This window comes from Schistocerca serialis, chromosome 11 (genome assembly GCF_023864345.2).
Source record: "Schistocerca serialis cubense isolate TAMUIC-IGC-003099 chromosome 11, iqSchSeri2.2, whole genome shotgun sequence".
In the NCBI taxonomy this organism is placed as follows: Eukaryota; Metazoa; Arthropoda; class Insecta; order Orthoptera; family Acrididae; genus Schistocerca; species Schistocerca serialis.
In genome coordinates this window covers 144,725,330-144,847,225 of record NC_064648.1, presented here as the reverse complement: position 1 = coordinate 144,847,225, position 121,896 = coordinate 144,725,330, and the positions used below count along the sequence as shown (strand labels likewise).

General features: G+C 40.2%; 1 protein-coding gene across 3 annotated transcripts; it reads left to right on the top strand.

The window, feature by feature from the left end:
- Window positions 1-1,244: 1,244 nt before the first annotated feature.
- LOC126427054 (uncharacterized) lies at window positions 1,245-69,217 on the top strand. 3 transcript variants are annotated; one of them, XM_050089233.1, is made up of 8 exons: window positions 1,245-1,378; window positions 11,659-11,821; window positions 26,090-26,201; window positions 43,165-43,329; window positions 46,450-46,686; window positions 57,210-57,341; window positions 62,004-62,176; window positions 68,969-69,217. In XM_050089233.1, exons 2-8 carry the CDS (start codon window positions 11,688-11,690, stop codon window positions 69,054-69,056), a joined length of 1,041 nt encoding a protein of 346 aa, XP_049945190.1. In that variant the 5' UTR covers window positions 1,245-1,378; window positions 11,659-11,687; the 3' UTR covers window positions 69,057-69,217. The 3 variants fall into 3 exon arrangements, with proteins under 3 accessions (XP_049945190.1, XP_049945191.1, XP_049945189.1); XM_050089232.1 differs by lacking the exon at window positions 1,245-1,378 and adding an exon at window positions 1,660-2,203; XM_050089234.1 differs by lacking the exons at window positions 1,245-1,378; window positions 11,659-11,821 and adding an exon at window positions 1,556-2,203.
- Window positions 69,218-121,896: the final 52,679 nt, after the last annotated feature.

Below are 121,896 nucleotides of genomic sequence, written 5' to 3'. Positions count from 1 at the left end.
AACAAATTTGTGAATTTCATAGGTGCCAGAATCCACTAGAACGTAGGTTTCGTTTTCCAGCCACGTATTTGTTGCACCACACTGCTCTTCATTTCTATTTAGAGGAGCTACACATATTCCATCATTTCTTTTCTTCATATGTCAGGTTCGTCAGATGCTGTGCTAAGTCTCCATAGGATGAATATTCGCCTACATTTTTCATATACACTTTTCATAAATTTGTGCCTTATTTCTCTCTATTTCCTACTTCGAAACTTGAGGTATCCTACCCTTTACAGTTCACTGCATAAACTTGTTGGTGGTGTCTAACACAGGTAAACACACACACAAATAAGAATTTAAAACTTCTTTATTATAACATTTTATACGACGTGAATCGGCGTTTTGCTTAGAGAATGATACATTTTACAACTCTCAAAAATAATACAATCTGTCTCTTGTGATATCACAGAACATATAGCTCTGAAGCCAACATTATTAATGTCAAAACGCTCACTAACACACCAAAACACTATATGGAAGAGCAACCTGCTCCCACAAGCTCAACACGCTACACAATCAAACCCAAACATGTCTCAGCTACCTGTCGTCTGCCCAATGATTGCGCATTATGCACGGACTCCGTTTCCAGGAAATTAAACATGCACAAATTCGTACGCATCGTTCCGCTGTTGAAAATCTATGCGCATGTGCAAAGTTAACACAAAAAAGGCATCTTGTGGACCATCATTTACAATAATTCTAAGACGAACATACGATCGGCTGACTTCGAAGCCATTTACACACTTCGGTTTACACAACACGATAAATCGCGCAAAATTAACAGTTTGGAATTGGCCAATACAATGAGCTCACAAAGATTTTTTAGCCTGACTGTACAGTCCAGTCAGATTTGCACGATAAAAAATCTAATTTTATAAGACAGGTAAACATTTTGTGCAAGCTTGAATCGTATCCATCGACGGCCAGTAATATTACTGACAGTCTAGGAGCCGATAATTAGCAGCACATGAAAGGCCAATGTGTTGCGCAGTATTACCAGGTGTGGAGTAATACTGAACGTGAGGATGTTAAATGCCAGGTTGCACAATAATATTGCACAATAATATTGAGCACATCAAAAAGATTTGAAATACTTGTATATTGCGCTTCCTGGTTATATTGTGACGTCAATGGGCAGTATTGATTATTGACAATGTGCTTGCCAGGCATTCGCGTGCTTTTGTCTCTGGGAATTTTTACTTATATTTATGATCGCTGTTGTTGGCGTTGTTTGTTATTATTATGAATGAGTTAAAGAGTTAGTTGTGAGAGTACATCGAAACGCATACACCATTATCAGCATTTGGGATGTTAGAGCAGATGAGTACGAAAACGTGTAAGTTGATGCTCACAAAATATAGGGAACGATATTCTATAGCCACGATGGAAGATGTATGTTTAGATATTCATATTAACCAAATATAACCCTTTAGAACAAGTGTAATTGAATGACACATTTCAGTAACTATGTCTCACATAGGCCTAATTTGAAGTGCAACTGCACTAGTAAATTTCAACTTTTCGAAACAAATGCCAATAGCAAGGAGTCGTAGCGCAATAGTTAAGCACTGACTTGGTGAAAATGCGTCTCTCATTGTCGATTTTTGTTTTGTGATCATGGGGACAAGCATTTTCAGTAATGTAGTAGGTGTTGGACCTTCAACGCGAAGAAAGAGATGATGATCTTTTTTTCCGGGCAATGTCAATTCACTTGAGAAACTTTCGTGAGTAAGTCATTGACGCTCGTTCCAAGTTTTCATTCACATTCCTTTCTTTTCTGCTAGCGGCAAAGTAGAACAAATGTCACAGCAGCGGCGTCTTGACCTCCCAACATTACGAACCAGAGGCAATGTTGCACCATATTATCGCATCTTTTGATTGAGTGGGCTAGGGAGTATGTAAATAGTATTGCAGGATATTACTGAAGTGGTGTGTAAGATAAGTGATAGTTACTGTTAGCATTGGCGTGGCGTTTCTGTTAATTGGTACGTCCGGTGCCCTCTTACATCATTCTTCACAGATAACGCACAGTATGAACTGCTATCTGCAGTTTGACTGTCCAGGCACTGGATTTAAGAGCTGTGGTACCGAACCGCACAGCTCAGTAGCTAACGCAGTTCAGTCGCAGAGAGTGGCCCGAATATTGAATGAAAATTCTAAGGTGAGTTTTTATTATCCATTCATTCGTGATGTACACAGATCCCATCAAGGAAAAAATGAGTCAAGGTTTACATTAGCGTGCGACTATCTTATTGTAGAGCTTGTTCTATATATTAGTTTATTGTTAATACATCATTGTATTGCTCAATGCTGTTCACAACTTTGCATGTAAATTTAATTGAGTAAATTAGTAAAGAAGCTGTCTTCTCAGTTTTACTGTTCATATAGTATTAGTTGCTCAATATTTTCTTGATTACAATGGTATTTCTCAAGGAAAATAGTTTATGTCTATAAATACTATTTGTGGTACACTATTGCTGGTCAGACAGGTTTATACAGTAATAAACATTACTACCTGCCATGTAGCTAACAGGACTTTTCAGTCCCTGATTCTGTATATCCAGACACTTTGTCAAAAGTATGGCTATTGACTTAAGTGTTTAAATTTTCTTTTGGCTTGGTAGGGATTCCCAAGTTCTTGCTGTATGTTAGAAAGGAGCTTGTTGAAGCATTCTGATCAGAGTACACAACTCTGTTCCGAACCCTGGATAAGGAGACAAAGTCCACATTAAAATTATTTTGTCCATCTACATTGACATTATCACGTCACATAATGATGTGAATGTTGTCGAACAAATCCATGATGGAAAAAGCAGCTAACTGGTGCCATGAAAATAGGTTGTCATTAAATAAAACTGAACACATCCTCTTTTCCCTTAGAGATATTAGTGATGGACTTAATGAACTCAGACATTCAGTAAAATTGCTAGGCATTTATCTTGATACCAAATTGAGCTGGAATACCCACACAGAAAATCTGTGCAGTAAGTTGGCAAGAGTTCTATATCTCCTTAGGAAACTGAAGGATTGTGTCAGTAAGGAGTGCATACTTATGGCATACCATGCCTTTTTTCATACTCATCTGCATTATGGAATACTTCTTTGGGGAACTGTGCTGGGGCAAAAGATGTTTTTCTCTGGCAGAAGAAAGCCATTAGATGTACTTTTGATGTGAGCAATTTAACTTCTTGCAGACAGTACTTCATTGAGCACAAAATTCTTACAGTTCTCAGACTATACTTGAAGCACTTATGCGTGTCAAAGAGAATGCCCACATGTATGAAAGCAGGTCAGATGTGCACTTATATGAAACCTAAAATAGGAACTTATTAGACATTCCTTGGACACATTTGGATAAAATCTAAAATAATTTTTTACATGCTGGCAAAACATTTTACAACAATACATCACATGGAACGAGGGAGTTGCATGAGAATAGATTTAAAATGGTGGTAGAGACATGGTTGAAGGAGAGAGCATTCTATAGCGTAAGTGAATTCGTACATAATGAAAAAGTATGATTCTCTATTATTATAAATGTGATTGTGATCAAAGAAACTGTAATTTATGTCATACAACCATACTGACCTTTTTTATAATCATACAACATATGTTAACTTTTGTGTAATCATTTGTACCACAATCTGTATAACTATGTAACACTGACCTTATGTATAATCATTTGTATAACCATCTGACGATGCATATACAACACAACAGTTGTCTATAGGCAAATAAATAAATAAATAAATATGAAATATGAAAAATAGAATATGACATCTATATCTGTACTCGACAAACCAACCTGAAGTGCATGGCAGAGGGTACATTTTGTTGTACCAGAACTTTATTAGGTTTTCTTCCCATAACGGTCAGGGTGTCAAAATACACAAAATAAGTGAACACTCTTGCCTTTAGCTCAACACAGGTCAAATGAAGGGCCCGATTTTACCCATCTGTTTTCATCCATGATGTAACTGTGTTGTGTGGCGTTATTGAGGTGCGCCATGTGAGACTGAAGCACCTTTTTGTCACAGAGCCAGCACCCAGCATCACACTGTGAAATAGCTATCTAACTCCTTGTACACCATCTGAAGATGAACCTGAAAAGGTTCGAAAACTATTTCAAAAAAGTGACTGGTTGCACTTTCATGTATTTACATTGAACTGGATTGTGCTTGCAAAGTTGTGCACCTCGAAGCATGTTAAGGAAAACACTTTTCAGTACTCTTTGAGGAATGTTCTAAATTTCTTCACATATGTTGTTTTTTAATGTGTCAAGTGTTCTAGGATTGTTGCGATAGACTCTAGCCTTTGTAAATCCCCAGAGGTAAAAGTCACATGGTGACAAGTCGGGAGGGCGGGGTGGCCACAAGCCATTATTAATGGTCCTCTCTTCTGTAAAATCAGTATGTATATGAGCTAAGGACGAATCCGACATATGAGAAGTTGCCACATCTTGCTGGAAATATGCACGACATTTTTCGTTTGGAGTTAACACAGCCGAAAATTCATTGTAGAGTTGCAAGTAAACGTGTGTTGACAGTTTCATTGAAGAACAATGGCCTGATAATTCTGTTACCAGATACAGCACACCGTACACCAATTTTTAAATCGTATAACAGCTTTTGCAGTATGCCATGGCGATTCTCAGTAACCCAATGTCTTGTGTTTTGTGAATTAATGTAACCCGACAGATGAAACCGAGCTTCATCCGTCGAAAAAAAGGAAGAACAGATCAAACTGTCCCGCAGCAACCAATTACAGTAATGTGTACGCTTACCCTTGTCCACTTTCATTTTTAAGCCACGAAGGATGCGTTGACATAACCTGCGAGATATTCCACATTGCTGTGATAATTGTCGTGTTAACTTTCAGGGATTCTTTCAATGTGTGCCGTCACGTTTGCCACAACTTCAGGTGAACGTACAGTCGGTGCCTTATTTCTCTTTGAATTGACAACACTGCCTGTCGAATGTCACTTTCTCGCTAGATCCTGAATTGTTGATTTTGCAGGTATATTACTTTCAGGAAACTTTTCGCGAAAGCTGTCATGAACAACTTTAATGGATTCAGACTGCACATATTCTTCAACATCGAACACACGTTCTTCAATGGAGTAAGGCATGACAATGAAGTACACGGTTTATAACGACTACTTTCCGTATGAACTAATCACACACTACTGGTGCTGGAAGGTGGCAAAGAAACTGACAAGCTAGTAATGCTACCCACACACGTTCGCACTACGGTTTGGGCCTGTTTTATGTGCGCCACTCTGTATTACTCTTTTTGATGTCCATCTGATAACCTCTTTCCGAGACACTGTCTATTCTTTCCAACATCTTTTCCAAGTCATTACCGGTAGCTGTCTATGACAGAATCACAATATCGTAGCATGTAAGCTTTCATGGCCAGCGTCTTCATCAATTAAAACTTCCGGGCTGAATTGCCGTGGTCCATATATAAAACTACTTCTCCTTCATGACATTTCGTTGCTGGCCACGGGCAACATCTTCTGAGGTGAGTCAGCGACTCACCTCAGAAGATGTTGCCCGCAGCCGGCAACGAAACGTCAGGAAGGAGAAGAAGTTTTATATATGGACCATGGCAATTCAGCTCGGAAGTTTTAATTGATGAGAATTACAATATCATCGAAAACTTCAATGTTTTTAATTATTCTCCTTGAACTTTAATTCCCTTTCCAAAATTGTCCTTGTTTTCCTTTGCCCCTTCCATGCCCTTCGACTCTTATAACTGCAGTCTGGTTTCTGTACAACTTGGATATAACCTTTTGCTCCATGTATTTTGTCCCTACCACTTTCAGTATTTCAAAGGCTGCTGTCAATATTGTCAAAAGCTTTCTGTAAATCTCCAAATACTATAAACATGGCTTTTCTTTTCTGTTACATTATTTTAAGGTAAGTTGTGGTTCAATATTAAGTTAACTAAAGCAAAAATTATAATGTTCATTATTTGCATGTTACGTTTGTTTGTAAAACGATATGAGCCGCATGGCAGCTGACATCTAGGTGGTGTTGCATTTGGAATAAGACATAGCTGTTAGGGCGGCATTTCCGTGTAGCATGTTGGTCTACAAACGTGTGGTTCCTGAAGAGGGGTAGCAGCCTTTTCAGTAGTTGCAGGGGCAACAGTCTGGATGAATGACTGATCTGGCCTTGTAACACTAACCAAAACAGCCTTGCTGTGCTGGTACTGCGAACGGTTGAAAGCAAGGGGAAACTACAGCCGTAATTTTTTGTAACATTTTGCATAATGTAATATCTTGTATAGACACCTTTTATTAACCTGACATGTTCCACATCCTTATGAAGTGTCGTATTCATGATCTATGGAACAAGTACTAATCTAATCTAATCGAAATCTAGAAGAATTTCAATTGGATCACATAATAAACACTCAAAAGGAACATCAAGGAAATTATGAATGCTAAAGTGATAAAAAAACTGAGGAATGTGATCCAGTTCGTTGTCTCTCTAATGTTAAAAGAAGATTTATCCTATATAAAACATAAAAGAAAACCCAAAAAGTGATCAGATACAACTCCAGTAGAGCCAATAGGGTCTTTCCGCAGAGGTGACTGATCAGCGTAAATGTAACAAACTGAATTGAAATATTGTCAAGTTAGGCCTTTAAGAAAATCATAAAAAGGAAAGTGCACAATGAAAAGCTTCAGGTGACACTGTTTCTTCACAATGTGGCTGTAAACAAATTACTCTGTTGCTTTCTGACCAACCATATGTTTTACAGTGACAAATCACAATTTTACAACAGTAATGTCACATCTCAAATCTGAAATCTTTTGGTGGTTTGTAAAAAGTACAAAGCAATGGTTGTAATGTTATTAATATACAATTTTTTATCAAAATATACTAGCACAATGTCTGTATGATTAAAAATTCACTCATTTCCTGATATTTTTGTTTTGTCACATTTGTTCACGATTTATTAGTGCAACATACTGAATACATGCCCAAGGTTGCTTAAAATTAATATGGGGAAACTAGCTGAGTCATTAGTGTAGTTAACTTTCCAGAGTCTTCAGATTTGTCAGAGTAAAGTTCTTTGAATAATCTTAACTTTTCTTCTTTTCTTTTCTGATGGACATTACTTCACGTTAATCATTAAGGCAAAAAGGAATACAAACGTCTCAAAAATGATATCGACAGGAAGAGAAAAATGGCTAAGCAGGTATGGCTAGAGGACAAATGTAAGGATGTAGAGGCTTAGCTCACTAGGGGTAAGATAGATACTGCCTACAGGAATATTAAAAAGACTTTTGGAGAAAAGAGAACCACTTGTATGAATATCAAGAGCTCAGACGGAAACCCAGTTCTAAGCAAAGAAGGGAAAGCAGAAAGGTGGAAGGAGTATATAGAGGGTCTATACAAGGGCGATGTCTTGAGGACAATACTATGGAAATGGAAGAGGATGTAGATGAAGATGAAATGGGAGATATGATACTGCGTGAAGAGTTTGCCAGAGCACTGAAAGACCGGAGTCGAAACAAGGCCCCGGGAGTAGACAACATTCCGTTAGAACTACTGACAGCCTTGGGAGAGCCAGTCCTGACAAAACTCTACCATCTGGTGAGCAAGATGTATGAGACAGGTGAAATACCCTCAGACCTCAAGAAGAATATAATAATTCCAATCCCAAAGAAGGTGTTGACAGATGTGAAAATTACCGAACTATCAGTTAAATAAGTCACAGCTGCAAAATACTAACGTGAATTCTTTACAGACGAATGGAAAAACTAGTAGAAGCCGACCTTGGGGAAGATCAGTTTGGAGTCCGTAGAAATATTGGAACACGTGAGGCCATACTGACCCTACGGCTTATCTTAGAAGCTAGATTAAGGAAAGGCAACTCTGCGTTTCTAGCATTTGTAGACTTAGAGAAAGCTTTTGACAATGTTGACTGGAATACTCTCTTTCAAATTCTGATGGTGGCAGGGGTAAAATACTGGGAGCGAAAGGCTATTTACAATTTGTACAGAAAGCAGATGGCAGTTACAAGAGTCAAGGGGTATGAAAGGGAAGCAGTGGTTGGGAAGGGAGTGAGACAGGGTTGTAGCCTCTCCCCGATGCTATTCAATCTGTATATTGAGCATGCAGTGAAGGGAACAAAAGAAAAATTCGAAGTAGGTATTAAAATCCATGGAGAAGAAATAAAAACTTTGAGGTTCGCCAATGACATTGTAATTCTGTCAGAGCAGCAAAGGACTTGGAAGAGCAGTTGAACGGAATGGACAGTGTCATGAAGGAGGGTGTAAGATGAACATCAACAAAAGCGAAACGAGGATAATGGAATGTAGTGGATTTAACTCGGGTGATGCTGAGGGAATTAGATTAGGAAATGAGACACTTAAAGTAGTAAAGGAGTTTTGCTATTTGGGGAGCAAAATAACTGATGATGGTCGAAGTAGAGAGGATATAAAATGTAGACTGGCAATGGCAAGGAAAGCGTTTCTGAAGAAGAGAAATTTGTTAACATCGAGTATAGATTTAAGTGTCAGGAAGTTGTTTCTGAAAGTATTTGTATGGAGTGTAGACATGTATGGAAGTGAAACATGGACGATAAATAGTTTGGATAAGAAGAGAATAGAAGCTTTCGAAATGTGGTGCTACAGGAGAATGCTGAAGATTAGATGGGTAGATCACATAACTAATGAGGAGGTGCTGAATAGGATTGGGGAGAAGTGAAGTTTGTGGCCCAACTTGACTAGAAGAAGGGATCGGTTGGTAGGACACGTTCTGAGACATCAAGGGATCACCAATTTAGTATTGGAGGGCAGCGTGGAGGGTAAAAATCGTAGAGGGAGACCAAGAGATGAATACACCAAGCAGATTCAAAAGGATGTAGGTTGCAGTAGTTACTGGGAGATGAAGAATCTTGCACAGGATAGAGTAGCATGGAGAGCTGCATCAAACCAGTCTCAGGACTGTAGACCACAACAACAACAACATGCTGGTCTAGAGAGAACACCACTCAGGCATCAGGCACTGTATATATTGGGGTAGCAGGAAGACACATGGTGCTGTCTACAGTGAACATCAGATGAGTAGTTCTTAATGTGCAGATGTTGAAATACTAGGAATTGGTGCAGAACTTATTCTGTTTGTTCAGCTGTACTTGTGTTGGGTTCTGCTTGACCATTGCGCCAAAGTTACTTGGCCATTGAACAATTCAGTTCATAGTTTTATGTAATGCTGGAAAGAACATGTATAAACAAATGAATTGAAGAATTAATAAAACACAAAGAAACAGAGTATACAAATACATAACATGTTGAGGAGAAGAGTTCTCAGGTACTGTAGGGAAGACACCGCATATTATCTCGGATTCAGAGTCATCATCAGATGTACAAGTAACTTGGAGTGCGACCCAGGGAATACAAGTAAATTGGAGTGCGCCCCAGGGACGTGTATTGGGGCTATTGTTGTTCATGTTGTATATTACTGACCTTGCAGATGATATTAATAGTAACCATAGACTTTCTGCAGATAATGCGAATAATAATAATAATGTTCATGTTGTATATTAATGACCTTGCAGACGATATTAATAGTAACCATAGACTTTCTGCAGATAATGCGAATACTAATTGTTGTTGTTGTTGTGGTCTTCAGTCCTGAGACTGGTTTGATGCAGCTCTCCATGCTACTCTATCCTGTGCAAGCTTTTTCATCTCCCAGTACCTACTGCAACCTACATCCTTCTGAATCTGCTTAGTGTATTCATCTCTTGGTCTCCCTCTACGATTTTTACCCTCCACGCTGCCCTCCAATACTAAATTGGTGATCCCTTGATGCCTCAGAACATGTCCTACCAACCGATCCCTTCTTCTGGTCAAGTTGTGCCACAAACTTCTCTTCTCCCCAATCCTATTCAATTCTTCCTCATTAGTTATGTGATCTACCCATCTAATCTTCAGCATAATAATAATAATCTGTAATGAAGCACTGCCTGAAAGAAGCTGCATAAATATTCAGTCAGATCTTGATAAGATTTCAACGTGGTGCAGAGACTGGCAACTTTCTTTAAATGTTCAGAAATGTAAAATTTTGCACTTTACAAAACAAAAAAAATTAGTATCCTACAACTATAATATCAGTGAGTCACTGCTGGAATTGGCCAACTCATACAAATTCCTGGTTGTAACAGTTGCAGGGATGTGAGATGGAATGATCACATAGGCTCAGTTATGAGTAACACAGGTGATAGACTTTGGTTTATTGGTAGAGTACTGGGAAAATGTTCAGTATACAAAGGAGATTGCTTAGAAATCACTTGTGTGACTGGTTCTAGAACATGACTCAACTGTGTGAGACCCATGCCAAATAGGACTGACAGGGGATATTGAACATATACAAAGAAGGGCAGCACGAATAGTCACAGGTTTGTTTGATTCATGGGAGAGTGTCAGAGATACGGAAGCAATTGAACTGGAAGACTTTTTAAAATTGATGTAAACTTATTCTAGAAAGTCTACTAACAAGGTTTCAAGAACCAGATTTAAATGATGACTCTGAATGTATTACAACTCTCTACATATCACTCCCATAGGGATGGTGTCTGCTCCTGGTAGCTGAGTGGTCAGCATGACAGAATGTCATACCTAACGCCCCGGGGTCGATTCCCTCCATGGGTCGGAGATTTTCTCCGCTTAGGTACTGGGTGTTGTGTTGTCCTCATCATCATCATTTCATCCCCATCGACAAGCAAGTCACCACAGTGGCGTCAACTCGAAAGACTTGAACCAGGCGAACGGTCTACCCGACGGGGGGGCCTTAGCTACACGGCATTTCCATAGGGGTAGTGGGGATGAGATTAATAATTACTGTACCCACAGAGGCATTCAAATAATCATTGTTATGGCACCACGTACTTGAATAGAATGGGGGAAAAAAACTAAGAACTGGTACAGTGGGACTACCATCTGCCATACACTTCATGGTGATTTGCAGAGTAAAGATGTAGATGTAGTTAATCATAATTTTGTTAATAAACTTAAGGAGTGGTACCGACATAATTGCTCTTTGGAAGTCAGGAAATACTGCATCCACCTGATTGCCATGATGCATGGCTTGTGCAAGATGGCTTGTGAGAAAAGACATTGCGGTGACCGGCCCTGAAAAAACTCTTGTCGATTGAGAAAGGTTATACCACGTTGCCGGTCTCCCATTAACCCATTTCTTCCCAGTGTTTCATACGCACATTACAAAGTTCAACTTCATAAAATGCAGTTAAAATGAACTTACACAATGCTCATCATGCATGTGTTAAAAGGCATTTAAGAGTTTTCTGTCTGTGTTTTTTATATTTCGCACATAGTCTAACACTTTCTGAAAAAAATTACTGAAAACTTCATGTTGCATGAATGCAATACTGGAGAGAGATGGATTAATTTCACACAAAACAGAAGGAAACACATTTATGCAAATGTATTGAAATATTGCTGAAGCAAATAAATTAAAATATAAATTGTTGATGTTTATCTTATGCTATTGAGCATATAAGGGAGCAGTGCTACCACCGATACTTTGTAACCACAGGCTGGATACACCAACAAGTCTCTCCTGTCTTTTGCAGAGAAACAGGAATACGAGACACCGCGAGAAATGCTGCCGCCGACGTACGTTCCTGGTTTCCACGACGAGGCCGCCGTGAAGGCGATGCGCTATAATGACCTCGGCACGACGGGTCTCAAAGTGTCCCACCTGGGTCTGGGTGCTGGCCCGCTGGGTTGTTATGGGTGAGGAGTGCTTGTGAAATGCGATTTGTTGTATAGGAAATGTGGCATAATTTAGTATGAAACCTTTTTGTGTTTCTAATGCAAAAGTTTTACATTATTTTACATATATTACCTTGATACAATAACGCTTTAGTTTGTAGTCTATAAAAATTATACAATTCTGTTCTTCAGGTAGCGAAATTGTCATTCAGTCATTCAAATTTTGTATTCTATAAGTGCCATCATAAAGCCTAACCTTCAGTGATGTGGAATGAGTCAAGATATACATTGACAGGGGGAAGCAGCTACTGCTGGCTACTTTCATCAAGTAAACTAACAACAACATATGGCTAGTAGTTATCTTCTCAAACTGATAACTACGGTAATTGCTTCTGCATGACTGTACACATGTATGTTATGAGAAATACAGCAGCTTTTAAGTCTATACAGGATTTATAGACTTGAAGTCAATGTTACAGAAATGGAAGTGGATGTAGATGAAGATGAGATGGAATATATGATACTGTGAGAAGAATTTGACAGATCTCTGAAAGATCTTAAGTCGAAACAAAATCCCTGGGGGTAGACAATATTCCATCAGAACTACCAACAGTCTTGGGAGAGCCAGTCGTGACAAAAATTTTCAGTCTGGTGTGCATAATGTACAAGACAAGCAAGATACCCTTAGACTTACAGAAAAATGTAATAATTCCAATTCCAAGTAATGCAGTTGCCAACAACTGGGAAAATTACTGAACTATCAGTTTAATAAGTCATGGTTGCAAAATACTAACACAAATTCTTTACAGAAGAACTGAAAAGCTGGATGTCAACCTTCAGGAAGATCAGTTTGGATAACAGAGAAATGTAGGAATATGCAAGGCAATACTGACCCTACGACTTATCTTAGAACATTTCTTAAGGAAAGACAAACCTACATTTTTAGCATTTGTAGACCTGAAGAAAGCTTTTGACAATGTTGACTGGAATATTCTCTTTGAAATTCTGAAGGTAGCAGGGATAAAATACAGAGAGCAAAAGGCTATGTACAAATTGTACAGAAAACAGTTGGCAGTTATAAGAGTCAAGGGGCATGAAAGAGAGGTATTCTGTATGTACATTGAACAACCAGTAAAGGAAACAAAAGAAAAATTTGAAGTAGAAATTAAAATCCATGAAGAAGAAATACAACTTTCGAGGTTTGCCGATGACATTGCAATTCTGTCAGAGACAGCAAAGGACCTGGAAGGGCAGTTGAACAGAATGGACAGTGTCTTGAAAGGAGGATATAAAATGAACATCAACAAAATCAAAATGAGGATAATGGAATGTAGTCGAATTCAATCAAGTGATGCTGAGGGAATTAGATTAGGAAACGAGACACTTAAAGTAGTAAAGGAGTTTTGCTATTTGATGAGCAAAATAACTGATAATGACAAAAGTAGAGACGATGTAAAATGTAGACTGGCTATGGCAAGGAAAACATTTCTAAAGAAGAGAAATTTGTTAACATGTAGTATAGATTTAAGTGTCAGTAAGCGGTTTCTGAAAGTATTTGTATGGAGTGTAGCCATGTATGGAAGTGAAACATGGACAATAAATAGTTTGGACAAGAGAATAGAAGCTTTTGAAATGTGGTGCTACAGAAGAATGCTGAAGATTATATGGGTAGATCACGTAACTAATGGGGAGGTATTGAATAGAATTGGAGAGAAGAGGAATTTGTAGCACAATTTGACTAGAAGATGAGATCGGTTAGTAGGGCACATTCTGAAATGTCAAGGGATCACCAGTTTAGTATTGGAAAGAAGCGTGGAGGGTAAATATTGTGGAGGGAGACCAAGAGATGAATACGCTAAGCAGATTCAGAAGGATGTAAGTTGCAGTAGTCATTCGGAGATGAAGGGGCTTGCGCAGGATAGAGTAGCATGGAGAGCTGCATCAAACCAGTCTCTGGACTGAAGACGACCATGACCACAACCACCACAACAACAATGACAACAGGATGTAACTAAATTCCCTAGCAGACGTTCAGAATTTGTACTAGGGACCAGGGAGAATGAGTTTCGCATAGGATCTCACATGTGGAAACGTACTGTTTTCTTGCTACATGCAAAATACTGTAATACAAGTTCAAATCTGCTGCATTTGCAGCACTCTAATCTTGGTGTTGTGTACATCATTCATCAGTTACTTGATGTTTTGTGTCCACTACAGGTTTGTTTACGTGCCTCTCAGTTTAGTTTGTGATCTGCCTCGAGAAGTTTGTACCTGCTTTTGTGGTTGTGGTCTTTGTTCGTGCTGGTAGTAGTCATTTACTACAGTACAGAATGCGATCTGTAGGCACGATTCGTTTTTAGTGTGTTGCTGTCAACCATATTGAACTACAGGTTTGTGGAATATGCCGACACGGTGTTCCCGTATGGCGAAGCTCACTGCAATCGGAAGACTGCTCGTTAGTTGTATGCACAATGTTTTCCTCACCACCAGACACCTTCACACTCCCTCTTTGCTACGGAGAACCAGCGGACCTCAGAGACGTACATTCACCAGAAGCAGGGTCAACACTGGTACTGCATGGTGGCACCACACACCCAAGTTGGGAGAGGCTGTCCTACATGCAGTAGAAGAGGATGCAATTACGAGTACCAGAAACGAAGCAAGTACACTGAATGTGGGTCACCAAACATCAAACCACTAGAGTTTTATTTGTGGGTCATTTGAAAGCTCTTGTAAACAAAATCCCAATACAAGATTCACAGTATTCATGCCTGTATTGTAGAAAGGTGTGAAACACTTCCCAATTCTCCTCAGTTACAGCGTCAGTTGAATGTGATGGCAGGTGATGCGTGCATCATTGCTGACGGTGGGAATTTTGATCATTTCGTTTAAGAAAGTGTTACGTACTGTACCGATAATTCTTTTCCTGCCAGTTTCCCGTGATTAATCTGGTTGTGAAGAGAAGTAGAAAATGAGATCTTACAAGGGAGTAAAGCATTTCCCGACCCATGTCCATGTAATGAATTCTCTTCCTTTACACGAGACAAATGTTTCCTGAAAGCTTGACCATACCTTTTAGTTACACCCTGTATAGGGCAACACTCCTAAAATAAGATTTTATGTACTGATTGCTGGAGTTTAAACTAATATTTTTGATGTTATTAGCTTCTTGGCGTTGAATGCTGTTTTGTGATGTGAATTTCTGCACTGTTGCTCTCCATCCAGTTGTAGGTTTGCTGCTATTGCAACTTTGCTAAATACAAAAATTTAAGTTTTCTTTGTATTTATTTTCATATTATATCTTTCTGAAAATACCTTGTCCAGTTCTTCTATGGCACTTTGGAGACTGTCACAGCTACATCATCTACAGATCTATGGATTTTTGTATTTTCTCAACATATAGTTATTCTTTCGAGACATATATCTGTACACCCATTTATTGGATCCTCAATATGCAGGGCATTTCAAGAGGAATTGTCAATATTTAAGTACATGACAGGAATGATAATTCTATACAAAAAAGTCAAGTAAACTTGATCTCTCAAACGTATACCTTAAGAGCTATGAGCAATTCTTGACCTTCGATACTGTGAAACAAATCTCTTCTACTGCAAACTCTTTGCTTTCCATATTTTGAGAAGTGGTAGTGTGGACTAAAGTAACAAAAAAAGTCCATTAAACATGTACTCTAAAATGCATACCTTAAAAGTTATGAGAACTTGTTCATTAGAATAGTTGTGTTTCAAAGTAGTGGAGATTAGAAAGTTTTCATAGCTCTTAAGAGCCCTTTTCTACTAGATAATTTTCTCTTGTTTTGGTCCTAACTACCACTTCTCAAAATATGGAAAGCAAAGAGCTTGCCACAGAAGAGATTTGTTTCACAGAATCGAAGTTCAAGAATTAGTCATAGTTCTTAAGGTATGCATTTTAGAGCCTATGTTTGACTTTTTTGTTTTGAATGATCATTCCTGTCATGTCCCTGAATATTAACTATTCCTCTTTGAACACCCTGTATATGTTGAATATTTATGGTGAGAGGCTGCATCGCTGCCAAACAACCTTATGTACTTTTGCAACTTTCCCCTCACTGTCTTTCATTTTGACACTCTGGTTCCTGCATAGCTGCCAGACTAGTTTCTCGCCTTTGTGATCCAACTTAATTCACATTAAAATTTGCATCATTTAGACCAGTTTTATATTATAAATGACTTCATTTCATTTGTGCTTTAGAAATCTTGTTAATAATGTTTTAAGACCTGTATTTGTAACTTACTTCCATTCGTTATGAAATACATTGGAGGAAAGGGGAAAAAATTAAGTTGCATCTACTTATGAAATTTGTTGGGCTGTATCAGGAGAAAGTATGTCCTGCCACTGGGAACATTATGTCCTCCAAATCATAAAAAAGTTGCCCTCAGCTGCTTTATCATTAGAACAATCTTGCTTGTTGGATACATCAGTATCACAGAGTCCACTTGCTTTGGGTACTTCCACAAAGAAGCAATGGAGTTGACATTCAGGGAAAAGAGAAACAACAATTGACTAATGGAAGTAGAGGCAGCAGACAGTAAAGTGGTGAATGAATCCCAAGAAATAATGAGAAGATGGGAAGAATAAATAGAATGGCTATATGCTGCAGACAGCCAGCCGGCCAAGCGAAGAAGACCTTGGGATAGAAGAAGAAGAAGAAGATAAAGTTGCAGATGATGACAAAGCAAAATGCAATCCTAACTAGTGAGATTGAAGAATCTATGAAGGAGATGAAAAATGGAAAGGCAGTGGGAATTGATGAGATTCCTGTGGAACTGTTAAAGTCATTGGAGAAAGGAGGGAAAAGCAAGTTTATTGAATTGTGTAATCAAATATGCATGACAGGAAAATTGCCAAAGGACTTTGCAGAAAGTATCTTAATACCTGTAGAAAAGAAAAAGAACAGCAAAAAGTGTGAGGAACGTAGAATTTTTTTTTCGTTAACATTAATACTGTATAACATGTTATATGTCCTTAATGTTCTGTAGAAACTGAAATTTGTTGAATCTGAGTATGTCTGGTTAGGTGTAAGAGAGGGCCTGAAGGCCCTAATCTTGCCAGGTAAAATAAATGCATAAATAAATAAAATAAATAAATAAACAGTGAGCCTGATATCGCTTGCAGCCAAAGTCTTGCTGAGGACGCTCAACAGAAGCCTATACGGAAAGTTGAATTGCGTAATAGGAGATGAACAATTTGGTTTCAGGAGAGGAGTGGGAACTAGAGATACCATTGGGCTACTGAGAGTGATAGGGGAGAGGTACATAGAGAAGAAATGGAAGGTGTATGTTGTGTTCATTGATCTTGAGAAGGCTTTTGACTGTGTCAGATGGAACAAACTGATGGAAATCCCAAGGAAACATGGAGTTGACTGGAGGGTTAGAAGGCTAATTAGAAATTTATATATGAACCAAAGAGCAAGAGTAAGAAATAGGAGGTGCGATGAGTGAAGAAATTGAACTGGCAAGAGATGTAAGACAAGGTTGTTGTTTATCACCAACACTGCTGAGGAAATTATTAGTGAAAGTTTTGATGGAAGGAGAGGAGTCTGTATAGGGGGTCGGAGAGTGGAGTGTATAAGATTTGCAGACGACATGGTTGTGATGGCAGAGAGTGCAACAGACATGGAACAAATGTTAGATGATCTAAACACAAAATTAGAAGGCTATGGAATGAAGATTAACAAGAAGAAAACGAAAAGCGTGGTAATTGGAGGAAAGGGGAGAAAATTCCGTATGAAAATAGGTGGAGAGGAAATAGAGCAAGTGAATAAATTCAATTACTTGGGAAGTCTAATAATGGATGAAATGTATTGCTCAAGAGGAATTAGGAAATGAATTGCAATGGCAAAAGAAGGATTCAAGAGGATACAGAAATTACTTAGCAGACCACTAAACAAAGATCTGAGGAAAAAACTGGCCAAATGTTACATCTGGAGTGTTGCACTGTGTGGTGCAAAGACCTGGACATTGAGGAAGGAAGATGAAATAAGGTTGGAGGCACTAGAGATGTGGATATGGAGAAGAATGGAAAAAGTGGAATGGGAAGACCGAGTAAGGAATGAAGAAGTATTAAAGAAGAGTTGGAGAAGAAAGAAACGTGCTGAAAGTCATCAGAAAGAGAAAACAGAACTGGATTGGACATTGTTTGAGGAGGGCTGTTTATTGCAGGAAGGAGTAGAAGGAATGGTGGAGGGGGAAAAGGGGAAGAGGAAAAAGAAGATAACAAATGCTGGACAATATCAATGGAGGGAAATATTCAGAAATGAAAAGACTGGCTATGGTCAGACAAAAGTGGAAGAGGCTTAACCCATGACAAGACCTGCCGTAAAGCAGAATACCATACTACTGCTACTCTGTTATGTGTTGAATCTGTTTGGTGTGATCCATAGGTATCATAGAATGTTTACTTTTCCCAGAAAAAAATTGTCCAAAGTACAGATAGACTTTTGCTGGGAACCTCCTGTCATAAGCATTTTGAGAAACTAGATTTACCCATTGCACTTACCAATGTATTGATTCCATTGTGAGCTTTGTGGTTCCAATCCTGTGCATCATAAAAGCAATGGAGAGAACCACTATCACGGTACAAGAGGGAAGACTGACTTTGATAGCAATTTCAAAAATCAGACTTTGGCACAGAAGCGTGTTTAGTGTCTAGCATTAAAATTTTTTAATTCACTGCCAAACAACATCAGAGGATTGCATGGTAGCAGTGCATTATTGATATGTATGTAATTTAAAATCTACATGTGAATCTTAATCTCGGGAACTACTATAGGGATTTTGACAAGGTTTTCACTAATAGACAGGCTGATTCTCAAGGACGGTTTGTGTATATAATGTATTACCGATAAATAATGACGGGTGTGTAATACTCCCTTTGTCAGAAAAGTTCCAGGATAGGTTCTTTGTAAAAAATGGAAAATCATCCTTACCAAGTAATGATCCTAGCACCTATCAAAGTAGTCCCCTTGGCTATATGTAAACAGTTGTCAATGTTTCTGGAAGTTTTGGAGGCTAGCAGGGCAATTTTCAACTGTGATGCTTGTAAGCTCATTTGCATAGTCCGATGTCTGTGAAGTCTTGATGGAGCTTTTCTTTCAGTTGCCTTTTCACTCATGGCAATGAGAAAAAATTGCAAGGGGAGAGTTAACTTCACTTTTTGATGTGGAGGAACAGTCTCATGGTGAATTAATCCTTTACTATCAAAAAATGCAATCAACATTGTCTTTGTTCTCGAAGGTTGTGGTTTGACTTTTTTTGACGGTGGTGATCTGGGACGCTGCCATTCAGCGCTTTGACGCTTTGTATGAGGGTCATATTGGTAGCACCAACTTTGATTCCCAGCAATGATGCTTGACAGAAACGTTGGATCACATCTGGTTCTATACAGTAGTTCAGTGGAAATTATTTCCTCCTTCCTCTTTCCTCCTTCTGTCCATCTGTTAGTGTGTGAGAGATGAGTTTTGCATTAAGTTTCCATTACCCTAAATCTTTGTGTAAAATATTGTGAAACACATCACGATTCAAATTAAGTTCTTTTGATATTGTACGCACAGTTACGTAACAGTCTTCTTGCAATAACTGCCTTATACACTCCACATTTACATTGGTATCTGCCGTAGATGGACAACCAGCTCTGGGATCGTCTTGCGCTGTATCTCTACCTTCACAAAGCCTTTTGTGTCACTTGAAAACATGACTTTTTTTAAGTGCATTGCCTGCATATGCTTGCTAATCTTTGTCCACGTTTTACTAGGGGTTTTCCCGAGCTTAACACAGAAGTTAATGTTCATTCTTTGCTCACAGTCAGCATCCATCCTGACACCATAACTAATATGCCAAGAACCCAAACAGTGTGTTGCTTAGCACAGCCCTGCCATCTAGTGAGTTTGTGCAGAAACTTGACAGAGATCATAGATAATGACCCAATTAGATAATTTTGTCAATAATTGATTGTTTTCATTGTTACATATCTATATATAGGTATTCAAAAGGCTAATTCCTCATAAGTGCAACAACTCTTCTGTCATTTGCTGTTTGTTTCAGTTCCAAGTAGTTATCGCATCCTGTCCCCCCACCTCTTGATGTATTCCAAATACTTCATCCTTCCTTCTCTTAATTCCCTGCTCATTCCATTCAAGAATATCAGTGACGAAGGTGGCCTGTCTGATAAGATGGCCAATAAATGTTATTTCCCGCTTTTTCCATTTCCTTTAAAAATCTCTTCAATTCGTTTACTTCTTTTAGATTTCCAACTTGGTTTTTCTTTCTGTCCAGCTTATCATTGTCATTTTAGCAGCTTCAAGTTGATTACTTTCCAACTTATCCAGAGTCCAACTATAACATCCATAAAGAAATACACCCAATAAAAGTGAACTACCTAAATGTACATAATTTAAAGTCCCCTACTTTATTTTTCTGTTTGTATATGAAGGTTAATCTCAGGAACTGCCATAAATAAGGCAGTTGTGTCAGATCCCCGCCAACTGCGTATTTGATCGCAAATTAGCTTGTAGACACTGGCCTCATTGTGAGATTTTGCTGCTATCTTGGAATTGGGGTTATTTTATTGTATGGGTCATGAATTTTTTCTCACATTGCTTGATGTTTACCTTTATATTACTGTTGCTTACCTGGACGTATGACACCAGAACTTATCACTGTGTTAGGTGAAGCAGTAATTAAGGAGTAGGAGCAGGTGTGCAAACATAAAACAACAATGGAATGGTGCAAGACAATGTTATTTGTGGCTGGTGCACTTTATATGTAGGTGCGCCCACTTGAGGGTCAAGAGAGAGACATATAGGCTGTTTTTGTACATGTATTTTGATTGAGTGTTGTTTATTGTCGTACCATATGCACTGATTCTTTTGCTATGCTTCTGCAGTTTGCTTTTGTTTTTGTTACAGTTCCATGTTTTTATTTTATTTGCGATGGTTTATGGAGATTCAGTTTATTTTCCCATCGTACAGCCATTGTTAATATTCTATGCAATTTATGTTTGTATACATTTTTGACCCATTTCACATCTGAACAACAGATGCACATAAAAGGATTGTCCGAATATGTGTATAAAATAAATTGAATAAGTGTGAGGCATATTAAGCTCTAGCCAAACAGTGTTTTTCTGGAGGAATAGTAGATACTTCAGGAGGTGATAGTATAGACTAATTAGAATAAATATTTCGTGTAACATTGACATTTCGTGAGAAGATCCTGTCGCAACGAGAAATGCCTATGTTTTAATGATGTCCACATTAAATCCTGAATCACGCCCATGTCGCTCTCCCACCTCCCCCATTTCTCTATAATACAAAATGTGTCTCCTTTAATCCTATCTGGTAAGGGTCCCACACTGTGTGATATACTCCAAAAAGAGGACAGGCAAGTGTAGTGTAGGCAGCCTCTTTAGTAGCTCTTTTGCATCTTCTAAATGTTCTGCCAGTAAAACACAGTCTTCCATTTTGCTTTCCCCACAACGGTATCTGTGTCTTCTTCCCACTTTAAGTTGTTTGTAAGTGTAATTCCTATGTATTTAGTTGAATTTACGGTCTTTAGATTTGATTAATTTATCATTTAACCAAAGTGTAACCGATTCCTTTTAGCACTTGTGGATGACCTCACACTATTCATTATTTACAGCCAATTGCCGATTTTTACACCATACAGATATCTCCTCTAAATCATTTTGTAGTTGGTTTTGATCTTCTGATGACTTTAATTAGGCAATAAACGACAGCATCATCTGCAAACAAACTAAGGCAGCTGCTCAGATTGTCTCCTAAATCGTTTATATAGATACGAAACACTAGAGAGCCTATAACAATTGCCTCGTGTAGAGAATATGGTACATAATTTCCTAAACACAGAACAGCAGATTCAACAGTGCTAACTTGTGTTTTCAATAAACTTGGTGAGGTTGTTGCCATGCCTAGCAGTCATACCTCATATAAATGTACAAATGAACACAATGTGAATGAAGTACAAGGCATTATTCAGTTGGCAAAACATAAACCTTTAACAAGCACATGCAAAATTTCTATGGATACTAGTGTTCAACATATATGTATATGACAGGTATAAGGTATGCATGGCCTCTTTTTATTTACAATGAATTCTTTATTTTTTTTTAAGAGTTGAAAGTAGATGATTGAATTTTCATCGCTAACTGACTGCAAAGTACCATGTAATACTGTCCAGCGATGAAGCCGCTTTCGCGGTATCAGTAACGCTCTTAACTCACATCAGTGGTCTGACGAAACCCATCTGCCTTTATGGAGACACATTGTCAATCGAATTTCTCTGTAAATGCATTGTGTTTTGTGTTGGACAGTCAGTTGATTGGGCCCGTTATATTACCACATCATCTTATAAGGTCACATTATCTAGACTTTCTTGAAAATTAGCTTCCAGCTTTATTGGAAGAGGGTACTTCGGCTACAAGGATGGTTATGTTCTTCCAGCGTGACAGGGCCCCTGCACATCCTAGTTGCCAGGTGACACTTCATCTAAACTTAACATTCTGCAGAAGCACTTCACAAAATGAAAAAAAAAAAACACTGTATCCTATGACTATAATATCAATGAGTCATTGCTGGAATTGGCCAACTCGTGCTAATACATAGGTGTAACGCTACGTAGGGATATGAAATGGAATTACCACGTAAGCTCAGTCGTGGGTAAAGCAGGTGGAGAATTTGGATTATTGGTAGAATACTGGGGAAGAGGAATCAGAGCAAAAAGGAGATTGCTTACAAATGACCTGCGCAACTGATTCTAGAACAGCACTCAAGTGTGTAGGACTAACAAGGGATATTGAACATATACAGAGAGTGGTAGCACAAATGATCACAGGTTTGTTTTATCCGTGGGGAAGTCACGAGAGGTACTGAAGATACTGGACTGGCAGACCCTTGAAGATAGACAAACTATCCTGAGAAATTCTACTGACGAAGTTTCAAGAAATATTTTTAAATAATGACTCCAGAAATATACTAAAAACCCCTTCATATTACTCACTTGGGATCATAAGGATAAGATTACAATCATTACAGCACACAAAGAGTCATTCAAACAATCATTCTTCTCACACTCCATATGTGAATGGAATGGGAAGAAACCCTCATAAACTGGTATGATGGGACGTACCCTCTGCTGTGCACTTGACAGTGATTTGCAGTTTAGATGCATATATAGATGTAGAAGACGGATCAGCAGATAGGGTCAAGTTTCTTGGCCTTCAAGGTTTCAGGACCTTTATCCCTTTATATTTTTGCCTGTGGGGACAGCTGATGAAGTAACACAAAAACTAACTGGCCATTCAGATGATAGTGTTCATAAAAGAACTTCAAGACAATCTCAGAAGAGCTGCAGGTTGCCTTCACAAGAGAATTCAAAAGTGTGCGTAAGTTGGACGTGGAATTTATGCAAATAAACTGTGCTCTTAATTAGCCTTTACTTAAAGCTTTCTGTGAGTATCTGTTTAGGTTGCACTCTAACAGCTGTACTTCTGTAACCAATATCAACTGGTGTAACCAATATCAACTGGACATTCGGTATGGCATTTAGGAATTACACGAGATAAAATTGTCATAACTTCTGAATAGTTTGCGTTAGGAAGTTCAAACTGCATAGTTGGCCGCAGGGCATGACGGGAATTAGTATGCGCAAGCATGGTTTGGTTTAGTGACGAAGCTCACTTTCATTTTGATGGGATTGTCACTAAACAAAATTGGTGCATTTGAGGGACTGAAAATACTCATTGCATGATCGAGATGTTTCTGCACCCTCAACGGGTGACTGTGTGGTGTGCAATGTCCAGTCACAGAATAATCAGTGCGATATTCTTTGACAGCATGATGGCTATCGAATGCTACGTCGAGTTTTTGGAGGATAATTTCATCCCCATTATGCAAAGTGACCCAGATTTCGACAAGATGTCATTCGTGCAAGTGGGAGCTCGACCCCATCAAAGCAGGAGAGTGTCTGACGTCCTGGTGGAGCACTTTGGGGACCACATTCTGGCTCTGGGGTACACAGAGGCCACTGGCATGGGCCTCAATTGGCTGCCATATTCACCGGATCTGAAAACATGGGGCTCCTTTTTGTGGGGGTATATAGCAATAACCCCAAAACCATTGCTGTGCTGAAAGCAGCCATTCAGAAGATCATTGACAGAATCAATGTTTCTACACTTAAGCAGCTCGTGCAGAATTTTGTAACTCATCTGCGTCAGTCACATCACTGCCAGTGATGGCAGGCATATCGAACATGTCGTAACCTAAATCCGAGTATCTGTAGTGACATTTACATGTTGAATAGGTGTGTGCTTGCTGTAGTTTGTACCTAATTTGCGTGTTTCCCCCCCCCCCCCCCCCCCCCCCCCCCCCCTCCTATAGTTCAATAAATGTCAACTGAAGCACAATTTCATAGCTTCGAATTTCAAACAAAAGTGAAAGTAAATAAATGAAACCATAGCAACTGGATTACCAACACGTAAAATGACACAGTTTTTCTGTAAATGGGAACATGGCACCCCATCTACAGCTAAATGAACTGCTGCAACAGTACTATTAAGTAAATGTGAATTTAGTGGTGCATAATGTGATGACTGGAGGAATATACAGAAACTTCATAAATACTTAGCTGGTCAAGTTGACACACTGCCTAACTATCAATTACCCCATGAAAGTTCCACAAAAACAAACTGGTTGAAAAGTAGTACACATACCTTCAAAATCTGGCGCATAAACTGACTTTCTGACAAGCAAATCTACAGCTGAATGATCTAGGATTGCACTGGTGCTAATATAAACAAGTAACAATTACAAATAAAAGTTTTCATCATTATAATTTTAAATTGTCTTGACTTATTAATTCATAAAGCCTTGCATATGACACTATTTTCTGCTGGGAAAAAAAAAAAAAAAAAAAAAAAAACATTTGAAATGATTACTTTTTGATAAGCAAAAATAAATAAATAAAAAATTTAAAATAAATTCAATACAGAGTTTTGTAAAATTTTTGGTTTCAGTAATCATCATTGAAATATATAAGTTTCAGCTCTAGCATTTAACTATATTGGTTGCCTACATGTACTGATGTTTCAATGCTAAAGTTTTATCGAGTCATTCCAAGAAATATCTTTGAAACCGTGTTACAGATGGTTAATGCTCGAAATGTTTACGTTTTTAATGATTGACTATGACATTTTACACTATCATTTCGAGGCTTGTGCTCGAAAACTGTGCATATTTTCTACAGAAGCTGCATTACATAAATGAATCGCTGTCTTCCTGGATTTGAAAATGTCGAATTGATTGATCAGATATATGGGTACACAAAGTTTGTTTGCACAGAATTGTAGGTCTGCATAAGAAATGAGATGATGAACTTTATTTTCAGCAGTTCATTAAATTATTTCAAGTGATGTTACATAATTATTAGTGTGTGTAACACAAAGAAATGAAGCACTGACTGTATATCAGCATAATAAAAATTAGTATATCGTGTACTTAACTAGATGTGTGTTTTGTCTACTCTTATATGAATCTGTGTTGTGTGTTTCAATAAACAGTTGTCCCAATAAACCAGTTACATCTGAAGCAGCTGTATCTCTGCAACTACAGAAAACTGACAATATAGGGAAAGATAGATTGCTACTCACCATTAATATGACACATTGAGTTGCAGACAGCACAATGAAGAGAGAGTTACACATCATTAGCTTTTGGACAAAGCCTTCTGTAGAAAAGGAAAAACACACACACACACACACACACACACACACACACACACACACACACACACACACACACACACACTCTCACTCACTCATTTGACGTTCTGGTGTGAGCTCCTGGAGATCGTGGTAGTGTGTGCGAGATGTGCTTGCTTGTGTGAGGGAATGTGTGTGTTTCCTTTTCTAAAGAAGGCAGTGTCCAAAATCTAATGTGTAATTGTCTTTTCATTGTGCCTGTCTGCAGCTCAAAATGCCATCTTTACCATGAGTAGCAATCTATCTTTCCTTATATTGTTGATATTCCAACCTGGAGTTTTCATTGTTTGATTTTACCAATGAAAATGAGACGTACATTATGGGGAATGTTCTACTGGAATTAGTCCATACTGCCATCTAGTAAAATATTTACTATCATTTCTAAAACACCCTGTGTAATATCAGAATATGTCACAATATATTAATGAACTGAGACAAAACAACTACCCTGTAATGACAACACGCATGCTGTTGCAGAGACTACCCCGAAGAAGAGGGAATCGCAGCAGTGCGGGAGGCGGTCCGGCAGGGCATCAACTACATTGACACGGCACCCCTGTACGGCAAGTCCGAAGAGGTTCTCGGCAAGGTGAGATTGAGTTTCAGTAGTCGTAAACCACTGTTTTCACTTTTACATGTTTGTGAATTGTGTTTACTGTTTGGAAATGGTACCTTCTGGAAAACATGTTTAATCTTCTTTTCTTATTCTTTACCTAAACTTGTCATCAGTAGTGCCACCACTACGAGTTGCTTAAGCATCGTTCATGCCAAAGCAAATGGAAGTGTATGAACATTTGAAGAGTATTTATTAGTGTTCACTATCATATGTTTGTATGTCTGAACAAGCATTTATCCCAGAGAGAAGATGACAGAATGAGCTTAGCATTATTCCAAAACCTTGCACATATGTCAGTTGGTGTCTTTCGCTGGCGTCTCATTACAGTTAAAGGAAATTTATACCGAGAACCCTAACTACCACTGATTGACATAACCTGAAAGGAGGTTATCATTTCCTCCTTGGTTATTAGCAACTGGAGATGTCCATGTTAGTAATTGTTACAAATTTAAGTATCTGTCTCTTCGCAGATAGTTCTGAAGTTTGCAGTGATACACCCGAAGCACTTCATGCATTTTACTAAAGTGCGTATATAAGGAAGATAATGTCAATCAGAAATGATTGAAATGTGAAATTTATGTACTGTCTGTTGCATAGACTGTGAAATATACGTACTTTGTTGCATAGACTACCTGTAAAATCTGCCGTGTACTTTGTTATAGGGCAAATATCCTGATTGCTGGAAAAGATATATATTCAATGGTTAATGCATCAAAAACACCAGAAGTAACACGAGACATGTAATTACATCTATTATCAATGTAAACAAAGAAAATGATCAGGTCCTCTGCATATATTTGGGGTTTCGTACCTCAGTTGGTAACAACAGAACCCATATAGGGTCACTTTATTGTTAGTCTGTGTGTCTGTCTGTCCAACTGTTTGAAACACTTTTTCTCAGAAGCAGGTAGATGTATCAAGCTGAAATTTGTCACATATTAAGGTCTACAGTCCCTTTGGGCTGTAAAAAAGTGAAGCTTAAGTCAATGCAGTCAAAAGACTAGGCCATTTATGTAACATATTTTGATACTCACAAACTCACTTTTCAAATTCTATAGGGTACTTTGCATTGTTCTAGACTCATCAAATTTGGCAAGAAGAAAGGTTTCACAGTACAAGTAAAGGATAAACACCAGGAAATTGTTAATTTGTAATTATATCATACAAGAAATACATTTCTTTTGTCATTTGTACCTGACTTCAGACATTAAATTAAAACATTCTCAAAAGTCTTGGAATCACTGGGATTGATATGTTGCCAGTATCAATGTTGATCTCCCCAGGGGGCTTGCCACTCTTTGGTGGGTTCTTAAGTAATAAAACCCAGTACGTTGTCTTCGATGGTGAGTGTTCATCAGAGGCGAGGGTATCATCTGGAGTGCCCCAGGGAAGTGTGGTAGGTCCGCAGTTGTTTTCTATCTGCATAAATGATCTTTTGGATAGGGTGGATAGCAATGTGCGGCTGTTTGCTGACGATGCTGTGGTGTACAGGAAGGTGTCGTCATTGAGTGACTGTAGGAGGACACAAGATGACTAGGACAGGATTTGTGATTGGTGTAAAGAATGGCAGCTAACTCTAAATATAGATAAATGTAAATTAATTCAGATGAATAGGAAAAAGAATCCCGTAATGTTTGAATACTCCATTAGTAGTGTAGCGCTTGACACAGTCACATCGATTAAATATTTGGGCGTAACATTACAGAACGATATGAAGTGGGACAAGCACGTAATGGCAGTTGTGGGCAAGGTGGATAGTCATCTTCGGTTCATTGGTAGAATTTTGGGAAGATGTGGTTCATCTGTAAAGGAGACCACTTATAAAATACTAATACGACCTATTCTTGAGTACTCATCAAGTGTTTGGGATCCCTATCAGGTCGGATTGAGGGAGGACATAGAAGCAAATCATAGGTGGGCTGCTAGATTTGTTACTGGTTGGTTTGATCATCATGCAAGTGTTACGGAAATGCTTCAGGAACTTGGGTGGGAGTCTCTGGAGGAAAGGAGGCGTTTTTTTTTTTTTTGTGAATCGCTACTGAGGAAGTTTGGAGAATCAGCATTTGAGGCTGACTGCAGTACAATTTTACTGTCACCAACTTATATTTCGCAGAAAGACCACAAAGATAAGATAAGAGAGATTAATGCAGAGGCATATAGACAGTCATTTTTCCCTCGTTCTGTTTGGGAGTGGAACAGGGAGAGAAGATGCTAGTTGTGGTACGAGGTACCCTCAGTCATGCACCGTATGGTGGATTGCGGAGTATGTATGTAGATGTAGATGTAGATGTAGATGTAGATGTAGATTGGCTAACATGGGGCCCCAGCCTTTGCAGCATTTTTTCCCTTCCGTGCTGCATGTCTATCCTCTTACTGTTCTTTTTCCCCTCCCTTGGGGAACACGTCTGCGATGTTATTGGGAATGTTCTGCATTGTCTGTTGCTGACATAAGAACAGTCTCACCTTTGTTTTTCCCTCCCGTTCCTTTCTTTGTTTCCCTTCTCCCCTTGTTCCTCCACTTTGGTGTTTGAGGTTCTTCTTTTTGTTCTTCGTCCTTGTGCACTCCTGAAGGCTGGCCCAAGTGTCTGATGCGTAAAAGGTGACTGGGTAATGTGTAATTCCCAGCCCCGGGTCAACAGGTAGTGTTCGCACGTACCCCCTGGTACAGGCCAGGCCCAGGGAGGGGTGATTGCCTGAGCTGCAACCTGCCCAAATTGCTGATTGGTCCCTCTGTCAGGTGTTTGGGAGGTGTGACCTATCACCTAAGGTGGATGCGCCCCCTTGTGAAGGTCCCCACATTTGGAAGGAGTGCGCCATCGGAGATGCTGGCAATCGTGGCGGATTTTCTCGCAATGAGTCAATTGTCTTCCCAATCAGTCTACGAAACATAGATGTAACGAGGCTAATGATTTGGAGACCTTTCATGCTGCACCACAGTTCCTCGTGGTCTCACGTACTGAAGACAGTCAGTCCTTTGCCACAGTAAATCCATTTATTATTCAGAAACATGTTGATGCAATTGCTGGCCCTGTGAAATCCTTCTTTCGTTTACGGAATGGCACTTTGCTTTTGGAGACTACTTCTGATTCTCAAGCACAACAACTGCTTGCTGCCTAATTTTTCCACGGCTACCCTTTTCGTATTGAGGCCCATAGAACTTTGAATTCGTCCTGTGGTGTAATTTACACCAGCCGCTCGATGGCCTAACCGAGGCCAAAATCCAATCTTACCTCTTTGGTCAGTGTGTCATTGCCATCCATCGTGTAATGAAAAAGGTAGATTCCTCCTTAGTACCCACCCGCGCTATTTTTCTCACCTTTGATAGAGTGGTGCTTCCATCCAAGATCAAAGCGGGCTATGAAATTATCACAGTCTGGCCATACAGTACAAACTCAATGCACTGCTACCATGTCACCGTTTCAACCACACTAGAATGGCTTGTCGACACCCAGCGAAAATGTGTAACCTGTGGTAGGGGTGCACACGAGGGCGATTGTGCGCACCTACTCTCTGCTGTATCAACTGCAATGGTGGCCCTGCCACCTGCTCTCGGGGTTGTCCAGTGTATCTTGATGAGCAAGCTGTTCAAGAGATCTGGGTAAAGCAAAGCGTGCCTCCCCCAATTGTTCGCAAAGTTGCTTGCTAGTCTCAAACCCTGTGTTCTCCTACCTGGCACCTATAGTTCTGCTCTTGTCACCCCTTGCTTCACGAAGGACATGGCCACACAGACATGTGACCTCCAATTCAGCTCTGATGTCGTGAAATCGCCCAGTGTCGAGGTAGCATCACCATCCCCCCATCCATCTGTGCAACAAGCCGTCAAACTCTCACCTCGAGGGGCGAAGCTACCAGCTACACAACTGGTAGGCGAGAAAGGACAGAAGGAGTACTCCCGTGAAGATTTCCTCCGTTCCTCCAACCAAACAACACCCGAGTATTCCTCAAACTGGAAAGACTCGAAGAATTCCACCAAAGGCAAACAGTTTTCTCCTTTGCCAACTCAAACATCCTCTTTGACGGTGTCTCCCGGCCGGCCTTCCTGTCCCCGGTGCGCACCGCCAACCGTTTTTCAGCATTGGACTCCACAGAACGAGTGTACAAGCAAGCCTATGTTTCTGTGCACCCATGACTCAGGATCCTCCTGCTTCTGTGCCCTGTAGTAGCAACGCTTTACTGGCTGTCACTCGGCAGTTGCCTTACATCTCTTCCTCATCATGACTCTCCACCAATGGAATATTCATGGCTTTTGGTCCCACAAAGAGGATTTACGGCTGCTTTTAGTATTGTACCATCTCCCTCATACACTGCCTTCAGGAAATGATTGCTTTGAGCTTTCACATTTCTTACTGATTCATTTTGACCTTCCCCCTGAGTCGGCATTTCATCTCGTGGGGGCGTCAAGCTGCTCATACATGATGACATTCATAATCGACCTATCTTCTGTCAACCCATCTCCTGACTACTCATCTTCAAGCTGTTGCAGTACGTCTCTTCCTTCCCCACCTGACTTTTTCTCTCTGTGCCATTTATGTCCCTCCGTCATTTGATGTTACCATGGTGGACTTCCTTCAGGTTATGAGGCAGCTACCTCCCCCATTTTTGCTACTCGGTGACTTTAATGCACATCATCCCCTTTGGGGTTCTCCCAGGACCTGTCAGAGAGGTGTCCTCTTGGCTGCCTTCTTAACCAAGTTAACCTCTTCTGCCTTAACAATGGAGTACACACTTTCCTTTCCAACTCCTCGCACACCTATTCCCATTTGGACCTATCCTTCTGCACTATCCAGCTTGCCCATCGTCTTGAGTGGTCCTTTCTTTCTGACACTTACTCGAGCGACCATTTCTCATGTGCTATCCATTTTCCAACTCCTACCCCATCCGTGTGCTCGCCCAAATGGCAGCTTACTAAGTCTGACAGGTAGCTTTACTCCTCTCTGGCGACCTTTGAAGAAAAATGTTTCCCCCTTTATGATGACCAGGTGGAATATCTCACAAACGTTATCCTTACTGCTGCAGAATGTTCCATTCCTCACATTTCCTCTTTATCGTGTCCTGTCCCAGCCCTTTGGTGGGCTGATGCATGTCTCGATGCTATTCGCGCGTGGAGACATGCTCTCCACATTTTTAACCACCCATCCTATGATGGCAAACTGCATTCATTATATACAGATGCGTGCAAAGTGTTGTCGTGTTCTTCGGGATAGCAAAAGAATTAGCTGGCTTTCATTCACTATTTCTTTTAACAGTTCCATCCCTTCCTCTGTCATATGGGCCAACCTCCGACAGCTCTCTGGGACCAAGATCCATTCCCCAATTTCTGGCGTGACAGTAACAGACAATGCCATTGTGGACCCGATTGCTACCTCCTACACCTTGGGCCACTATTTTACAAAAGTTTCGAGCTCTTCCCACTATCACCCTGCCTTCCTCCATTGGAAACAAGTGGAGGAGGCTCGGGCAATACCCTTCTTTTTTCTGAAGCGTGAGTGCTACAATGTCGCCTTTACTATGAAGTATGCTCTCAGTTCATCTGCATCCCCTGTCCCAGGGCCAGATGCCATCCACATTCAGATGTTGCAGCACCTCTCTCTTCCAGGCAAGCACTTTCTGCTTAACACATACAACGGCATCTGGGCAAAGGGCACATTTCCCGGCCACTGGCGTGAAGCCACCGTCGTCCCCGTACCTAAGCCCGGTAAACTTCCTTCTTGCTACTGCCCCATCTCTCTTACCAACTGCATTTGCAAGGTGATGGAACATGTGATTCATGCCCAGCTGGTATGGTGACTAGAGTCTCGCAATTTACTGACGAATGCACCGTGTGGATTTCAAGTGTGGTGTTTTGCAGTTGGCCATCTTGTTACGTTGTCCACCCATGCCATGAATGGTGTTTTTCAATTTGGAGAAGGCCTAAGACACCTGCTGGTGTCTGCCATACTCTTTACATGTGGGGCTTCCATGGCTGTCTGCTCTGTTTCCTTCATGCATTTTTAAAAGACCGAGTTTTCAAGGTGCGTGTGGGTTCTGCCTTGTCGGACACCTTTATCCAGGAAAACAGTGTGCCTCAGGGTTCTGTCCTGAGCATTGTCGTCCTCTTTGCTATTGCCACTAACCCTATAACGATCTGTCTCCCACCGGGCATCTCCAGCTCCTTTTTGTTGAATATTTTGCCATCTATTGCTGTCCTCCACAGACCTGTCTCACTAAGCGGTGTATTCAGCAATGTCGTGATCATCTTTACTCCTGGAGCATCGACAATGGCTTTCGCTTTTCCAATGACAAAACCAACTGTATGAATTTCTGGCAGCGCAGATGGTTTCTCCCACCATCTCTACATTTTGGGCCTTCATTGAAACTGTGAAATTCCTGGGGCTTGTGCTTGATAGGAAGCTCTCTTGGTCCTCCCACGTGTCTTACTTGGCAACCCGTGTACTCTATTCCTCAATGTCCTACACCTTGGGTGTACACCAACGGTACACCAGGGTGCCCTCCTCCGTTTGTACCAGTCCCTCGTCCGTTCGAAACTCGACTGTGGTTGCTTTGTCTAAGAGTCTGCACGTCCATCCTTCTTACACCATCTCAACACTATCCACCATCTTGTCATCTGTTTGGCCACGGGCGCCTTTTACACTAGCCTGGTTGCGAGTCTGTATGCTGAAGCTGCTGAACTACCACTGTCCTACCAGCGTGACTTCCTCCTCAGCAGGTATGCGTGCCGTTTCTCTGCCATACAGGGCGACCCATCCTATGCCTCCTTCCTTGATGATCCCTTTGATCACCAGTATGGGGTGTGTCCCTCTTCTCTGTTACTTCCTACAGTCCGCAGTCCGCTTTTGGCACTTGCTACGGCGGCTTAACTTCGCACTACCCGGGGTGTGAACCCTTCACCACCTTGGCTTTCTGAAGCGGCCCGCATTCACGTCCACTACTCCAGCCTCGCTCTATTGCCTTCAGTTTCACGACCTTCACATGGAACTTCACGATAGTACCTTTGTATACACTGAAGGCTCTGACTGACTGTGGGGTCAGGTGTGCCTTCCTCATTGGCACCCGTATCTTTAGATATTGTCTTCCAGCACGCTGCTACAGCATTTACACCTGAGCTCTTTGCCGTGTATCAGGTTTCGAGGTACATCTGGCAACACAGCCTTTTCAGTTGTGTTCTCTGCTCAGACTCACTCAGCTGCCTTCAAAGTCTATGTGCACTGCCCATCCCTTAGTGCAGCTGGTCTAGGAAAACTGTCACTTGCTCACTCTTGGTGAAGCCAAATTACTCGTCATGTCGGTTTGCTAGGAAATGAGGCCGCCGACACTGCTGCCGAGGCTGCAGTCCTCGTACCTTAGCCTGCGAGTACCTGTATTCCCTCCAATGATCTCTGTGTTGACGTTTGTCAGGAGGGGGTGTCCCTTTGGCATCGCCAATGGTCCTCCCTTCACAGGAATAAGGTCTGGCTTATTAAGCCTCTCCCAGTGGCTCGGACAACCTCCTCTCAGCCCTGCCGCTGGGAGGAGGTAATTTCAGCTAGGCTGCATATTGGGCACTGCCTTGTTAGCCATAGTCATTTCTTAAGTGGCGCTGCCCCACCACTTTGCACACATTGTGCCCAAGTTTTAACTGTCCGCCACTTCCTGATGGAATGCCCATTTTTTTAACTGTTTACGTTCCCGCTTGGGTTTGCCGTCTGAGTTATCGGCCGTTTTAGCAAATGACGCACAGGCTGTCGACCGCATTTTACTTTTTATACGCCAAAGCAATATGGCGAAGGCCATTTAATTTTTAGTTTTGGACCTCTGTTTCTGTATGGTGTCTTTTTTAGCCCTTTTTCCACATGCCTGTTTTTAACTGTCTTCTGTTATGTCAAATGGGACTGACATATGGTCGTTTTTTAACTCCTCTCTGTCTTTGTGTTCTATAGTTTTGAATTGGATGTTGTTTTTTGCACCACAAAACAAAACAAAACAAACAAACAAAATCAATGTTGATAACAGGCAAAAATAGTTAAGATTATTGATTCCTGGAATAGGTGAAGTGTCTGTCTGTGTATGTAATTAATTAAGTTTGAACAAAACCCTCAGTACACGATTTCTATTCGCAACTGGCCAATTTTTAATTTTAGTTAGTGTAGTAGGTACATATTCATACTCGTTTGAGTTCAGGGAAATTTTTTGTGCTTTTCCTTCTTAATAAAATGAAATACAAAGTGCTTACACACTCTGTTTCCACTTGGTGGAAGCATCTAATGATCTTATTGTCTCTCTCACGTCCCCAGGAAGACTTTTGAGTGCTTCGGCAATTTTCTACCAATCATATTTTTGCACCGATCTTTGTGCAGTGGAGCTCTTGCACCCCACGTCCTGCAAGCATATTCTTCTCTCACTAGCATTACATTCTTCTCAGACCACTCCATCGTTTCAACAACAAAAGCATTTCACACGCAAAGCAGCAGACAAACGATTCCTCTGCTGCTTGGCCAATATGGAGTTGATGTTTCGCTAAAAGACTGACAACCAGCAGGATAACGATGAGCCCCAGTGAAACTAAACTGAATGTGACCTGTTTTGGTCACCTTTTTAAGTCTCATAGATTTTCTTCTGTCACTAATCTCATTAATCATATTAAATAATTGTACACCATGCTGTAAAGTTTACATTTAATTTTCTTCACATTTATTGATACTAAACATGTCACAGTGATCAGCTTTCAAGAAGTAACTTTGCCAGTACGGATCAGCAGCTCATATAGTATGTGGTGATCTAACAAAAATTTACAAGTAGTAACACTGATAACATAGTAACCCAATTCTTTCAGTGCTAAATGATGGCTGAATAATACATAGGTGGAACTGACATTGGAGTTCACATACAAATTACCAAGTGCAGTCTGATACGTAGTAACTATACGTGTTAACTGCTCAACCAACACTGACTATGCATGTATGACGATGAGGATCATACAGGAATTACAAAATCGTAAAATGCCCAGTAACTACACTTTCAGTAATGATATAGGGTATCTAAAACCTTTTGAGTCAAATTGAAATGGGTGATAGTGGGTCCTCACACGATTGTATTGAGATAAGGAACCAGTGGCCGGAAATGCATATTTATTGTCTTATGCTCATACACAGTGTACACCACACAAGAACAATATAACTCATAGTAACTGTGCAAAGAAATGACTGCCTGCCTCAATGCATGCATGGCAACGACACACGAAGTTCTGCCGCACTCTCTCAAGGATACCTGGTGTCTGTTGTACCAAGAGACTCGCAGCGTGGATCCTAGCAAGTAGGTCTTCATCTCTTTTTATTCAGTTTCCTATAAAAACATCCAGTGGTGCAAGATCCGGAAATTGCACTGGCCGTGGGACAAGATCTCCCCTTCGAAACTAATGATGAGGCTCGCTGACATCAACTTCGAAGTCAGATGGTACACTGTTGTGTTTGAAATCGTGTCCTTCCGTTGACAACAAGGGATACAGTTTCCGAGAATTGTGGCAGCACATATCGCGAGAACACCGGGTTATGTGAACCAGTCAAACAGGGAGGCAGCAAATAAGGTCCTGTTAAGTGACCTTTGACAATCCCTGCTCATATATTGACAGAGAATCCTTGCTGATGGCCACTGATGGGGGTGGTGTGGTCATTGTCCTCACTCCAGACATGTCATTGCAATATTTGCCGTGAGACTGGCAGTCTTCACTTTGAAGAATTACTATGAGCTATGTTGTTATGTGGTGTACGCTGTGTATGTCCCTAACATAATAAATATACATTTCCAATTATTGGTTCCCTAGCTGAATATAATCGGTTGTGGACCTGCTAGCAGCTGTTTCAATTTGGCCCAAGAGGTTTAATAGATTAAATTTTCTAATCAAAATATTTTGTTAACACTTACTGCCCATGGAATTTATGGGCACATTGTGACTTCCCTAACAGTCAGTGCTCAAAGAATTATTGAAATAATAACACATTCTCTCTTACACATCAAATTTAATTTCATTTTCTCCTCTCCTTTTCATTGCTTCACTTTTTTTGTTAGGCAGAGTATCTTTGGAAGTATGTAATGTGGGGCTACACCTCTGGAATTTTGAAAGGATTAAGTTTCAGTATTTGAACATTCTGCAATACAGTAATAATACTAACCTTTTTTGCAATTTTGGCAAATAAAGATATTTTTTGGAGACTGTGACTGTTTTTTTCTGAAGAAATAAAATGTTTGTTTGAAAGAGGATAATGGGAGCTGTCAAAGAAGGTATGTCCAATTTAAAAAAAATAATATTTAGGGGGAGGGACAAATTTTGAAGAGCATATGGTTTTAGGGATTTGTAAATTTCCAATATTTTATCAAAGAAAATATCTTCTCAAAATCTAGTTATACTGTTATTACCAATAGCCTGAAAAATATACATCGTATAGCAAAGTTGAGCAAAATTCAGCATTGATAAGAAGTTACAGGATGGTCATTCTTTTGGAAAACCTGGAATTCTTAAGGAACTTCATAAAAATTCAGGAACTTCTGTGCTTTTAACATAGCGTTGAAACTGAATTTTATTGAGTTTAATAAGTCACAAATTTTAAAGTACTTAATAATGTGAATATAAATTATCAGTGTTTAAAAACTGTGGTTAAACTGCTGATTGTGGCTGAAAAAAGAGAAAGTTATTTGGTTCAATAACTTGAGATGTGAAGCGCTGGGTGCGAAGTATGGGCTAGACTTCGTGGAAACTAAGATAAGATAAAAAGCCTCCACTCGTATCCCCTAAGGAATAAAATTAGTCTCAAAGTAGGACAAAGAGAAGCAGCAGCCTAAAAATTAATGGAAAGTGCTTGTTAAAACCACAGATGAATTTCCATGCTTTTGGTAAACTAATAGCACAAAATTCTAGGGGGCATGACATCTGAACAACTGAAAAAGATGGCACAGGTGCGGCTCCACAATAAACTATCAGAAATTAAAATAAAGGGCACTGGGAAAAAAAAAAAAAAAAAAAAAAAAACCTCGAAAAAACACGAACTTTGACGTTGTGGATCCTGGAGGCTGGCAGTACTGGCATTGCCGAATGTGAGAGTGGTACCGTAATCTTTTATGAGTGATGTGTAAACAGATTCTTTTATAAAACAACATACAAATGACATAATTTATAGCAGCTAACTTTCACGTAACTGCTAAGAATATGCCGCAAGTATTTCCCGGTGGGTCGTAGTCATCGTAATGCTCTGTTTCGACATGTCGAACTAGTATATGAGTCGCCTGTTGCCAGGTAATGAAATGTTATTGCCAGCCCTGTTGCTGCAGAAATCGGAGAGATACAAGTTCTCAGTTTCCCACACAGAAAATCAAAATCCTGCAATGACATTCTTGTGAAATTATCCAGTGGATTATGTTGGTATTGGTGTACACTTCTTTGCTTCCTATCTTTCCCTTTTGTATCCTTCTGAGTCTTCTTCTTCTTCCAGGTTTGCTGATATTGACATATTTTAACGATCCTGGTTTCCTGGTTTGTATGACGAAGTTTTCACCGATGACGAAGGACTTGCACACGTATGGTTAAAGTCGTACCTCTGAAATGCACACCAGTTTGCCAACCATGCGATGTTTATTTCTATATGCGAGTTAAAAATTTCATTACGAGAACAAGAAATTGCTTCTCATGAAAACGCCATTAAAATACACTTGATACTGCATGACCAATTATCATTGCCGATATTTAAGGAAATGCTGCATTACGCATGGTTTGCTTCCAAATTATTGGCTGAAAGAGAGGTTTGTTTTTCCATGGAAAACCTCAAAAGACCTTGCATATGCAGAAACATAGCGTTTATTCAATGCAGCTGGTGCCATTTAACTTTATGTTTTCCATGTTTTTATGAAAAATACCATCCTGCAACTTGTACTCATAATGTTGAAAGTGACAATTAATTGTACATCTTTTGAAAGCAGTCTGTGCCAGTCAAAACTTGCAGGTAACAAGTAGTTTTGAGTTCCTTCCAGGTATAAGGGATTTCTTAAATCACAGGCAAGCATACATATTCACTATCACTTCATGTGTGGTCATTTACTAGTCGATAGTTATGAATATTATATTATTTGTGATAATAAAAATTTTTAGACTGCCAAATAACATTGTAAATTTAATAAAAGTTCTTCTGATTACATGCATTTTTCCCATTATATCAATTGTAATGTAAATAGTAAAGAATATGACTGTGTTGGGGGGACTAACGAATGGGACTTGATCCGGCGATCCAATGATTGCGGGGCTTGAACACTAACCACTCGGCTGCTGCTGCTTCATGGTAAAAATGGCCATGCATATATTTGACGACCGAAATTATCTAGCAATTTTCTCAATAACGCTTGGGAAGTACGCGCTACTGCTTACACATTTTGTTGTCCTCATGGAATACCACAAGTGTACGAAGTTTGCAGTAAATCCACATTCCAAATGTCCTGGCCTCCCCTTGTGAGTGTTGAGTATTTGTCGTCTGTGTGGGAGCTGTAAGAAATAGGATTGACAATAGAGGTAGAGAAGATCCAGTGAAGAAGCATAGTTCTCTCCACTGGGTGTTTAGTCAGCAAGAGAGCATTACAGAGATACTCATTGAACTCCAGTTGCAAGACAGGCACTGTGCATTGCAGACAAATTTACTGTTAATATTTTGAGAGTATATGTTCGAAGAAGAGTCGGGTGACATATTACTTCCTACCACATTGGTCTCATAAAGTGAACACCATGAGCAAATGTGAGCTCATACGGAGGTTTACTAAAAGTCATTCCTCCAGGTATCTTTCACAAATGGATGTGGAAATTCAGGAAGAAGATAATGGAACTGGAACTGCCCTCCACTACCACACCATGTGGTGGGTTGTGAAGTATAGATACTGATGTAGGCGTAGAAACATTTCATTCTTTTGGAAAGAAGTCTTTATTAGCTCCTCATGAGTGCACATTGCATGTTGTTTTTACTACAAGCTTTTACACAATAGTAACTTTATCTGTAAAGCATAACTGGTAACACAGTATTATACAAAGTAATGTCGGTAAATAATAATGTGTGACTGGCACCTTGGTGAAGTTTGGAATTACTGTTAGTGGCGGTGTATGTGAGAAGGAAAGACTGTGTGCTGGACTGGGATTTGGATACAGCCACAATGTGTAGCAAAAAGATGTGAGCAAACTGTCAGGGACATTTCTCAAACATAGAGGAACATGGGTTTGGGAGAACTTTATTTTCATGTTAGAGTTCAGTTTTCACAACTCTTCAACTCATTAATTTTGGCAAACACCCATGAAAAGAGTGTATTGTCACAGTCCAAAATACTTTCCCAAATGTTCAAATTTCCCTGTTACCAAGGATACGTGCAACAACCTGCTGTCACATTGATTCTTTGATGCATTAAGTGGTTCTAGTCCAGAGAGTGTGGAGGGCGAGGAATTGGCCCACTTCTGCCTATCGATCTGTCACAAAATATGTTACTTACAAGCCTACGAACGTTAACACTGAAATGAGGAAGAGCACCATTGTGCATGAAGTACATGTTTTGTTGTACTTGTAAAGGCACATCTTCTAGCAGGACAGGTATCCTCTACATTTACATGTAGAATCTGCAAACCACTATGAAGGGCCTACCAGAGGGTATACATCCCATTATACCAGTTACTGGGGTGTCTTCCCATTCCATTCACATATGGAGTTCTAAATAATCTAATCTTTTCTTCATGATCCGTAAGTGAGCAGTATGTAGCAGTATGTAGGAGGCTGTAGTATGTCCCTACAATCATCATTTAAAGCCGGTTCTTGAAACTTTGTAATTAGACTTTCCTGGGATAGTTTATGTTTATAATAAAGAGTCCACCAGTTCAGTTTCTTCAGCATCTCTATGACACTCTCCCATGGATCAGACAAACCTGTGACCATTCATGCTACCCTTCTCTGTATGTTTTGAATATCCCCTGTTAGTCCTATTTTGTATGGGTCCCACACACATGAGCAGTATTCTAGAATGGCTCGCATGTGTGTGTGCGCCATTTCCTTTGTAGACATACTGAATTTACCCAGTATTCTACAAATAAACTGAAGTCTACCATCTGCTTTACCCATGGCTGAACATACGAGGTGCATTCAAGTTCTAAGGCCTCCGATTTTTTTACTCCGGACTGGAAAGAGATAGAAACATACGCATTGTTTTAAAATGAGGCCGCGTTCATAGTTAATACGTCCCAGAGGTGGCAGCACCTTACGGCAGATGGAATTTTACCGCCAGCGGCGAGAATGAGAACTGTTTTAAATACTTAAAATGGCGACGTTTTCCTTACTTGAACAGCGTGCAATCATTCGTTTTCTGAATTTGCGTGGTGTGAAACCAATTGAAATTCATCGACAGTTGAAGGAGACGTGTGGTGATGGAGTTATGGATGTGTCGTAGGTGCGACAGTTTAATGAAGGCAGAACATCGTGTGACAACAAACCGAAACAACCTCGGGCTCGCACAAGCCGGTCTGACGACACCATTGAGAAAGTGGAGAGAATTGTTTTGGAGGATCGCTGAATGACTGTTGAACAGATCGCCTCCAGAGTTGGCATTTCTGTGGGTTCTGTGCACACAATCCGGCATGACGACCTGAAAATGCAAAAAGAGTCATCCAGGTGGGTGCCACGAATGCTGACGGATGACCACATGGCTGCCCGTGTGGCATGTTGCTGAGCAATGTTGACGCGCAACGACAACACGAATGGGACTTTCTTTTCGTCGGTTGTGACAATGGATGAGACGTGGATGCCATTTTTCAATTCAAAAACAAAGCGCCAGTCAGCTCAATGGAAGCACACAGATTCAACGCCACCAAAAAAATTTCGGGTAACCGCCAGTGCTGAAAAAATTATGGTGTCCATGTTCTGGGACAGCGAGGGCGTAATCCTTACCCATTGCGTTCCAAAGGGCACTACGGTAACAGGTGCATCCTACGAAAGTGTTTTGAAGAACAAATTCCTTCCTGCACTGCAACAAAAACGTCCGGGATGGGCTGCGCGTTTGCTGTTTCACCGAGACAACGCACCCGCACATCAAGATAAAGTTACGCAACAGTTTCTTCGTGATAACAACTTTGAAGTGATTCCTCATGCTCCCTACTCACCTGACCTGGCTCCTAGTGACTTTTGGCTTTTTCCAACAATGAAAGACACTCTCCGTGGCCGCACATTCACCAGCCGTGCTGCTATTGCCTCAGCGATTTTCCAGTGGTCAAAACAGACTCCTAAAGAAGCCTTCGCCGCTGCCATGGAATCATGGCGTCAGCGTTGTGAAAAATGTGTACGTCTGCAGGGCGATTACATCGAGAAGTAACGCCAGTTTCATCGATTTCGGGGGAGTAGTTAATTAGAAAAAAAATCGGAGGCCTTAGAACTGGAATGCACCTCGTATGTGATCATTCAATTTGATATCTGTACAAAGTGTTACACCCAGGTATTTGCTTAAGTTGGCCAATTCTGACCATGACTCACTGATAATATATAGTCCTGGGAGTATTTATGCAGCTTCTTTCAGACAGGACTTCATTATAGATAACTCTAAGAAAGTTTCTTTGGAGCAGAACAACATGAGGCCCTAACAAACTGTCATAAACAGTGCCAGCCGAAACATTGACAGAAAACCTTTGTCAATGACACAATTGCACAATTTTATGATGATTCTCGACAGCCCATACGTGCTGATTGTGAAAATTTGCAATCTGATCATGTCGAAACAAAGCCTCATCCGCGAACAGCATATTTGTACTGAAGTGAGGGTTGACACATTGTCAAATGAACAACTCATGGAAGTGTACTCGTGCACGAAAATTGGCTATTGATAGTACCTGCCATCAGTGTACATGACACAGATATAGCAAGTTCTCATGTAGCACTCGTGTGGTTAACATTACTTGTTGCAACTAATTGTCTTATGCTTGCAATAGGATTGTCGTCAAAAGAGTAATGTCCTCCTGCAGTTGAAGTGTTGTCGTCCTTCTGTACCTTCCCCAGTCGTGAGTAGTAGACTTAAGTGTCCCGTACTCCCTAAGACAGTATTTCGAACATCTCGTGTAAGAAAATGTTCATTGAATGCCGGTACATTTTGTTTCTTTGTGTTTCCCATGTTGAAGGTTAACATGGAGATAAAGCATTTCCCCGACCCATGTCAACATCACATATTTTATTCTTCCATGTGTGAGGAATATTTCATACAAGTTTAGCGCTACCTTTTTTGTTATACTCTTTATTTCTGGACAGAGCATTTTCCGATCCATGTCAACATAACACATTTCATTCTTCTATGCGTGGGGATGTTTCCTACAAGTTTAGCCATACCTTTTTCTTTGTTACGCTCTATATTTCTGGACCATTAATCTGTGTCATGTGCACCATCTCAATTCGTCATGTACAATCATCACAGAAAATGTGAAACTCTAGATTCTCCTGGCATAAACAATGTTCAAACTACTTAGGGGAATGCAGACGGCAGATGTCTTCGACAACCGCTACGCTTTGAAAGTTGAAATGAGAATGCTGTGAGAGGAAATTTGACAACAAAGGAAGTGCATATTGCAGTCTCACTTGTCTACTGCAAAGTTTAACCAGCTTCACCAAGCAACTCAAGTTTAACATTGTTTACCTCTACAGGCAGGAAACGTGTTTTTGCTTGTGGAAGTTATATAAACTCTGTAGTGGAAGAGTGAGAGTGCAATGTGGAAATTAGTTTTTGTTAAATTTCCTCAAACAGCAGTCTTGAAGGATTTGTACCTAGAAAATGAGTAGTTCACATGCCAAACATGTCATCCTGCCACATTCCCTTCAGTTATTTGAACATTGCAACAAATATCCAGCTTTGGGTAAAAGAATTGTCGGCCAGTGTTTACAGTAATCCTGACATTTTTCCACCATTACCTGTTCTGCAGGCCCTGAAGGGCATCCCGCGGCAGGCGTACTATGTCGCCACCAAGGTCTCGCGCTATGCGCAGTGGGAACCGCGCACTATGTTCGACTTCTCTGCAAAGAGGACAAGGGAGAGCTTTGCGAAGAGCCTCGAGCTGCTGCAGCTGGACTACGTGGACATCATACAGGTGACGTGTGACTGGTTTCCTCCAATATTACTGCTAGAAATAGTGATGAAGCGTCTTTTTTAAGTGCTACCGTGTGTTCTTTTTGTCACTGATTTTCAGTGGTATGCCAAAACTGCACCATGCGTCAATTCACGGCGGATTCTCCTGCATTTCAGTACAATTTTCCATTGTTACAACCTCTCGATGCACCACAGCATCATCTGCAAAAAGCCTCAGTGAACTTCCGATGTCATCCACAAGGTCATTTATGTATATTGTGAATAGCAACAGTCCTATGACACTCCCCTGCGGCACACCTGAAATCACTCTTACCTCGGAAGACTTCTCTCCATTGAGGATGACATGCTGTGTTCTGTTATCTAGGAACTCTACAATCCAATCACACAATTGGTCTGATAGTCCATATGCTCCTACTTTGTTCATTAAACGTCTGTGGGGAACTGTATCGAATGCCTTGCGAAGTCAAGAAACACGGCATATACCTGGGAACCCGTATCTATGGCCCTCTGAGTCTCGTGATCGAATAGCGCGAGCTGGGTTTCACACGATCGTCTTTTTCGAAACCCATGCTGATTGCTACAGAGTAGATTTCTAGTTTCCAGAAAAGTCATTATACTCGAACGTAATACGTGTTCCAGAATTCTACAAATGATCGACGTTAGAGATATAGGTATATAGTTCTGCACATCTGTTCAATGTCCCTTCTTGAAAACGGGGATGACCTGTGCCCTTTTCCAATCCTTTGGAATGCTACGCTCTTCTAGAGACCCACAGAACACCGATGCAAGAAGTTGGACAAGTTCCTTCGCATACTCTGTGTAAAATCGAACTGGTATCCCATCAAGTCCAGCAGCCCTTCCTCTTTTGAGTAATTTTAATTGTTTCTCTAGCCCTCTGTCCCCTATTTCGATATCTACCATTTTGTCATCTTTGCGACAATCTAGAGAAGGAACTACAGTGAAGTCTTCCTCTGTGAAACAGCTTTGGAAAAAGACATTTAGTATTTCGGCCTTTAGTCTATCATCCTCTGTTTCAGCACCATTTTGGTCACAGAGTGTCTGGACATTTTGTTTTGATCCACCTACCGCTTTGACATAAGGCCAAAATTTCTTAGGATTTTCCGCCAAGTCAGTACATAGAACTTTACTTTTGAATTCATTGAACGCCTCTCGCATGGCCCTCCTCACATTACATTTCACTTCGCGTAATTTTTGTTTGCCTGCAAGGCGTTGGCTGTGTTTATGTTTGCTGTGAAGTTCCCTTTGCTTCCGCAGCAGTTTTCTAACTCGGTTGTTGTACCACGGTGGCTCTTTTCCATCTCTTACGATCTTGCTTGGCACATACTCATCTAACGCATATTGTACGATGGTTTTGAACTTTGTCCACTGATCCTCAACACTATCTGTACTTAAAACAAAACTTTTGTGTTGAGCCGTCAGGTACTCTGAAATCTGCTTTTTGTCACTTTTGCTAAACAGAAAAATCTTCCTACCTTTTTTTAATATTTCTATTTACGGTTGAAATCATCGATGCAGTAACCGCTTTATGATCGCTGATTCCCTGTTCTGCATTAACTGTTTCAAATAGTTCGGGTCTGTTTGTCACCAGAAGGTCTAATATGTTATCGCCATGAGTCGGTTCTCTGTTTAACTGCTCAAGGTAGTTATCAGATAAAGCACTTAAAAACAATTCAGTCTCTCACTACAACTTACTTTCCAATAAATAATATAAAGGCAAAAAATTGTCTTATTACTGTAAGAAATACAGCAACCAGCCACTTCTTGTATATTTTTATTTAATCCTACTATGCATTTTGGGCTTCTGCCAATCTCAGTTGGCATAATACATATTTAAGTCTTCATTCGTGTGTTGTTAACACATAAACTGCATTTTGGATGCCTCAACTCCCTATGTAAAATAACACGTTTGTGTAGTACACTTCGTGAGTTGTATATTTACAACTTATTACTTGGTACATGAAGTTGCTTTCTGTTCTGTTTGTAGTTGCTACTATCTTGTGCATTTCTAAGTGTGGCAGAAAGTGTTTTTCTTTATACAATGCACAGAAGCAGCATAGCATTCACCATATTGCTGACTGACATGTTTATTTACATCATAAATTATCTCTAAAGCCAAAGGTGCACTTTGCTAACAGGTTTGAAAAGTACTCCTGAAATTAGTTGAGTGTGTGCATTGGACATTGCTGCCTTAAAAATTTAATTTAAAGTAATATAATCCAAAGCCACAGAACTCAACAACCAGTAAAATGGATAAATTAAATAAATATTATCAGTGTTCAGTTCTCTTCGTCTCTGCTCATTTATTACGGCAAGTGCCACAAATCTTTACAACCGAGGACAAAGCCGATATTCGGTGGGAGTAATGAAGGACACATTATATACACAATCAGCCGCTCTGAATACTTCATTGGACTATGTTGTTGTTAAGCTGACAGTGGTTACTGAGCTCACTGTCAATGGAGTTGCGCAATTTGCACAATAAATCTGCAACTTTGTAGCCTACACGCAAGTGGAATTTGTTTTTTGCCAAAACAGTTCCAAAATTTTCATAACAGTTGTGATGTGCACGTAATAAGAGTGACTTGGACAGGACTTGTAGGAAGTGTATTGCCACCTTTTCAGTGATAGTCCATGTGTGGTCCAGTTATCAAAAGTGTGTTAGTGTTTTATGATACAAATAGATATGTTTTCCTATTTAAGAAAATATTATTACCTCAGAATGTAAGATGTTCAAACAACTTTTTGTCCAGTGCCAGAAGTGTCCACACATATCAGAGCTTATGACACATTCCAACAAAATGTATGCTACAGCTGGTGGTGTGTATAAACAATTCCTTCACTAAATATATAACAGATGCAAAAATATGTCATAAAGCTTCAAGGGTGGGACATGACTCACACTCATTCAACTGTCAGTCAGTAGAGCACTTGCCTGTCAAAGGCAAAGGTGCCAGGTTCGAGTCCCGGTCTGGTGCGCACAGTTTGTCTACCAGGACGTTTCAGTATTGACGTTGTTGCGTTTCTCTATGGGTGTCAAAATGCTACATTACCATTGACCCCAGTGAGCAACTGAATAATTTTTCCCCTCTGATATTTCCAGGTGCACGATGTGGATTTCGCTATAAACCCAGACATACTTATCCAGGAGACACTTCCGGCACTGCAGGAGATTGTGGCAGCGGGCAAGGCGAGGTTCATCGGTATCACGGGGTACCATCTGGAGCCACTCCGCGAGATCATCGAGAAGAGCACAAGTGTGAAAGTGCACACGATACTGTCGTTCACGAGAGACACGCTCATAGACGACACGCTGCAGCGGCACCTTCCGTTCTTCAAGGTGTGTGCGCCTGTCAGTTTTGGTTTAGTGTGCTTAACTGTACCTTTTAAGACTGCTGCTGCTGAGTTCACTTGTCGTACTCCACTGATCCCCACAAGCTGTGTACAAGTTCAAGTGCAGACTCACGATTTTCCCTTTAGCGCTGTTGACAAGTTAACTCGGGCCTCCGTGCCGGCCTCTGAGCTCTAGTGACATGTCACCACTCAGGTATCTGAATACTTAGACAAGTTATAGCCTACAGTGAACCTTCCTCCAAGTAACTCAGTAGCTTTTCACATTAAATTGTGTTGGCATACTTTGTCTACAGTGATCTCGTTTTGCTGCATTCAGCTTCACTTTAGCTCTTACTGTTGACAAGGACTGGCATCACAGGTGTGGTGTGACTGTTCTGATTTGGCCTCAGTGATTTTTCTGCTGCTTTCCAGTATCTGGCATCTTACTGTTGTTTGGGTAATGAAAAGTTTGAAATGATGAATGCAGCACGGCACTATTTAGCTCGACACCTTTCCATGTTTATTGACTTATATGATAATAAGATGATAAGCTGGTATATGATAATTTATATAGTATAATTATTCACCACAGTTCAGCACATAAATTACACTGCAAAAGATTTGACAGTGGCAACATATTTCTAGTACCACTTTTCTATCCCAATTTTGATGGAAACAGAACAGGAAGTGTGGTTTGTTTACGTAGTCACTGACAAAAATGTTGTTCAGTTTACAGTGCCAACGGGCTGAAATTTAGCAATATAAAGTATTGACAGACAGTACATGATGTTCACAGAATAATAACTGCCCTCCAACTGACTGTTAGCGACACAAGTGGTGATGTGATGTTACCAGAATGAATGATATCCACAGTTTGACGGGATCATTGTCCAGCACACCTGCTTACAGTAGAGCATATAAATAAAATTTGAAATTTGTTATTGTTTTTTGGCCATGCCAGAAAAAGAGGAAAATTAGTGGTTACGAAATCATAATGAGCAAAGTAGCAATTTTGTTTAACTGTAGGTTGGATATCGAGAAAATTAATAAAAGTATAGGAACTGTGTTGTGAAACCAGGTTCTACTTTAATGAGCATTCACAAATCCCATCAACATTGGCTAAAATATGGAATTTTTTATAGTAGCCAAACTAACAAGTTTCCTGAGTTGAAGTGGGCATTTTTTGATTTAGAAAAATAAGGACTTCGAAATAACCAGCAATTAAGACTCAAACATTTAAGAAGATGAAATTTTAGTTCAGAATAATTTTTCAAATATGATGTTTATGAAAAAAGTAAAATGTTTACTGAGAAGGGAGCATGAGGTCTTTCACATGAAGCGTAACAGTTTGAAAGCTGTCTATTTGCTCATTGAAAATATGAACTCCACATGTTGTGTAGGGATCAAAAAATCTGAAATCTTTTAAATAAATTGTTTTTGGACAAATTAAATGTTTCTTTGATGTTAGTAGCCATGAAATTACTGATAGAACAGTAAAGTTTTATGAACATCACCTTTAATAAGAAATTAGTCATTTTACATAACTATAGTATTTACATCATGTACATAATTTATGTAGCAAGTGGAGCCACCCGTGCCTCGCTATGCTTAAATTGTTTTTCTCATAATATATCCTACAAACGAAATACCAAGGTGTAATGGTTGCACTAAGCTTAGATAGTGGAGATATCTGTGAGGATGAATTATTCTGTGCCAGAGTAAGTAGTAATAACTTCAAAGATTCTGAAAGCAATAATCTGAAGCCATCTACAGTTTCATGTTTCAACAATAGGTTTGTCTGATAGTTCCTCCTTAGCCAAAGAATCTGAAAATGATAGTAACTTTTGAAACGTGTAATTAAGAGCAGATTGTTAACTACTGAAGGAAAAGCCACCTATACTTCTCTACAGATTTCTAACCATAAATTTGTGAATGAGCCGAAAAATCGGAAAGCTATTTTTGTGTCTTGATGGTGTTAAATCTTTGAGTAACAGGAGAAGAAATTGCAGAGGCAAGATGCTTGTGTAGCCCCAAACCAGGTAGAAACGCATAGGTAGACATGTTGGAATAATTGTGCAGTGCTCAACTCGCCATATAATAAGTACATCTGCAGCAGCTAACGGATTAATGATTAATGTGAAGTAATGCCCATCAGAAAAGAAAAGTTAAGATTATTCAAAGAACTTTACTCTGACAAATGTGAAGACTCTGGAAAGTCAACTACTCTAATGACTCAGCTAGTTTCCCCACATTAATTTTAAGCAACCTCGGGCATGTATTCAGAATGTTGCACTAATAAATCGTGAACAAATATGACCAAACAGAAATATCAGGAAATGAGTGAATTTTTAATCATACAGACATTCTGCTGGTTTATTTTGATAAAAAAAATTGTATGTTAATAATGTTACAACCATTGCTTTGTACTTTTTACAAACCACCACAAGATTTCAGGTTTGAGATGTGACATTATTGTTGTAAAATTGTGATTTGTCACTGTAAAACATATGGCTGGTCAGAAACCAACAGAGTAATTTGTTTACAGCCACATTGTGAAGAAACAGTGTCACCTGAAGCTTTTCATTGCACATTTTCCTTTTCATGATTTCCTTAAAGACCTAACTTAACAATATTTCAAATCAGTTTGTTAAACTTATGGTGATCAGTCACCTCTGGGAAAGACCCTATTGGCTCTACTGGATTTGTATCTGATCACTTTCTGGGTCTTGTTTTATGTTTTATATGGGAGAAATCTTCTTTTAACATTAGAGGGACAACGGACTGGATCACATTCCTCAGTTTTTTTAATCCCTTTAGCATTCATAATTTCCTTGATGTTCCTTTTGAGTGTTTTTTATGTGATCCAATTGAAATTCTTCTAGATTTCGATTAGAGATTAGTACTTGTTCCATAGATCATGAATACGACACTTTGTAATGATGTGCAACATGTCAGGTTAATAAAAGGTGTCTATACAAGATATTACATTATGCAAAATATTACATGACACTTACTTCTTTTTTGTGGAGTTTGGAGAAATTGCCCACTTAATATATTCATCTAATGAGCAGGAGGAGTTGCCATTAAGAAATTCTTTTAGTTTCCTTTTAAATGCTATATGGGTATCTGTCAGACTTTTGATGCTATTAGGCAGGTGACCAAAGACTTTTGTGGCAGCATAATTTACCCCCTTCTGAGCCAAAGTTAGATTTAATCTTGAGTAGTGAAGGTCATCCTTTCTCTTAGTGTTGTAGCCATGTACACTGCTGTTACTTTTGAATTCGTTCTGATTGTTAATAACAAATTTCATAAGTGAATATATATAGTGAGGCTACAGTGAAGATCTCTAGCTCTTTAAATAAGTGTCTGCAGGATGACCTTGGATGAGCTCCAGCAATTCTTCTGATTACACGCTTTTGTGCAATGAACACTCTTTTACTCAATGATGATGAGTTACCTCAGAATATGATGCCATACAAAAGCAGAGAATGAAAATAGGCGTGGTAAGCTAATTTACTGAGATGTATATCGCCAAAATTTGCAATGACCCTAATAGCATAAGTAGCTGAACTCAAACATTTCAGCAGATCTTCAGTGAGTTTTTTACAGTTCAACCCCTCATCAATGCATACACCTAGAAATTTTGAATATTCTACCTTAGCTACCGATTTCTGATCGAAGTCTATATTTATTAATGGTGTCATTCCTTTTACTGTGTGGAACTGTGTGTACTGTGTTTTGTCAAAGTTTAATGAGAGCCCATTTGCAGAGAACCACTCAATGATTTTCTGAAAAACATCATTTACAATTTCGCCAGTTAATTCGTGTCTGTTGGGTGTGATAGCTATTCTTGTATCATCAGCAAAAAGTACCAGCTTTGCATCTTCGTGAATATAGAATGGCAAGTCGTTAATATATATTAAGAACAGAAGAGGACCCAAGACCGAACCTTGCGGCACCCCATTCTTGATTGTTCCCCAGTTTGAGAAATCACCAGGTTTTTTTGCATATTATGTGAACTGCTTATTTCAACTTTCTGCACTCCTCCAGTTAGGTATGTCCAAGATTTAGCTTTCCCTGAAAATTTGGGAAATTGTGTGGACATTAGTTTTATCTTAGACATTTTACAAATTTTGATCAGTTTCTCACCATTTCTTTTGTTCTCAAGTGTACTGGATATTCACCTTCAATATTGTTAAAACATTTTTACATCTCAACTTGCATATTGAAGTCACCAAGAAGAATTTTAACATTGCTTTTAGGTATGTTGGAGATGTCATTTTCTACAAAATCCAGAATTAGTTTACTTTGTTTAGAGCCATTCTGTTGTCTCGATTTATAGGTGCATGACAATTTGTAAGGGTATGGATTTTAATCTTGCACTGTATTGTTAACATTGACATTTTTTCTGCTTGTGACTTAAATCTGTTATACTATCCACAGTTTTTTTTGTGCACATAAAATGCTGTTACAAACATCTGCAGGTTGTTATTACTAGTTTTCCATTATAAATTTTATAATGTTGTGTATCAACTTCATTCTCAACCAAGAATCTTATTTTTCTGGACTGCTAGAATTTGTATATTGGTTTTCTGAAAAGATAATGTCAGTTCTTTCTGTTTACCAATTTCCAGAAGAGCATTTACATGTAATGTTCCATTGTGGTATTTGGTCATGAACTTAAACTTAGAAGGCATCAGTGATCTGTACTGAGACATCTTTCTGATTCAGTCCCAGTACTGTCGAGATCCTTCCATACGTATTCAAACCATTCATCAGAGACTTAAGGTCTGTTTGTCAGTCATGTTGCATCCATTCTGAACAGATGTCCATAGAGATTTAATCACAATTTCCTTATTGATTCAATCAGTTGGCTGCTATCTCTGTCCCCTCCCCTTTTCCTTGCAAGTTATTCTGCCTGTCTGTTATCTTACGCTCAAACTCCTTGCCTTCTCTCATTACAGTCTGTCCTACCATTCTGAGGTATTCGCTTGTGTATAGACATTCAGTTTTGATCACTTTGTCGTAGTGCCCGAGTTTAGCATTGAGATTGTCTTTGTCCTTTTATAGAACATGTGGCAACCTTCCCCCCCATGAACCATGGACCTTGCCGTTGGTGGGGGGCTTGCGTGCCTCAGCGATACAGATAGCCGTACCGTAGGTGCAACCACAACGGAGGGGTATCTGTTGAGAGGCCAGACAAACGTGTCGTTCCTGAAGAGGGGCAGCAGCCTTTTCAGTAGTTGCAAGGGCAACAGTCTGGATGATTGACTGATCTGGCCTTGTAACAATAACCAAAACGGCCTTGCTGTGCTGGTACTGCGAACGGCTGAAAGCAAGGGGAAACTACAGCCGTAATTTTTCCCGAGGGCATGCAGCTTTACTGTATGATTACATGATGATGGCGTCCTCTTGGGTAAAATATTCCGGAGGTAAAATAGTCCCCCATTCGGATCTCCGGGCGGGGACTACTCAAGAGGATGTCGTTATCAGGAGAAAGAAAACTGGCGTTCTATGGATCGGAGCGTGGAATGTCAGATCCCTTAATCGGGCAGGTAGGTTAGAAAATTTAAAAAGGGAAATGGATAGGTTGAAGTTAGATATAGTGGGAATTAGTGAAGTTCGGTGGCAGGAGGAACAAGACTTCTGGTCAGGTGACTACAGGGTTATAAACACAAAATCAAATAGGGGTAATGCAGGAGTAGGTTTAATAATGAATAGGAAAATAGGAATGCGGGTAAGCTACTACAAACAGCATAGTGAACGCATTATTGTGGCCAAGTTAGATACGAAGCCCACACCTACTACAGTAGTACAAGTTTATATGCCAACTAGCTCTGCAGATGACGAAGAAATTGAAGAAATGTATGATGAAATAAAAGAAATTATTCAGATTGTGAAGGCAGACGAAAATTTAATAGTCATGGGTGACTGGAATTCGAGTGTAGGAAAAGGGAGAGAAGGAAACATAGTAGGTGAATATGGATTGGGGGACAGAAATGAAAGAGGAAGCCGCCTGGTAGAATTTTGCACAGAGCACAACATAATCATAACTAACACTTGGTTTAAGAATCATGAAAGAAGGTTGTATACATGGAAGAACCCTGGAGATACTAAAAGGTATCAGATAGATTATATAATGGTAAGACAGAGATTTAGGAACCAGGTTTTAAATTGTAAGACATTTCCAGGGGCAGATGTGGACTCTGACCACAATCTATTGGTTATGACCTGTAGATTAAAACTGAAGAAACTGCAAAAAGGTGGGAATTTAAGGAGATGGGACCTGGATAAACTAAAAGAACCAGAGGTTGTACAGAGATTCAGGGAGAGCATAAGGGAGCAATTGACAGGAATGGGGGAAATAAATACAGTAGAAGAAGAATGGGTAGCTTTGAGGGATGAGGTAGTGAAGGCAGCAGAGGATCAAGTAGGTAAAAAGACGAGGGCTAGTAGAAATCCTTGGGTAACAGAAGAAATATTGAATTTAATTGATGAAAGGAGAAAATATAAAAATGCAGTAAGTGAAACAGGCAAAAAGGAATACAAACGTCTCAAAAATGAGATCGACAGGAAGTGCAAAATGGCTAAGCAGGGATGGCTAGAGGACAAATGTAAGGATGTAGAGGCCTATCTCACTAGGGGTAAGATAGATACCGCCTACAGGAAAATTAAAGAGCCCTTTGGAGATAAGAGAACGACTTGTATGAATATCAAGAGCTCAGACGGAAACCCAGTTCTAAGCAAAGAAGGGAAAGCAGAAAGGTGGAAAGAGTATATAGAGGGTCTATACAAGGGCGATGTACTTGAGGACAATATTATGGAAATGGAAGATGATGTAGATGAAGATGAAATGGGAGATACGATACTGCGTGAAGAGTTTGACAGAGCACTGAAAGACCTGAGTCGAAACAAGGCCCCCGGAGTAGACAATATTCCATTGGAACTACTGACGGCCGTGGGAGAGCCAGTCCTGACAAAACTCTACCATCTGGTGAGCAAGATGTATGAAACAGGCGAAATACCCTCAGACTTCAAGAAGAATATAATAATTCCAATCCCAAAGAAAGCAGATGTTGACAGATGTGAAAATTACCGAACTATCAGCTTAATAAGTCACAGCTGCAAAATACTAACACGAATTCTTTACAGACGAATGGAAAAACTAGTAGAAGCCGACCTCGGGGAAGATCAGTTTGGATTCCGTAGAAACACTGGAACACGTGAGGCAATACTGACCTTACGACTTATCTTAGAAGAAAGATTAAGGAAAGGCAAACCTACGTTTCTAGCATTTGTAGACTTAGAGAAAGCTTTTGACAATGTTGACTGGAATACTCTCTTTCAAATTCTAAAGGTGGCAGGGGTAAAATACAGGGAGCGAAAGGCTATTTACAATTTGTACAGAAACCAAATGGCAGTTATAAGAGTCGAGGGACATGAAAGGGAAGCAGTGGTTGGGAAGGGAGTAAGACAGGGTTGTAGCCTCTCCCCGATGTTGTTCAATCTGTATATTGAGAAAGCAGTAAAGGAAACAAAAGAAAAATTTGGAGTAGGTATTAAAATTCATGGAGAAGAAATAAAAACTTTGAGGTTCGCCGATGACATTGTAATTCTGTCAGATACAGCAAAGGCTTTGGAAGAGCAGTTGAATGGAATGGACAGTGTCTTGAAAGGAGGATATAAGATGAACATCAACAAAAGCAAAACAAGGATAATGGAATGTAGTCTAATTAAGTCGGGTGATGCTGAGGGAATTAGATTAGGAAATGAGGCACTTAAAGTAGTAAAGGAGTTTTGCTATTTGGGGAGCAAAATAACTGATGATGGTCGAAGTAGAGAGGATATAAAATGTAGGCTGGCAATGGCAAGGAAAGCGTTTCTGAAGAAGAGAAATTTGTTAACATCCAGTATTGATTTAAGTCTCAGGAAGTCATTTCTGAAAGTATTCGTATGGAGTGTAGCCATGTATGGAAGTGAAACATGGACGATAAATAGTTTGGACAAGAAGAGAATAGAAGCTTTCGAAATGTGGTGCTACAGAAGAATGCTGAAGATTAGATGGGTAGATCACATAACTAATGAGGAAGTATTGAATAGGATTGGGGAGAAGAGAAGTTTGTGGCACAACTTGACCAGAAGAAGGGATCGGTTGGTAGGACATGTTCTGAGGCATCAAGGGATGACCAATTTAGTATTGGAGGGCAGCGTGGAGGGTAAAAATCGTAGAGGGAGACCAAGAGATGAATACACTAAGCAGATTCAGAAGGATGTAGGTTGCAGTAGGTACTGGGAGATGAAAAAGCTTGCACACGATAGAGTAGCATGGAGAGCTGCATCAAACCAGTCTCAGGACTGAAGACCACAACAACAACAACAACGTGGCAACCTTCACTCTCCTGCTTCATTGGCTTCTGATGTAGTAGCATTTGTCTGTATTACTCCACCAACATATCTGAAACCGTCCACTTTTTCTGTGTTAAATGATTGAGCACTGTTCCGTTGTCAGTTATGTACTTCGTTTTGAAATAAATTTGGAGGGCGGCTTTTTGTGCCTCCTTTTTTGTTCCCCCCCCCCAGCATGTCGATCTGTTCCACAGCTGTGCATGTGTTTCTTGACGGGATCACCAAGTCATTGGCAAATTCGAGGTAGTTGACACTTAACTGTTTTTTTGAACCTCCAATGTGAACTTTATGCAGAATGCCGGACCAGGCTAATTCCTTTTCCCATTTCCAGCAATCTTCCCATGACACACATTTGATGAGACTTTAGCAACAGACAGCAAAAGGTCATTATTTACAGTGTTGAGAATGGCTATGATGTTGGGGTGTGAGTGGGGCACAGTCAAATGGGGCTGCCCTGGAGATCAGTGCTGGGGCGACTCCCGTTCCTTATTTATATGAATGATGTGTCATTTATGTGAATGATGTGTCCTCTAGTATTACAGATAATTCTAAAATATTTCTGTGTGCTGATGACACTAGCTTGGTAGTAAAGGATGTTGTGTACAACATTGGCTCAGTTTCAAATAGTGCAGTTTGTGACAAAGTTCATGGTTTGTAGAAAATAAACTAACGCTAAATCACAGTAAGACTCAGTTTTTACAGTTTCTAACACACACTTCAACAAGACCCGACTTTTTAATTTCACAGAATGGGCATACGATTATTGAAACTGAACAATTCAGATTTATGGGTGTTCAGATTGATGGTAAACTGTCCTGGAAAGTCCAAGTTCAGCATCGTGTTCAAAGAATGAGATTTTCACTCTGCAGCAGAGTGTGCGCTGATATGAAACTTCCTGGCAGATTAAAACTGTGTGCTGGAACCCGAGTTCGAGTCTCGGTCCGGCACACAGTTTTAATTTGCCAAGAAGTATCATATCGTGTTGAAAGACTTAATGCTGCCATTTTTACTATTCGTACGGTATATGAAGTAAGTGATAGTTCAACACGAAAAGTAGTCTACTTTGCTTATGTTCATTCGCTTATCTTGTATGGTATTATATTTTGGGGTAACTCTTCCCATTCCCAAAGGATATTTTTGACTCAGAAATAGGCAGTTCGGGCAGTAAGTGGTGTAAGTTTACGAACCTCTTGTCAACCCTGTTCACTAGTCCAGTTATTCTGACTTTGGCCTATCAATATATGTATTCTTTAGTGTTGCTTCATGTTAACAATATCAGCTTATTCCCAAAAATTAGCACCTTTCACTCAGTTAATACTAGGCGGAAATCCAATCTTTATTTGGATCACACTTCCTTGACTCTTGTGCAGAAAGGTGTGCAGTATACTGCTGCATCCATTTTCAGTAAGAAATACAAATACGAGAATACAAAGATCTTAGCAGCAATCCATGTGCTTTCAAATTGAAACTGAAGGGTTTCCTCATGGGTCACTCCTTCTATTTTGTCGAGGAATTCCTTGAAAAATTAAGCTGATTCCGATATTAAGTTGTTGATTGCGTTTAAGTAAACTTGTGGCTTGTTTTTTTTCCATAAATATTTTATTTTATCAGTTATTACTTTTATGTTGTAATTTCATGTACTGACACATTCCATGACCTTGGAGATTTGCTCCTCAGTTTTGTCCTATGGAACTACAAGTGTAAAACAAAATAAAATAAAATAAGTAAAAGAACTGGGGATAGCCCTTTGCCTGTCAGACTCCAGTTTTATTAAAAACACTTTGGAGTTCTCTCCAATGAATTTTGATTGTTTATTTTAAGTTTTTTCCCCTTGTTGTACGCTCTAAATTAGTGAGAACATTGTTCTTTTGTTAGTTATCTCATGGTCATTGATCACATTTTGCTTTTTCTTTGTGGTCCTCTGTATGATCAGATTAGCAGTAGTCATAATACTTTATTGTTAGTATGTTTAGAGAAGTAGCCAGCAGCGGTTGCTTCTGCCTATTAATGTCTACCTCAACGCGTTCCACGCGCCTGAGGGCTTTCCGTCGTGACAGGATTTACAGAATGCTGTGTGTGTGTGAGTGACGGATTGAACAGTCCCCGTGCTTGTCCCTTCCACAGGAGAAGGGTGTGGGCGTGATCTGCGCTGCAGGTGTGGCAATGGGTCTCCTGAGCAGTTCGGGGCCGCAGCCGTGGCACCCGGCGCCCCAGGAGCTGAAGGACGTGTGCCGAGCAGCGGCCGACTACTGCAAGGTGAGTGTGAAGAAACTGGCATGGCAGAGTAGAGAAATGTGTAGAATAAAAGGTGCAGCTTAAAAGATGCAGGGTAAGATCTGTAGGATGCAGAGTAAAAGGTGCAGGGGAAGAGGAGCAAGGTCAGAGTGAAGGATGCAGGGAGAGGAGTGAAGGCAAACGGAAAAGTTGCAGAGAAAGGGTACACATAAGAGGTGCAGAGTAAAGGGTTCATTGTGTGTGCACTCTGGGATTTGAAAGCAGTGCCTGTCTGTGTTAAATAGATTTGTAATATATAATGTGACAGAGACATCTTCCAATGAGATCTTAAGACTTTTTGATTCCAGGGTCAGCACCCTTACATCAGTTTCCTAAGGCAGTACAACACACTTCTCAGACTGGAGAAAGAAAAAAATTTAAAAATTTATGAGTGCTGTAACACATCTAATATAAAACATTTGAAGCTCTTTGTTCACAGAATCACTCATGGCTGAATGAGGAGTATTCTAGTGTTCAAATGGCAATGTAGAATGTTTGATTCATCTTGGAAGCAATTTTCTTTTTTTTTATTATTATTATTATCATTATTATTGAGTTTAAACAATAATAATTGTATATTGAATCATAATTTTTAAGAAAAAAAATCATCTTTTATTTTTAATTACTAATTTGACTAAAATGTGAGTAGGCTATCAGTAATAAATTTAAGTTTGATCCAAAAATGCTAAACATCAAAAAGAAAATGTTTTTAATTGATTTTGGTAAATACAGACATCATATTATTAAAGTGTTATTGACACACACAATTTTTTTATTTAAAAATACTGAACTTTCCAAAGGTGTACAAATTTACAGGGTAATTTGAGAAATTCTCAGCGTGTAGTAGAAAGAAACAACTTACCTCAGTGAACCTCTCCTGCCGCTCCCCCCCCCCCCACCCCCCCCCCCCACATTGTAATCTCTGTGTACTTTAATGGCCTTGTTCCAGTGTCTTGATCCCATCTTGAAAATTAAATCCCTCCGGGCCTGCAAAATACCCACCAACTTTGGCTGTCAGTTCTTCGTTTGAAGAGAATTTCCATTCACCGAGGAAAATTTTGATCTTGGGGAAGAGATGGAAGTCTGATAGAGTGAAATCAGGTGAATAAGGTGGATGTGATAACACTTCGTGCCATAGTTAACATATTTTTGCTGTGGCAATGACATTAGTGTGTGGGCAGTCATTGCCTTGATGAAAATGATTTTCTTCATTGCTAAATTGACCTTTCTTCATGTGTTTTTTGCTGTAATTGATCCAGGAGGTTAGCACAGTATTGTCCCATACTTGTTTGACCAGTGGAAAGGTAATCTTTTGAGAGAATCCCTTGAGAGAGATATCTGATATCATGACCTTTCCACCTGACCGTATTGCCTTTGCTTCCTTTGGTTGTTGGAAGGCAGTGGCAAACCACCTCCATTAGGACCTTGCCTAGTCGTCGGTGCGCGTCTTTTGCGTCGTCCCCTATGCTCCTCGGAGTACGGGACTTCATGATCATCATCATCATCATCATCATCATAATCATAGTAGTGATTCATCTGTGGTCACAAACCAGCATGAAAAATCTTGTTGGTTGCCCTTAAGATGGGTCAAACATTGTTCAGACATTTCCATTCTGATGGGTTTCTGATCATGGATTAAGAGTCGCGGCATCCACCTAGCAGATAATTTTCTCATATCCAGTCCCACTGTAAAAATGTGATCCGTCTGTTCAGATAACATCCCTACAACTTCAACAATTTGCTGGAAGCTCATTGCGCTAGGCCTGACATCTAGTGGTGATTCTTCAAGCTTTTAATTCTCCTCTTATTATGAATACCTGCATTTCCATGTTCTTAGTAATTAAAAATGAAGCATAATATTTTTATTAAAAATTTTTGCTTCAATATTTGTTTTTAACTTTGCGACTTGATAATAAATATAAAATACAATTAAAATTAAAAAGTTTTGTTTGTGACAATAATCGACCATGTGAACTTGCAGTTTCAAGACATTCAGCATTACGGAGGACCACAAAGTATTCTATATGTGGCATTGTTCAAAACACCTCAAAATCCTTTTTCCTCAGTGTTATGTACTGCTTTAGGAAATTGGTGTCTGGGCACTGAACTTCACATCCAATAAGTGTGAAGAAAATCGAAATGGGTCAATCCAAAAGGCCCCATCACTATTAGATACAGTGTGATTGTAAAGTTGTTGTGCACTGGACTGTGACCAACAGATGTGGATTATGTCGGATGTTCAAAACAAATTAGCAGAACTGTTCGTTCGTAGATATGTGATTATTTTTTAATTTGTTCCACTGTTGTGTAACATTCAACTGTTTGGTTCAGTTGATGAAAGGTACTGGATGTGATGTGTAGTGTTTGGGAGTTCAGTCTGTTTTTAAATTATGATGCTTTCAACTGAGGTATATATTTTTCTTGTCAAACATGTGTTTCAACTGGGTGATGAATACACAGATTCAGAGCAGGGAACATTTGCTGAAAAATTTCTGGGAACAGCTGTATCTCATCATAATGTGGTTCGTTGACTTACTGAGAAATTTTGGGAGATGAACTCGTTGTTGGATGCCAAATGAACTGGAAGACCATCTAAACTAATGAACAGACATTGTTGGATATTTTTGACTGTGGGCACCAGAGCCCAATAAACTGTACAAGTTGGCACGAGAAAAAGATATTGGTCTTGCAACTATTCAACAAGTGGTTAGCCAAATATTGAATGTGTTCCCCTATAAAGTGAGAGCATTGCACAAATTGATCGATGCAGTTTGTGAAAAGTGAATCCATTTCTGCAATTGGTTTACATCTTTTATTGAGAGGAAAACCATTGATATTCTTGACATAAGCTTCTTTACAGACGACACCTAGTTCCACCTGATTGCTCATATTAACACATGAGACACACGATCATAGTCAATGGAGGTGCCTCATACTGTGCTTAAAATGCCATTGCGTTACCAGAAAATTGGAGTGAGGGTAGCAGTATCCGGATGAAAAATTAGTGGGCCTTTAGTTTTGAAGAAACTGTGAACAGTGAACATTATCGTTAAATGAGCCATGATTTCATTGGGCAGCTAAAGGCAGACAATAGACTGCAAGATGGCACTACTGCCTGCAAGCTAACAACACTGTATGTCTTCTAGGAAAATTTTTTGAGGAACATGTCATCTCAAAAAACATATGGCTCCTCGCTGACCCGACCTTACTCCACCAGACTTTTTTCTTTGGGGAGCTGCAAAGTTTGTAGAGGATCAAAATCGCCAATGCACACTTTGTCTCTTAAAAACTGACATGACGGCATATGAGAGAAGCACATCACAATGAAATCTGCAGAATGTGTTTGCCAGTAAAGTGAAGCAGGTTAAGACTTGTATAGCCTCTTGTGGAAGTTATTTCCTACAAATGTAACTGCATAGCAGCTTTCCAAACCTGAGTGAAAAAATTCACCTTTATACCAATATGACTTCATGCATAAATTAGTTACAGCTTTACTGTTCTCATGATGAATAAAAGGTTAACACAATAATTGCAACTGAGATGGTTATTACGTCATTCATAAATTTATGACTTTGGGAATAATTAATGCCACTAGGTAATTTTTATTGCACTGAAATACTTAGCATAGGCAACGAAATCTGATGACCTATTTTCTAATGTGTAAAAAATGACACTAATTTTGATTTCCCGTTTTAACGTGCCAGACCAAAATTTGCTGTCAGTCATCATCATTTCAGTCCAAAGTCACAAAAAAGGCAAATGGAAAAGGCAAGCCCAGATAAAGACAACAACCAACATGACAAGATCAGAACTTGTAGCTTCTGTCAGGCACATATTTATTACTTCCGAACAGTAACTATTTTTCATTTAATTACATGCAGATAATTTCAGAGAAAACTTCTTTATTCGTGTAACGTTTTTGTGTAACATCATTACAATTATTATATTTTAGGTATTTTCAGTTTACTAACATAAAAATATTTTTTCTCGTCTGTGACTTTTGTCAAATTCAATGTAATACATTTTACACTTTTTGAAAGTAGAACCCAGTGGGCTATTGATGAAGCATGTGTCCAGAAACTAATAATTTGCAGTATCAAATCCCAGTTGGACCACGTTTTTTTTTTTGCAGTCTGCCTTTAAATTGGCCTTCAGATTGCCAGAAATGACATGCAATTTGGATTCCATATGTTGAACTGTAGGTCCTCTATCTGTAATAGGGATACTGGGGTAGGTCAGGGATACACAAGTTGCTGAACTGTTGTCAAGTTTAAAGATTTTCACTAAACTTTTGACACATACATTGTTGTTGTTCACTTTTTAAAGCCTTTAATACTTGCTCATATTTAATATTTTATTGAATTCATAATCACTTTCCCTGTTTACATGAAAGTAGGAATTTAAGAAAAATTTTGAAATTTACATTATATATATGTGCCCCACACTTTATTAACAGTACTGATTATGAAAAGCAAAATCTTCAAAGTTAGTAACCAAAAGTGTCAATTAGCTACTCAAAATCATACAGAAATGCCTGACACTGAAAAGACAAGCTGTATATTTGAGAAATACTTAAGTATCAGGTCCTGCACTAAATATAGGATCGAATACACCATTCTGACCAGTTCTGTTTCACTGACGCAGGAGAGGGGAGTGGAGCTTGCACGGCTGGCGGTGCACCACGCCTTGACGCGTGAGGGGCAGGCGACGCACCTCGTCGGTGTCAACAGTGTGCGAGAGCTGCAGTCCAATCTGCAGATCCTGCGCGATGGGCTGACTCCCGCAGAGAAAGAGGTGCTGCGTGACATCCAGCAGAAGTAAGCCACGTCTGCTGCATATTGAACACTGTTTCTGCTCTGTCTAGACTGAGGCATTGCAGGCCAAATCTTGTTTTCTGGCATCGCATATTCCATCTCAGTGTTTTATCGTTTTTTCGTAATTCGGCAGAGAGCTTCCTTGGTCCACCCTGCACCCCTTCACTTGGCTGAGTGTCCTGTAATCACCACTATGGTCACAGTTACCGCTTCCAGTCCACACTTTTCATTGAAACACTTGCTTGTTCTCCTGTCTCCCCCAATAACTCTCAACATTCAGCTCTTCATTGCTATTGAGCAACCCCCAATTTTTTAATGGTTTTTACATTGAAAGTTCAGGCCTTATACGCTTTAAGTCACATTAGAAATCGTTTTCAGACATACTTTCAAAGTGGCTAAGTTCTTCCACTTGTTATTTGTACATCTGGACACCCCTGTGTAATCAGGAATTGTCCACCAGATTTCACAAAAGGCTTGATTTAAATTTTTTACGGATTTAGGTTTTTTGTGGTCTGTAAATCAATAAGGCAGGTTGTATATGTCCGGAGACAACCAGGAAATCTGGGCAAACTCCAGGAATTTTTTCATCCGTGAGAAATTAGGAAAATATGTGGAAATTTTTGGAATTCTGGGAATTTTTCATATTTTAGTTTTCAGTTAAATTTTTATAATTTTGACTGGTAAGCACTGATACTCTAACAAAGAATTTGTCTAGCCTACTACTGCAGAATAATTCTGCAGCAATAAGACATAAATAAAATAACACCACCAATATAAAAACTTCAGTGGCGAAGAAAATGTGCCACTTACAACAACAAAACACAGTGCACACCCAAGAATCTGCCGAGAGCGAAATTTGTCAAAGACTCTGCAGCATAGCGAACAACAAACTGCTTTTGATGCTTCTTCCTCATTTTGATGACTATGAAGTCACAACTGTTTACATTGCTAACAGGTAGCACGAAAATATTGTGAACAGTGGTTTGAGAAGCGTTACTTACAGAGTAAATTTCCTTTTATGTAAGATGAATTATGTTGCACGTGAGAATGTGCAATGAATTTCCTAACTTACGGAGCGTTAATTCAAAACTTAACACTTAGAAAAATTTCAGGCTGAAAAGACCATCGATTTATATCATTACTTAAAATTTTACAGCTACATTTGTGTTCGATATATCCTAAAGGGTTATGCAGGCTAAAGAAGACCAAGATTCAAAGTTAGTTTTTCATATTTACATTGTTGTTGTTGTGGTCTTCAGTCCTGAGACTGTTTTTATGCATCTCTCCATGCTACTCCATCCTGTGCAAAGTTCTTCATCTCCCAGTACCTACTGCAACCTACATCCTTCTGAATCTGTTTAGTGTATTCACCTCTTGGTCTCCATCTACGATTTTTACCCTCCACCCTGCCCTCCAATACTAAATTGGTGAACCCTTGATGTCCCAGAACATGTCCTACCAACCGAGCCCTTCTTCTAGTCAAGTTGTGCCACAAACTTCTCTTCTCCACAATCCTATTTAATACTTCCTCATTAGTTATGTGATCTACCCATCTAATCTTCAGCATTCTTCTGTAGCACCACATTTCGAAAGCTTCTATTCTCATCTAGTCCAAACTATTTATAGTCCATGTTTCACTTTCATACATGGCCACACTCCATACAAATACTTTCAGAAACGACTTCCTGACACTTGAATCTATACTCGATATTAATAAATTTCTCTTCTTCAGAAACGCTTTCCTTGCCATTGCCAGTCTACATTTTATATCCTCTCTACTTTGACCATCATCAGTTATTTTGCTCCCCAAATAGCAAAACTCCTTTACTACTTTAAGTGTCTCATTTCCTAATCTGATTCCCTCAGCATCACCCGACTTAATTCGACTACATTCCATTATCCTCGTTCTGCTTTTGTTAATGTTCATCTTATACCCTCCTTTCATGACACTGCCCATTCCGTTCAACTGCTCTTCCAAGTCCTTTGCTGTCTCTGACAGAATCACAATGTCATTGGCGAACCTCAAAGTTTTATTTCTTCTCCATGGATTTTAATACCTACTCCGAATTTTTCTTTTGGTTCCTTTACTGTTTGCTCAATATACAGATTGAATAACATCGGGGATAGGCTACAACTCTGTCTCACTCCCTTCCCAACCACTGCTTCCCTTTCATGCCCCTCAACTCTTGTGACTGCCATCTGCTTTCTGTACAAATTGCAAATAGTCTTTCGCTCCCTGTATTTTACCCCTGCCACCTTCAGAATATGAAAGAGTATTGCAGTCAACATTGTCAAAAGCTTTCTCCATGTCTACAAATGCTAGAAACGTAGGTTTGCCTTTCCTTAATCTAGCTTCTAAGATAAGTCGTAGGGTGAGTATTGCCTCACGTGTTCCAATATTTCTACGGAATCCAAACTGATCTTCCCCAATGTCGGCTTCTACCAGTTTTTCCATTCATCTGTAAGGAATTCACGTTAGTATTTTGCATCCGTGACTTATTAAACTGATTGTACGATAATTTTCACAGTTGTCAGCACCTGCTTTCTTTGGGATTGGAATTATTATATTCATCTTGAAGTCTGAGGGTATTTCGCTTGTCTCGTACATCATCAGATGGTAGAGTTTTGTCAGGACTGGCTCTCCCAAGGCCATCAGTAGTTCTAATGGAATGTTGTCTACTCCTGGGGCCTTGTTTCAGTGCTCTGTCAAACTCTTCACGCAGTATCGTATCTCCCATTTCATCTTCATCTACATCCTCTTCCATTTCCATAATATTGTCCTCAAGTACATTGCCCTTGTATAGACCCTCTATATACTCCTTCCACCTTTCTGCTTTCCCTTCTTTGCTTAGAACTGGGTTTTCATCTGAGCTCTTGATATTCATACAAGTGGTTCTCTTTTCTCCAAAGGTCTCTTTAATTTTCCGGTAGGCAGTATCTATCTTGCCCCTAGTGAGATAAGCCTCTACATCCTTACATTTGTCCTCTAGCCATCCCTGCTTAGCCATTTTGCACTTCTTGTTGATCTCATTTTTGAGACGTTTGTATTCCTTTTTGCCTGCTTCATTTACTGCATTTTTATATTTTCTCCTTTCATCGATTAAATTCAATATTTCTTCTGTTACCCAAGGATTTCTACTAGCCCTCATCTTTTTACCTACTTGATCCTCTGCTGCCTTCACTACCTCATCTCTCAAAGCTACCCATTCTTCTTCTACTGTATTTCTTTCCCTCATTCCTGTCAATTGTTCCCTTATGCTCTCCCTGAAACTCTGTACAACCTCTGGTTCTTCAAGTTTATCCAGGTCCCATCTCCTTAAATTCCCACCTTTTTGCAGTTTCTTCAGTTTTAATCTACAGTTCATAACCAATAGATTGTGGTCAGAGTCCACATCTGTCCCTGGAAATGTCTTGCAATTTAAAACCTGGTTTCTAAATCTCTGTCTTAGCATTATATAATCTATCTGAAACCTGTCAGTATCTCCAGGCTTCTTCTTCCATGTATACAACCTTCTTTTATGATTCTTGAACCAAGTGTTAGCTATGATTAAGTTGTGCTCTGTACAAAATTCTATCAGGTGGCTTCCTCTTTCATTTCTTCTTCCCAATCCATATTCACCTACTACGTTTCCTTCTCTCCCTTTTCCTACTACCGAATTCCAGTCACCAAAGACTATTAAATTTTCGTCTCCCTTCACTATCTGAATAATTTCTTTTCTTTCATCATACATTTCTACAATTTCTTTGTCATCTGCAGAGCTAGTTGGCCTATAAACTTGTGCAACTGTTATAGGTGTGGGCTTCTTGTCTATCTTGGCCACAATAATGCGTTCACTATGCTGTTTGTAGTAGCTTACCCGCACTCCTATTTTTTTTTATTAATTATTAAACCGACTCCTGCATTACCCCTATTTGATTTTGTATTTATAACCCTGTATTTGCCTGACCAAAAGTCTTGTTCCTCCTGCCACCGAACTTCACTAATTCCCACTGTATCTAACTTTAACCTATCCATTTCCCTTTTTAAATTTTCTAACCTACCTGCCCAATTAAGGGATCTGACATTCCATGCTCCGATCTGTAGAACACCAGTTTTCTTTCTCCTGATAACGACGTCCTCCTGAGTAGTCCCCACCCGGAGATCCAAATGGGGGACTATTTTACCTCCAGAATATTTTACCCAAGAGGACGCCATCATCATTTAACCATACAGTAAAGCTGCGTACCCTCGGGAAAAATTACGGCTGTAGTTTCCCCTTGCTTTCAGCCGTTCACAGTACCAGCGCAACAAGGCCGTTTTAGTTAGTGTTAGAATGCCAGATCAGTCAATCATCCAGGCTGTTGCCCCTGCAACTACTGAAAAGGCTGCTGCCCCTCTTCAGGAACCACATGTTTGTCTGGCCTCTCAACAGATACCCCTCCGTTGTGGTTGCACCTACGGCACGGCTATCTGTATCGCTGAGGCGCGCAAGCCTCCCCACCAACGGCAAGGTCCATGGTTCTTTGGGGGGAGGATATTTACATTAGTTCTTTCAATTATCCTTCAAAAAATGTGAAGCGAGTTCTTGAGCAGTTTCACAAATAATTGGATTCTATGTGGAAAAATAAGTGCTTGATGAAACACACATTCAGCCAGGTAACCCATGAAATTTTTGGTGCGCTACTTATCAGTGATGTTGCTATTGGCTGACTACATACCGTATTTACTCGAACCTAAGCCGCACTCGGATCTAAGCCGCACCTGAAAAATGAGACTCAAAACCATGGGGAAAAAAATTCCCGAATCTAAGCCGCACGTGAAATTTGAGACTCAAAATTCCAGGGGAGAGAAAAGTTTTAAGCCGCACCTCCAATTTGAAACAAAGTTGGTCCATTGTAATATGAAACACAATTTAGGTTGAATGAATGACGATACAGCTGCAGTAGTTTGGTTCGAGTCGTAAGCTTAGCAGGTAAGCTTTACCAGGTAGCCATTGCTATGCGTCAGGCGCTCCGTCCGTATTTATACGGGTACTCTTCCTTTTTCACGTGCTTCGTTTGGTTTGAATCGATTGCTTATTTTGCTTTGATCTGATAAGTGCCGTTTTCTTTGTTATATGTGTTTACGTCACTCTAAGCTGAAAATGCATTATTGTACTGTGTCATGCATTGTTTATCGCATTCTGATAGTGCCTGTTACGGCCTGTCGCCGCTCGTGGCAGGACTTGCTTTTGTGCTCGCTAACGCCGCTTACAATTAAAAGAAAGAGAGGAATCGTCTCATTAGTGAAACGATGGCAAGAGAGTACTATTTGTTGTTACTTACACTGCTGCTTTCTTTGATAATGATCAACAAGAACCAAATAATACACTGTGTATGATAGAACATGTTCTGAACGAGAGTTAGGCGAAAATTTTTCTCCGTTTGAAAATCTTTGCGGCCGCTTCTTTAGTACATCAAATTCTGCACAGAAATTAGTCATCTTAAATTTAAAAATCTAGTCAGTTGCCTTGCTTCATTTCTGACTGTATCACTATTGGGCATAAGAATAATACGAATATAAACATGACACGATATGTATATTCTTCCGCATTTGCTGTTGATTCACTCTAGTTTCATAGTTAATTAGGCAGACAGCATTTAAATGAGATAGCAGCAAACACGAAAGAATACATGGCAAAATGTGTATATTCGTAATATTCGTATGGTGAAGAGAATACTGCATGTGATTCACATTTCATCAGGTTCCCATTAGCAACCATCTCTTCTCACAGGTAGGAAAAAATTCAGAACGTAGAGTTGGCCATATTGACAAACATACCAAACAGTCTTGCCAGTCGGATTTTCGTAGTACATTGAAATTCTGCTACATTCGAAGATGAACAATACGGAATTTGTATTTACTTCGTTGGATAATGTATGAAAATGCAGTGGTCGAAACTCGGGGCGGAGAAAAAAGAAAGCTCGTCTTCCACCTTTTTTTTTTAATTTATTTACTGATGCAGAGGTTTTGGCGCAACTATTTATCTTTGTGCCTACAAAGCATACCGGTGTAGCGCTACATATATTCGACGGCAGAAGTTAGTTGTGGCGGCACCTACCAACATTTTTCAGAACTTCCGCTTGCTTTGCACTCGATTCTAAGCCGCAGGCGGTTTTTTGGATTACAAAAACCGGAAAAAAAGTGCGGCTTAGATTCGAGTAAATACGGTAACTTATCTTTTGCTCTGAATATCTGCTGTTATTGGCTGGCGATATCATGTGACATCAGCTATATGATTGGCATCTTAACCTTGATTATTCTACTTTGAAGCTACCGTGCTGTGTTTGGTGGAATGTGTGTTAATACTTTTGTAATACAAAAATATGCAGTGTAAATGTTGCCGCATATCAAATATCTTTCCAAAACGTGTTGTTTTTTGGTGGATTTCTTTTCCCAAAGTACTGGAAAATTCTGTACTGGCATATAAAACCTTTAACATTCAAGGGCTTGATAAGTTTTATAGCTCCAAGAGAAAGTAGTAATAGGGAAAAATAAAAATTTACTTTTACCCGAGTAAAAGTGTTTTTGCACCAGGGGAAAAGTGTATTTTTGCATGAGGAAAAAATGTATTTTTAACTAGTAAATCTGGGAAAAATCCAGGGATTTTATTTGTTGTCTGCATGTACACCACGGTCAAGGTAAACGCTTGGATGGTACCCTGAAAAAGGCCCCAGCAGATATGCACCTGCACCCTATCAGAGTGCACTATCTCTCACAAACCACTTTGTCATTGATGGAATGTTAAATGAAGTCATCGGCCTCTTCTTCCGCAGGTTCTTCGCCAAGATGCCGGTGCGCCACTGGGAAGGCCTGCAGCTGCCAAAGCTGAAGGAGGAATGGCGCAAGTTGGGGATGCTCTGACCTGTGTTTTATTTACTTCCCCCTTTCCTTTGAAATTAATATTCACTCATTCTGTAATTCGTTTTCACTCAGGTGTGTACATGAATTCAAATGTCAATTACAAAATTCATATAGAATAAAACTGTCTATTAATTTTCATAATAAATAAATAAATAAATAAATATTATATTGTTTTACTGTATTTATAATTCTTGATACCTGATCCAAATATTGTTGGTGCCTGGTTATGTTGGTGTCACAATTGAGTTGTGTGTCCTTATACAGATTAACTGAAGCCTTGTATAACATTTTGCTAACAACATAACTCAACTGCCACCTTCCCGCACAATCTGGGCCTCGGGCTATGCTATAAATCGGTGTCACCATAACTTACATCTGAAACAATTATGCAGGCACAAAAGAAATATTGTCAGTGTTCCGTGCACTTCTGCGTATGTGATGTCATACAGCACATCATCATTACATCAAGAGATAAAGGTGACATCTGGTGTAAGTAGGTTAGTTGACTCCCTCATGCTGCCTCTTTAAAGAGGACATAACGCTTTTGCCACAAAGGCGACTCTTCTGAAATTGTAAATGCTCATTGCACTGCATCTAGATTATTATGGATATATTCTAGTAAATAACAAGTTTATTTAGAATACAGATCTCTCTACTTATATTGACTTTGTATCAGCATCTGCCAAGCGACAGAAGTGTCCTTTTTCATTTTATCGAACAAAATATTGGCAAAACTAATTTTCACATATCTGGTACCAGACTGCTAGAAATCCAGGAACCGAACTTGTCCAAATGCCGTAGAATATCTTACAGTGAATTATTTTAGCTGTTTCACCTCCATACAGGGTGTGGGGATATCACATCTACCCTTGTACTTATCAGACGCCATCCCACATAGAAAATGTCAGAATACTGGATCAGAACTTAGACACTAGCAATGAGAAAGTTCATTAATACTGAAAGTAAAATTCATGATGAACGTTCATGATGAAGGTATGGTAAAACCCCCACACAGTTGGGGGGGATAGGGAAAGAGTCATCCAAACATTTCTATGTATCATACCCCGTTTACATGTCATGTTTCACTTTACCCTCTCCCGACATCCTCCCCCCCCCCTTCTCTTCTCTTCTCCCCCCCCCCCCCCCCCACCTCCCCACCCCTGCATCTCCGACTCCTTCCCAGGTGTAAAATAATGTCATGAAAAGTGTGTTGTTCTCCTGACTGACTTTCACCACTGAAGAATGTTATTTATAATGAAAATTGTTTAACCTATTCAAGTTTTTATCAAAGCACAATGTAAGCATTTAATTTGTCTAGGTGTTATAAAACTTCAATATGTTTTGCTTTCAAACTTGTTGGGAAAAGTTTTAAGAGTCGTCCTGCAACCTTCACAGTCTCTCACAAAACAAATTAATCAGTGGTTGCAACTTTCAATTAAAATGTCCTTCCTTGTACAGAAATTACATAATGTGGGTTCAAGTACAGGTTGTGATGCAGGAATGACGACATATGGAAGTCTGGGTCTGACGGTGAGTCATCTGTGGATAGCAAAAGCAATTAAGGTGACTGCTCGCATAAAGTGGGAAATCCGCATTTGAGTTCCAGTCTGTTACAAATTTTCATTGTCATCATTCCTGCACACAGTTGATAGTTGTTTGCATTCACAACTGGGAATACATTTCGTATCAATCAATACAGTTTAAGAAGGCACAAAATCCACTACAGAAATATGAGTGAGTGTGGTGAGATTAGGTTAATTTTGCAATGTTACCAAGCAGTGCCAGTGTCCCTTTCCAATGTCAACACTTTCTTCTCAGCAATACTTGACGCTGACGTTCTGTTGTGTCCTGTTTAATTTTGTCTCATTCCATTCTATTTAGGGGACAGTTTTAATTGATCTTATAAGTTGCTTGATCATTGAAAATTTTATTAACCATTCATTGGCTCAGTAAGAATTCGGAGCTGTTGTAATGATTGAGCATCAGACTATTTGTAGATAGCATATCCAGAGTGCTTACTACTGAGGCAAATGTATCATCGTGGTAACTTCTGCAACTTTTTTAGTTTTCAGTTAAATTTTTGTGAATTTTGCTTTTAAGAACCAATACTGTAACAAAGGATATTACTGTATCCCACTACTGCAGCAACAAAACACGAACGAGAGAAAAAAGAAAACGAAAATAAAACTTAAGTTGCAAAGGAAATGCGCCGTATAGAACAACAAAACACAGTGCTCATACAAGCGTCTGCCAGCAGCAAAGTGTGTCAAAGGCTTTAGGAAGACTATGCAATGCTTCATAACAACAAATTGTCTCCGACGAGTGAGATGTGACAACTGTTTAAATTAGATTCATATGAGCAGTTGCGGGTGAGCTCTTGCGCATGCGCAGTTGAGTCGCTTGTGAGTAGTATGGCTACAGAAGTGTGGCTGGGCGCCACTACCTAATATAGCCCCAGTTTGGAAATATAGTAAATCCGGGGCTGATTAACAGTGCAGTCTGAGTTGTGGTAGGGAGGTGGGTCGTCTCCACATGACCTGTGTTTATGTTCAGTGATTTTGTTGTTTCCTCTTCGTTTATTGCTCTCATGTTAAATGATGACAAAACAGATTTTTGCAGCCGGAAACTATCAAATGAATTAAAATACGTTCACATAATTGCGGAAGGCTAAACTATGTTATTATTTTCAGATTGTATTTCCACCTTTCTGACAGTCAAGCATTAATCACCTTGCAGAACAATGAAGTTATTTTTGTCGGTTTACTTAAGAGATTTAGCTTTTATTGATCTTTTCTGCTGAGGCAGTAAATTTATTTGAAACAAAATGTTTAATTTCACAATATTGGATAGTTTCAACTGTTCGCTGTATTTCAAGTGCATGTATGGCATTATGACATAATAAAGAACCAAACATGAAATAATAAAGTACTGGTACTCCAAGAAAATTTACATCCGAATCTGGACATACGAATGTGCACTTTAAGCCAAATTATGCATTTTAGTATGGTTCACGGAATTCCGTTGCTCTTGAAGTATGCTCTGATGCCTTGTTTCTATTATGACATAATGTATAATCTTTTAATGTTTTACACATACGAACATATGGGCTTCCTGCGTCATCGTAACTGCGCAAGCGCAGTGACGCCTATTATCTGGCGCTATCTTGTGTGGGCGAGTGTTGTCATGCAGAATGTGTACGCCCTTGCTCAACATTCCTCTTCTCCAGTTCTGAATTGCCCGTTTGAGTTTTTTCAGAGTCCCACAGTACCTGTCAGCGTAAATTGTGGTCACAGCGATTCAGCTCCGACGATGAGGTGAAAGAAGAGGTTCATAACTTTCTGAACAGCATGCCGGCGAGCTGGTATGACATGGGCATACAAAAACTGCCAAAGCGTCTACAAAAATGCATTGACAGAATTGGTGATTATGTCGAAAAATAGCTAAATGTTCAAGCTGTAAACTGATGTAAACCGTTGTAGAAATAAGCAGGTCTATGTACTTATAAAAAAATGGGAGACCTTACTTTTGGGATTACCCTCGTACAAAAGGAAATGCAGATGTGTGAATGCATTTAGTTTCCAGAATGAGACTTTCACTCTGCAGCGGAGTGTGCGCTGATATGAAACTTCCTGGCAGATTAAAACTGTGTGCCAGACCGAGACTCGAACTCGGGACCTTTGCCTTTCGTGGACAAGTGCTCTACCAACTGAGCTACCCAAGCATGACTCATGACCCGCCCTCACAGCTTTACTTCTGCCAGTATCTAGTCTCCTACCTTGCCCGCGGTAGGCAAAGGTCCCAAGTTCGAGTCTCGGTCCGGCACACAGTTTTAATCTGCCAGGAAGCATTTAGTTTCTTCTACATAAATTTTTAATCACTCATCAAGCTTCTAATTAATTATCATAATTAAGTGTGGGCACATAATGCACAACGCTATTTCATTATAATTCAAATCATCATATTGTTCCATAACGTTTTGAACAACAAAATTTACCCTTTTCAAAAAACTATTTCATTTGAAATGAAAATTTTATGTCAGTACTGAACAAGAAAATGTAGGTAACATAGTTAAAGGTATAAAAAAAAATGAGTAAAAGGATAAGAAGCAAGACAAGAAATCATTAGTTACAATGTTTACTTTAGATAGTTTTTCATAAATATAATCATTAACAGATCCCATTCCTCATTATGAGAGTTCATGTGTTTCAACCAAGCCTCCACATAAAACTTAAATGTTTACATCAAAGCATTACACTGATTGTGCTTAAAAGAAAAACGCTGCATTCCACATCAGTGTTTACAAAAGATGATGCAGCATTCTAAGAACCTGCCACGGCTCCGCCCAGAAATGGCACTGTTGCATGTGCCACAGTGGCATGCTCAATCTCTCTATTTGTTTATCCAGTGGCATTAAAAAACACCCACCTACCTTGCATTCTTTGAAAACTCATTGCCAAGTAATCTCAAGGAGTCCTTATATTTCTGTGACAGTTGATAACGCAACACTTGTCCATATTCACACTCATACACAGACCTGAAGCTTGTACATTGTCTGAGTGCATTGGTATTAAATTGCAATTGTAGAAATAAGCAGGTCTATGTACTTATAAAAAAATGGGAGACCTTACTTTTGGGATTACCCTCGTACAAATCTGTGTAGATGTGTAAATGCATTTAGTTTCCAGAATGAGATTGTCACTCTGCAGGGGAGTGTGCATTGGTATTAAATTGCAATTGAATACCAATGCACATGGCATAAAAGAATTTTTACAACATTACAAGTGATACATATACCAGAGCGACTTTTATAAACATTGGTCATGGCTTGGGTTTTCCTTTCATTTCTGTTGCTTTCAGAACAGTAACTCTTAAAGTTAAATTTCACATTATACTTTTTGCAAATTTTTTAATGACAGTCTGGCCCAAGAAATAAATTTGGAATAAATTTTGAAAATTATACTAATAGTTAAATCTTTACTGGATATTTTTTCTCAGATTAATCAGTTCTTGACTGATTCAACTTCAAGTTAGCAATGTTACGTACACCCAGCAGCTTGCCAGAATTAGGAAAAGCTAAACAGTAATCATTAGTGTGAGGTATACTGACAATTCCAAATAGTCTGTTACAAACGAATTAAAATTTTGAAATCTCATTATCAAACCCTTGATTTCTTGATTTCTTGTTTACAATAACAAGAACAAGGTCGCCAATTGCAAATTAGCAATCCGAACTTTCACGTCATGATGCCTTATTCGTGCCTAGGTTTTCTTTTTCATTACCTCTCATAAATGTTCTTTCTTCAGCAGCTCAATGTCGATACTAACTCATGGAGGGAAATCAGATCTTTTTCCTACTATCATCAAGGGATTGTTATAGGGACTGGTACTCCTCTCTATAACATTCCATACCAGCATTCGATCTATTTCTTGTTGTATGGCCTCCTTTTTGGACAATGGTACCACATACGATCGTACAAAGAACGGTTTGTGGGGCATTACATTTAATATCCAGTGACAAGCCATGGTTTATTCAGAAATGTTTTTATTTCTCATAATTATGTTATACAAGTCTTGTTTCTGTTCAGGCGTAGCATTTGGCACACCATCCACAATACTATCTAACTCATCTTCCAAAGTATTGTCAACATTTAGATTCTGCATACTGTAGTATTCCATATTTCTGCCTAAACTAATCTCTTCAGGCCAAGTAACAATGTGAATAGGTTGGTACTGACTACTCACATCACCTCCTGCTGCATTAAAACTCAAACCAGTTTCAGTCTTCTCCTCTGAAATGCACATCATTATTTTATTGTTGCAGTCAGTTACTGCATGGTATCTCAATAACCAATCCAAGCCCATTCTCTGAGTACTCAAATCTGGTATGACAATAAACTCATGTTCAAATTGTTCCCTTCAAATTTTGAAACAGGAAAATATTTGATAGGATATAGGTTTGCTACTCTTTCTGGTAGTACCGATTATTTTAACTCCCATTATGGGCAGTGGTATTACTCTTAGTCTTTCCTTTAACAAATCCAAAATTTTTTCAGACATAGCACTTAGCTCTGCCACGGTATCTATTAAAACACGCATTTGTAGGCCGTGCATATCAACAGACAGCACTAGTTGTCTACGCTTATATGCGTCTAATTTTTGGTTCTCCCATAACATGTCCTCATCCACATCAAGGTCATTCTAGAAAAACCCATCTGGCTCTGACATAGATAGCAGGTTTATCTGGTGGTTTTTAATTTTCTGTCCTTGGGCATTTATAATTTCTATCTGCCTGTCCTGCAGTTGTTGAAGCCATTTCAACCACAACACTGAAATCTTTTTATCAGTAATGAACTTCATATTATCAACAATTTACTAACTGTCAAGTCAGGTAAATTTTCTTTGGAAAGATGGCTATCATCTTTCAAATTGCTTTGAGAAATGTGCTCTGTTTCTGCTTCTAATTCATCTTTTGGGCTCATGCTAGCCATACCACTCTCGCCTGATTGTATGGCATCAGCTTTAACCTCATGGATGTCATAATCTATAGGGTTATTACAAATGATTGAAGCGATTTCACAGCTCTACAATAACTTTATTATTTGAGATATTTTCACAATGCTTTGCACACACATACAAAAACTCAAAAAGTTTTTTTAGGCATTCACAAATGTTTGATATGAGCCCCTTTAGTGATTCGGCAGACATCAAGCCGATAATCGAGTTCCTCCCACACTCGGCGCAGCATGTCCCCATCAATGAGTTCGAAAGCATCGTTGATGCGAGCTCGCAGTTCTGGCACGTTTCTTGGTAGAGGAGGTTTAAACACTGAATCTTTCACATAACCCCACAGAAAGAAATCGCACGGGGTTAAGTCGGGAGAGCGTGGAGGCCGTGACATGAATTGCTGATCGTAATCTCCACCACGACCGATCCATTGGTTTTCCAATCTCCTGTTTAAGAAATGCCGAACATCATGATGGAAGTGCGGTGGAGCACCATCCTATTGAAAGATGAAGACGGCACTGTCGGTCTCCAGTTGTGGCATGAGCCAATTTTCCAGCATGTCCAGATACACGTGTCCTGTAACGTTTTTTTTGCAGAAGAAAAAGGGACCGAAAACTTTAAACTGTGAGATTGCACAAAACACGTTAACTTTTGGTGAATTGCGAATTTGCTGCACGAATGCGTGAGAATTCTCTACCGCCCAGATTCGCACATTGTGTCTGTTCACTTCAACATTAAGAAAAAATGTTGCTTCATCACTGAAAACAAGTTTCGCACTGAACGCATCCTCTTCCACGAGCTGTTGCAACCGCGCCGAAAATTCAAAGCGTTTGACTTTGTCATCGGGTGTCAGGGCTTGTAGCAATTGTAAATGGTAAGGCTTCTTCTTTAGCCTTTTCCGTAAGATTTTCCAAACCGTCGGCTGTGGTACGTTTAGCTCCCTGCTTGCTTTATTCGTCGACTTCCACGGGCTACGCGTGAAACTTGCGCGCGCGCGTTCAACCGTTTCTTCGCTCACTGGAGGCTGACCTGTTGATTTCCCCTTACAGAGGCATCCAGAAGCTTTAAACTGCGCATACCATCACCGAATGGAGTTAGCAGTTTGTGGATCTTTGTTGAACTTCATCCTGAACTGTCGTTGCACTGTTATTACTGACTGATGTGAGTGCATTTCAAGCACGACATACGCTTTCTCGGCTCCTGTCGCCATTTTGTCTCACTGCACTCTCGAGCGCTCTGGCGGCAGAAACCTGAAGTGCGGCTTCAATCCAACAAAACTTTATGAGTTTTTCTACGTATCTGTAGTGTGTCGTGACCATATGTCAATGAATGGAGCTACAGTGAATTTATGAAATCGCTTCAATCATTTGTAATAGCCCTGTATGTGGCTGTCAACTAGTCATACCCAGTCATCATCAGCAAAATTGATTTGCCCCTGTTCAGTAATTTTGCCTAGGTTTTCTTTCAATTACTACAACATTTGGACAAGCCTGCCTCTTCGGTACAGAGCTTACCGTTTCTTCATAAATGCTAATTTCATGTGGGTTGAGAAGTGTCAAATGTTGTCTGCTCTCCCCATTAGCACACCTCCCATACAATCCTCTGTGATTCTTCAGTTTTCATATATATTACTGAACTGACCTAGCCACACTTCACATTGTGCATTGCCCTGCACAATAAAGGAAGTTTTATCCGATATCAGCTTCTTAAATTCTGCCAGTGAATCACACTGTACTGGAGCTTGCAGTACCATTGTTGTCTCAGAAGCGGCTACCTCTTCCTCGTTGACCGGTACTCTACTTTCATTGTTATTACAGACAGTGATCGCTTTGTCGACTGCCTTTTCATCTTCAATTATTGTTACTGCAGGTGCGTTACTCACTATGTCTTCTTGCACTTTCTCCTATCCCCAATTTATCCATCCAGATCTATCATAGTGACTTTGCCTAGGCTTTCTCCTGAGCCACCAAGGTCTTCCCATGCACTGTGGGCCCCAAACCGGCGCATTTAATGGTTTCCCTGATTAAGTATGGAGGCCCATTTCTGTCTGGCTGTTGCAATTGCTGATTTTGCTCCTGCTTACAATCATTCTTCTGAAAACCATGTACCACATTCACATGATACTGGCCTGTGTCATTTCTGCTACTGTTGTTCCTACTATGACTGTTACTGTTATAGATGTGTGAGTTGTTATTACCATAGTGGGGTGTGAGTTAATGAGCATTTCGCTCTCATTTAAATATATGGCCGAAAGAGTCAGGCTACAGGAATTGTGAAACGAATCCTGTCGTCCAGGACTGTGTGCCACAAAGGGCACAGATTCACCACGAGATGGGGAAATTCATGGACGTCTATTGTCTATTGAGGCCTAAGCGCTGTAGTGTGCGAGTGAGACAGACGAGAACCTACGTCATAGGAATCCGAGTAGAAATGATGCAGTAATGCAGGGAATCAAGCCACAGTAATTTTAATTTTCCATACTCCATAAATTTTCATGGTGATCCCAATAAAACTTAAATATTATCATATCTATAATAGTTTAGGATTTACTGTTAACTTGAAATTAACAAGTTTTGTAACAAAGATGTGAATGCTAAAATCTGAACGCTTTGGTCAAACTTAAGGATTGACATTTCGTACAGAAGTGCATCACTAAAATGACAAACATTGTAAATATCAACTCTGTAACTTTATTTGTTTAAAACATATAGTAAATTTAAATTATCAGTATTTCCAGTTGAGCATTAGATCATTTCCTACACACAAAACATATTGAATGATGACAGCATGACACCTTATTGAATCATTAGGTAATAGAATATTTTTTTGTAAAGTTTAGTTCTTTATTTATTTATCACAAAGCACATTGGTGCAAGGCGATTGGCAGTGACATTCAAAGTTAAGAAGGAAATTGTATTGATTTTATGTAAGAGAATTTAACATTTATTATGTAATGGATTTTATTGTTACTTTATTTAGAATGTGAAAGCGGTCAAGCTTTGATTATTTAAATATGGTAAAATGTAAAGTAATGAAGAATAAGCTGTCGGCAATCAAATGGATGGCTTCAGGAAAGGGAGCTGCGCTAGTCAGTTGAGCAGAGATGTTCAACATGGGGGAAATGCAGTCGGAGATGGGCAGAGGGCAGTTCTGGTCTAGACACCAAAGAGTACAGTTCGGATTGAGATGCAAAAGCAGACAGCCGGTCTTTAGGCAGCTAGGAAGTGAAACAACTTAGAAAATTTTGCATTGTGTGGTATCGGGGACTTAGTCTCTGAGCAGTGAGCAGCCGCGCACCTGGTATGAACTTTTAACTTTTCGCGTAAATAACTTGTATTTCACGATGAGATTGTGAATGATCGAACAGTGTAAAATGGGTATGTGTGCTCAAATGTAACAGTAACTCTAAATACAACCACTTGTGCTATTAGTTTGCTTTCCGAATAAACATTATTCTAACCAAATCGCAACCTACATGATTTATGGGTGATTAATATAGTTCCCGATATTATTATTATTATTATTATTATTATTATTACTGTTATTATATGTTATGTTAACTTTGTATTTCACAAACTTGCCGTCAGCCAGACAATTTAACCAAAGGGTCACAAGTGTCTAATTTAGGGCATGTTATGCGACATGTGCGGTTCAACCCCTAGATGAGTTTTATCCAAGACATTTCGACAAAGAGGAACCACATGTGAGCCTGAACATATTTGGGATGTTAGCTTGCAGGTGGTTACCATTATTGCCATGGTTATTGTTATTGTAGTTGTTGCCATTGTGGTAGATGTTTTCTATTACTACGACTCTTGAAAGTTTCACGGTTATTCCACCAGTTGTCCTCATCTTCAACCTTTTCTCAGAATGCAATAATTGTTCTGTGTACCTCTTGGAATCATTCGGAAGCTTCTTCCGCGATACTCAGATAATCTCCAATTCAGTCCATCGATCACACAAATATTCTAATTTGTTGATCCAATTTTCACAAAATTCTTTCACCAAGCCATGAGAGTTCGTGCTGTAAGGTTCTGAACACTACAAAGTTGCGCCATTCACTCTCCTACGTCTGCTCTGACCAATATTCTTTCAAGAACACACAAATTCTTGAAAGCTCAAGTTTACTATATAAAGGTTTAAGCCCCATTGCTTAGCCTCACCCATTAGCACATCAATTACAGCTTTAATTTTTCTGTTGTCCATCCATGATTCATACAATACTCTTTCACCATTTTTAATGAAGTCAGTAGCATGCAATCCACCATGTTTTTTTGAGGGTATCGAAATGCTCCTCCTTCAATAAGATTTCAGTGTTATGACGTGGCATGACACATAGTGTAGCTTTTCATCTAATTTCTTTTCTAGTTCAGTTACTTTTGTAACTGCTTGGCAAGGAGTTGGTGCTAATGCTTCCTTCTTTTTCCCATCACACCTAGTCAGCTGTTTCTTCTATGTCTGATACTAAAGTTTGAAAATTTGTAACCTTTTCCCTATCATCTTTTTGTGCTAATTATACCTTTCCAGTTACTTTATTTTCAATAATGGGATCAACATTCTGTTCCAGTTTCTATTCAATCCTTTCTGCTTCCATCTAAAAAAGACTATTTATTCTTCCTATTTTTGACTGTGCCTCTGTCAGGTCCTGCTTAAGATTACCGATTTTGGTATTCATTACAATTATTTCTTTCTTGATTTCATATACTGTTGTGTTAACAACTCCAACATTATTGTTCCCAATCTTGATTGCATTGGAATGAGCTTTTATTGATTTGGACTGAGCATTAATTGATTCGGGCTGAGCAATAATTGACTTGGGCTGAGTATTAATTGTATTGATCAGCATGGTCGACAGTGTTTATATTTCCAGATATTACTGGTTCTGACTCTACCTCTGGTTCTTTCTTAATGGTGTCCTTGCATCCACCATCAATGGATTTGCTTTTAATTTTTTTTTCCGAATTCTGTAGCATCTGTCAATGCCAGGAATTCCATTTTCCTCTGTTCCTGTGTTTCAGTCGTAGCGTCTGTGATGCTAGCTGTTGGTTCCTCAACTATAAGTTCTGCTGACAATGTTCCCCTTTGTTCTACCGATTGTTCCCTGTTAAGTACAATCAAATTATCAGTTTCATTTGTGTCCATCATGTACCATGTTTTACTAATTAATGCAAATTTAGAAATTTTGTGGCTTATTTCCACCACTTACTGCTGCCATGCATGAGCGACTTTATTCGTAGCAAAAAGGTTTAATCCATTACGAATCTGCACAATGCAAAATTTGTGCCAAGAACAATATCAAACTGATACTGTTCTGTCACTAGCATTGCCACGTGTAACCTTCCCCCTTCCTAATTGTCCTACCGGCTTGTGATATATTTGACTGTGATCATGTATGCCTAATGAAATTTTACAGTGAGTAAGAATATCACTACCATAGGAAAATAATACTGGTTAGTAGGAGGAAAGTGTATGACACACACTTCTGAAGGAAAAAGCTATTCTAAAACTAATGTAAACACTGATGATAATTTTGAAATGGGTGAAATATAGTGCAACTGCTCAAGAACCACACGGGGTGAAAAGGGTACCACGTAATATTTAATACAAAAAATACTGATAATACAAAGGGGACAATTCAACAGTCAACAGTTCATTAGGGCAATGAATTTCCAGAATCTTAAGAAAGGTAATGGCAAAGAAACTTAAGCAAATAATCACAGGAGGTTGTCACACTTCTGCACAACACAACAGTTCATGAGAAAATAAATGAATCAGAAAGCACTGAGTTTGAAGTTACTTATTCTGAAATATTAAATTATGAAAGTAAAATTCAATGAAGTTACTGGTTAAATGAGTGTCAATAAAACTTTGTTGTGTAAAAAATGACTTCCAGTAACCTCCATGTAACAATTCAGAATTTAGAAAAAGGCAAGCAAAGTACTTGTGATTATTGAATGATTGAATTGAATTTACTTTAAGCAAATTAGCAACTGATTTTACTTTTAAAATAACAACAATAAAATATATACCAAGCCAGCAGAAATCACTCACTAAGATAAATACAGAATAAATGAAATTGTGCACTCTTAACTTGTGCTGTATCTTTAGATATTAGTTTTATCAGTGAAATTTTATGTTTCTTTAAGTTAGTGAAATTAATGCTCAGTATTTCAAGTAAGTTAAAAGCCTCTCTTATTAAATACAAGAATGAACTGTTACTCAGGCAGAAAATTTAGACTGAAACTGGTCATTAGCAAACAATGAAACTGCAGCAAATGGCTAATCAGTTTTCATATTTTTATGACACTCTGTGATTGCTTGGAAAGGAGAGGGACCCTGCCTGGTAATAATGTCTGAGGACAATGACAACACAGGTGACCTACAAGTTTTAACGATTAATTATTCAAGTTAGTCATACTCTGTGAAGAAATGTCACTGCATAATGCCTCTATAATACTATATCTATCACTTAACAGTCTTATGATGCTGTAGCTGTGCAGACAATGAAGAATGTAGTCGACGACAATGCTGAGCTGCCAGCGGCTGCTGCTCCTATATGAGAGACCCAAGTTATCTCCAGAGCCACAGGTTATTATGGGACAGGCAATAGTTAGAATTGCAGCTTCCTCCCCCTGTCCATTCCTGCTCTCAATACTCTCAGGTTAAGAAATCAGGTGTGAATACACTGGTGCGATCATAACTGAACACTGCTTCAGCAGGAGTGCCCAAGAAACACTTCTACATTCTTTCATGACTCAGGCTGCTCTGCTTCCTTTCATGGAGGCAATAGGTGTAAGGGGAGTTGTGAAGCAGTGGTTTGAATCTTACCTTCAAGATAGAACTCAGGTGGTAGAAATCATCGCAGAACATAAAAATCAGAAAATCAAGTGGGTCTCAGATGCAAAGAAATTGGAAATAGGTGTCCCACAGTGCAGTGTTCTTGGTCCCTTATTATTCCTGCTTTATATAAATGACATAAAAAATCCTAATATTTCTACCAAAATAATGTTGTTCGCAGATGACACTAGCATAATTATAAGTGATGATAAAAAATCATTAACCACCACAACTGATATAGTCCTGAAATATATTCAACATTGGCTTAATGCTAATGAGTTAACACTTAATCTAAGTAAAACAAATTATATACACTATGGCAAAGCAACTCAAGATATGGACCTCCAGTTAAAACTAATGGATAAGAAGATAGAGAGTGTACAATCCACAAAGTTTTTGGGCATGCACATTGATCAAAACTTAAGCTGGAAAGACCATCTCAAGTACTTATCCCACAGGCTCAATTTGGCATGTTTTGCATTGAGGATATTATCTAGAGTATGCAGCACAGACTGTACTAGACTAGTGTATTTTGCTTACTTTCAGTCCATTGTGTGTTATGACATAGTGTTCTGGGGTAAAACTAAATCAAGCTTAACAGATATCTTAAAATTTCAGAAAAGAGCTATATGAATCATAACACAGAACTCTCCAAGAACTCATTGTAGGCACCTTTTCAAAGAACTGCAAATACTCACAATACCATTATTGTATATTTTTAAAAGCATTCTGTGTACAAGAGCACATATGAAAAATCTATGTACAAATGAGGACTGCCATAATTATAATACTAGAACTCGTAAGAATTTGTATGTAGAAAGGGTAAGGACAACACAAACCCAAAAGTGTGTAAACTATTTTGGAATAAAACTTTACAATGCTCTGCCAGTGTACATGAAGGAAATAATAGATGAAGTAAAATTTAAGACTGAGCTTAAAAATTACCTTTCAAGCAAAACTTTCTATGACGTAGATGAGTACTTTGACTGTGTGTAAATTTATTGCCAAAAATTTTAATTTATATGTCTAAATTTGTACTTTTAAAAAATGCCTTGAAAGTGATATTCCATTATTATGTCTGTAGTACTTGTACTAGTGTGATAACTTTGTTGTGACAATTCCTACATCATGTAAATGATTTACAGGAAGATAATAAAATGAAATGAAATGCTTGAAACATGACAGAGACTCTCCACATTCAAAGATGAATGGCACAGTTACTGCCATTTCGTTGTTGCTACTGATAGATTGAAATAAAGTTCCCTTGGCTATTACCCAGCAAGTAATATTTTCATTATAATTACAATAAATCATATACAGTGAGAAGTAATACACTATTACATTGATTATGTGTTAAATATAGTTTCTGTAATAAACGTTACAGATTCAGAATCAGAAGTACAGAACAAGTTATCAACAGATATTAAATGGCAAAAAATTTTGGATGGTGCAGAAGGTATTTTGTCTGTATTACACACTCTCCCACACATTAAACAAACCTGTGATCATTCATGCTGCCCTTCTCTGTATATGTTCAATATCCCCTGTTAGTCCTCTCTGATATGGGCCCCACACACCTGAGCAATATTCTAGAACCAGTCACACAAGTGATTTGTAAGAAATCCCTTTTGTAGACTGATTTCACTTACCCAATATTTTACCAATAAACCAAAGTCTACCGCCTGGTTTATCCACAACTGAGCCTATGTGATCGTTCCATTTCGTGTCCCTACAAAGTGTTACACCCAGTATTTATATGAGTTGGCCAATTCCAACAGTTACTCACTGACATTATAGTCATAGGATACTACATATTTTTTTTCATTTTGTGATGCACAGTTTTTTTTTATTAGAGAGGGAGAGAGAGAAATCACACGGAATTCCAAGATCAGATTCTGTCTACGTACTCCAAAACGTAGAAGAATATGATAGATTCTGCAAGGAAATGGTTGCCAAAGTAGATACATTTATAAATTCAATAGAACAAATGACACACAACACCCTGAGTTTCTGAAGGTTTGTGTGGCACTGTCCATCAGGCTTTCTTCTCTTTGTTCTGTTTTTGCTGCTTCTTACTGTGTGAGATGTAAGGGTGGTCTAGAGTCAGCATATTTACACAAAAGAATTCAGTATTCAGCCACCTGTATTTAGTTTTTGCCTCGTCTCTCTGAAATATTTCTATGTGTACACTTTTCCTTCTGGCGATGGCTCTTTTGACTGGTCTGATGTGGCCTGCCTCAGTTTTCTATCCTGTGCAATTTCTTTATTTCAGAGTAGCACTTGCATTCAGCATCCTCAGTTTTCCACTCCAGTTTTTACCCTCTGCAACTCCCTCTAGTACCCTGGAAGTTATTCCCTGATATCAGTACTCTCCATATGTTCCTCTCCCACCAGTTCTGCAGAGAATTTACTTATTTCTTATCTTGCTAGCCCACCTAATTTTCACTATTCTTCAATATCACCACATCTCAAACGCTTCGATTCTCTTCTTTTCTGGTTTCCTGATAGTGCATGTTTCACTTCCATACATTGCTGTGCTACACACACACATTCTTGGAAATTTTTTCCTCAACCTAAGGCTGATGTTAGACACTAGTAAATGTGTTTTGGCCAGGACTTCCCTATTCGCCTCTGCTAGTATGCTTTTTATTTCCTCCTCACTTCATCCATCATGTGTTATTTTGCTTGTAAGGTGGTAGAATTCATTCACTTCATCTGCTTCTTGGTCACCAATTTTGATGTTAAGTTTGTCACTAATCTCATTTCTGCTGTTCCTCATAACTTTTGTCTTTCTTCGGTTTACTCTAAATCCATATTCAGTACTTATTAGACTGTTCATCTTATTCAACAGGTCCTGTAATTCATCGCTTTCACTGACGATAATATTCAATAATCATGGTGACATATCATGATCTATATTTTGTTGTTGTGCTTCTTCATCTCCCAGTAACTACTGCAGCCTATATCCTTCCGAATCTGCTTAGTGTATTCATCTCTTGGTCTCCCTCCAATATTCAGGAACACGCATTTTCAATAAATTGCCAGCAACCATTAAAAACTTGGTTTCAGATAAAGCACTGTTTGGACAGAGTTTGCAAGACTTTTTGATAGGCAACTCATTCTACTTATAGATGAATGTATTAACAGGGGCTGTTAGACCAGCTTAAGTAAAAATGCTTGTTAGATTTCAGTTTTGATTTTTTGTTGGTTTACAAGGGTGGGGGTGGGAACAAATATAACAAACAAGACGTATCACACAAAACCTGGAGAAAAGAAAAATCACAAGAACTACAGAAGGGGAAAAAACACTACAATGGACAAAATAAGACAAGAAAATCACAGAGAGACCCAACAAACAGGTGGAAGGGATTGAAACAGTAGAGCAGACGACCATTGCTGGCTGATCACAAGAATAAAAGAGAATAAGCCAGGTTTTCTGCAACATATATTAAAACCTCCAGCCCAGAAACACTACATTATAGAACACAGATGGGCAAAGGGCATGTACTAAAACTTAGATGGTACACTAATCCCCCCCCCCCCTCGCCACCCTTAGTTTTCAGTTTTGACAACACTTGCTCACAACAGTCAAGATTAGGTATTTTGTGTATGATAAAAATTTATTTAAAGTGCATAACTATGATTCAGTCCAACAGTGTATTAATTCTGTACATATTAACACTTCCAGTTTACTGTAATGTACTCATCTATTTTGACAATCTCCTGACAAATGATCAGCATAGTGAATACTATTTTCGAACTTATGTTTTTAATGTTATACTTTCTGACTTGTTCCACACCCATGAGAATCATTTCATTTTTGAGTCTACGGAACGAAAACTGAATCTAACCTAATCTAATTTAATCTAATCTAATCTAATCGACACAGCAAAGGTATCAATTTATTAAAACATTATATACCAATGAAGCCATTTGGCTAATCAAATACTATCACATCTCGAATTTGGATGCTATGTAATGTAGATATTTACAAATCACAAAAGAGCTTACTTGAAATTTTTCCCAACTATAACGACCTATCACTTCTTACTCCCACGTAAGACAAATTAATATTCCATCAACGAGTTTGTTCAAAACAACACAGCTTCTATTGTGATGGCAGTAAATGCACAATGACCGTTACTGGCCCCTGTTCCACAGTAACTCACACTCAGGCTGGTCCCATGACAATTTGTAGCCTGCTGGTCCATTATGATATTGTGATACTCTCGCCCAACTTGCTATCTCGTTGACTCAGGCCAGCAAGTGTCTGGTTTGACAATTCCTGTTGCAGCTCCATCTCGTAGAGTGACTTCAGCTGTCCCCAACCCTTGTGCTTTGGGTGAGTCTTGTTTCATGCTGGTAATGTGACATGTGACATCATTACGATCAGTACACACAGTGTCGAAGACGACTGAGGCTGTGTATTGGCTTTTTGATCATTTGAGATGCTAACTGCAACAGCCATTTTTGCTGATGAATTAAAGGAGTGGCTCACTGTATCTTCAGTTGGTATATTCACTGCAATTTTGGAGACTGTTGAAGTGTTTATTTTCTTTGGAAGTTCATCTGCCAGCTTGCAGTGTGATATGGAGTTCATGTTAAACTCAATGCAAGTACAGAATTATCTTCACAAATGATTCAGTTGTTGAAATCAAAGGCTGAATTTGACAGATACCCCTCCATATTGTCAACCAATTACACATACCGGTATCACTGGAGAACTGCGTCAGTGTGTCTGAAACTGCCCTGGTAGTTTTCTGCTAATGATAAAGGATTAATGAATCTGACCATCAGACACATTTTTGAGATTTTCAGTCTCATCAGGGAGGAAGATAGGTGCCAGTCTGACTTATTCGCTGTGAGACATCCAGGGAAGTCTTGAGTCACATCTAGTTTAGATTTAACTTCTCATTTTGTTTCTGTGTACATGATAGGTACAACATTTTTGCCGAAAATAGGTGACCAAAGAGCTTTTTTCCTCAAATATCAGTTACTCGTCACAATCCTAAAAACTTAGACATGAGTAACGACAATATATGTAAGCAAAGAAGTCTGCCCAGACACACAAAAAATAAAATGCTCCTCTTATATGTTAAAGGGCATAGCATGCCAGAGATTATTTTCCCAGCTAATTTAACATCTTCATCCTATTCTACATGAACATCAACATATACAGAATTCTTCAATTCAGTATTTACCAACATTTGGAAACTGCAATGAAAGTACTGTTGCAAATATTAAAATGTGTTGAAAGTATGTGTCAGATGAGTTACTTTAGCAAAACTTTGCATTTTATTGAAATAAAAGAACATTTGCAAATATTCAGCTCAGTACAGTCACTTGGAACTGGTACTTGACAAAAAAGCTCTATAGTCACCTATTTTCAGGAAAAAATGCTGTGCCTGTCATGTACATAGAAACGAAATGAGAAGTTAAATCCAACATTATATGTGGCGAATAATTCAGAGTGGCAACTGCCTTTCTCCCTGGTGAGAATGAAAATCTCAAAAGCTTTGAAGGTCAGATTCGGAAATCCTTACTAGCACCAATAACTACTAGGAGAACTTCAGACACACTGAGGCAGTTCTTTGGTGATACCAGTATGTGTAATTTGTTGACAATACGGAGGGTATCTGTCGAATTCTGCTTTGGCGTTTGACATTTCAGTCTTTAATTGTAACAGCTGAATTACTTCTGAAGACAATTCCCTGCTTGCGTCGTGTCTAATGTGGCCTACATACCGTGCTGCAGGTTGGTGGCAATTTACACAATATATATCATCTCAGTCATTTTGAATGCAGGACCTCTGTCACTGAAAGAAAAAAGAAAGAGAGAGAAAGAGGGGGGGGGGGGGGAGATAGGTTCAAAATCCCGTTGATGTCGGGGTCATTACAGATGGAGCACATGCTCAGATTGTGTCGAGGATTGGGAAGCAAATCGGCCATGGTCTTCCAAAGGAACTATCCCGGCACTTACCTGGAGCGATTTAAGGAAATCACGGGAAAGCTAGGAATGGGGGTTTGAACCATCGTCCTTCTGAATGCGAGTCCAGTGTGCTAAACACTACACCCCCTCGCTTGGTCTCTGTCACTGAATATTTGCCAATAACTGACTCAGCCTCGGTGACTGCTACCAATATAGCCAATTTTACTGTTTAGATAGCTTATTGTGGGTCATTCTTTCCAAAAGTTGGCAGGTTCACATTTCAAAAGTAAATAAAGACAACAATAGCTTCCACAATTGCAGTGAATACACCAGCTGAGGATATAATGAGTTGCTCCTTTAATTCATCTGCAGAAATGGCTACTGCAGCTTAGCATCTCGAACAATCACTGAAGTCAATACACGGCCTCTGTCGTCTTTGATACAGCATGTATAAATCACAGCGACATCACATGTGACTTTACCAGCATGCAATGAGACCCACCCCAAGTGCCTGTGCCAGTGATAATGGGCCGCAAGCGAATGAGACTGAGCCACATTCTGACATTCCCCATCCTCAAGATTTAAATGTATATGTAGATGACAATGATACTGAAATTATAGAATTTATTGCATTAATAGTTACAGTGCATATAATTATTTAACAGCTTTACTGTTGCTGCAGACAGTGGTGGCTAATGTTATCTGCCTACTGATGTTAGGTGTGTAGCTTATACTCATGCTGTTGTTGCAGCAAAATAGTCAAAAATACATTCTGCTACAGCAAAATCTGTTGACTACGCCAAATGAAATGTTAACCACAGTGTAATGTTTTTGCACAAGCATATTCTGTGCTGCTATTCTGTTCTGTCAACTTATTACTGAGCAAGAAAGTTATGATTCTAACACAAATAACAAGATTCAAAAGCATTACAACCTGAAATTAAAAAAAAATTAATTTTCCTTTTCAGTCCTGTTGTCAATAAAAGCCAATGCATCACAAATAACTTTCTTCATAAAAGTGTATTTGTAGAACATAAGATTTTAACATATAAAGGAGCAACAATAGTTTCCCAGTTTGTATATATAATGGGCAACAGCACAAAAGGGTTCCATGAACGTTGAAACCATGTTATTTTTACAATTTCATGTACTTGTTAAAAATGCATTTCTCGTGTGAAACTCATAAAATATTATGAACTGACATAACAGACAGTTGCTCTGCTCTTTTAGAGGTACATGGAAACTCAATTTTAGGTGTGTAGAACTTCATCTGCTTGTTGGATATGTAAATCTGTTAGTTACAAATTTTACATTTTGGTCTCGGACATGGTCCCTAAGTATCAGCAGGTCCCAGCTTGTGTTGATACATTACAGCTGAACTGTAAGTGAGGATGTACAGTATCGTAATAGAAGTATACTGACGAAGGTCCTAACACATCCACACGGGACACAGGGAATCCGCAGCAGGTAAATTTACTTGTGATCTTGCAAAAACTTGTTATTCAATCACAAACAAATAAAAATGGCTTACACAGACCATAGGAAGAGATCAATGAGCAAACACAAAATTAATCTGCATCTTTGACTTGACGAACCAATCTACAAAGTAGTTAAGTATGGGGCAAATTGCAGTGCACTACCATTTATACTTCATTTCTGTGTAACAGGAAGTGGAGCATACTTATTTCTGCTATTGCAGCAAGTTATTCTTCAAAACAGAGAAGAGTAACACAAGGTTTCCTCGAAGCTCCATTACTATTCCTATCCTCTATCTGTCTGTGTTAATGATTCACCTATCAACATCAACTCTCTATCAGTTGTGTGGGCTGATTGTACATCATGAAGTAGAAAATATTCCTGACTGCGTTATTAACATTACTGGTACCGGTAGCTGAGGAACAAGTTTCCAGTCAAACGAGTTGCTCTGAATACTGTATCTCAAAAACACATACAATGCAATAGAGAACTGAACAGACAAAATGTTACAAAATTAAAATAAGATTTTAAAAAACCATTGTAGTTGAAGTGGAAGCTGTCAGGTTTCTGGGGCACAGTCTAGATAACAGTTGAAACTGGAATGTGCATCTTGAGTACCTATCTTTGCTATGTGGTCTACCACTTCCAATGCAAATGCAATACTGCGCTACTGACAAGAACACACAGAAATTATATACCCACATTATTTCAAATCAATAGTGAGACTTCCCATTGATATACAAAATTGTTCCATTTATGTGGCAAACCACAATTATTTATGAAAATGGTTTTTATTATTGGTAAAGTACAGGACAAAAAAAATTAATTTATTTCTTACTTTCATTGACAAAAATTATTTTTAGAGATTCCCCAATTCAAGGGAATGAAAATCTCCGACAGAGTAAAAGTCAAGAATATATTCAAAAAGAAACTGAATGTGACCAATACCAAAATGTTGTTGTTGTTGTTGTGGTCTTCAGTCCTGAGACTGGTTTGATGCAGCTCTCCATGCTACTCTATCCTGTGCAAGCTTCTTCATCTCCCAATACGTACTGCAGCCAACATCCTTCTGAATCTGCTTAGTGTATTCATCTCTTGGTCTCCCTCTACAATTTTTACCCTCCACACTGCCCTCCAATACTAAATTGGTGATCCCTTGATGCCTCAGAACATGTCCTGCCAACCGATCCCTTCTTCTAGTCAAGTTGTGCCACAAATTTCTCTTCTCCCCAATCCTATTCAATACTTCATCATTAGTTATATGATCTACCCATCTAATCTTCAGCATTCTTCTGTAGCACCACATTTTGAAAGCTTCTAGTCGTTTCTTGTCCAAACTAGTTATCGCCCACGTTTCACTGCCATCGTGGCTACGCTCCATACAAATACTTTCAGAAACAATTTCCTGACACTTAAATCTATACTCGATGTTAACAAATTTCTCTTCTTCAGAAACGCTTTCCTTGCCATTGCCAGTCTACATTTTATATCCTTTCTACTTTGACCATCATCAGTTATTTTGCTCCCCAAATAGCAAAACTCCTTTACTACTTTAAGTGTCTCATTTCCTAATCTAATTCCCTCAGTATCACCCGACTAAATTCGACTACATTCCATTATCCTCATTTTGCTTTTGTTAATGTTCATCTTATATTCTCCTTTCAAGACACTGTCCATTCCGTTCAACTGCTCTTCCAAGTCCTTTTCTGTCTCTGACAGAATTACAATGTCATTGGCGAACCTCAAAGTTTTTATTTCTTCTCCTTGGATTTAAATAACTACTCCAAACTCTTCTTTTGTTTCCTTCACTGCTTGCTCAATATACAGATTGAATAACATTGGGGATAGGATACAGCCCTGTCTCACTCCCTTCCCAACCACTGCTTCCCTTTCATGTCCCTCGACTCTTATAACTGCCATCTGGTTTCTGTACAAATTGTAAATAGCTCTTTGCTCCCTGTATTTTACCCCTGTCAACTTCAGAATTTGAAAAAGAGTATTCCAGTCAACATTGTCAAAAGCTTTCTCTAAGTCTACAAATGCTAGAAACATAGCTTTGCCTTTCCTTAATCTAGCTTCTAAGTCGTAGGGTCAGTATTGCCTCACGTATACCAGCACTTCTACGGAACGCAAATTGATCTTCCCCAAGTCGGCTTCTACCAGTTTTTCCATTCGTCTGTAAAGAATTCACGTTAGTATTTTGCATCCGTGACTTATTAAACTGATTGTTCGGTAATTTTCACATCTGTCAGCACCTGCTTTCTTTGGGATTGGAATTATTATATTCTTCTTGAAGTCTGAGAGTATTTCGCCTGTTTCATACATCTTGCCCACCAGATGGTAGAGTTTTGTCAGGACTGGCTCTCCCAAGGCCATCAGTAGTTCCAATGGAATGTTGTCTACTCCCAGGGCCTTGTTTCGACTCAGGTCTTTCAGTGCTCTGTCAAACTCTTCACGCAGTATTGTATCTCCCATTTCATCTTCATCTAAATCCTCTTCCATTTCCATAATATTGTCCTCAAGTACACGGCCCTTGTGTAGACCCTCTATATACTCCTTCCACCTTTCTGCTTTTCCTTCTTTGCTTAGAACTGGTTTTCCATCTGAGCTCCTGATATTCATACAAGTGGTTCTCTTTTCTCCAAAGGTATCTTTAATTTTCCTGTAGGCAGTATCTATCTTACCCCTAGTGAGATAAGCCTCCACATCCTTACATTTGCCCTCTAGCCATCCCTGCTTAGCCATTTTGCACTTCCTGTCGATCTCATTTTTGAGACGCTTATATTCCTTTTTCATTTACTGCATTTTTATATTTTCTCCTTTCGTCAATTAAATTCAATATTTCTTCTGTTACCCAAGGATTTCTACTTGCCCTCATCTTTTTACCTACTAGATCCTCTGCTGCCTTCACTACTTCATCTCTCAAAGCTACCCATTCTTCTTCTACTGTATTTCTTTCTCCCATTCCTGTACAGTGTTCCCTTATGCTCTCCCTGAAACTCTGTACAACCTCTGGTTTAGTCAGTTTATCAAGGTGCCATCTCCTTAAATTCGCACCTTTTTGCAGTTTCTTCAGTTTTAATCTACAGGTCATAACCAATAGATTGTGGTCAGAGTCCACATCTGCCCCTGGAAATGACTTACAATTTAAAACCTGGTTCCTAAATCGGTATCTTACCATTATATAATCTACCTGAAACCTGTCAGTATCTCCAGGCTTCTTCCATGTATAGAACCTTCTTTTATGATTCTTGAACCAAGTGTTAGCTATGATTAAGTTGTGCTCTGTGCAAAATTGTACCAGGTGGCTTCCTCTTTCATTTCTTAGTTCCAATCCATATTCACCTACTATGTTTCCTTTTCTTCCTTTTCCTACAATCGAATTCCAGTCACCCATGACTATTAAATTTTCGTCTCCGTTCACTATCTGAATAATCTCTTTTATTTTATCATACATTTCTTCAATTTCTTCGTCATCTGCAAAGCTAGTTGGCATACAAACTTGTACTACTGTAGTACAAGGGGAACATAAAACAGAGTGTGGGGAGATAATGGAGGTAAAAATACACTGACAGGGAGACATTCATGAGGGGCAATTAAAAAAAGTCACCATAAAGTTAATAAACACAGTTGGCGAGTCTTAAAACACAAAGAAGACACTGAATTCATATGCACAGGTTAAAAGTCGGCCACAGTATTAAAACCCACTTGGAGCACACACGGTGAAGTATAAATCTGCCAGGTGGGACCTGCTGAGGGAGAGGTCGGAGAGGATGGGAGAGGAGGGGAGAGCAAGGGGCAGCAGGGGGGCAGCGGAATGAAGAGAGTAGGGACATCAGCAGGTACACTAAGAGGCAGGAGACTGGTGGGGCAGGAGATGAAGAGGGAGGGCAAGGCAGGAGGGAGTGCAGAGACACTGGAGCACAAGAGAGGGAGGGGGAGTAGGAGGGGAAAGCCGCTCAGGAGAAGGGAGGGGGAGGAGAGGGAGCACTGAGGAGGAGGCAGGAAGATGGGGTTAGAGTTGGTAAAGGGTAGATGTCAGGGTGAAGCTCATCATCCGGGAGGGGTAGACGGTGGAAGTTGCGTCGAGAATGGAGGCAGGGGGTGTGGAGATGGTGGGACACAGCGGTAAACGTGTGGCAACGGGTTGGGGGTGGAGAGGAAGGGAGACACCAGGGGGTGATGGGGATCAAGGCAGTGGACAGTACATAGTGTGCTGATGGGTTCAAGGAAAAGGAGAAGGTGGGGGGAAGGGGACGAGGTCATAGAGGATGCGCGTGGGGGACGGAAGGTGGATGCGGAAGGCGAGGCGGAGTGTGTGGCATTCGAGGATTTGTAGGGCTTTATAGAACCGGGGAGGGGCGGAAATCCAAGCTACGCTGGCATAACAGAGGATGGGGTGGATGAAGGATTTGTAGGTGTGAAGAATGGTGGAAGGATGCAGATGCCAGGTCCGGCCGGACAGGAGTTTCAGGAGGCGGAGGCGGTTGTGAGCTATGTTTTGGATGGCAAGGAGATGGGGAGTCTAGGTGAGGAGGCAGTCGAGTGCGACACCAAGGTATTTGAGGGTAGGAGTGAGGTGGATAGGACGGCCATAAATGGTGAGGTAGAAATCATGTAGGCGGAAGGAGCGGGTGGTGCGGCCTATGACGATCGCCTAGGTCTCGGAGGGGTTGATACGCAGGAACCACTGGTTGCACCGAGCCGTGAATTGGTCAATGTGTGTTTGGAGGGTACGTTGGGACCGTTGAAGGGTAGGATAAAGGGCTAGGAAGGCGGTGTCATCAGCAAACTGGAGGAGATGAACAGGCGGGGGAGGTTTGGGCGTATCAGCAGTGTACAGGAGATGGAGGAGAGGGGAAAGGACGGAGCCTTGGAGTACGCTGGCAGAGGGATAGAAAGTACGGAAGTTCGAATCTGGGGCAGCTTTTTTTTTTTTTTTTTTCTTATTGTTATTTTAACACCTGAACAACCAGGTAGGCTGGCAGCGGCATGCTACGCCGCTCTTCAGCCATAGTGGTGACAATAACAGTACAAGAACGGAGAATTAAAATGAACAGAGTGACGGGCAAAAAATAGTGGTCACAGATACACAAAAAAAAAAAAAAAACACGGAGCCGTTCACACTCGACAATACCGACACTGAAAACACGTTGACACGGCACACATAACACTGATGAATCCGACGGCACAAGTGAACGTAGAAGTGGGACGGCGGACACTAAAAACACAAAACGACGTCACTTTTTTTTTTTTTTACTTTATTGTTATTTTAACACCTGAACAACCAGGTAGGCTGGCAGCAGCATGCTACGCCGCTCTTCAGCCATAGTGGTGACAATAACAGTACAAGAACGGAGAATTAAAATGAATAGAGTGATGGGCAAACAATAGTGGTCACAGAGACACAAAAAACACGGAGCCGTTCACACGCGACGATAACAACATTGAAAACACATTGACACGGCGCACATAACACTGATGAAGCCGACGGCACAAGTGAACGTAGAAGTGGGACGGCGGACACTAAAAACACAAAACGACGTCACACACACGAGACACAGATGGCGATGATCTCCGGCGCGCGAAAGTCCATGTAGCGTGTGCGAGTCTGGGGACCTGCCAAGAGGGGAAGAAGGGTGAGGGCGGGTGGAGAGGGTGGAGAGGAGAGAACAGAGATGCCAATGGCTGAGGAGATGGGAGGAGGAGTAGAAGGACAGGGGAGGGGAGGCCCGGGGGAGGAGTGGGGAGAAGGGGAGGAGGGATGGAGGGTGCCCAAAGGAACATATACAGGAAGAGGGAGGGAGGATCAAAGTTGGTAGGAGGGGTAGATGGAGGGGAGGAGGACATCATCAGGGAGGGGGAGCTGGCGGAAGCCACCTTGGGAGAGGGTAAGGAGGGAGGAGAGATGGAGACCGGGTGGGACGTGGGAATACAGGCGCGGCAGCGGGTGGGGGTGGGAGAGGATAGGGGAGATGAGTGGGTGAGGAGAATCGAGTTTACGGGAGGTGTACAGGATCCGTATCCTTTCAAGGAAAAGGAGGAGGTGGGGGAAGGGGATGAGATCGTACAGGAGCCGCGTAGGGGAGGGGAGACGGATGCGATAGGCGAGGCGGAGAGCATGGCATTCAAGGATTTGGAGGGATTTGTAAAAAGTAGGGGGGGCGGAGATCCAAGCCGGATGCGCATAACAAAGGATAGGGTGGATGAGGGATTTATAGGTTCTGGGGCTGCTACGGTTTCTCGCTTATATAGGCACGATGACATCAGCAGCAGCCAATGAGATAGACCCAATGTGGGGCGCGCGCGTTAAGTCGACCAGGGCAGCTAACGGAGCTGTTGCCCGTGGCAGCACCAGTGACGTCAGGTGGCGCCAGGGGCAGGCGCTACGTTTGAAACTGCTCCCGTGTCGCGCATCTGTCTTCGCTTTCTTTCGATGTCCAACGCCCACCCCCATGCCCTGCCGAGTGTGTACCCCCGGTCTCTGTTGAAATTGTTGTCGTCTAAATGGATCTCGGACGCTTCCTTTATAACGGAGTCCCAATTTGTAGATGCATGAGCCAACATTTTTGTATTTTAGAACTGTATTTTATGTCCGTTTTCTAGGCAATGCTCCGCTATGGACGACTTGTCAAGCTCCCTTTGTTTTATATGGCGCTTGTGCTCAGTATAACGCTCCGCAACGGTGCGAATTTTTTGTCCGATATGCATGCTGCCACATTCGTTTTTTATTTTTGCCTTAAAAATTAAACTGTCGTGTTTTCTTAATTTAAGCAACCTTTATTAACAGTCTTTCATAAAATATCAATAACTGAGAATTTATATTTGAAATGAAAACGTAGATTATTCATAACAAATTATGATGTATTTTAAAATTACGAGATCTACATATTTCAAATTGAAGGAGAAAAAGCATTGTCTTAGGGGGAGACTTGAACTAGCAAACTACGAAATACAATCTGTTGAGAAAATACTACGCTACTGATTCCACTCTCCATAGTACGTGTATTGCTGCCTCAACTGTATTTACTACAGTCCCTCAGAAAGCTTCAAAGCGTATTATTTCTGTAGTTCACTCCCGGCAGCCGAATGGTGCCGGCACGGTAGCTCAGTGTGTTCAGTCAGAGGGTTAGCTGCTCTCTGTAATAAAGAAAACTGAGTTAATCGTTCAACAACAAACTTAAACGGCTGTCTTACGACGTCCGCCCCGAACCGATGGGGAAAAAAAAAAAAAGTGGTCAGCGTGACAGACTGTCAATCCTAAGGGCCCGGGTTCGATTCCCGGCTGAGTCGGAGATTTTCTCTGCTCAGGGACTGGGTATTGTGTTCTCCTAATCATCATTTCATCCCCATCGACGGGCAGGTTGCCGAAGTGCCGTCAACTCGAAAGACCTGCACCAGGCGAACGGTCAACCCGACGGGAAGCCCTAAACGCACGACATTTTTTATTATCTCTGTAAGTTTATTACAAACATTAAGAACAAGCCGCGCAGTCTAGGCCCCTTGTCACAGTCTGTGCGGCATCCCCTGTCGGAGGTTCGAGTCCTCCGTCAGCCATTGAGCCGCACATTGTAGCCGTGCGTTCAAGGCGCCTTGCCATGGTTCGCACGGCTCCCCCCGTCGGAGGTTCGAGTACTCCCTCGTGAGTGAGTGTGTGAGTGTTGTCCTTAACGTAAGTTAGTTATATTACGTAGTGTGTAAGCCTATGGACCGATGACCGGAGCAGTTTGGTCCCATAGAACTTACCACAAATTTCCAAATTTTATTCGGGCATGGGTGTGTGTGTTGTCCATAGCGTAAGTTAGTTTAAGTTATATTAAGTAGTGTGTAGGCGTAGGGACCGATGACCTCAGCAGTTTGGTCCCATAAGACCTTACCACAAATTTAAAAATTAAGAACAACCTATTTCTCGGCACTTTTTAATTGCGTTCCACACACGTATTTTATTACGGAACACGAAGCAGCCTCAGCCATTCTGATACTGCCTTATTAGCAGCGCGACAATCAGAGCACAACAGTGCAGAGGCTGTGACTGTACACGATAATAAAAGTAAATAATGTGCAGGTTTTCAAAAGGAAACTAAAATTATTCCTCATCTAACAAACTTTCTATAAAATGAATGAATACGAGGTGCACTCAAGTTCTAAGGCCTCCGATTTTTTTTCTCCAGACTGGAAAGAGATAGAAACGTGCGAATTGTTTTAAAATGAGGCCGCGTTCATTGTCAGTACGTCCCAGAGATGGCAGCACCGTACGGCAGATGGAATTTTACCGCCAGCGGCGAGAATGAGAACTGTTCTAAATACTTAAAATGGCGACGTTTTCCTTACTCGAACAGCGTGCAATCATTCGTTTTCTGTATTTTCGTGGTGTGAAACCAATTGAAATTCATCGACAGTTGAAGGAGACGTGTGGTGATGGAGTTATGGATGTGTCGAAAGTGCGTTCGTGGGTGCAACAGTTTAATGAAGGCAGAACATCATGTGACAACAAACCGAAACAACCTTGGGCTCGCACAAGCCGGTCTGACGACACGATCGAGAAAGTGAAGAAAATTGTTTTGGGGGATCGCCGAATGACTGTTGAACAGATCACCTCCAGAGTTGGCATTTCTGTGGGTTCTGTGCACGCAATCCTGCATGACGACCTGAAAATGCGAAAAGTGTCATCCTGGTGGGTGCCAGAAAAGCTGACGGACGACCACGTGGCTGCCCGTGTGGCACATTGCCGAGCAATGTTGACGCGCAACGACAGCACGAATGGGACTTTCTTTTCATCGCTTGTGACAATGGATGAGACGTGGATGCCATTTTTCAATCCAGAAACAAAGCGCCAATCAGTTCAATGGAAGCACACAGATTCACCGCCACCAAAAAAATTTCGGGTAACCGCCAGTGCTGAAAAAATGATGGTGTCCATGTTCTGGGACAGCGAGGGCGTAATCCTTACCCATTGCGTTCCAAAGGGCACTACGGTAACAGGTGCATCCTACGAACATGTTTTGAAGAACAAATTCCTTCCTGCACTGCAACAAAAACGTTCGGGAAGGGCTGCGTGTGTGCTGTTTCACCAAGACAATGCACCCGCACATCGAGCTAACGTTACGCAACAGTTTCTTCGTGACAACAACTTTGAAGTGATTCCTCATGCTCCCTACTCACCTGGCCTGGCTCCTAGTGACTTTTGGTTTTTTCCAACAATGAAAGACACTCTCCGTGGCCGCACATTCACCAGCCGTGCTGCTATTGCCTCAGCGATTTTCCAGTGGTCAAAACAGACTCCTAAAAAAGCTTTCACCGCTGCCATGGAATCATGGCGTCAGCGTTGTGAAAAATGTGTACGTCTGCAGGGCGATTACGTCGAGAAGTAACGCCAGTTTCATCGATTTCGGGTGAGTAGTTAATTAGAAAAAAATCGGTGGCCTTAGAACTTGAATGCACCTCGTAAAGGTATAAGAGTGGGGGAAACTGCCCAAGAAAATCACTCCCTTAAAGATAAAGTGTGATGCTGTTACTTTTAGTTTAGCTGAAATTGTGGTGATAAAATGTAAATTTATCTATGTCATTACGAGATAATGTGAACTCCCATGTACCCCACACTCTTGAGTATTCAATTAAACTTCTTCTTAAGGAATGTAGTTAAAATTTGTATTCAGTCCAAACCATGACCAAGAAGCAAATTTACCTGCTTATATAAGTCAGTAGCATAAAAATTTGCACTGACACTTATTGTAAAATTTTAAACAGTCACTTAATATGTGTTTGGCATAATGCAGGCTTTAATACTGCATGCAAGTAATTGTTCTTGGTAAATAAACGAATGTCTGTGCAATGTGATGTATAAATGTCCAGGTACTACTGTAATTGTATCAATTGACTTGTCCTATATTACTTGTACACTGGCTGTATAATATGTAATCAACAGGACCAAATAAATAAATAACAATAAAATAAAAAATAAATAAACTATTTTTGAAATAAAAACTACGTAGCTAAAGCGTGCTTAAGAAATATGTTGATGGCTGTTAATACATTTGAATATCTTAAAGTTTTATATAACATAACTTAGTAATAAGATATCTAATACATAAGTAGGACCTACTTTCAAGATCGTAGCAACACCAGTGTACGTTTGCTACGGCTTCCGACCAGTCATCGTGTTTGTTTACATCAGGTTTACTCTTACGATGAACGTAGATGTAACTTTAAAAATACTTTATTAGTTCTTTAACACGATTTATTTCAAAAAAACTTCCACCCACTACTTCACCCTCCATAGCGAATAAATTTCCAAAAATGCCTAAACACGTATTCCTTTATTTCTGACCGAGAAACCAAACACCAATTTTCGTAGGTCTGGCTTCAGACCTGCCTTAGTGGCGATATATTTTCAAGCAAACATTTCATCTTCTATTTCACCCTCTTAGGGGTGGTTCAGATCGTTCAAATGGCTCTGAGCACCATGGGACTTAACTTCTGAGGTCATCAGTCCGCTTGAACTTAGAACTACTTAAACCTAACTAACCTAAGGGCATCACACACATCCATACCCGAGGCAGGATTCGAACCTGCGACCGTAGCAGTCACGCGGTTCCAGACTGTAGCGCCTAGAACCGCACGGCCGGCAGCTGATCGACATGCTTGGGATGACTGATATTTGAGTTCTGAACTTCACGTACTAGAAATAGAAAGAATTACACAAATCCGACTGGTCTGCTTGTCAGATTCCGTGGCTTGGTGGTGCAGAAACAGGAGGCTAGATTGACGAGGGGACCACGGTAACTGCCATCACACGATTTTCCAGAAACTTCACTCAGGGGAAGAGGCGTTAAAATAAACCAACATGCGTCTTGCCTTGTCCATAACCGTTTCCGAAAAAAACGAAGGTCAAAATTATCGAGATACTTTCGAAGTGCTTTATATTCCACAATATCCACAGAAATAGTGGTGCTGTGGCTAGTGTTATGGTTTCTTAATTTTGCGCCCCGTTTTCGAAACCCGGTCACTACTTTTGTTCTTCATTTACATACCCATATCTCTAAGTGTACACTGATACAACGTTGTCCTTAAAGCCTAGTTTACACGACGACACTAGGTGGCAGGCAGCTGCGCTACCAGCCACTGCGCATGCGCACCGCTCGTTTGCCCAACTCGTTGGTGAAACAAAACACTTTCGGCGTGTTCCAATTTTGGTGACACTAGATGCATGAGTTTCGAGGTTATCTCAAGTGATGGGCTAAACTGCGATTTTCCGATATCAGTGATTTCTGTGAATGCAACTTTTCAGTATCTGTTATTCTTAACTGTGATTTGTCGCAGTTAAGAGTCGCAGTTAAGGAACCTAAGTCACGTATCCCTCCGCCACTGCTATTTCTGCTACTTCCGCGATTTCTGCGACTTCTGCTACTTCTGCGACTTCTGCGATTTCTGCTACTTCTGCGATTTCTGTGACTTCTGCTACTTCTGCGATTTCTGTGACTTCTGCTACTTCTGCGATTTCTGTGACTCCTGCGATTTCTGTGACTCCTGCGATTTCTGCGACGTACCACCGTATGAAAAAGTTACATCTGTCCACACAGAAAATTGCATCTCAACAAACCTGTCATTGGTAAGTATGTTTTACGTTTATTCTTCCGTTGGCTTTAATTTTGTATTAAAGAAACAACTGTGAAAATATTAATAGTGTAATTAATATGTAAGTAGCCGCACAGTACCGTAATAGTTCGTGTTTAGAAAATGAATTCTAACATATTGTTATGTTCATAGGTACCTGAACTACATTTCAGTCACTCAGTAAAGTGATAATTCAAAATATCATTGTCAACAGATCTGAAGAAATTGCCAGTCCTTAGACCGTTTTCGTCAGACGAGAGGTTAGTTTCTAAGCGTTTTGATGGACTTAATTACTTCAGTGAGATCGTTCTTGTGAATGTGATATAGCAAATATTAGCAAATGTGATATAGCAAATATTAGCAATCTACTCTGTCAATTATATTGCTAGTAATTAGTGACAGCAAAAATTGTTTAATAATCCTTGTGTTTTTGCAGACGCAGTTCTGACTGATTACTGGTTGCTGTACATATCTATCCACATCAAGGCTGTTGAGAGAGACTCGTGAAGATTCAAGAGAGCTCTTAGAGGATTTGCAGTTTAAAAGTGAAATAATTATGAAATAAGTGTGTGACTGATTAAAGTGTTTTATTGAAGTTGTTGTGCGATTTTAAAGGAATAATAAATGTTAAATACATTGAGTGAATAATAAAAATCTCATTTTCCACATGTTAAGCCGTCCTGTACCCGTAATTTTCCGCCACTTATTTATTGGTAAACACTTGTTGGATACCGACGTGCCGCCCCCCCCCCCCCCCTTTCTCCACAATCTTGGTGTGACATTGACCTGTAACATATCCCGAAGTCTACAATATGCATTTTGAGGCTGTTGATATGAAAGTGGGAAGTACAGATCTTCCAGTTAAATCAGGAATAGCTTAAGTGCATTACTTGAAAGTGACACAGGAAAAGCTTACTTATGTAGGTGGTAGTCTGAGTTCTGCTGTGTTAACATTGCGAAGTCCTGTAGGCATGTGGAGTATTAACCAAAACTGTCATATTGGAAGCAGAATCAAACACATTTGTTACGTTACTTGATATTTTCAGGAGAAAAAGGCAATGTTGCTTCTTATTAATATAATACATTCAGAGTCACAGCAGTATTTGACCAACCACAACTGATGCTGAATGTGCATGTCGTCATATAATATGAAGGGCTTATTTCAATAGTGATACAATTCCATTACCTACACTTTTCTGTCTATAATGCTTCTGAAATTAGTGATCCAAACAAACATAAATAAAGGTTCATCTCTAGCAAGAAGCCATATGCTTGAATATTTCTGGTATCTCAACTGCAGATTTTTCAGCGCTCATTTAACTTTACGACTCTGTATCTCAAAATGAACAAAAATGGACTTGTACCACTATTGAAATAAGCCCTTCATATGCACACACAGCACATCGATCTCGTGAGGCACAAGGCTCTCATAACGAAGTACGTACGTTGGTCAACAGATGACACTAGGAAAAGTATGTTAACTGCGCTTTTTAGTTGCTACTTGCGACTCTTAGTTGCGATTTGTCACAGAAATCGCAGTTTGACTCGGTAGCGAATAGCGTAGTATGAACTTTGCTCAACAGATGGCAGTGCTAACTGCGCTTTTTAGTTGCTACTTGCGACTCTTGGTTGCGACTTGTCACGGAAATCGCAGTTAGACTCCATAGCGTACCGCAGAGATGGACGTAGTACGAACTTTGGCCAACAGATGCCACTGTTAACCGCGCTTTTTAGTTGCTACTTGCAACTCTTAGTTGCCACTTGTCACTGAAATCGCATAAAGCAGTGCTAAATTCGACCAATAGATGGCTCACGTCTTTGAATGTGAAATACTACTTGCTACTGCTAACTGTGACTGAAATCGCAGTTATATTCTGTAAAGTTGCTACTGTGATATCTATGACTTCTCAGTCACTGCGATTTCTAACAGATACGCGATTTCCTGCCCACCACTAGTTATCTGTGTTCGTAGAGTGTAGACAAACTGAAATATGAAGTGAGGAACGGAGAATAATGTTCGCTTTTTGGATGTCTATGCTTTGCATAAGTGTTTGTGGGATTTCAGTGATGCTGATTCCAAAAATAACCAACATATTGCTGTCGCTGAGATCGTCATGTGCGATCAGAACAGATAGTTTGACAATATCAGCTGCAGGGCAAAATTTATTGAATTAGGAGCACATATACAACTGAATTAAGAAAAATACAAGGAAGTGTAATTCTAGCTGTAGAAATGCTCTTGTCTATCTACAAGACTAAAATCCCATCGTTCGAGTTGGTCCACTTTTTTTTAAGGAATATTGTTGACTGGAGCGAAGAGGCTACGTAAATCAAGAAGCTGCATTCTTTATTCAATATTCATCTGTTTAAAACGTCGCTGCAGTGCTCCCCATTTGAATTTTTAAACATTGCCATCTTCAAGAGAATAGTTTGCAAACCATTCTCTTCTTGAATGTGGCCTGCTACGAATTTCCTCCTCTTAATTTTAATAATTATTACTGTTAGTAATTATTGGTGTTAGTGAAAAAGCGTCATCACTAACTGAAACCGCATCTTATAATATGCCGAGTGTTCCCGATTGTAATGCATGCAGTGTGATACGTAATTTCTGTTCTGGCGACAGTGCTTCATGCATTACAATATCCTTATTCCTTTTCGCATAATTAACTCTATTTAGAAGAAACATGAACAGTTCTGGTGACATTCTAACATAATTAAAAGAACTTCTTGGGTCTTCCATTACAAATTATTTCAGCAAGGATGCCGAGCAAACGATCTGACGTCTTTTCTTCATCCAGTCACGAATTGAAACACGTTTCTTATTTTTATCTTATGCAGCGATTCCACGCAACAAGCTTTAACTCCATCACAAGTCGTGCGACATGCAGCTGCGAAAACTTTCATTTCAGACACGACTCAGGAACCCACAAAACGACGAAACTGATGTATATACTGGTTTCGCCGTGTCTACAGTCAAATATGAAAACATTTGCATGCCGCTCATCCACGCAACGAGTGGCGCAACCCAATGTCGTCATGTAAACTAGGCTTTATTCGTATGCTAATTGTATACCAGCTAAATGAATAATAATTATTTTTAAATAAAAAAGGATGAGAAAATAATTTGAAATTGTTTTCGGTAAAATTCCTGTACTGTATCTTGATTCATAAACAGTTTCAAGTGCCGGTTTTCGGAAAAGCGAGGCCAATGCGCAAAATCTTCACCAATGTTAACGAAGTTTCTTTCTCGAGTGAGATTCATACGAAGAAATACCACTGTGCAAAGCTTGCCTTTGCGTGATGCTAAAGTGCGCGTCATTTATGTTGGCGGCCGAGTTTAGGTTCGTTCTGCGCATCTGACGTCACAAATCACAGTCAGCCAATGAACAGAGAACGACGTTGCCATATCTCGACTGCAGTGCAGAGCACGGACGAGTGTCTTCAGTTTTAGAAACGTTCAGTCATAAATAAAGTAATAGAACAAAAGCAATGTCTTGAATGGCGCGGCTCGTAATTAAAGGCTCTGAGGCGGAGCCGCCCCAAAATATATGTTAAAGTAAATTTCGCAAGAACGTATTACATAATTTAAATTATCAGGACGAATTTCGTATATTTCCCATTCCGATTAAAATAACGACGTTCAACGTTTTTGGAACTGTTTGTATCGATGAATGTTTTCCGAACGGTTAGTAGTGTTTAGGCTGCGCCTTGGAAAGTCCGTAAGCTGCGTGTATTAGCGGTTTAGGGGCGTGGCTTCTACATAGCATTGCTCGTTATGGGCGATCCGAAGGCTCAGAGCTTGCAGCCTAAGGGTGTTATCCCAACCACCACACGTTTTTCACGTTCCACTATCTATGTAATAAAGGAATGTAGAGTGGCCGAAACTTCGCTATCCAACATCTGTCTCTGCACATCTCTACTACGCCTCGATGCGTCATTAATCGACGTTTAGTATTTTTGTTTTGATAATGTTTTACATAGTAGTTTTGTTTCTGCCATTGGCTATTGTATCCACATTTAGAGTAAGTTTGCAAATATCCCGCCAGAGTGCACTAGACTACAGTAACATAACAGTACTGCCATCTAGCGAGAGTTTCGTAAGTGATTAGAGGACAAAGCGCGCGAAATTTGTCCCGTTACTTTATTTTCCGTGCTTGCTGATGCTGACTGCTTTTGTTGACACCGTGTGATATTAGCAAGTTTCTATTTCGGAGTGTATTTTGCAAGATTTTAGTGAGTTTTACTTCCTTGTGAATATCTGCGAATTACGGCGAGTGTGAAACCAGCGCAACATGAATTCAGTGTGCAATTTAATAGGTAAAAGCTTGGAACACGGCCACAGGATGAAAGTGAAAGAACTTGGTGCACCCAGACCCGATCTAACGATCAATCAAGAACAGAAACAGTGTAAATCTAGGCAAGGATACAAACGCAGTTTTAATAGAGCAATGTACGATGCAGCTGAGTGGTTGTGTGGTTGTGAAGTGAAAAACGCATTTTTCTGTTTCACCTGTCTTCTTACAAATAGTACTGATAGTGCCTGGACTGAAACTGGTATCGCTGACTTAAAGAATTTTCACGCAAAGGTGAAAAAACATAATTCCAGCGAAAAACATTTAAATGGGTTCATTGAGTTTTCAATGCTAGGGAAAGTGGACATTATGTGCCAATTAGACAGTGCTTACCGCCGTAATATAAAGATATATAATGAAAATGTATCAAAAAATCGGTATATTCTGGGTAAACTGATAGACTGTATTAAATTTTGCGGCAAATTCGAGCTTGCCTTAAGGGGCCACGATGAAACAGAAGATTCCAAAAACCCAGGAATTTTTCGAGGATTAGTCAGTCTTATGGCAGAACTGGACTGCGTCTTGAAGCAGCACATTGAGAAATCAGAAAACCGTGTTTTCTTAGGCCTATCGAAGACAATTCAAAATGAACTCCTGGAATCAATTTATGAGGTGTGCCTTAATCTCATCAAGAGTGAACTGTCGAAGGCAAACTTTCTCGCAATAGAAGTTGATGAAACTACTGACTGTGCAAATTTGTCACAATTGGTCCTAATAATTCGCTATGAGCTACTGGGACAAATAAATGAAAGATTTATTTCCTTTGTACGCCCAAAAAGTCACAGTGCAGACGATGTAACTGCAGCTGTTCTCTGCGAGCTAGAGAAAATGAATGTACAAGAAACACCTGAAAAACTGATAGCTCAGTGTTACGACGGTGCTCCTGTTATGAGTGGCCATAAAAGTGGAGTTCAAACTAGAATTAGAGAAGTGTACAGGAATGCTCACTTTATTCACAGTTACGCCCATCAGTTAAATTTAATTGTTGAACGTTGTGTGACGGGCAATAAACAAGTGCGGATCTTCTTTAGCAACTTGGAAGGAATTTCCACCTTTTTTTCACGGTCTTCTAGCCGTACAGCCATTCTTGACGAAGTAGTGAAGAAGCGTATTCCTACCTGTCCTCAGTCCATCAGATGGAATTTTAAATCACGGAGCGTAACCACTGTGTACAAATACCAAAAGGAAATTGTTGAGTGCCTAGAAAGAATTATTGATGATGATGCCAGTGGTTACAAGACAATAAACAAGGCCACGGGACTGAAGGGTTTCCTGCAAGACGAAGATTTCCTCTTCTGGTTAAATTTTTTTAATACAGTCATGCCTCACTGTGACATTCTCTTTAATCAACTGCAGCAGAGGAATATTGATGCAGTGAAAACTGTTGAATATGTTTCGCACTTTGCAGATTCTGTCCAGCAAGTTAGGGCCTCACTTGAAACTGACGATCTCTGGGAACAGGTAGAACCAACTGCAAAACGGGGACGTTTCACAGAATCAAGAATAGTGTGTGCACGAAACGTTTGCGACCTCATCACAACTCAGATCAGAGAACGATTCAGTTTCAATGATCACTTATCGATTGCACAGCTGTTTGATCCATCGTTGTTTGCAAAACATCAAACTATTTTTCCGGAAAAAGAGTTTAAAATAGCTGTTAATTTGTTCAATTTACAGTCTTCTGATCTACGTCATGAGCTGAACGTGTTGTACAGCCGAAAAGATTTTATGAAGGCGTCAGGTGCTTTGACCTTGTTGAACTGTCTTTACGATAACAATCTGGCTAAAGCTTTTCCTGAAAGTGTAAAACTTCTGCAAATAATAGTAACATTCCCTATGACGACCGGCGAGGCAGAACGCTGCTTCTCGACGTTAAAGCGAGTGAAAACATTCATGCGCACCACTATGAATGAGGACAGACTTTGTGCGCTTGCAATGTGTTCCCTAGAAAAAGAATTATTGAATCGGCCAAATTTCAATGAAATGGTCATAGACCACTTTGCTGCGCAGAAGGGGAGACGAGCTGACTTCGTCTATAAACAAATGAATTGAGGTAAGCAAAAGTGCATTCATAATTGATAAGAGGTAATTCTTTATATTAAGTCCTACTTAGCCTATTAAGTGAAGTGTCATGATAAAAAAGTGTAGTGTCATGTTTAGCCAGTCATAAACGTGATGACATTTTCCGAAACGAATCACTTTTGGTACCGGTACAGTGTGTTGCGCTACAGTGTCACATTTTGTGTACTTTAGCACAACAAACCGTACTAAAAATGACGTATTTTGGAGAGATCTTTAGTGCGCTATTTCATATAAATGCATATTTTCATAATACACAATAAATACGAACTGTTCGCTTCTCAAACATGCGAAATAATATGGCAGTTGCACGGATTGCTCATGCCACCCAATCACAGCACAAGACTTGTGACGTCACGAAAACATCACAGTATCGTCATGCGAACTCGTAAACTTCGAGCTTTGGAGGTTAACCACAATAAACGCCTTACGTTTAGTACTGAAAACACCAAAAATATTAAGCAACCGCAAAGTTAACATTCATCGCATTAAAGATCTCTCCAAAACGCGTCTTTTCATATGATTTGCTGCAGTGTCAGAATATGTAATGATGACGTATAAAAACACTAACCAAAGATTTTAATTCGAAGTTAGCTTTTAATCATATTTAATACCTGATTATAGAAGATACAGTACGTAAAATTATGGGTAGAGAGTGATCAGCCACCCCCCTCCCCCTGAATTTTTAGTTGTTTATGTCAGACTAATCTGTAGTGTAACCCGAGGTCTATGTTGGCTCCAATCGATAAATGCCGCAGCCTTCCCCAATATAGAAACCACGAGCCGCGCCTGGTCTTGATAGCAGACTTTCTTTTATAGAAAGTTTGGAAAAAGCATTCTTTATACCAATTGCTTCATATTCTATTAATTAATTAAACCAAACAAGCAATAAGACTTCTAATTCAGGTGATAGCACGGAACTGCTTTTTCGCAATAAAGAACAGCGGCAATTGTTTATTTCCTATTGTACTTCGACGAACCGTGAGTAATTCATAGTCATACTAACAGTGTTTGTCAGTATTTTGCGTGACAAGTTAGAGTCCTCAAGGCGTTCTGTAATCAGATGAGCTGTGTTAGCATAATGGTTAAGGTGTTCGGCTTCTATGCGAAATGTTCTGAGTTAAAACCTTGTGCGCTGCTTAATATTTTCATTATTTAAAAACGATATCGAAGTGCCTTACTTCACGAATTATATTCGTTTGAATGCAATTTTTTTGAAATTTCTAGTGCTTTGTCTCTTCATTAACCATTTCGCTGCTGCAGACACGTGCTCCCCGCATTTTGTCATCACTGCACTGCTCGCCTCTGCAGACACATGGTGTTCCGACTGCTTTGACACACTTTATCATTCGATTTCACAAAAACTATTTGGCACAAAAATCTGATTTTTACACATCTTCTTGACTGATACCTTCCCCCCCTAAATGACTTAATTTTGTTTCGATGGGGGGAAGGTATCAGTTAAGAAGACATGTAAAAATCTAATTTTTGGGCCAAATAGTTTTTGTGGAATCGAATGATAAGAGCGTCGAAGTAGTCGGAACACGATGTGTCTGCACAGGCGAGCAGTGCAGTGACAAAATCGCGCACAGCGCGGAATGCAGGGAGCACGTCTTTGTAGCAGCGAAAGGGTTAATGCGGCCGTGGTGGCTTTACTTCATAAACTGCGCGCTCCCCCCTAAACGTAAGTTTGCGAACTATGCTATACTATGGCGCTGCTTCTATTGGCGCGTGCGTCGTGTGCAACTGGCAACGCAGTAATCTCCCGCGTCTGGGCGGGCATGCGCGAGCCGCCAAGATAAAAGAATTGAACTTCATAGCGGTGTTCGGAATATCTGTGTTTCGAATGTTTCTGCGATAGGTATCAGCCAATGGAATGCAGCAAATATTCCTGACGAATAAACAGATGAATAAAATATAGACATTAATATAATAAGTGATATGAGAACGAAACAACAGAATATGAGAATTTAAAAAGACTGTAGCCCCTCAATACACCATATACACTGTGGCGACATCGTGCAGGTTGTGGTGTACCGCACCGTATCGTCTGCGTATGTTTAGAAGCAATCGCGCCGTCAAAACATTTCGCCCGCACCACCAGAGGCGCTGTGGTTTATACATGTGTGTTTTGTTTTTGTTATTCTTCGATTATGCTACTTGTTGTATCTTCCATGCTTCCTGCATAGTTACAAGATGACGCTGATATTTTTGTTCTCTGCATGTTATTTTCAACTGCAAGCTCGGAATGATCCAACAAGCCGTGTATTTTTTGCCGTCTCCTGTGGCTGCGATCAATAAAGCTAACCAGCCGGCCGCGGTGGTCTCGCGGTTCTAGCCGCGCAGTCCGGAACCGTGCGACTGCTACGGTCGCAGGTTCGAATCCTGCCTCGGGCATGGATGTGTGTGATGTCCTTAGGTTAGTTAGGTTTAAGTAGTTCTAAGTTCTAGGGGACTGATGACCACAGCTGTTAAGTCCTATAGTGCTCAGAGCCATTTGAACCATCTGAATAAAGCTAACCTTAATATTGTTCCAAGGAGTTTTTGTGTCGGTGTGATATTAATCATACGTATCTAATTTGTACTCGCAGGTTCTATCACTCGAACGACAGTCTGCGCCGGTTATACCGACACACACATATACAGGGTGAGTCAAAAAGAATACCACAACTTTAGGAATTTAAAACTCTGCAACGACAAAAGGCAGAGCTAAGCACTATCTGTCGGCGAGTTAAGGGAGCTATAAAGTTTCATTTAGTTGTACATTTGTTCGCTTGAGGCGCTGTTGACTAGGCGTCAGCGTCAGTTGATGCTAAGATGGCGACCGCTCAACAGAAAGCTTTTTGTGTTATTGAGTACGGCAGAAGTGAATCGACGACAGTTGTTCAGCGTGCATTTCGAACGAAGTATGGTGTTAAACCTCCTGATAGGTGGTGTATTAAACGTTGGTATAAACAGTTTACAGAGAATGGGTGTTTGTGCAAAGGGAAAAGTTCTGGACGGCCGAGAACGAGTGATGAAAATGTAGCACGCATCCAGCAAGCATTTGTTCGCAGCCCAGGAAAATCGACTCGCAGAGCTAGCAGAGAGCTGCAAATTCCACAATCAACTGTATGGAGAGTCCTACGAAAAAGGTTAGTTATGAAACCTTATCCGTAACTACCTGAACGTCAACTACCCGAGGCGATGGATCGGCCGCCAGGCAGCCCGTGACAGAGCACTTCATCACTGGCCTCCAAGAAGCCCTGATCTTACCCCCTGCGATTTTTTCTTATGGGGGTATGTTAAGGATATGGTGTTTCGGCCCCCTCTCCCAGCCACCATTGATGATTTGAAACGAGAAATAACAGCAGCTATCCAAACTGTTACGCCTGATATGCTACAGAGAGTGTGGAACGAGTTGGAGTATCGGGTTGATATTGCTCGTGTGTCTGGAGGGGGCCATATTGAACATCTCTGAACTTGTTTTTGAGTGAAAAAAAACCTTTTTAAATACTCTTTGTAATGATGTATAACAGAAGGTTATATCATGTTTCTTTCATTAAATACACATTTTTAAAGTTGTGGTATTCTTTTTGAATCACCCTGTATATTATGCAGGGTGATTCATGAGGATATGCAGCTATTTGAATATGTTATTCTACGAGTAAAACTAAAGAAAAAAGTGCAGATAAACATAGGCCCGCAAATGTTTAGTTCCGGCTAATAAAAGGTTTTGTCTCAAATTTAGCAACTTTGCTAATATGAAGCCATCGCAAAACTGTATGAGGTTAAAGTAAAGCACGATTTCCGTTTAGGCCTATTTTGTTGTTATTCATGTGGGGAATCTAATAAAACATGTCCCAGGCGCGTATCTGCAGCAGTTTTCCAGAATATCGAGAGAAGCAAAGTAGTAATTTCTTAAAATTTTTAATTTATTAACTACTTGGCCTAATTTGTTTTTTAAATTCCAGACAACTGCACAAAGTTTTCAATTGGAGCTTTAGAGAATTTAATTTTGGAAAAGTGATGGTAGTAACGTTAACTGAAACTGTACAAATGTGTCAGATAATCTACTTTTATTAATACCATAGCATATGTGTATTCATGTTAAACTGGAAAAAACAAAACTGTGTTGAGGAAGTTGTACAGCGTACACAATACATCACATACATTCGTTTCAAGGTTAGGAAACGACTGAAACAACTCACTAATGGTTGCCGACAATGACATAAACATTTCTACATTCTTAATGGAAGGTAAACAAATTTATTTGTATAATAATCTTTGCTTCTTTGGATGTTCTGGAAACGAGGCATTATACGTAGCTATTTCAACTGGGAAAGATTTACCTACAAGTAGCTACTTCTCATTGGCTCTTACCGCCAACCAATGAGACTTCAATGCCATTTGCAATAGCTACGTATAATGCCTCGTGTTCTGGAAAACTGCTGCAGATACACGCCTGGGACATGTTTTATTAAATTCACCAGACCAATAACAACTAAATATACTTTAACCTCATACAGTTTAAGATGGCTTCATATTAGCGAAGTCGCTAAATTTCAGTCAAAATCTTTTATTAGCCATAGCTAAACATTTGCGAACCTATGTTTATATGAATTTTTTTCTTTATAAATGTATGACACTTATTGTGAATTCCAGTTGTAATTTTACAATATACCGCCCTTGTATCCCGTAGTGTAATGAGAAACAATAGTTTAGTAAACTTTTATGGACATGAGTGGATAAATGAAAACAATAAAAATGAAACATAATAAAATAAATAAAACCGATAATCGGTTTTCGTACACGGGAGCAAAATCAAGAAGCCCTTATGTTAATCAGTGAGCCACCATTTCATGTGTGAACTTTGTGTTGCAAAAGGCACGTAGAGTCCTTCGAAAACTTTGACTATCGTTTTTCAGAAACGGTCGAGTAGCTACCGATAAGCCGAGACGTGTTCGCTTAATTTTGACTCATCTTCCACTGATCAAAGTTCCTGGGAAATAACGTAATGTCACTTGCCGTGTTCTCGTCGTGAGTGGAGGAGGAAGGCATTTACAGACTCAATTTCGTCCATCGTAGTAGATGTTTCAGGAAATTCTGCAACTGTGTCACTCACGATTTAAATAATGAAAACTGCACCAGTTACTTATGTTTTGATGCTTAGCACAATGCGTTTCGAGAAGTTTTCTCATTTTCAAGTGCATTTGTTTACATGAATGTGTTTGGTGATGTTCGCATGAGTGATTTGCTGCCTCTCTTGCATCTTTCTGCGGTTAGACTGCGATCGGATAATCGGACAAAATGTATCTTTGAGTGTTTTTAAACGTACATGTTACAAATGCTACTTTTGTTTGTCTATTTACCTGTGATATTCCGTGTGATGGAGGAGGCACAATACCTGTACGTAGACAAACAAACAAAATACCATATCTAACACTGGCATTTAAAAAACACAAATATTCATTTTGTTCGATTTTTCGATTGCAGTCTAACCGCAAAACGACCCGCGAGAGGCAGAAAAGCACATATGCAAACATCACCAAACATGTACACTACTGGCCATTACAATTGCTACATCAACAAGATGACGTGCTACAGACGCGAAATTTAACCAACAGGAAGAAGATGCTGTGATATGCAAATGGCTAGCCTTTCAGAACATTCACACAAGGTTGGCGCCGGTGGCGACACCTACAACGTGCTGATACGAGGAAAGTTTCCAACAGATTTTTCATACACAAACAGCAGTTGACCGGCGTTGCCTGGTGAAACGCTGTTGTGATGCCTCGTGTAAGGAGGAGAAATGCGTACCATCACGTTTCCGACTTTGGTAAAGGTCGGATTGTAGCCTATCGCGATTGCGGTTTATCGTATCGCGACATTGCTGCTCGCATTGGTCGAGATCCAGTGACTGTTAGCAGAATATGGAACCGGTGGGTTCAGGAGGGTAATACGGAACGCCGTGCTGGATCCCAACGGCCTCGTATCACTAGCAGTCGAGATGACAGGCATCTTATCCGCACGGCTGTAACGGATCGTGCAGCCACGTCTCGATCCCTGAGTCAACAGATGGGGACGTTTGCAAGACAACAACCATCTGCACGAACAGTTCGACGACGTTTGCAGCAGCACGGACTATCAGCTCGGAGACCGTGGCTGCGGTTACCCTTGACGCTGCCTGCGATGGTATAGTCAACGACGAACCTGGGTGCACGAATGGCAAAACGTCATTTTTTCGGATGAATCCAGGTTCTGTTTTACAGCATCATGATGGTCGCATCCGTGTTTGGCGTCATCGCGGTGAACGCACATTGGAATTCCTCATCGCCACACTGGCGTATCACCCAGCGTGATGGTATGGGTTACACGTCTCGGTCACCTCTTGTTCGCATTGATGGCACTTTGAACAGTGGACGTTACATTTCAGATGTTACGACCTGTGGCTCTATCCTTCATTCGATGCCTGCGAAACCCTACATTTCAGCAGGATAATGCACGACCGCATTTGCAATTCCTGTATGGGCCTTTTTTGGATACAAGAAAATGTTCGACTGCTGCCCTGGCCAGCACATTCCCCAGATCTCTCACCAATTGAAAACGTCTGGTCAATGGTGGCCGAGCAACTGGCTCGTCACAATACGCCAGTCACTACTCTTGATGAACTGTGGTATCGTGTTGAAGCTGCATGGGCAGCTGTACCTGTACACGCCATCCGAGCTCCGTTTGACTCAATGCCCAGGTGTATCAAGGCCGTTATGACGGCCAGCGGTGGTTATTCTGGGTATGGATTTCTCAGGATCTATGCACCCAAATTGCGTGAAAATGTAATCACATGTCAGTTCTAGTATAATATATTTGTCCAATGAACACCCGTTTATCATCTGCATTTCTTCTTGGTGTAGCAATTTTAATGGCCAGTAGTGTACATGTAAACAAATGAACAAATGCACTTAAAATGAAAATGAATTGTTGATGTGCAAGAAATTGGAGACAAATGCCATCGAGTAATAGAGGACATGGCATGAAACTGGAGACAAATGCTATCGAATACTTTGGGCCGCGTCGTGGGGACGATGTTTGCAAGCTCCGCTAGACTGCGACGTGTTGGAGAATCGAGCAGGGCCCGATATTATCCGAACTGTAGCTGCATGGGAGCAGCGTAATGATGAAGACTACTTTGGAACTACGCGACGAAACTTTGTGCAGCCTATAGGGGGGCTTCGGGCTCACAGTCTCTCCTTCATTCCCCCGTCCCAGTCCACCCCTTCGCCACTGTTCGTTCCTTGCAGAGTGGCAGTACGTCGATAAATCACAATAATGTCGACCGGTCGAAACGCGTTGTGCTAAGCATCCAAGCATAACTGGTGCAGTTTTCATTATTGAAATCATTTACGGACTTGCTGTACAGCAACGGGAACACCTTGGCTATACGTCACTGGCAACCACTTCCCTGTCTGTTGCTGGGCCCCAGCGCGCTTCCTCCGTGTGTTATAGCAACATTGAAGCTGTGTTGACGGCAACGCCATTGCTGTCACAAATTACCGTAAAATATCGCTTGCTGAAGTGCTGGTAATAAAGAACCTCACTAGCAGTATATCGAACTGCCATCTGTCCGCCGCTCCTTGTACTACATTGCCATCTGGACCTCGTACTGCCATCTGCCCGCCGTTCCTTGTACTACGTTACTCATCCTGCCCGCCTGTGATTCCGAGAAGCATGAGAGCTATTCATTTGGCTGCCATTTGAATAAAAAAGGATACAACAAACAGTCTTCGTCTGTTTCTGCTGCGTCTGCGGGCCTTGCCCACTGGACATCTTGCACACATTAAGTGTATGACATTACTCTACGGAGAACTTTATTGCAAAAGCTGTATAGAACGAGATAATACAGACAAAAGAACATCGTTGAATTTGTATTTGCAACGAAAGAATTACGCAATGGGTCACGCGGCAAGCTAAGAGTCAGCTATTTGTAGTGGACACAGATTCATTATGTATCGTTGTAACGCAATTTCAAAACTATAACACCAGATCTTTTAACGAAATTTGTTGATTAGTGCTCGCTTGATTATCATCAGCTTTTCTTACTGCAGTGCGTGTTTTACATTATCTCACCTGCTAAAAAGTCAGATATATCAGCAGAAACTTTTAAAAATATGTTGTCATACTAATCTGGATTCCATCTTTTTTCACCTATCGTAGCCTGCTGTCCAAGAACGCCTATCCTTAGCATTCATGCTAACAGCAATTCTCTAGATAGCAGTTTGTAATCTCCCCCCCCCCCCCCTCCTTCCTACTTCCGTCTATAGTCCACTAGTCCACACTACACAAGGTATTTTATGAAGGTTTGAGAGGAACGAAGATTACACTAAACTTTCTAGTTTAGGTAGCTTGTCATGTTGAGTTGGCTCCAGTTCTTCTAGTCTAGGGGGTCTGATTCTTGAAGGTGAAAAATATAACAGTTTAGGTCCTTGCGGTTGGATTGAACTAAATAAATTTGAAGATTGTCGTCGCAGAATTTTTGTTTTTACGTAAATATATTTTCTCACATTTTAGTATATTATGCAGTATTTTTATTTTTATCATTAACGAAGCCGAAGTTACATTGTTCGCATAAAAATACAAAAATACGTCCGATCACATCAGAGGCATGCTTATGGCTCCCTCACCCAGCGGAAATAACAGGAAACGTCAGCGACAGCCCCGGACATTTGCACAAGCCCCGCCCATTTACTAACGTTACGTGAAATTATACTGTTCCAAAGAGTTAACAATTTTTCTTGACAAATAAATTTCTGCTAGCTTTAATTTCGATTATTATTTCATAAATGAATCCACAAATAAACATAGCGAACACTGCAGGAATGCATAATTAATGTCAGAAATTTTAAGTGTGCAAATATTTCGTAATTTCAAATGTTTCTAAAAAAAAAATTTTAACTGTACTTTCAGAACTAGCATTTATCGATTATAATATCGACCCAAAATTTTTATAACGTAACTACTTTTCATAAATTTTTTCTTGAAATATAACATACTGTGTATAGAATTATATGAAAGTTTTCAGAATAGCAACTGACATAATACTGACATCCAAAATTCGAAAAGTAATACTGGTATCGGCAACTACTGTTGAGGAAAGGTAATGCTACAAGAGGATGTCCCGTTACAAGTTACGCAAACGTTAGTGTAATAAATTTAAAAAATGGCTCTGAGCACTATGGGACTTAACATCTGAGGTCATCGTCTCCTAGAACTTAGAACTACTTAAACCTAAGGACATCACACACAGCCATGCTCGAGGCAGGATTCGAACCTGCGACCGTATCGGTCGCGCGGTGCCAGACTGAAACGCCTAGGACCGCTCGGCCACTGGGACCGGCAATAAATTTAACAAGTCGGTCAGAGGGACAACGTTTACAGCTTTAGTCTCCAATATTTGACACAGATATTAGCGGAATTAAAAAATAATATTTGACACAGATATTAGCGGAATTAAAAAATCTAAAATGCTGGCATAAACTACATACTAAGAGCTATGATTTAATCTTAAAAGTTTAACACAATAAGTCAAGTATTAATATAGAAACTGTGTGTATGTCTTGACGTAGCGTAACTAATGGCGAGCAAATACCCAGACTATATTATTTATACAGTACCTGAAAATGAGAACACTTAGCGACTACCAACAAACTGTGCTCTGAAGCAGAAAGGCCAAACCGGCCGTTGTTTTTAACTGCAGGGAGATAAGCACCGTCCGTTTTTACACGCAAGGAGGAGGTTGTGAGGTTGTAATAGACGTGTCTGCACTACAATAGCACGTTCCGCTGACCTCGGCTACTTTACAACATTTCTAGAATATTTTCGCCAAAAGTTTCGACTCCAACATTTAACGAAGGCTTTATCACTGAATTCACTTTTTCAAGAGTTATTGAATGTAATAATTCCAATCCCACAGAAAGTAGGTGTGGACAGGTGTGAAAATTACCAAACTATCAGTTTAATGAGTCACGGCTGCAAAATACTGACCCAAATTCTTTACAGGCGAATGAAAAAACCGGTAGAAGCCGACCTCGGGGAAGATCAGTTTGGATTTCGTAGAAATGTTGGAACACGCAAGGCAATAAAGACTCTACGACTTATCTTAGAAGATAAATTAAGGAAAGGCAAACCTACTTTTCTAGTATTTGTAGACTTAGAGGAAGCTTTTAACAATGTTGACTGGAATACTCTCTTTCAAAATCAGACGGTGACGGGGAGTGAAAGGATGTTTACAATTTGTACAGAAACGAGACGGCAGTTATAAGAGTCGAGGGGCATGAAACGGAAGCAGTGGTTGGGAAGGGAGTGAGACAGGGCTGTAGCCTTTCCCCGATGTTATTCAATGTGTTTATTGAGTAAGCAGAAAAATTTGGAGTAGGAATTAAAACCCGTGGAGAAGAAATAAAAACTTTGAGGTTTGCCTATGACATTGTAATTCTGTCAGAGACAGGAAAGGACTTGGAAGAGCAGTTGCATGGAATGGACAGTGTCTTGAAAGGAGGATATAAGATGAACATCAACAAACCCAAAACAAGGATAATGGAATGTAGTCGAATTAAACCAGGTGATGCTGAGGGAATTAGATTAGGAAATGAGACACTTAAAGTAGTAAATGAGTTTTGGTATTTGGGGAGCAAAATAAGTGATGACGGTCGAAGTAGAGAGGATATAAAATGGAGACTGGCAATGGCAAGGAAAGAGTTTCTGAAGAAGAGAAATTTGTTGACATCGAGTATAGATTTTAGTGTCAGGAAGTCTTTTCTGAAAGTATTTGTATGGAGTGTAGTCATGTATGGAAGTGAAACATGCACGATAAATACACTCCTGGAAATGGAAAAAAGAACACATTGACACCGGTGTGTCAGACCCACCATACTTGCTCCGGACACTGCGAGAGGGCTGTACAAGCAATGATCACACGCACGGCACAGCGGACGCACCAGGAACCGCGGTGTTGGCCGTCGAATGGCGCTAGCTGCGCAGCATTTGTGCACCGCCGCCGTCAGTGTCAGCCAGTTTGCCGTGGCATACGGAGCTCCATCGCAGTCTTTAACACTGGTAGCATGCCGCGACAGCGTGGACGTGAACCGTATGTGCAGTTGACGGACTTTGAGCGAGGGCGTATAGTGGGCATGCGGGAGGCCGGGTGGACGTACCGCCGAATTGCTCAACACGTGGGGCGTGAGGTCTCCACAGTACATCGATGTTGTCGCCAGTGGTCGGCGGAAGGTGCACGTGCCCGTCGACCTGGGACCGGACCGCAGCGACGCACGGATGCACGCCAAGACCGTAGGATCCTACGCAGTGCCGTAGGGGACCGCACCGCCACTTCCCAGCAAATTAGGGACACTGTTGCTCCTGGGGTATCGGCGAGGACCATTCGCAACCGTCTCCATGAAGCTGGGCTACGGTCCCGCACACCGTTAGGCCGTCTTCCGCTCATGCCCCAACATCGTGCAGCCCGCCTCCAGTGGTGTCGCGACAGGCGTGAATGGAGGGACGAATGGAGACGTGTCGTCTTCAGCGATGAGAGTCGCTTCTGCCTTGGTGGCAATGATGGTCGTATGCGTGTTTGGCGCCGTGCAGGTGAGCGCCACAATCAGGACTGCATACGACCGAGGCACACAGGGCCAACACCCGGCATCATGGTGTGGGTAGCGATCTCCTACACTGGCCGTACACCACTGGTGATCGTCGAGGGGACACTGAATAGTGCACGGTACATCCAAACACTCATCGAACCCATCGTTCTACCATTCCTAGACCGGCAAGGGAACTTGCTGTTCCAACAGGACAATGCACGTCCGCATGTATCCCGTGCCACCCAACGTGCTCTAGAAGGTGTAAGTCAACTACCCTGGCCAGCAAGATCTCCGGATCTGTCCCCCATTGAGCATGTTTGGGACTGGATGAAGCGTCGTCTCACGCAGTCTGCACGTCCAGCACGAACGCTGGTCCAACTGAGGCGCCAGGTGGAAATGGCATGGCAAGCCGTTCCACAGGACTACATCCAGCATCTCTACGATCGTCTCCATGGGAGAATAGCAGCCTGCATTGCTGCGAAAGGTGGATATACACTGTACTAGTGCCGACATTGTGCATGCTCTGTTGCCTGTGTCTATGTGCCTGTGGTTCTGTCAGTGTGATCATGTGATGTATCTGACCCCAGGAATGTGTCAATAAAGTTTCCCCTTCCTGGGACAATGAACTCACGGTGTTCTTATTTCAATTTCCAGGAGTGTAGTTCAGACCAGAAGAGAGCAAAAGCTTTCGAAATGTGGTGCTACAGAAGGATGCTGAAGGTTAGATGGGTAGATCAAGTAACTAACCAGGAGGTACGGAATAGAATTGGGGAGAAGAGGAATTTGTGGCACAACTTGACCAGAAGAAGGGATCGGTTGGTAGGAAATGTTCTGAGGCATGAAGGGATCACCAATTTAGTACTGGAGGGCAGCGTGGAGGGTAAAAATCGTAGAGGGAGACCAAGGGATGAATACACTAAGTGGATTCAGAAGGATGTAGGTTGCAGTAGTTACTCAGAGATTAAGCAGCTTGCACACGATAGAGTAGCATGGGGAGCTGCATCTCTGGTCTGAAGACCACAACAACAACAACGACAACCACCTCTTCATTTCAGAGAACCACTTTCTCCCTACATCTTTAATTATCTGTTGGATATATTCCAATCTCTGTCTCCCCATACAGTTCTTACCCTCCACAGCTTCAACTAGCAGCATGCAATTTTCTCTGTGATACTTAACACGTGCCCCGTCCTCCTGTTCTTTCTTATTCTTCTTGTAACTGTTTTCCGTATGTTAATTGTTCGCCTCTGGTAGTTGAGTGGTCAGCGCGACGGAATATCATACCTAACGGCCCGGTTTCGATTCCCGGCTGAGTCGGAGATTTTCTCCGCTCAGGGACTGGGTGTTTTGTTGTCCTTATCATCGTTATTTCATCCCCATCGACACGCAAGACGCCGAAGTGGCGTCAAATCGAAAGACTTGCACCCGGCGAACGGTCTATCCGGCGAGAGGTCCTAGCCACACGGCATTTCCATTTCCATACGTTTATTTAAAGGGTTTCGTCTCATTTACGCAAAACACGCATCACGAGACAGTAAATTTGTTTAAAGGGTATGTTACCCCAACAATCCTACATGTAATACGAATCACAGGAGAACATTCGACACAATAGCGGCGGCACACCGGTGTTGCCTGCTACGAAGCGCCAACAACCTTCCAGTCACGGGGACACGGGAAAGGTATTCAGGCTCGGAAGGGAAACGTGGGATAGACAACAACAAAATTGAAGCTTTTGAAATGTGGTACTGGAGGACAATGCTGAAGATTAGGTGGGTAGCCAGAGTAGTTAAAGGGGGGGGGGGTACTGAATAGAATTAGGGAGACACGAAATTTGTGGCACAACTCGACTAAAAGAAGGGATCGTTTGATAGGACACATTCTGAGACGTCAAGGGATCGTCAATTTCGTAATGGAGAGAAGTGTAGGGGGTAAAAATTGTAGAGGCAGAGAAAGGCATGAGTACAGTAAGCAGATTCAGAAGCATGTAGGTTGTAGTAGTTATTTAGAGACGAAGAGGATTGCGCAGGTCAGAGTAGCATGGAGAGCTGCATCAAACTATTCATAGGACTCAAGACAACATGGACAACGACGGTGTTTTCTAGTATCGAGTACTGTATTTTCATCGCGATACCGACACTTTTTCACTCGATATTTTTCAACTGACATGTTTACTCATCTACATAATTTAAAGCAGGTATACTACCGATTCGTCCTACTATAAATTGATTATATTTTCATTACTCACCCAAAATTTTGGCCGCATGAGTCCATTCCAACGCTTTCAACACACCGATAAGTCAACGATCGGTGTCCGTTCGAGCGATAGAGTTAGTTAGTTAGTTAGTTAATTCCATGTTCCACAATAATTTCTAATGATGTGGAACGAATCATTTTACTTTCACATCACAAATCAATTTGTAAGTACGGCTACATGCCGAA

Bases quoted from the DNA above. Each gene is read 5' to 3' on its own strand.
- LOC126427054 (XM_050089233.1), top strand. From the start codon at position 11,688: ATGCTGCCGCCGACGTACGTTCCTGGTTTCCACGACGAGGCCGCCGTG. The intron at 43,330-46,449 runs GTGACGTGTGAC...TGATATTTCCAG, and splicing joins ACTACGTGGACATCATACAG to GTGCACGATGTGGATTTCGC. The intron at 46,687-57,209 runs GTGTGTGCGCCT...TCCCTTCCACAG, and splicing joins GGCACCTTCCGTTCTTCAAG to GAGAAGGGTGTGGGCGTGAT.